Source organism: Marmota monax, unplaced genomic scaffold, assembly GCF_021218885.2.
Source record: "Marmota monax isolate L192 unplaced genomic scaffold, Marmota_monax_Labrador192_F-V1.1 WCK01_AAM20220418_F8-fsc00021, whole genome shotgun sequence".
Lineage (NCBI taxonomy): Eukaryota > Metazoa > Chordata > Mammalia > Rodentia > Sciuridae > Marmota > Marmota monax.
In genome coordinates, this window is record NW_026695228.1 from 10,285,638 (window position 1) to 10,429,816 (window position 144,179).

Genomic DNA, 144,179 nt, shown 5'->3' on the forward strand with positions numbered 1-144,179 from the left:
GCAAGTGGAGGAGACCCAGGGAGAAACCAAAAGAGGGGAGGAGATGGCTCCCACATGGAAGCAGACAATAGTTTCCAAATTAAAACCTGGGAAGTTTAAAAAGAACATTCCTGCAGGAATATAACTATAGCTCAGTTCCCCGCCTTGTGTTCTAAGGGGGCCCTGCTCCATCAAGCTGAGATTCTGATCTGACTAAGGTGGTGGTACAGGTCACTCAATACCATGCAAGAGCCATCTCTGCATGCTATGGATACTTGGTCAGCTTAGTGGAGAGGGAGATGAGAGGCAGACCCTGAGCAACTGAGGGATAGAGCAGGTCTGCATATTTGGGTGTCAATCTTACAGAAGCAAGAGAGTAATAAGCGGCCTGGGTAGGGAGCCCAGGACCAGGGTATGAGGATGATGGGGAAGTACTTCTATTATTAAATGGCAAATGACTACATTGGTTAGGAGATCAGTCTGAAAAGATGGCTCCTGCAATAGGAAGACATTGAGCCTGAGGAAGTAGCAGCAGCTTTTCTTGGTGACTCTTCCTGGCATGGTTTTGTTATTTCATTTCCATGCATATCAGTCCTGACCATATTAATTTTCCTTCCTCAACCGTGTCCTTCCACATCATGAGGACGCCCTCTACCTCACTACCTCAGGTCTTCCCACACCCCTAGCCAACAAGGTGGACCGGAAATGGGGAGGTATAATGAGTGATGGCCAGGCTAGGCTCTGCCAGTGACTGCGTGTCCATATCTTCTCTGATTTCTTCTTCTTTATCATCACCACCACCACCATCATCATCATCATAATCATCATCATCATTCAGGACTTACTCCATGCTGGGAATTGTTCTAAGTACTGTGTGTGTGTGTGTATGTGTGTGTGTGTGTGTGTGTGTGTTTTCACACATATTAACTTATTTGATCCTCACAACAACCCCAGGAAGTAAGTACTTTTACAAATGAGGAAGCTGGAGCCCAGAAAGCCTAAGTACTTAACTAAACTCACACTGCTTTTTGAGGTAAAATAGCTCAGCAGTAAAGCATCTGCTTAGCATGAAACTTCTTGATCCCCATCACCACACAAACAAAAAAGGCTGAATTTGAATAGAGGCAGTACGACCTCAGGCAAATGGTTCAATTTTGTTTGAAACACTGATTACTATGTAATGGTGCTGAGAGGATCCTGAAACCCTATCTGGACTCAGTTGGAAGCATGCCCCAATTGATCAGCAATATCTGTTATGGTGGCTGAATACTCTTTTTATTTTATCATGGTATTAGATAATGGCAGACACTTTCCTTGATTAAGCTTTAGTTTGGAACCCTCTCTGGGTAGTTTTTTTTTTCTTTTTCTTTTTTTTTCTCTTCTTGGCACTGGGGATTGAACCCAGGGCCTCCACAAACTAAGCATAAGCACATGCTCTACCACTGAGCTACATCCCCAACCCAGAGTCCTCTGTTTGTTTGTTGCAGTGCTGGGAATTGAATTCAGGGTCTTGTACCTGCTACCTGAGTTTTTTATGACTTGACCTCATCTTATCTTTGGTTTGCCTAGCCCATTCTTAGAAAAATTTTTTTCTTTGAATAAGTTATGCAGCAATTGGAATAGGGATGTTGCTCAGTGATAGAGCACTTGCCTGGCAGGTGTAAGGCCAAGGGTTCAATCCCCAGCACCACATAAACATACAAAAAAAAAACACACAAACAAAACAACAAACAAAAATAAGTTATGCTTCAATCAAAAACAAACTCAGAGGCTTACAATAGCAAAGATTGTTCCTTGTCCTATTACATTGAGCCATAAGTCAATCACGGTTCTGCTCCAGATGACTTCTTCCTGCTGGGATCCTGGCTAAAAATGCCACCCCCTCTAGGATGTACCATGCTCATGGCAGAGGGAAAAGAGCCATGGTAGAACTGCTGATGCACTTAAAGCTCACATCCATGCCTGGTAAATAGCATGGTCCATTGGCCATAGCAAGTCAAAGTGGCCCACTCCAATGTTATTGGTAGAAACACAATCCACACACATGTAGGGGTACCACGAAAGATGCTGCAGAGTTAAACTCAGCCAAGAGCAGCAGCTAGCAAGTAGTCATGCCAGTGTCTAGTTCTGGCTCAGTTCTTTCTTCTCTGGCCTCAGTTCCTCAGCTGCAGTATGAGTGAGTGAGTGAGTGAGTGTGTGTGTGTGTGTGTGTGAGGGTGGAGAGGTGGGAAGAATAGGTGGCAGGAATGAATCTCTAAAGTCCTTTCCAGTTTTGATGCTCATTTTCACTTCCCACCCAATACTCAAATTCCCCCCTTATCTGTCTGCCTGGGTTTTAGAGCCATGAATTCCAATCCCCCTTAGCCTACTAAACTTGATACTTCACATAAACTAACAATTTCTATTTTTCCCTTATGCCTAACACTGACAGTTTACACGTATAACAAACACTGTGACTAGTCCCAGTTTTACTCACATAGGTCATTGGTTCTGCATGTCATCTGAAGTAGCAGAGTGCCCCCTATCACTCCCCTGCACCTTTACTAATCAAAAGTCATCCTGCTCACCTAAGGAAGCAACTGGTGTTCAGGTTTACCTTCTTACACATGGGCATCTGCCCTGCTATACAAACAGGTCCTGGTTCCTTCCACTGATGCTAATAATTACTGACAACTCCAAGTGATATCTTCCCAGCAGTGAGTTTGCATGTGGCTGGGGCTTGGATCAGGGAACCTTATTTTTCCAGCCTCTTTGCTACATAGCCCTGCCCCACCCCCACCAAACCAGCATCACAATGTACACGTATGAGTTTCTATATCAAATGGTCTGGTCAATCTCAGAATACTAGACACTTGAGGGAGATACAGACAAGGGGCTCTAACAGAGGTTGGCCCCCCGGATGCACCTCCATTCCTCACTCAGTCTTTTTTCCTATTGGTTCCTCATTTTCCCATTTTCATGCTCCTCAACAATTCTCTCCATAACCCCAACTGTTACCTTATTCAAGTAATCCCTCCTTCCTGCAGAAGGAGGGGTTCCACCACTTGCAAAACATCTGTGGTACCACAGCAAGGGTGCTCATGGTGGCAGATTGAAGATGGAGGCTCCAGTCCTATGAGGGAGGTTAAGTAGTGCCTCTCTTCCTGGGTTTGCTGCTGTCTTTGCTACCCAGAAAGGATGGCTCCGGCTTCCAAAAAAAGCCTTTTGATTCCATGTCTTCCCTAAAAGAGAATGGTGACATTACCAGTTCCTCTCCTCCGTGACAGAACTCCTTCTACTCCTTTCCTACTGATCTGATGTCTCAGTACTTCAGTGTATCGTGATGATTTGCTCTGCTCAGAAGCCCTTCTAAGGAGCAAGTTATTACCCAGCTGCAGAGAAGGCAATGGGCAGACTTGAATGGTCAGTCCTGCAGAGACATCTGACTCAAAGTCATACTCTTCCCTGAACAGCTTACATTTAATGACTGATCAAGGAAAGGTATAAAGACTGGCCATCTTGACCCAACACTTGACAATTCTGAAGCAGCATTAGAGTTATAAAGCTTCCCAATGGATCAGCCAAGCTATTATTGGCCTCTTAAGCAGCTCAACTTTTCTGTGGCTCCCTTCTGGTTCCTTCCTCTCCGTTCCATGAGTGTTGATCCCACAGGTTCCATTAATAAACATCTTGCAGGCTAAATCCATCTTAAGAGTCAGTTTCTCATGGAACCTAACCTGCAATAGACAGTAACTCCAAAAGCCACTGATAAATGTGCATATACAATTAAAAAGTGATTCCTCTCTATTCTACCTCTCCCTGTCATTCAAAACCAAGACCACACAAAAGTTATGTTCTTACATTTATAGCAGGACTTACCAACCTGAATGCTACCGACATGTGAGGCTGGATATTTCTTTGTTGTGGGAACTGTCCTATGCATTGTAGGATGTTTAACAATCCTGCTGACCTCCAGCCACTAGTTTCCAGCAGTGCCTTCCCAAAGGTCTCCAACATGGCCAAATGTCCTCTGTGGAGAAAAATCACCCCGCATTGAAAACTGCTGATTTAAAAGAAGCGTTCCAGCAGGCAGATTCAGCAAGTGCAGGAAAGCATTTGAACGTTGACATAAATACTTTGTACTGAATATGTAATGCCTCTTCTTAAGATCCTTGCCAGAAAATTCCATCTCCAACTGCATTCTCAGACATGCTTGTCAAAAGCACAGTTGAGACAACAGATGCTTGAGAAGACTGGCCGGGGGAACTTCTTAGCCCTCCCTTCCTCCAGATATTTTTCATCTCTTTCTCTGCAACAGTTCAGAGCCAAGAAAACAGAATGCCTGGACCACATTCCTTGAGTTATAAATATTAATAATTAATAAAAAATAAACCTCCCTGGAATAATGTGGATTTGATAAAATCATTTGATTTTATCAAGGGTAAATATAAAATGATCCCGTGAATGTACAATTATGCTTTGTGATCAAGGAAGAACCAGTCCATAATATTCAGCATTCCTAAAGGATGAACCCAGAAATTTTTCTGGGCTCTACTCTTCTTCCTGCTATATTTTCTTTTGTCAAAAAAAAGCACTATGCCAAATATCAAAAGTACTCTATCAAATATACCCCATTCTTTTTACCTTGGTGTTGGGGGAGACAGTCATCATAATCATTAGGATAAAAGCACTCCTGTGAAAGTCATGAAATCACCTGGTCCTGGGAAATGGAAAGTGAGAAGGGAAAAGGTGAATCTTTTCATAAATCTAGTACAGTATTAATATATTGCTATGATCCACCCGACATCACTTCCTTTGGGGATGCCAACTCTTCTCCACTCTAGTTGTTTCTTGTGAATTGCCAATCACAGGGTTTTGCTTTTATGAACATAGAACAGAGCAAATACCCACCCAGCCTCTCCCCTGGGTACTTGACTCGTCTGTGTGTGTGTGTGTGTGTGTGTGTGTGTGTTGCTGAAGATTGAACCCAGGGCCTTGTGCACACAAGGCAAGCACTCTACTCACTGAGCTATATCCCCAGCCCTGGTACTTGGCTCTTGAGAGGCTAAAGGCTATTAGAGCTGACTCATTCACCATTAGTCCAGACAGTCCATGCAATCCTGCTGCTAACTGGTGCTGCACCAGTTTTCTGTCTTTCTTTAAAACTTTCCTGCACACAGACCTCTAAAAAAACGTTGAAAACTTTGAGTTTTTTTAAAAGAATTCTCACACATTTTTTTATGTGCCGTCTAAAATTTGTTAGCATGAGTTATTCATTGTAAGGAGTGTAATTTCTAGTTCATTGTAAATATGTACTTTCAAAATAAAACTGTCACAGCCCTCTTTTAAATATTGTCAAAAATATAAATCCCAAAGCCATTTGAGATCTATCAGCTTTTTTTTTTTAACAGGGTCTTGCTAAGTTGCTTAGGAACTTGCTAAATGGATGAAGCTGACTTTAAACTTGTGATCCTCCTTCCTCAACCTCCGGAACCACTGGTATTACAGGTGTGTGCCACTGTACTCAGCTATCATTAGCATTTTTAAAAAGTATATGAACAAGCTTTTTGTTAACCACTGGAGATTATATCATTTCTTTTCTCCTTGAATGTACAGTTTCATTGCATATCACCACATAATTTTATTCAACCTTTATGCTAGAAAACCTTTAATTGATCACCCCATCATTTCTTGCAACAAAAAATAATATGAATTTAGTCTTTCAAATTTCATTATATACTGTATTAAACAATTAAGTAATAGTAATGGATTATATCCCATTAAATAAAATAAGAACACATGAGTTCATAGTGATACAAACAAATGAATGAAATAGAAAATTTTATCAAATAAGAAACAGAATATTACTTAATTTCAAAGCATGTTTATAGAAAAATTTATTAATTACAATGGGGAAAAATAATAGCTCTGCTGGAAAAAAAAATACTTGGCAGACAAAACTCTAATCCAAAGTTAACATCACCAGTAATGGGACAAACTTCAATCATGTACCACTTGATAGGATGCAGTTAGGAGACCAGAGAGTCACTTGTATGATATTTCTGCCAAACTGTATAACTCAACTCTCATCTTGAGTAACTTCAGATAAATCCACAGTGAGCAACATCCTTCAAAGTCTCTGTCCCATAATCTCCAAAGATAGTAAGTCCATATGGTCAAGAAAAGACTTAGGGAGCTTTCCAGATTGAAGGAGACAAAAAAGGTATGAGCTGCATATGGTGATGCACACCTGTAATCCCAGCAACTCAGGAGGCTGAGCAAGATGGCCAAGTTTGAAGCCAGCCTTAGCAACTTAGCAAGAATCAGTCTCAAAATTTTTTAAAAGGGGGAGACTTGGCTCAGGGGTAGAGCACTCGTGGGTTCAAGTCTCAGTATTGCAAAAAAGAAAAAGAAAGATATGACCATGAACTGAATTTCTTAGGATATTATTGTGACATTTGGTAATTTGAATGACATTTGAAGATAACATTAGATACACACATGTATATATACATATATATAAATTTCTGATTTTGATGGCTATATTGTGGTTGGTAGGAAAATGTCCTCATTTGTGGTAGGTGCACACTAAACTTCCTGGTAAGCCATGGGGCTGTATGTTAGCAACTTACCCTCGAAAGGTCCCGAAGAAATTCTTTATATAACTTTTGCAACTCTTCTGTTAGGTTGAGACTGTTCAAAATAATAAGCATGAAGAATAAAACCAGAGTGAGGAAGAGTAGGAAAAAACAAAATCCCAGTATGCTGACTTCAAAGAAAGTCAAAGGTTGAATAAGAACTGATCTCGGAGGTTGTTTCTGCAGTCAATGACTTGGCTAAAATGGAGTCTGGATGGATCACATTATTTCATTACTATGTCCAAGCACCATCTCTGTTAGTGCTGTGTACTAGGGATATAAGAGTGAGCAAACTAGGCATGATCCCCAATCTATAGAACTCAGTAGCAAGGTTAGACAATTAAAAGGCAATAGCAGCAGATCAGACAAGGCTCAAACCCATAATGGATGTAAGGTAGTCTTCTCCAAGGAAATAAGGGCTAAACAGACAGCAAGCAGAAAGCCAGAAGGGAGTGTCACTTCAAGTGCCCATACTATATACTAAAATATGTTTCATATGTTATCTGTCCCAAGGGATAGTGTCTGTCTGATTGGGCAAATTTTGACCAGAGCAACAGTGCTTCCTTTAGAGACATCTCTCCAGGTGCTTCAGAATTCATATGTTGAACTCAGATCTCTCATATGGTGCTGGTTGGAGATGGAGGCTTTGGGTGGTGGGGTCTCTGTGTTAGTGACCCTACAAAAGAGGCCCCAGGGAACTTCCACACCCCTTCCACCATAAATGGTGAGGAAAGAACCATCTGTCTATGCTACCTATGGACCTTCACCAGACACCGAATCTGCCAGTGCCTTGACCTTGTTCTTCCCAGACTTCAGGACTACAAGAAATAACTTTCGGTTCTCTATCAACCACTCAGTCTGTGCTACTTTTGTTACAGCAGCCTAAAACGAAGACACCAGGCATTGTTCAGGCAAACTCACTCTTCTTTCCCCTGCCCACATAGAGGGCAAGGGTGTTAGGCTGAAAACTATCTTCCAAAAGTGACAGAGCAATGCTCTGGGGAATTTATCTGGATGGCTCATAAACAGTTGCTATGGAAACAACAAAACAAGGCAGTTACCAAATGTGTGCATCTCAGCAGGCTTCTCCTGACCCATTTGCTCTGAGTATACAGGCTCATCTAAGGTAGCAGGACTTGGTGTGTGGAATATCAAAGAAGGAAAAAAGGCAGAGCCAAGGCATTTGGGAAAGAAACTAGTAATATGAATAGATAGACTTTTGTCTGAAAGTGGCAGGTTAAGTTTATGTGCCCGAGGAGCATTCTTGCATGAATCAACAGACTTTGAGGTTGTTCTTGCTACTTTTGAAATTGCCATTTTCTGCTTGATGCATAGACCCAAAGCAATCTTGTGGTTCAGGTCACATGCCTCATTTAGCAGGAAGGGGCAGAAACAAAAATTCTAACTCTTGGTCCAAGGAGGAAGATATGACTGAAACATTTTAATTTTTTTGGACAATAGCAATGTCTTCTGGGGTTTCTCTCTAGGAGCAGTATTGGGCTGGACCAACTGGGCCAACCAAGATCATTGAGAATGATCAAGCCCATCAGAGAAGAGAGAAATAAGTCCATGGAGGTCATAAAGATGGTCCTCCCTTCTCTCCAGCGTGTGAGTGGGTTCCCTGCTTACAAGGTTATGTTGAAGAACGGCCTTACATTTTAAATGTAATAGTAGGTAGCACTTAGTTGAGATTATAAAAAATCTTATGCATCCCAAGATTAGCTAGGAGAAGGAATTGCAACCCTGACCTCCTTCAGACTTGTCTGGGGAACTCCAGTCCAGTGTTTTTGTGTGTGTTTTGTTTGTTTGTTGGGGGTTATCAGGGATTGAACTCAGGGATACTCGACCACCAAGCCACATTCCCAGCCCTATTTGGTGTTTTATTTAGAGACAGGGCCTCACTGAGTTGCTTGGTGCCTTGCTTTTGCTGAAGGTCCAGTGGGTTTTGAGAGTCAGCCTGCCAATTATAAGTACCTTGTTTGAGAAAAATCTAGGAAAACATGTATGATCCTGGGGGCTTTGACTCATCTATGCCAGGGGAAAGCAGTCAGGAGAAGCATGAAAGAACCAACTATAACCAACAATGTTGGAAAAGTTAAGTTCTGCAAGCAGTGAACACAGAGCTATTTGCTGGGAATGTCAACGGCCACAGTTGTGATCCTTGTGCCTAGTAGCCATCCCATCCTGACTAACCCATGGCCAGGTGTCCTCTCCCCAGCTTCTAGCCTCTCCTCTTCTTTTATAGGGCCTCTCATTGTGAATCCTGGAAAACTATGTTAGTCAGCATTTCAGCACTGTGACCAAAATTCCAGACAACAACTCAGAGAAGGAAAAGTTTATTTGGGCTCACGATGTCAGACATTTCAGTTCATGGTTGGGGGACTTCGTTGTTCTGGGCCTGAGGTTAAATAGAACATCATGGCGAAGGGTGGGTCAGAGGAAAACTGTTCCACTCATGGTAGTCAGGAAGCCAAGAGAGCAAGGAAGGAACCAGGGGCAAAATGTAAACCCCAAGGACTTGCCCCCAGTGGCCACTTCCTCCAGCCATGCCCCACCTGCCTACAGTCACCACCGAGTAATCCATTCAGATTATTAATCCATCAAATGGTTTAATTCTCTGATTAGGTTACAACTCTCATCATCTAGTCATTTCACCTCTGAACATTGCTGATGAGTTATCACATTTCCAACACATGAGCTTTTTAGGGGACACTTCAAATCCAAACCATAACAACAAGTCAGCCTCTTTTCACTCTTGGGAAAGGAGAAAGGCCATCTAGGTAGGCTCCAGGGGCTGAGGTTGGAGAGGTGAATAAAACAGTCAAGTTCGGAGTCTCAAGGAAATTGCACTCTGGTAGGAGAAGATAGACAATGAAGAAGAAAACAAGTCAGATAATAAGTATTATCATGAATTATTATCACTTATTACAAAAATGTTGCAAATAAACAGTAAATGCTATAAGGTGAACAAAACAAAGCTGTGACACAGTATGACTGGTAGACTAGGGTGAGCCTCTCAAATGTCCCTGTCCCAGCATGGTCTTGGCAACTGAGGTCTATAGTCCCCTCTTCCAAAGGAGGAGAGAAGCACCTTAGGTGAGTGGGGGTGGAGTGGTAGTGGATCCCTCTGTCATTTCAGCAGATTGTTGTCATCTGAGCTCTGTTGCCAGGCAACTCAGCCATGCCACAGGCAAACCTGGCAGAGAGCTTCAAAGGCAGGTGAGCAAAGCCAATGTCTATAACATAGGAAAGCTCTCACCCAGAGCATATTGGGACCTTAAAGGAGAGAGAGGAAGAAATGTACTTGAGAGATGGCAGGGTCAGCGGTTCTAATATTAAAACAAGGAAGAAGAGAGGATTGAAACGTCTTTTTGGTGGCAACATGTTAGTAGCAACAATGCTTAGTACTAAATTGAACAAGCCTCAGCCAGAAAGATCACTAGGTGTCTCTCTTGTTCACACCCCCGTACAGATGATTAGCTCTCGTGTCTTCACTGGACTCCCTGGGCCCACATCCTCACTGGCAAACTGACTCTCATGTCACAGGGACACCTAGCAGTAGGGGCTTTCCCTGACGGCGCCATTTACTGCTCTGAGACAGACACCTGTATTGAGCAGGGGGGACTGCCCTCCTCTCCCCTTTTCAATTCTGACACATTCTCAACCCTGAATATCTGAGGTATGTCTCCTTAGCTTTGGTGGAGGAACATGTTAGTGGTGCTTAAAGAATCTCTTGCTACTGATAATCAATCAACATCCTGGGCACTTCCCCATTGGCCAGTCTTGAGATGTGTTTGCAAATGGCTTGATCCTTCTCAGAGATCAAAGTGCAACACATTTTGCTCTTCTTTCTTTTTTGGGTACCAGGGTTTGAACTCAGGAGCACTCAACCACTGAGCCACATCCCCAGCCCTATTTTGTATTTTATTTAGAGACAGGGTCTCACTGAGTTGCTTAGCACCTTGCTTTTGCTGAGGCTGGCTTTGAAATTTGAATCCTCCTGCCTCAGCCTCTGAGCCACTGGGATTACAGATGTGTGCCACTGTGCCCAGCTGCTCTTCTTATTCAAGATTGTTAGACCTAATGTCATGTGGTCCATCATCAGCCACAGATCCTGGTGAAGAGACTCCTTGTCCAGCCCTCTTGGTGTCCACAACTATTCAAGTATAAAAATAGTAGGGAGCTAATAAGTTAGTAGAGAACATCTGGAAAGAGTTTAGAGAAAACAGAAGGGAGCTCAGAACTGGGGACTCTTTTCTTCTGATAGCACTTGCCCAATTCTAAAAGAACCTGTTGAGAGGATAAATTATACTTTGATATCTTTGTGGGTGTAGGGGAACAAAAATGGAGGCTAGAGCCCACCGAGGGTGAGCTTACTGATAAACCCCCATGCTCTAAATTGGGACCCCAAAAGGCTATACCCCAGGATTGAGGATGACTCTGAAGTAAAACATTCCTTGCACCAAATTAATCTGAGTGGTTCAGAAAAATCCAATCCTGGACAATGGATTAGATTAAAGTGATCTTGGATTTTCAGTGCCCCGAGTGCCCATGCCAAACCACATTAATATCTAACTCTTGACCTATCTGTCACTTACTGTATTCATCAGAATATAAACTACATGGTCATGCACATTTATTATCTGGTATATGACAAGCTCACAGGAATTCTCAATAAATATGTGTTGACTTAATAAATAAATGAGTCCATAGATTCCATTCTCAACCTTCCCACTGAGCCAACAGAGGTCCAGCCACTTCCTGGAAGGCTCTTTGGAAAGAGGACACATCTTATTACTCAAAGATCCTGTCCTCATCCCTCCCCATCTGAGCCAGCCAGACCTCCCCCATCCCCCTTCTTGCTAGTTTCGTTGTTTGCCCCATAAGCCAATGAGCCGTGCTGGGAGCCATTAGCCAAGTAGGTATGACAATTTCCTTGCCAGCGTACCCCATGTTGCTTAGTGGAAGGATTCGTGGAAATAGGACATTTTGCAGTGACATTGCATGTAGGTGACCTTGCTCAAGGACCAAGGCGGATCCGAGTTTAGGGCATTCCCGGTTTAGGACTATCCAGGTTTAGGGTGTTTCCAGGTTTAAGGTTATTCCTGCTGGGAATAGGGTGTATCCTGCTGCCTGAGTTCCCCTTGAGTTCTCACGGGATTCAGACAGTATTTTTTGGGACACAGAAGCCCAGTGGTGGTGGATTTGGGCAGAGAACGTGGATTTCCCCAGAACGTGATTGTAGACGGCTGGTGTGAGTTCGGGAATAAAGAGTTGCTGTTTGAATCTACAAGCTGTGTGGTGGCTCGTGATTTTGTGCCCAGCCAGACTGCGGCATTTGGCGTCCCATGCGGGGAACTTCTGAAGCTTAGAGGTAAGTGAAATTTCTCACCCTTGAGGAAGAGAGAAAGAATGGGTGAACATTTCAAAAAACAATGTGTTATTGTTTTGATTTATTTTGTTTTTATTTCAAGTTGCCTGTTCCTAGAACTTTCTCAGGCAAACTAGGGAAAATGGTTGACTCAAGGTTTGAAGTTGTTCACCCCCGAGGAAGAGAAATTGTTAGAGGAAAGAAGCACCCCAGTAAGACCAAGAACAGTTAGGACATATGTTGATACAATACAAAAATGTAGCCCATGGCTTTCTAAAGACGAGTTATTAAGTATATCAATGGGACCATCATGGTATCCTGTAGAAGGATTTTTCTTCAACAAGAAAGAGATGGCTAGTTCTGTTTACTACACTTGTCTAAGATCTTGGTTTTTACAGATATCTGATTAATTTACAATGCTAAAGTGCTAAAATATCAACCACTAAATATAAAATCAAGTGTTCTTTACTTATTAAGTTCCATAAGGTAATATATTTAAACATTATGTGTGTTTTCATAAATTGGTGAATGGAAAAAGTTTAATATTGCTTTGTGTCTGTCTTTGCTAAAACAAGGTTACTAAGAGTTAAGATTCTATCATGTATAATTTATATACAAAGAGTAGAAAAATTTTCAGTTGGGTTTCAATTATAGTATTATAGTATCATAAAAACATGAAAGTCTTTCATCTTATTAAAGTGGAGTAATTTGTCTAAATCAAAAATTTTATAAGAGTTGTTTCAAAATGTGAATTTATAAAAAGGGTTAAAGGTTAAAAAAGAGATAGAAAAAGATTCAAGATGTGGAAATATATTTTAATATAAAAGGTTAAAGGAAAAAGAAATGTTTCTAGATGAGATAATCTCTGTGTGGTAAAGTAAAAAGTTGTAAAATGCCATTTAAAAAGATTTTGAGGAAACTAGACTTACTTTAAAAGCTTGAGAAAGGAAGAAAGAAGAAAAAGGTATTTGTACATGGCAGATTGAGACAAAGCTTCTCAATGGAGTTAAAAAACAAAAAAGCCTTTGGTTGAAGGGCAGCCATGTAAACTAACATTAAAGAGATTTAAACAGAATCTAAGCCTCGTTTAAAAGAGTGAAGTTGTAGGTGGTGAAAAAGTACATTTAAAAGTACAGTATAGATGATAATTAAAAGGCTTTAAAAGGTTAAATTGAAGGTGGTCGAGATACCTTCATGGCAGAAAAAAGAAAAAAGATATTTGTAAAATGTCTAAGTTGCAAAAGGCTTTAAAAGGTTAAATTGAAGGTGGTTAAAATGCCTTCATGACAGAGAAAAGATTGCGTCATTCGAAGCCTAGTTAATCGTAAAGGCATTACTTAAAAAATGGGAAGATAATAGGATAAAAGATATTTAGATAAAGAAGATTAAAAATTTAAAGTAAAAAACTTTAAAGACAGAAGTATAGAAAGTTAAAAAGAAAAAAGATAAAGAGGATGTAGAAAGATAGAAAAGATGTAGGAAGACAAGAATTTTAAACCCACAAAATAGGAAGAAAAAAAACTAGGAGGAAAATAAGCAACTAAGGGTAAATCTACAAATCTTAGAAAAAAACTAGAAGATAGAAATTAGATAAAAAATGGTTGAAAATGTCAAGTAAGGTATTTCAGATAGAAAATGCAAAAAGCTAAGACAACTATTAGATACAGACATATACTTATTAAAGCAAAAAGAGGGAATTGGAAAGGGGTATATATATCCCCCAAAGATAAACTTAAAATAACCCTTTTTATTCTAAACTTTTAAAATTTGGATTCATCAGGACTTAGTGCTGCGGAAAGGCATATGTATCCAGAAAGGTCCTGACCCAGTGATTGTCTGGAGTCGGGGTTTTGTTTGTGTTTTTCCACAGGGAGAACAGCAGCCGATTTGTATTCCAGAGAGATTAACTAAAACAATTTCTACAGATCGAAAAGAAGATGATTTGACTCAAATCCATAACAGCTGATATCCAGAGCTCCAGCTTGGCTATTCTTACATCTATGACAGTGATTAACCAGGATGCTTTTTTCAATATCTATTTTATTATTGCATTTTTCCCACATCATAAAGTTCTATTTTATTTTTTGAGCTCATACAAACCTAGGTTAATGTTTTTCTGATCAGTTTTATTTTTTGACTGTGGAGTTTTTAAACATTGCAATGGAGATTTCACCTAGGTAAAGCTACAAGGCCTTTACTATTTTCTTATGTGTTGTACGTTTGTGTGCACTCTTGTGTTTTGTGTTGTATGTCTGTATGTGCGTATGTCCATATTTCTTATATGAGGAGCGCTCATGAAAAAATGGATCCGAATTGTTATTTTTTTTTATTCACGTGATTTAAATGGTTTAATTTAAATTAGGTAAAGAGCTGTTAAGGATTGTTTTTAAAGTAGGTTAACAGATCTGTTTGTTTACTTTCACCTTTCCTTTTCATTATATTTAATAATTCTTTTCAGGATAATGTCTCTTTAGCATCATTGCCAGAATTCCTATCTTCATCCCAGTGCCAGTGAAGACAAAGATAAAACCAAACTACAGCTTCTATGATAGCTATCACAGTAAACTGTATAAACTGATGCATCAATGAATATAACTCAACAAGTAATGCTCAATCAAGGAGTCAACTTACTTTGGGAGGAAACGGATTTTGGGAGGAAATGGACATATTGATAGATTCCTCCGCTTTGAACTGCTTACAGAACTTGCCTGGACTATGTAACTATCATTTGGTGCAGCGAATTGTGGTAATGCTGGCATATCTTTGCTGATGGTGTCACCAGTGATGCAATTTTTCCCAAGGAGCCATCAATTGGCTTGGTGTCGTGGCATTTCTGTATCCTCCTCCCTTCTGCTAGTGATGGTCTAAAATTTGGGGGCCAATGGCTATATGCTGGACCGGTAGTCAGTGATGGGTATGATCCAATTGCAATGGTATCAACCTAAGACAGGAGGCTGACGCCTAAAGGTCAGTTTTTCCCATGACGGGTAAGAACCATATGTTGAATTGGACAACCTACCAGGCACGGTCCTTAAGCCACATTGCTTGTTGTTTAATTAATCAGAAGGGGGGAGATGCTGGAAGCCATTAGCCAAGTAGGTATGACAATTTCCTTGCCAGCATACCCCATGTTGCTTAGTGGAAGGATTCGTGGAAATAGGACATTTTGCAGTGACATTGCATGTAGGTGACCTTGCTCAAGGACCAAGGCGGATCCGAGTTTAGGGCATTCCCGGTTTAGGACTATCCAGGTTTAGGGTGTTTCCAGGTTTAAGGTTATTCCTGCTGGGAATAGGGTGTATCCTGCTGCCTGAGTTCCCCTTGAGTTCTCACGGGATTCAGACAGTATTTTTTGGGACACAGAAGCCCAGTGGTGGCGGATTTGGGCAGAGAACGTGGATTTCCCCAGAACGTGATTGTAGACGGCTGGTGTGAGTTCGGGAATAAAGAGTTGCTGTTTGAATCTACAAGCTGTGTGGTGGCTCGTGATTTTGTGCCCAGCCAGACTGCGGCATTTGTGCCCAGCCAGACTGTGGCAGAGCCACACTCGTCGCTCCGACACTTGTTAACTGGATTGTACAATGAATGTTTGGCAGTCATGGCCGAGATTTTATAATTAAGAAATTTTACTGACACATCTGGTTACTACTTGGGGACAATCTACTGGAAACTGGTTGTGACTATCCTTCTTAGAAGGGTCACATATTCTCCTAATCTCCACCCAACCAGCCTCACTGACCTAACTAATGCAGCTGGAACAGGCATTTGAATTTAGGGCCTTATTTTAAAATAAAACCTTTTCAAGCCAGGCAGAGAAGGACTTGCCCAACATACCAGCACTCAGGAGGCTCAGGTGGGAAGATCACTTGAGTCTAGAATTGAGACCAGTCTGGGCAACACAGAGAGACCTTGTCTCAAAATAAACAAACAAAGTAAAATTATTTCCAATCCAAAGGAAACCCCAGATTTCTTGTCAATGACAACAAGACCATGCTTGCCTTCTTGATGACCCCAAAACAAATAAAGGCATCAAATTTCCCCCATTAGCTTCCCTGGCACATAATATTATAATAGTATATCCTTCACAGAAAGAAAGAGACTGATTAAGGCTGAAATCTTGAATCAAGTATTGATAGCTATAGATACAGATACAGACATAGATAAATATATTCTTTTCAGTATTGAAGATTGAACCCAGGGATGCTCTACCACTGAGCTACATCCCCAGCTCTTTTTATTTATTTATTATTTTGCTGGAACTTGCAATTCTGCTTCAGCTTCCCAAGTAGCTGGGATTAGAGGTGTGTGCCACCATGTCTGGCTGGATCAAATATAATATTTAAGAATAAGTTCAGCTGACTTATGAATGATACCTAACTTTAAAAGGACATTTAAATAAACTAGACAGAAGTTTATTTCTCTTTCCTGGAAGCTAAGATATGGGCAACCCACAGCTGGCTGGCAAGACACTCCTCATGACATGTCCAGTTTCCAAGTAACTAGGACTCTATCATGCCTGGCCCGCACTTTCAATGCCAGTTGTGATCTAAAACAGGCCCCTTGTTGGCTAGTTGTCAGACAAAAGGAAGGAGGAAAAGAAAAACATCATGTTATTTTTCTTAAAAATATACAAAAGTTGAACATATTCATCCTGTTTCCATGCTGTTCCAACCAGCACTTAACTCCTGGGCTTTCCTTTTGCTAAAAGGGAGGCATAAATGTGTTATTATCTTTATTAATAACATAAATTAATAATTTATTAATAACATAAATGTGTTATTATCTTTATTAGCTGTGTCCATGTGACCAGTTAGACACCAGGGATTCTATTTATACAAAAGAAAAGGAGAGCCAGGCACCGTGGCACACACCTGTAATCTTAGGGCATTGAGGGAAAAGGATCACAAATTTAAGGCCAATCTGGGCAACTTAGGGAGATCCTGCCTCAAAATGAAAAATAAAGAGGGCTGGGGATGTGGCTCAGTGGTAGAGCATGCCTGGGTTCAATCCCCAGTACTAAAAGAGAGGGAGAATGGATACTAAGGAATCATTTGCAATCTCTGAGGCTCCAGTATATAAAAATCAGAAGACCTCAGAAGAATGTGGCTTGCTTCAGGGAGGTCTTTCACTTGTTCTAAAGCTCCTTTCCCCAAACCACCCCACTCCTAGGGTCCTTCCGTCCTTCCTTCCTTCCTTCCTTCCTTCCTTCCTTCCTTCCTTTCTTTTGGCACCAAGGATTAAATCCAGAGACAGTTACACAAAGCCACATCCCAAGCTCCTTTTTCAAAATTTTTTAAAAATTTTGAGACAGGATCTCCCTAAGTTGCTCAGGGCTTCACTAAGTTGTTCAGCCTGGCCTTGAATTTGTGATTCTCCTGCCTCAGCCTCCCAAATCACTGGGATTACAGATATGCACCACTGTGCCTGGCTCCCAGGATCTTTTCTAATAAATGCTGGACATGAGTCAAGGTTGTTGGAAGATCCACAAAACCTGGACACAATCTTAGTAAGATGGCAAGTGGGGTAGGGAAAAAGGTTGATTTTTCTACTAGCCTGGTGGGATAGGGACCTGTAATGATAACTGTTCCAATCTAGAAAATAAAGAAAATCCTGTTTTTCTTGCCTCTGAGAAGACCCTGAGAGGGGACACCTGCCATTGCTTTCACAGACAAATCCTGCATAATATAGAGCTCCAGAGTTGAAGGTAGACTTCTCAGGGTAGAGTCTGTACTCTGTAACTAGGACTGTGGAGTCAGGTTGTGGGCCAGCTGTAGGAGATTCTCTGGAGCCCATTTGGCAAGGGATATTGGCTACATACAAAGACAGGAAACACAAGAGACACATAATCTTACAGGAAGAGCTCTGTGGATGTGGGGAAGACTGAGTTACGAGCATTTCTGCAGCTGTCAATCTCCATCAGCGTAAAAACTTAGCGCGTATGGGTTCTCACACACACACACACACACACACACACAGGCTGCAACATAAGCTAGTTCACCATGAGCCTGCCAGATGGGAATACAGCCCTGACTCCTCCCTCATTTGATTTTCCTGACAATAGCTGCCGGAGGAGAATAAAAATGAGAAACTGGAGAGATAGAAGGAGGAGGGGGAGGAGTAAGGAGGAGGAAGAGGAGGGGAGGAGGAGAGGAAGAAGAAATGGAGGATAAAGAACATACACTGACTGTAAATGGGTAAATAATGAGTGTAATACATTCCACCATTGTCATATATGTAAAAAATAAAGAAAAAAAAGAAAAGAACATATGCTGGAGGATCTGCCACCATCATGGATGACACAGTAACTATCCAGACCAGAAAGTTCATGACCAACTACCTCAGAGGAAACAAATGGTCATTAATGTTCTTCACCCTGGGAAAGCAACAGTACCTATGACAGAAATTTGAGAAAAATTAGCCAGAATGTACAAGACCACAGCAGATGTCATCTTTGTGTTTGGATTCAGAACCCATTTTGGAGGTGGCAAGACAATTGGCTTTGGCATGATTTATGATTCCTTGGATTATGCAAAGAAAAATGAACCCGTATAAATTAAAACCCTGGTTGAATCTTGACTACTTAACTGGTCTCCTTCTTGTACCCAGATCTTTGCATTTCTCAGGTAACTTTCGATGGCCTCTCCCTGTGGCTGGGTCCTGGTTCCCCACCCCTGGCATCCATCTGACTTGCTGACACAAAGAGGCATAAGGGATAGGGTATCGATTTTAACAGGGTCTTAAGAGTTTCAGGGGTTTTTTGTTTTGTTTTGTTGATACTGGGGATTGAACCCAGAGGTGCTTAACCACTGAGCCACATCCCCAGCCCTATTTTGTATTTTATTTAGAGACAGGGTCTCTCTGAGTTGCTCTGGGCCTCAGTAAATTGTTGAAGCTGCCGTTGAACTCACAATCCTCCTGCCTCAGCCTCCCAAACTGCTAGGATTATAGGTGTGCACCACCACGCCTGGCTACTTCAGCTTTTTTTTTTTCTTTTTAAACTTGTTTCAGCTTGCTTCTGTGCTTCTCCATGAGAAGGGCATGCCCAGACTAGCCCACATTTCCCAGGGAGGGTGAAGATACATGGAGCAGATCTATTCCGGGTAAGATGGCTTAACCAAGTTCAGTCTGGGGCCAACCCCCAGTTGACCCACAGACTTACATAAGCAAGACTAGTCAAGATCAGCCCAGCCTGGCCTTATGAACTGTGATCTCTAACATAGTGGATCCTTGTGTTTTAGGTGATTGTTAAGGTAATTGGTTACCCAGAGCTTCTGGCCAATAGGAACAGAGTCAAGAAGGTGTTTTAAACAGATAACCTTGGTTGAAGTAGGTAGAGGCCAAAAGCAGATCAAGAAGGAAAGAATTTTGCAGTTTTGTTATTTACCGATCCCTAGGAGAACCTAGCACACCATGCAGGGTCGCTTGGGGAAGCACTAGGCAGAGGTGGTGACAGAACAGAGGGAGAAAAGGAGAGTGAGGGCTAATGCCTTTAAGGTGGTTTCTGTGGGGATGAATGGGCAAGGCAGGGTAAGCAGTAGATAAGGCTAGTTTGGCTACTTTGGGTAATTCTAGAATTAGCTAATTGGAATCATTTGTGAGGCAGAGGGGCTGTCCCTAATCATCAGGCATCATGTCCTGGAGTAATTAGGGCAAGGGTACAATGGACCAGGTTTTGTGGCCTTGGGTATGAGAGCCTGATAGAGGAGGTGGTTGGGGATATGGACTTAGTTTAGTTTGCTGCTCAAGAAGGGAAACTGGTCAGCCCATAGCCAGGGCCTCAAAACTGGATCAGGAACACATTTAACAAAACTAAACACAGGGTCACAGTCCATGTAGTATTTTGAAATTTATCTTTAGGACATGTTCTAAATAGAAGCCAGAGACAAGGGACTTGGAGGGGGAAAATCAGAAGAAAAAAAAAAGATGCATCAATAAACATTAATTATTAGGATTAAAAATCCATTGGGGGTGGGATGGGGTTGTGGCTCAGTAGTAGAGTGCTCATCTAGCATGCTTAAGGCACTGAGTTCGATCCTTAGCACCACATAAATGTAAAATAAAGATATGTGTCCACTTAAAAAAGAACTAAAAATACACATTAAAAAAATCCACTGGGGGTGCTGGAGTTGTGGCTCAATGGTAGATCACTCACCTAGCATGGACAGGGCGCTGGGTTTGATCCTCAGCACCACATAAAAATAAAAAAATAAGGATATTGAAAAAAAAATCCATTGAGGGTATTTCAGCTACTATGGCTGCATAAAAAAACTGCCCCAAAACATACTGGCTTAAAATAACATTTATCTTGTTTATGGCTCTGCAACTTGGGTTGAACTCAGTGAGAATAGTTTGTCTCTGCTCCTCTCGGCTTCATATGGGACAGCCTGAAAGCTTGGGGCTAGAATCATCTGAAGATTTGCTCACTGCTGTATCTGTGAGCTGTCTGGTTGAAGCTATCTGTGAGCTGAGATCTTCCCTGGGCCTTAGGGTAGAATACATACACATGGACTCTCCATGTGGCTCTTTGGGCTTCCTCACAATATGGTGGCTGAGTTTACCAAAAGAGAGAGCCAGGCAAAAAGCATATTGCTTTTTATGACCTAGCTTTGGAAATAATGCTGTCTTGTTTCTGCTATATTCTATTCCTTCTGTTAGAAACAAAGTTCTGCCCAGATTCAGGCAAGGGAATAGACTCTGTCACTCAATGAGAGGTGTCAAAATGCTAGTAGAGCATTTGGACTAAAAGTATTGGAAAATACAATCTGTTCCAAAATCTGGAGGAGCCCAGGAGAAATAGCTAGGTGGTGTTTCTGGGGTGTGAGAAGTGAAGAGTGGCACAATGAACTTGGCTATAAAGAGCCTGAGAGAGGAAGCAAGCAAATTATGCCCTGAATGTGGTGGAGACAGAACCGGAAGATGCTGGTAAGCAGCACAGAGCTTTCATGGCCTGCCTGACAGAAGCATCTATACTGGGTGCTGCTCAGGTGATAGTGGTAGGATAGGTCAAGGTTCAACTCCAGTTGCAGGAGTTGGTGGTCCTGGATGCTGCATCAGTCCCAGCTGGGGTGTCTGGACTCAGTCTTGGCCCTGCAAGAGATCAAATCTGAGAACTGTCATGAACATTGTGGGGGTAGCACCCCATCCCTCATCTTTGCATCATGCTAGTGAGGAGCAGGGCCATGAACCAAAGGGTGATGAAAATGCACAGGCAGACTGCCTCACCTCTGAAAATTCAATTTCCAGATGTGCAAAGTGGACATTGCCTACAGATCAGGGTTACCAGGAAGACTAAGTACAGTGATACAGTGAGATACTTGGTTATCAAATACCAGTTAATAGGTGCTCCACGCAGAGGCTGTGATGGCTGTTTGGATGTTTCAGGAGCATTTGCAAAGGAAAAGGAAATAAGTGCCAATTCCTCAACCAGGAATAGATTGATTCCCAGGTGGCAACATTGTCTTGTGATATTAATTCCCAGAAGCATTTACAGGGAAGGGAACAGAGTTTGAAAAGGGAGATGATCTGCTTCTTGATTTGAGCCTGACGGAGCACAGAGCCTCCCACTCACAGCAGAGGACCTGCAGACTGGGTTTTCCAGAGAAACCAGCTTGCTCTTGCTCCAAGGGAGCTGCCTCTGTTTGAAGCTGAGACTGACACACAGCCCCAGTTTCTCTAGATTTGGGCTGTGAAAAAGGCCAGGATTCTAGTTCTTCACTGCCTCCACAGGCCTCACCTCTTTTTTTTTTTTTTTTTTTTTTTTTTTTTTTTTTTTTTTTCTCTTGCCATGTTATCACCTCTCAGGAGCTCAGTTCAGGGTAGCCTAGCCCCTCCATGAGGGGCTCATGTGGCTGGGCAGAGCAGAGAAGCTGGTGGGCCAGGGAACTGAGAAGGCAGCACTCAAACATTATGACAGTCTCCCATGCACCCACTCAAGTGTACACTCTTGGCCCTAATTCTGTGAGAAGCTGTGAGCCAAAAATGTGTCTCATCTAGACAAGAAAATGTGTCTAGAATAGCAATTATCTGCACCCCCACACACGTACCCCACCAGCCCCATCAAACTTTTGGACTAGATACCAGACGTGATGAGCAGCAGGGGCTCTACTTCTAGACCTCTCTTCCTTCTCCCTTGCCTTCTGCCCTTCAGGACCAGCTGTGAATTCACTTTGGAAGTCTGCAGAACTTCTCCAAGGATCGCATGAAGAAGTTTGTTGTTTGTTTTTTGTTTTTCTTTTTTCCCCAGCCCTTTCCATTTTGAGAAAGGGGCTCACTAAGTTGATGAGGCTAGCTTCAAACTTGTGAACCTCTTGTCTCAGTGTCCCAAATAGCTGGGATTATAATAGGTGAGTGACACTGTGCCTGGCTTTTGTTTTAATAGTCCCCTGGTTCTCCTTACTACCTCTAAAACCTGTGTCCAATGCATTTCAACAAACATTTGTCAAGGAGCTACTATGGGTCATCTCAATGCTTCATGGCCAGGACAGGCAACTAAGCTCTCTATCTAGACAGTACAGTGCAACAGAACTTGCTGGGACGATGGGAGTGTTCTGTGTTCCATGCCTATAGCATATAATACAGAAACTACTAGCCACATGTGGCTGCATGGCACTTAAAATGTGTCTAGGAAAACAGAGGAACTGAAATGTCCATTTTATTTCATTTCCATCATTTTACTTTTAATAAATAAATAGTGACCACCATGTTGGGTGGCATTGGCTAGATGGAGGTAGTCATGTGCACAAAGATCTCTATTTCACCTTCTGCTCAAAATTCCTGCAGTAGAGGCCTGGAGACCACACAGTAGGGGAGCAGAGCACCAGCGCCCACCTCAGAGAGATTAATTTATGCATGGAGATTAGAAAAGCCTTCTGCAGACAGTGGTCTAGGTAAAGAGTGTTAAAGGGGGAAAAGGTCTTCTACAGTGAATCTGAGTGGGAAAGGGACTTCCTAGCAGTCACTAGTATGGGCAATAGGATGCTCATGTTGGGAAGTGCAGTTAGGACAGGGAGATGCTGGAACATCGTCTGATGTGGAATATGAGGCAGGGCAAGTGGGCTGAAGACCCAGGCTCTGCACGAGGAGTGCTCTCTGTCTCTGAGGAGTGAAGTGGTAAAGTCGAGATGAGCTTTAAAACACAGACAGGCAGTCACGTCTAAGACCCAAAAGACAACTCAAGTTGTGCAGCCTGGGCGGTAAGTGTGGTGGTCCAGACAAGAGGAAATGCAGCCCTGGGTCAGTGTTGAGGTAAGCGTTGGGGGCAGGGTGGAAAGGGCAAACATGTCCTTGATGTCATGCCCAGTGCCTCCCGCCCTATTCTGCACACCTGCCTACTACTCAACTAATTTTTAAAGAGATCAAGACACATGGTAACTGCCCCATAAAAAAAAAAAAAATGGATGGATGAAATTGAGGCTTAGTGATGGGATAGAATTTAGCCATGGGGGTAAAACAGGAGTAGAGATTCATCTTCTCAGACTCTTGGGTGCCTACTAATGGTTGCACACACAAGCATGGAGGATGTGGAAGGAAATAGCCCAGTCCTGCTTTTGGGGAGTCCATGGTTTTATTGAGGGAGGCCACCAGGTTCTCCTGATTGAGAGGAGGATGACCCTTAATGAGAAATGAGGAATCAGAAGGAAAAGCCAACCCACGGGGAAAGCATGTGTGGGACATGCTGGGTTTTAGTGCACCAGTGTGGCATGAGGGTAAAAATCCACGGAAGAGGATTCCAATAGCAAGATATGATGGTGAAGTCCTGAGTACAGTTGAAAATCTGAGACACCCTCCACCACCAGAGTGGCAGAGATGTCAGGGAATAGAAAACCAAGAGGAAGGGAGACAACAGAGCTTAGTCCCTTTTGCTGGGCCAAAATTTTACATCCCTAGCTCTGGTCTCTGATTGAAAACTGGGATTCAAGGAAACCTATTCTTCCTCAAGTCTTGTTCAGAAAACCGATGTTTTTATGTGGGGTTATGGACTAAATTGGTCCCTGCCATATTCATAGATTGAAATCCTAACTCCATACCACAGAATGTGACTGCCTGGAGAGAGGGCCTATAAAGAGGTAATTAAGTTAAAATCAAATCATCAGGGTGGGACTTAATCCAATACAACTGGCGTCCTTATAAGAGGCAATCAGGACCTGGAGACACAGAGAGGGAGAACCATGAGAAGACACAAGAAGAAGGATATCAACCAGCCAAGGAGAGACTCCCCATGAGAAATCAAACCTGTTAACACCTTGATCTGGATTTCAGAACTATAAGGAAATAAATCTCTATTGTTTAAGCCAGCCAGTCTGCAGTACTGTGGCAGCCCTGGCAAACCAATGCACCTGGTTATTGTTGGTGGGGTGACAGCTTTAGCAAAATGACCTCTAGGCTGCTTCCTCCTATACCAAACAGGCAGCCTCTCCATGTTGAGCAGAACACCCCCATCCACGACCCCACCCCCATCCACCTACTCCCGTCACTGCATGGAGAATAAAAGGATTTTTAGATCCTTTCAGACTGTAAGCTCCCACTTTATTTTTTAAAATATCTCCTGTAATAAGGCTGGACAAAATAGTATTTGTCCTCTTGGCAAAGTCCCCTTCTCAGATATATTTCCAGATTTTAGTTCACTTGGACTAATTTGCAAGTGGCCTTAATTCCACCTGGACACCCCCAGGCAGCCTGCACAGTCTTTTTTTTTTCTTTGAGTAAAATGCAAAAAAGGAAGAGAAGAGATGAGAAATTCAACCACATGCACTCTCTTTCTCCGTGCCTCAGCCCTGCCACACACATGCACACACACATTTGTGCACATTTACCTGCGCATGTGAAAGGTTCCTGGCCTCTCCACAGCTGAGCCCTGGGGACCCAGATCATATTCTGCCTCCTCCAGCACAACCGGCATCTGACAACCCCACATCTCCAAAATCTACTTTTATTCTAAAAGAATTTCTGCTTCTTTAAAATTTTTACTTGGAAGCCCTTGATAAGAGAGAGACTAGAATTCTTCCAGAAAAGTGCCTCAGTCACAAGCCCAGGTCACTCTGGAAACCCTAGCCTGATTTGGGTTCTTAAAGCATTGAGCTCTGATGAGCTAGCAGAGTTGACCATCAAGGTCCACAACGTTGTGGTTGGTTCCCAGAACTCCTGTGTTTGGCAGTGCCCAGGACATAAAGTCCCAGGACAACAGACTGCTTCTTCTGTCTTTTGTCCAGCTGTTCTGGTATTGCACAGCCCCATCTAGAGGGGATGAAGTCTTTTCCCCCAGCTCTGACCCAGAAGTCCTACATTGAAAAAGTCACCAACCTGATCTGCCGGTCTGTATCCTCCCTTGTGAAATCAGAAACATTCCATGAGAGGGATTCTTTTCCTTCCTTGGAGGTGTCTGGGCTCTGTGTGGTCCCAGGGGTTCCTCTCCAGGGCTGGCAGGAGCAGTGGGAATGAATTCCCAGCACTGGGTTCACCAACTGGCCTCCACCTTGGAAAATGGGCTTGTGAGCAGCTCACCTGTGTCCACAGAAAATCACAGACACCTGCGAGGGGTGGGAATGGGGGACACCAAATTAACACCTGCAAGGTTAGCATCAAAATAACCAAAGGATCCAAGGAATTGGAAGCATGTGGATATCCACTTGAAGGAAATAAAGAAATTTATGGGATAAAAGATGGAAGAAAATGTTCATATCCTCAAGAAAACTTCCACCATATTTCCACCATATTTCTGTACAAAGTTACTACATGGGCTAATGCTGGAGTTGTCCTCCAGAGGGACAAAACTAGATAAGGTTCTTAGAGCCTCCGTCTCCACCTGTATGATGGCTATAATAATGGCAACTCTCTAGTGGGGCTGTTGTGAGTAGTCCCTGGGAAGTACCTGTATGAGCCAGTATGAAGGACTCATTCAAAAAATGGTAGCTGCTATTACAGACAGAATCCAGGGAAGGCCTAAACACTCCTAAAGTGAACCTTTATTTGGGCACATATAGGAATGTTTCTCTAACATTAATCAAAGTAGAATGTTGAGTACATACATTCAGTGGAATAGAGCCTTAAACAAGGAAGGACATTCTGATACATTCTACAGCATAGAAGAGACCTGAAGACACCATGCCAAGTGAAACAAGCCATTCACAAAACACAACTACTGTGTGATTCTACTTATATAAGGTAGGTAGCGTCGCCAAGTTCATAGAGACAGAAAGCAGAAGGTGATACTTCTGCCAGGGGATGAGTGGCGGAGGCAAGAAGGGGGAGTTGGTGTTCAGTGGGTAGAGTTTCAGTTCTGGAAGATGAAACAGAGTTCAGAAGTTCCAGAGGTTGGGTATCCAGCCACGCAAACGTACTTAACACTACTGAACACTACACATTAAAATGGCTAGGTTGGTAAATTTTAATAAATTTTTTAAAAAGGAAAAAGAATGTTGGATCCAAAGGTGAGTCCACCCTTAGTTTTAATAGCTTTTGTTGAAGTGCCAGTGACACAGGCCATGTTCCATCTCCAGACTGTGGGAAAAACCTTTGCCAAGGCTCTGCAACATGGGTGCTGTAGATCTTTTCTCCGTCATGACTTGGTCACAGTAGATGGGGTTGAAAAGAGGACAGAAATGAACACACTCGATGTATAACATGAGTATTCCTCTGCTCACCTCATCCGGATACTCCAGAACGGCTGTAAAGTAAATTAGAGTGCAGCTGTCTTTGGGGTAGGTGTAGATCTCTGTGGATGCCTCCGGAAACTCCAGAGTTATTCTAGTTCTCTTCCCCCATCCCACTCCCTAACCTTAAAAATGATGACTCCTAAAATCACAGACTGGCCTACATATTTCCCTGAAACAGCTGTCCTGCAGAATCACTAAAATGTGGGTTAAAAATAGACTCAGTCTCTAAAAGGAGGTTGGGTCCTTGGGAACAAAGCCCTCTTAGAAATGTCCCCACCTCTGTAAAGGGCACACAAAAGCTGACCCAGCTTTGTTCCCAGAGCTCCTTGTTGCTTGTGACTATACTTCTTGGCCCTGGAAACAAATCCCTACATGAACTTTTTTAGAGTTTTTGGTCTATCTATGGAAGGAAGGTGGGAAGGGAGGGAGGTTAAGGTCATGAAATCAAGCCACAAGGCTGTGTTATTATTTCCATTTTATGAATTTCCAGATGGACTCAGAGACTTTAAGTAAGGAGTCTAGATTCACAGTCAGTATAAGAACCCTAATTTTAATCTGAGATGTCACTTCAAAATATTATGGTGATAGTACTCTGTTTACCTGTTGCAACCCAATGCCCCTAAAGGTCCTATCAGATAATCCGATCATGTCACAGTGAGAAGAATGAGACTTATATGTCTTAACAGAGAACAAAGACTTCTGAACAGGGACAGAAGGCTTCAGCACCAGTGATAGGCTTTCAAACAACAGCCTACCTAAAGTACGCCTGGTACCTTGCTGATGGCTTCTCCCCCTCCTTCCTGAGTGGGGAAACACAGTGGTGTGTGGGAGTGAGGATCAGCTGTCTGAGGCAGACCTGGTTTCTCTGCTGCAGTAAGGAATTAAAGTCTACCAGGTTAAACAGAGAGTTTTGCAATGAACTCTTCTCTGTACTGTTTGGGGGGTTGGTGAGTGACTTCTCATGATGGCTCCTCATGCCGCCTACCTGGCCTTTTGTTTTTCAGTGAGAATCTCTGGAGCAGATTTACTGACAAGGTCAGATAAAGCCATTTCAGTTGCCTAGGAGAGAGATTTATGACAGAAAGGAGAGCAGCTACCTGATGCATTGATTTATCCATCCTCTGAGAGAAGGACCTCAGGGACACAGATTTGTGACAATTACATGGTATTGATTCTGGAACACATTTAAATCATCCCAGACCCAGAATGAGTTTTGACACCAGATAACCCTGCTGGGGAAGGCCAAGGGAGTACTTATTTTATTTTGGTGTGTGTGTGTGTGTGTGTGTGTGTGTGTGTGTGTGAGAGAGAGAGAGAGAGAGAGAGAGAGAGAGAGAGAGAGAGAGAGAGAGAAAGACAGAGAGATTAGACTCTGAGGTTTTAATGGTTTTGTAGCTAGAGAATCAAAGAATACTAGATTTCTGTCCTGCAAGGACCCTGAAGGAAATGATGCATGAGGAGAAATGAACAAAAAGAGTGGTACAGCACTGTGCTGTTAGCTAACTATTATCACCTGAACCAGCAAAAAGAATACATATCCAAAGCCCTCAGCCCTCAGCCTCTTTCCTCTAAAGTCTTGTGTCTGAGGAGTCTAAGGGTGACTACTGGGGGAAGAGAGTGTGCAGACATATTGGAATGAGTTTTGACACGTGGCTGCCATGTCCACACATGCAAGGGAGGCCTTTCATGGCGTGGATTAAGCAAGGATGGGAGGAGAAGGGACGGGGCAGAAGTCCCCATTCATAATCTTATCCCCACCCTACAAATTTTAGAGATAGGTCTTCCTTATGTGACAGCCAACCATGTTGGTTGCCGGTGCCCCGCAGGGAACCAGACCCCAGGAGTGATAAGAACTCATAACATTAACTCACTCTGCCTACAGGTTGCCCTGGAAACCAAGTCATGACTGCTGGTTGCCAAGATGACAAAAACTTGGTGCTAAGGGTGGATTCTAGGATCCCCTCAGGGTCCTAGGGTCCTAGGTATTATCGTACTAGGATCCCCACCAAGCTAGCGAAAAAGGTGGATGAAGCCCTTTCCTTGCAATGACAGACTATAATGCAGGGGCTCCAATAAGGAGTGCTGCTCTGCCACCCACCTGCTCCCCAGACCCAGGCTCACCTCTCACTTTGTGGCTATATAAATAAGTATGTTTTGGAGAATTCTTGTAAGATTCAGAAATCATGGCTGCAATAGGCCTAACAGTACACAATAGTCCCTCATTTTGGTTATGTATTGCTGTATAACAGTGATTTGAAACAGTTATAATTTATTAATTCTGATAATTTTAGGGGTCAGAAATTTGGGGAGATCTCAACTAGTGGTGGTTTTGTTCAATTGGGCATCAGCGAGGGATACTACTCAACCACATTCAGCTAGTATCTGAGCCTAAAACAAGAGGGCTTCACTCGCGTGAGTGGTGCCTTGGACTCTTCCCCCCTGGCTTCTACACATGGTCTCTCCAATGCTAGGGTTTGTCACAGCATGGTAGTCAAATCCTTCCATGCCAGCTGGATTACCCCCAAATTTACTAGGTCTGCTTAAAGGCAAGACCTGGAATGGTCACAGTGTTACTTCTGCTGTTGTCTGTTGGCTAAAGCTGGTCAGAGGGGAGGGAGGCAGACTCTACTTCTATTGGTCATGACACACACATCTGCCTTATCTTTGCATTGAGGGGGCCTAAAATTATGGCTACTTTCCTGAAAAGGAAAAAGGGAAATACAGGGAGAGCAGACACAAATGTAGAACCAAGTAGGGAGTTGAGGGCACTGGGGGAACTTCAAAGACAGTCATTCTCCATTCCTTCCCATCCCAGTAGAGCCTGCTCTATTGACACTAGAGAAAGTGATAGCTGGTCACCAGTGGGAGAGCTTGGTGACAGTTGTGACCTATGAATTAATATTCCCTCTTTCCACACTATCCCAGAGCAGGTGTAACATCAGTTGTCAGTTACCCAGAGTTCTGTGAGCAGTGGTCTTGCTGGCCAGGGTGCCCAGCGAACTTAGGGCTCATTTTGAACTACGTGTTTCCACTCACAGTAACTGAGGCAGGCTGGCTAGGAAAAGGTGATCACAGTATGTTGAGCCATGGGTTTGGGGATAGAGATGCAAAGCATGAGATTCGTGATGTGAACCGCAATACTGAGTGTAGTGAAGGGTGAGGGCACAGAAGAGAGAAAAGCCGGCAGCTTCAGGAGCAGTGCTGGACTGGGCTACCTACTAGGAATGCATTTTGGCATCTTCTTGGTCCTCTTTTGAGGGGTCAGAGTCCAGGCTGCTCCTGGTGGGCAGCAGTAAGACAGACTTGTTGCAGGGCGTTCCATTTTCCTACAGAAAAACACTATTGTCAAAAGACAAGGGGGAAGCCGGGTGCGGTGGTACATGCCTGTAATCCCAGCAGCTCAGGAGGCTGAGACAGGAGAATCACAAGTTCAAAGCCAGCCTTAGCAAAAGTGAGGCACTAAGCAATTTAGTGAGACTCTGTCTCTAAATAAAATACAAAAAAGGGTGGGGGCTGTGTCTCAGTGGCCAAGTGCCCATGAGTTCAATCTCTGGTATCAAAAAAAAAAAAAAAAAAAAAAAGACAAGGGAGAGGTTGAAAGGAATAAGCTACTTCTAAATACCCAAGGGGTGGCATGCTCTGTGCACTGATATTTGGTGGAAGTGAAGGGCCCCGAGAAAGAATTGCTGGCATGTGCTCTTGACCTCAGCACCCAAGTCCATAGTGGAAAGAGTGCTGGCTGGCATCAGAAAAACCCTGGTCTAGGTCCCAGCCCTCCCCAAATGGGCTCTGTAACCTAGGACAAGTCACACCATCTCAGCCTCCACCAGTTTTCCTACCGGTGATAAGGTAAGGCACTATCAGAGTGCAGATGCTGTTTCTCCTTCATTGGTGTTCATCCTTCCTTCAGCCATTGGAAGACTGGACTATGGTCCTGAGAACAAGTGTTCTTGAGCCAGAATGCTCAGACCCAAGCATGTGTGTGTTGATGGGAGAAGGGGAGAGAACAGCCACCAGAGGCATAAGTAAGGCTTCCCCTGTCCCCAGCTGAACTCAAGGATCCAAATAGCATTAAGAATGGCTACCACTTAATGCAAGGAAGTAGAACCAATGTCTAAGACCAGTAGGAAGATGGCTTTTAGAATAAACTGTCCCTAAACACTCACTCCCTTGACTGAGGAGAGAGTTGTCACATATGCACTTAGCTAACCACTAGAAACAGAAGCAACCATAAGGCAACATGGGATGACATGATAAAGCCTCAACTTAAGGAAATCCCCCATACAGAAGATGGTTCAACCGAGAAGCCTTTAAAAGGCTTGCCCACAAGGTGAGCCCTTGGCTGGCATTAGGAACTTGTATTTCGAGAAGGTTACCATTCCTATAACTGGTAAGAGTGCCTAAACTGTTTACACAGAAAGGTAGTTTCTGCTGAACACGTTTTCCTTCTGAGGCTGGCACTTTGACACGTGCTAGGCAGAAGCTGCCTACATGATTAGCCCCCAGTAAAATCCCTGAGTGCTCAGTTACTAATAAGCTTCCTTACTGGCAATGTTTCACGTGTGCTCCCACAATTCATTGGTGGAAATATGCTAATCATGTTCCATGTGGCTATGGACGGATTCTCAGAAGCTTGTACTTAGTATCTGGACTTTGCCTTTGTGCCCTTTGCCTTTACTGACTGTGCCTGGCATGCTTTACAAACCACAATCATGACTACTACATATTGAGTTCTACAAGCCCTCCCTAGTGAAGTTCAGAACCCAAGATCAGTCTTTATGATCCCTGAGATACACCCCCATTCTGAACTTCTAGCAAAGCCCCACTACCAGACTGAGCTCCAGAACTCAGGTCATTCATGGATATTTCTGATTCTTTCACTGAACTCCATTCTCCCCTCCCAACCTCCACATCCATGCTCTGACCTTTATGAGTTTAGACAGATTGTAGGGGGAGGCTCTCTCAGGCAGCTCTACTGAACAGTGCCAATAAAGAAGGCACCAGATCATTTGCTCCTGTGCTGAGCCTTTCATTTTGAAGAATGGGATTGGGGCCAGGGGTGTAGCTCAGTGGTAGAGCACTTGCCTAGCATGTGTGAGGCACTGGATTTAATTCTCAGCACCACATAGAAATAAAAACAAAATAAAGGTATTGTGTCCATCTACAACTAAAAATGTTTTTTTTTAAAAAAAAAATAGAATAGTATTGAATACTTACTAAGGCTCAAGTGTCCTGCTCACTCCACACAAGTGAACACTGACATCACAACACCAAGACTGAGGGTAATCAGACCCATGGCAATGGCTCAGGAAACCACTCTGGCAGGAAGGAATTCTAGACCAATTTCTCTAAGGGGGAAACTAAAGCTCTGCTGGGTTATATAAGTATTGCTACCACCTCTATTCAAGGCACATTTCTATCACCACAGTATTTTCATACACACACGTCTCCCACCCACCCACCACATTAGATAATGAGGCCCCAAGGGTGGTGCTGTACTCAGGATTGAACAGATCTGACCTTCTCCAAGTCACATGGCTCATAAGTAATAGGAAACAGTCTCCTAGCTCCAAGGGAATGTCCTGGTGTAGCAGTGACAAAGCTCCTTACTTTCCAAACCCCACATGCTTGAAGAGCACCCAGACTGGAAAGAATATGCACAAGGAGGGCCCACAAGAACATTCCAACCACCTGTGTGTCCCTTCACTGAGCTGTGTTTCTCTAATGCTGGATTTCTTAATTTCAGCAGGCACAGAAACCTTCTGCTCTGGCCAGCATCAATCAGCTGACCATAAGGAACCATCTTCAAAATTTAGCCCTTTTCTCTTAGTAAAGATTAGAAATAAACAACAGGACAGTTGTGAGTAAGAGAAATGATTTAACTTTATAAAAATGTGATAATACAGCAATATTTGATTTCTTTCCTTTTCTTTTTCTGGCAAGTAAAGTTTATAAAAACACCTGGAATAAAAATTAGAAACATAACCTAATAAAATTAGAAACAAACATTTCAAGGAAACAAGTCATTAAAAGACATAGAAAGACAAGGAAGGGACAACATTGAGCAGCTAAAGCAGCAGCTACATGGGGAAGTTGGTTCGGCTATGAGGACAGAACAATCAAAGACCAACATGAACCTGACCTTTCATACCAGGCTGGGATGAGTGGGCTAAGGATGGGCAGTAACCATCAGAGAGGCATGAAGGCTTCCCAAGGACCAGATCGATGGTGCTGGCTCAGTGGGCGTAGGGGGACATTGGCCTCCTGCAAACAGCCCACATGCAAGCTCCTCTTACAGGGCCTCTCAGCCACATGGCAGTGATGCACAGCCAAATCTTGAAGAATTGGCACTGTAGAGCTGGCTTCCTCCTATGCCCACTTGTTTCTAACCTGTAGTTCTACAGGTCACTATCCCACAGTCGTGAGCTCAGTGGGTAGAAACATATCAATATGTCAACCTAAGCTTGGGAGGCAAACATGCCAGGGAGAAACCAAGAAATCTGGACACCTAGTGCTACATACAAAATACTTTTTGTAATGTCTGCACCATAGCCAAAGTGGAATTAGGACCACCTTGGAGAGGCAGGCCAGGAACGCCAGGCAACATTCCCCTAGAGGGAAAGGGCGTCCCAAGGATGCTGGGTGAGTTCTTGACTACATTCTGAGGTAGTCTAATCATGACTTGCACAGGTAGCTGAGAATGGTCACAAAAGATGGAGGGAGGGAGGGCAGAAAAGTTGCCATATAGAGAAAAGACTAACATTATATAACGGAAGGAACTACGCTACAAGTGGGCTCAGAGATAAGGAGGATGCGACCTAGGCTCAGGGTGGCTGGCAGTAGGGCCCACATGGACCCTGGGCACACACAGCTTTTATACTACTCACTGCTGCAGCAGTGTGGCAGGAAATGAGGGAATCCACAGAGGGATTTCCTGGCCCCAAGCAGTGGCAACTCTGAGATGAGGGGTGTCCATCTTAAATGACTAACCCCCTTCTACTGACTCTTATCATGAAGGGATTGAACCAGAGAGCCTGGGAGCTTTAGGGCAAGGAGTCCCAATGTTCCCTTCAACAGGACTCCTCTAACCTGAACATGTCTAGCGGGAGTAATACTGTTAGACCTTAACTTGGAAAACACTTACAAGGTACCTGCAGGTGAGGGAGCAATCAGACCCTAAGCCACCACTGAAAGAGAAATAACAACAAGCAAAGGTGGTGTTAGACACCCCCCATACTCTATTTTTTTTAATGCTAATTTACAGTCTTATTCTCTTCTGCCCTCCAGCATTCAGAATTCTAAGACAGGATGGAATGTTCTGAAAGTTTAGGAGGCAGCAGCTGTGTTTAGATGTTAGTATTTTCTCTGCTTTCCACATTTTCGCGAACGTCTTCTAGGACGGAGTTCACCAAAGTCTTCAACTTCATTTTCATAATCATCTTCCTGAACAATACCTAAAAGGAACAAGAAAAAAAAAAACATGAAACAGAGACAAGGCAAAGGTTGATTTTTCCCTTATTCCACTGTAAAACATAACATCCTAGTAAAACCTAATATTTCTGTAATCATTTTATATTAAAGAAATGAAGCTTTCTATTAGGGTGCCGCCAAAGTGAATTTTCCTTTGAGTACTGATATTGCTTCCCAAGAAGTGACAAAATAAACACCCTTCTCCAGAATAAATTCTTTTTAGCTGGTTCCTCTGGCCTTTCTAGAAGCCATTTAAGTGGCAAATCAAGCAAACTCAACCATACTCTTGAGTTGGTATACTAATTACCTTCCTTTTGAAACAATCACAAAATTATAGTACCCAGAAGGAACTATATGGTAAAGGGTGGGGGTTTTTGTTTGTTTTTAGTTTTAATTGGCAGAGATATTTGTGCCAAGTCCCTTCAAGTTTTCCCCAGTGCTGGGGTCTGGATTTCCCAGTAGCATCTGGAAGGGCATTCAAAGCTGATGAAATCCTCAGAGCAAAAGGAAGTGTGGTCCAGCTGGGAAGGGGCAGTAATTGGAATGGGCAAGAGGGAAGACACAGTGCATCCCACAGAACTTGTCAAGAAATTCTGACTGCCAACAAAGAAACCTGAATCGCTCTTCTCAGTCCTGTAACCCTCTATAGAAAGATGCTGCAAGCTTCCCCACTGGTTTTGTTTGTTTTGTTCACAAGCATATTTCCAGACCCACACAGCACTAGTATATACTATACGCTCAGAAAATATCCCCAGATTTGTGTGTTTAATTAATTAAATTTTGGTACTGGTGATTGAACCCAGGGGTGTTTACCACTGAGCTATGTTCCCAGACCTTTTTTATGTTTTTATTTTGAGACAGGATCTTGCTAAGTTGCTTACGGCCTCTCTAAGTTGCTGAGGCTGGCCTAGAACTTGCAATTCTTCCACCTCAGCCTCCTGAGCTGCTGGGATTAGACATGCACCATCATGCCCAGCTATATTCACTGATTTAAATGAATGATTAACAAAGGCAAATATTTTATCAATGGATGGTTTTACAATACTTTGCCTATCTTTGGCCTTCACTGTATTGAGTATGTGCAGTGACTGAACATCATTAATAATAGTCCATTAGCAGCAAAAGGTTTCTAGCAACTAAAATGGGCCCAGAATAATGGCCCTCACAGTCTGATGGGGAAACTTTAATACTATGTTGCTAATAGTTTTATTACTGTCATGATACTTCTAGACAGTGAGAAGCGGCTACTGATATCAGAGGAAGCCCTACTTCACATTCACTGAGGAGCCAGCAGCATCAAGAACCAAGGATCCTGGCTTGGGCTGGGGCTCAGCAGTACAGCACTTGCCTAGCACGTGTGAAGCACTAGGTTCGACCCTCAGCACAACATAAAAATAAATAAATAAAATAAAGGTATTATGTCCATCTTTAACTAAGCAAACAAACAAAACAACAACAACAACAAAAAGACAGGATCCAAATGTTACCTGTCTGTGGAGAAAAGGACTCCTTACCTTCATCCCTTAAGTGGAGTTCTGTTTTTGTCAACCACTCCTGTGCATCCTTGACTGACAGGACCAGAATTTTGACCAGATGAGTCATTGCCTCCTCCGCTGAAGAAACCAAGGAACAAGGGTTCTGAGTCAAGAGGCTATTGCAGGAACCAGAACACCATGCACTAGAGCCAAAGTGCCCATGCCCAAGAGCTAGTGTGTCTGCTCTTTCTCTGAAAAGAGGCTTCCTTACAAGGTAAGGGACCTAAAGCTGCCTTTTGCTGCCACAAAGCTGCCTTTAATGCTAGCCCTATGCCATTACTGTACATCTGCAGAGACTGCCAATAACAAACCCTTCCAGGAAACTTGCACTCGAAATGTCATTAAAACTTACACTGAAGAGAGTGTCTGAATTATAGAAGATTTTAAAATATGCAGTTTTGCTAATTTTATACATAACTTCCACCAGTATTGCTAAGAAATAGCTTATAAGAAAGCTGGAGGACACTTGATTTTAAGACCACATAAGAGTTCTTATTCAAAGCCCACACTGGAGTATGACTGAAGGGACCCTCCTACAAAAAAGAAACCAGCTATGCACTTCCAGATCTTACTCTAGGGTTTTGCACATAATAGGTGCTCAAGAAAAGAGCACTGAACTAATGAATTGGGAGACCCTAAAAGAGTTTTCTCAAGACTTTAAACATTCTTTCTATATCTTCTCCACATAATTGGTTAGCAAACCATGTTCTCATCTGTAGGGCCAAAGATAATCACAATTTTTTAATTGGGGAATGGGTGGCTCAAACAATGAGGTTTTGCCATAATTTGAGGACAAAAATTCTTTACTTATATTTCCACTAATGCCAAGATACCATCACCCCCCAAGTCAGCCCTCACTACAAACAGCATAACTCTGAGTGTCTAACATGCCTAACACCGTTTGGGCCCCATCTCCACAGGTTCTTACCTCCTGCCCAGGCCTTTCGCCTGTAGAGGTCCTCCACCAAATCTGAAACCCTCTTGATGTGCTCCTGGACCTTCCTCTGCAGCATGTGGCTATGCTCTTTAGAGCCCAGGTGACTACGGATCCACACACTCTGCTCGATGTCCTGTACTACCAGTTTGCCTTCATCAATGGCTGGGTCTACCTTCGCATGGAAAAATTCTGAGTATTTCTGGTAAGCCACCTGCTGCCTCTGGTGGGCTTCTAGGCGGATGTGCTGCTCATAAGACTCGCTGGTCCTCTCTCGACACTCTTTTCCTTCCAGCTCAGCCCTGGAAAGGACCACAGCCTCTGAAGCCGCTCCTTCAAATGCTTTGCTGGAGCTGAAGTAGTTCTCAGGGCTCCGGGTGAACTTCACCCCACACAGGTCGCACTGGGTCCTGTCTACATCAGCCCTTTTGAAGTTCCCAACCCCAGGCTCTCTAGCTTCCTCCCTGACACGTTCAGTCTGAACTCGTCTCCTCCAACTGATGCAGACAGATACCACCAGGCACGCTCTTCTCAACTTGCGCTGGATGGAGGCCTTCCGCTGCTTCTGCGAAAGGATGGCAGCCAGGAGGTGGTCTCGGTCTTCCAGTGCCAGCTCATCTGTCTCATCCTGACCAAACTCACACTCGGGTTCAGCAAAGTAGTCCACTGGGCCCACACAGAGTAAGCGATTTAGTTTGACCTCCTCATGACAGAGGCCACGAACCATAGACCCTTTGGTGTGCACACTGTCCCACCGCCAGTGACAGTCCATCAGGTACTCTTCGTCTCGCTCAAAGAGCAGATCCTGGAGTGCCTCGGCCACAGACTTCACATTGACAGCCATTAACACTCGCCTCACCACCTTCCGAAGCCTCTCAGGGACCTGATCTGGACAGTCCATGCTCATTAGCTGCAGCCTCGTCTCAATCTCCTGGAAGTGGCGGTACAGAAGAGGCTTACAGAATGGCTGCAGAACCTCCTCAGCATTCACGAGCATCACCAAGCACAGCACCAGTGTCCGCTCGGCCTCACCTGAGACCACATAGTCTATTTCACTGAAGGCATCAAGCAGGACATTGAAGTTTGCATTCTCATAGCCACATAGCACCTTGACGAGGTAGGATAGGTGAAATCGGAAGTCCTGAATGGCTCTTGTCACATCCTTCGGTTTGTAATCCTGAATGATGGAGAACACGTCCCCAAGCTCCTTGTCCTTCTTGCTGAAAAGGAACTCCCAGTAGTGCAGGAGTGCAATGTAGCTCTTGGGGAGGCACAGGATGGCGTTCTTCCAGAGGCGGGCCAGCACCACCCCACAGTGGATGAACTGGAACTCCAACAGGGCCACTGTGTTTCCAATGCTGGGGATAAGTGGTTCTTTGCACCTCTTGATGAGGACGTTCATGAAACGGAAAAAGAGCCTCTTGTAGTCTTCTGGGTTCCTGTACACATATAACTGGTCGATGCAATTCTCCAGCAGCCGGATGAAGCAAAGATGGGTCTTCTCTGCACTTTCGTCATCCTTGTTGGGTACCAGCATGCCAAATTTTCCTTCTATTCCTTTCATCCTGCTGCTTCTCCCCCTGCCCCTCTCTTCTTTCTCAGACTCCAGAGCTTTCAGTTCCCTGTTGTAGTTGTCCTCCTCCTGGTGGAGCAGCTTTCCAAACTCCTCTGGGTAGCTGGAGGAGAGAAGGAAAGCCTGCATGGCGCTCAGCCACAGGTCTGTGGACTCCCGACGGCTGCGTGCCCTTTCATTTTGAAATAGAGAGTGGATGTACTCTTTCAAGGCAAACCTGTAGGATCGGAATGATTTGTAATTTGGTTTGAGGATTTCTTTGCATGCCATGGGGTTTTCTGACAGCACTCTCTGATGGAAATGCCTAGGGAAGAGGACATTTAGAAAGGATTTGCAAAGGCCATATGTATCTGTAGACAAAATATAATCTATTTCTTCAAGCTCTTCAGCTAAGATTTTAGGAAATACTTTTTTGGCTTCTAAAAGCAATCCATTGATTGCCACCAGGTGCATTTTCGACTGAACCAAACACTTGGCCTCACAACGACGCAAAGGCCTGTGAAAATCTTCACAGTTTTCATCCTCACATTTTAAACCTACAATAAACCTCGCACAGATCCCTGGGTAGGTCTTCCCAAGCAGGCTCTGTGTGATCTGACACAGCCTGCTCAAAAGGTGTTTGTTGAGGGCTAATTTCACTTGGTCAGTCATTATTAAGAAATGATCTTTCGTTTTCTTCTCTCTCAAGTTCAAATCCAGGTCAAAAATTATTCTTAATATGGGTCCAGGGTCATTCTGAGCTATCTGGCAATACTTGGCATCCACCTGGGAAATTCCAAAAAATTCAAAGCAAGATTTGACCATTTCCTTCTCAGCATTGTTAGTTACTCTCTTAAGGGCCCTGACCAGGTTGAGAAGAACTTCCAAGCCCCCTGGAGCCAGGGCCAGAACCTTCTCAGGCTCAGCCTCACACTGACTGGCTGCTTCGTAGAGTGCTTCCACCACTCCAGCTGAATGGTTGAGCGTGTCAAACTTGAGGATGGCATCTTTGAGCTTCTGGAAGTCTCTCAGAATTACCCCCTGCAGAAATTGGGCCTCTGCGATGCCAGACAACTGGCTGGTTTGATAGCAGAGATCAAGCGCTTCTCTTAGGATGGCCTTGGTATGCTCTATGTCAGAATCTCTGGCCACATTGAGGCGGGCAACCCCCAGCAGACAGGAGGCCTGGAAGTCCTTGTCAGCCGTGAGTCTGGCAGCCTCCAGGAGGCAGCCATGTTGTTTCATCAACAGTGCAGCCTCTTCTCTCCGACCTTCCCTGTTCAGCAGGTCTGCAGCTTCTGCTAGGCGTTTTCGAGACTTAAGGAATACCAGCTGGTCTTCTATGTCTAGCTTTGAGAGGACAGCCATCATTTCCTTGGTCTTATTTGCACTCAGGTACTTCGCTGCAGCTTCCAAATAAAATTGACTGGCAGAATATGAGAGCTTGGAAATAGGAAAGGTCTTGGTCTTTAGCATTTCTTCATACCTGAAAAAACAGGTCATGCAAATGTCAACCTGTTATCACCCAACCAATAGGAATTTCCTTCAAAATATAGCACAGAGTAATTTAAATAAAACTCCCACATGGAGATATTTTTTAAAAGACCTAAACTTATCAAGCATTCAAGCATTTTTATAAGTGCTTCACTATATAGTTATCAGTATAATAATTATAACTAATAAAATCTTTTTTCTTCAAAGAAATCAGGCATTAGTATGCATAATTAGTGAAATATATTGCCGTTACAACTCAAGCAAATAGGAATGAAGTTTGAAAGCCAATCTATAGGGCAAAATTCATACACAGTCAAAATTATCCTTGAATAAAACTCCCTTCAGCTCTGATAAAAGCATGATAATTATTTTGAGTATACAACTCCAATAAACTTGAAGGCAATTAACAAGAAAGGATGACATGGGTGTTATATACACATCAGCAATCGTACCAGTCTTCCTCTTATCCAACGCATGATTCTTCCCTCGCCAGGTGTGCATGGATTCATGTGAGACTAGTGAAGCTCTGATGGGTCCTCCTTTATTCTGCTGATTGAGTGGGTATAGCCTGCTATATACACACTCATAACAAACCCTTCATCTTCTTTGGCCCCCTCTCATGAAACTGTGTCAAAGCTTATCAAGAGTGGAAAACAGTCTTAGTCTCAAGGACTTCCTGACTCAGTACTAAGGTTGCACTCAAGTGGGAGGAGGTCATTACATCCCAGGCACTTCAGAAGCAGCAAGATAATACCACCCAGGGTAGCCTGCCCCCAGAGAGAGCAGGAGAAGGAAGAGAGATGGGAGAGAATGAAGACACTTACTTTTCCACTGCAATAGCAGCTTCCTCAAAAAGCTCCTCTTGGCAGTACATTTTGAGTGCTAGATCAAACTCCTGAATCTGCTCAAAGCATCTGAAAGCATCTTTGTAGCACTGACTTCGCTTATAGAAATAAGCAGCATCTCTTATCTGGGACAGAGTAAAATTTTACCTTTATTTGAAGTATTCTTAACTTTTTAAAATAAAACCAGTATGTGTTGGACATAGTCAAGAATGAAGGGAACATAAAAATCTCATGCACAAAGTGGTATGGCCATTCTGGAAAGGAACATGGTCACACTTGGTAGTGTGGATGTCCACTCCTAGCAATACATGCCATAAAAGGTTCATACAGTACCATGAGGAGATGTGCCACCCCATGGTGCTGGAAAATGTGAAAAACAGAACAAGATGCTATTTAGATACACTTCTTCAATAACACATGCATTCATGGACACATAATATTAAATCTATTATTAAATGGAAACTGGCCATGAAGAGGAAGAGAATGAACAAATAAAATGCAATGATTGGGCTTTGTAACCAACAAGGTGGGTTTGCCATGAACAGAAACATATATCTGACTCTCCTTCTTACACTTCTCATTTAGGCCATCACCTAACCCCTCATTTCCCATCTATGACCCCATTCTACCACCTCCACCATCATCATGTAGTGTAAACTCCATCATCTCAGACTACACTCCTAACTGACCTTTCCACTTCTACTGCCCTCTAAAACTCTCCACAGAGCACTTAATTAGTTTCATGTCACTTCTCCACTCAAAACATTCCCAGGCTCTCCATTCCACTTGAACAAAGTGTGGTCCTACCACAGGCAACAAGTCCCCACATATTCTCTTCCTGCCACCCTCTCTTACTCATGGCACAAATTCTACCCTCCCCATTATACTCTGGCCAACCAGGCTTCTTTGCTATTCTTCAAACTTGCCAAAATTCTCCCACTTCACAGTTTTTGCCTATAAGAGTCTGGCTATAAGGTCTGCCAGCAGCTGTCCTCAGAATTTCTGCTCAAAAGTTAGCTCTCTGACCCCACTATCTAAAATAGCAAACCCTTCTCCCCTCACATGTTTTATTCTTCTTAGCACTCATCCTCACTGACATCTCACAAACTATTTATTTATCTATTTATATCTCTCCTGCACAGGGAGATGGGGGGGAGCTCTGAAAAGACTGAGCTCTCTTCTTTATGGTCTCCTGTTCACAAAGCACCTGGCACACAGTAGGAGGTCTATCTGTTGAATGTTTAATTTCAAAACTGTACTTGCTGCATCTTAGGCTCAAAGAGAAAAAATAAAAATGAAACAAACAAAATATATGTGATGATCCCCCCCACCAAATCTCATCTTTAATAAGATAAGATACATGAAGTGCTAAAATAAACAGATACAGATGCGAGTTTCTTCTACATCCAGAGACCTCATAGACAAGGGAGCTTCTAGACCAATCTCAGTCATACAAACAAAACCTTACAACCCCTACATTTAACCACCCCTTTTTTCCTCCCTCGTCAATGCCAATTACTCAAGAGAAAAATCCATGTGTATACATGAAAGCCTACTGGATGTCAAGTGTGTGTCCAATAGGAGAGATAGAAAAGAGAGGGCTGGCTTTAAGTGGCAACTCCCCCTCCTCTGGTTGCCTTACTGGGAGGAGGCTGTACCTCCCATTCCAGAAAGGATGCAGAAAGGTTTCCAGGGAAACCAACACTGCTTCCTGAAGAGAGGCAGGACACAAGCTAGGCATAGGAAGCCCTGAAAGGAGGACTTACACTCCCATAGCACCCACACAAACATTTCTTCCCAGGGATAGAGTTATGTTATGCTATGCTATGTTATGCTATGCTATGCTATGTTATGGCTTGGCTTGGATATAAAATGTCTCCTAAAAAGCTTATGTGATAATGCAGGAATATTCAGAGATGAGATGATCAGATTATGAGAGTTGTAACCTAATCAATGAATTAATCCATTTGATAGATTAGTAATTTGAATGAATTACCAGGTAATAATTGCAGGCAAATGAAGTGTGGCTGGAAGCGATGGTGCCAGCCAACCATGGACCGAACCTCTGAAACAATGTGCGCCATATAAACTTTTCCTCCTTTAAGTTGTTTTTGTCAGGTATTTTGGTTGCAGCAGTGAACAGCTAACTGGCACAGATAGCATGCATTTGGGAGCTGGGAATAGGAAGACAGTTGGGCCTGATGACTTAGCAAAGGCTATTGCCAAGGTGGTCAATTTTAATCTTGATAGTCAAAGTGGGGAGATGATCACAATACTGGCTGAGAATTGAATGACCTTCCAGGGATGGGGGGGGCTCATCAAAGATAGGAACCAGATTCTTCACTGAATAGATTTTAGAACTGCTGGAATGTGCTGGAAAGAAAAAGTAGAAGAAGACCTAGAAACCAGACTTGGGCAAGCAGAAAGGTACAGGGAAAGCTGATCCTCCAGGAACAGGATAGCCTCCACACTTTGAAGGAACTGCAGTCCTGGAGAAGGCTGTGGGGGCTACACTTATGATCCACTGGTCTCCCCTACCCCCACTGTCAGAGGCAGTGCTGGACAGGTTAGGCGATCAAGGTGGGTAAGCAGACAAGGGAAGGATCTCTAGCTCAGTCTTGGCAGGTTCTGATAGGCAGAAAGGAAAGAGTGTAGTTACTGCTCAGAGTTCAACATAGTGGCACTGACAACTGGAGAGCAGAGACTAAAGAACTTGAAGAGGTTGGAATAAATCACCCAAAATTCCACCCACACTGAAATGTTTTCTCCAGTGTCCCTCCCTATTTTGTCTCCATTTCCCATATCTTGAGAAGTCACATCCTATAATAATCATGGAGCAGGGAAGGCAGTGTTAGTAAGGCCTTCTCTTCTCAGACACTGACTTTAGGTCACCATTCAAACTTCCTAGTAGGTTCCACTACTACCCCTCCAGGGGCCAGAGTGCTCTGAGTATCCTAGGAATTACTGCATTTGACAAAGACATGGAAACAAGTCTTTCTATTGGAGGATCACGAAACCTGACATAGGGGAGATGCAACAGCTCAGTTGGACTCTCTAAAGCACATCTCCAACTCCCTCTGGTAAAAGATCGATTGTTTAAAATTTCTAATCCACCACCACCGATACACTGAAAAATGAACTGACAAGAAAACAACCACCACTTGGATGTCCACAGCAACACCAAACAGCTATAAAAATCTCTAACTGCTTACTTCCCTCTTCTGTATTAATCTTGCTTCAGACAACAGTCTGCAGCCCACCGCCAGCTGGTTGACTCTCCATCAATAACTGCTCCTGACTAGCAATTCTGTCCAACAGGATTTTCTGCAATGATAGAAGTATTCTATAATAGTGAGCACTCACAATATGGCTAGTGAGACTGAGGGTGTGAATTTTTTTTAATTGTAGTACATTCTAATTAATTTAAAATTTAAATTAAATAGCCTCATGTGGCTGTTGGATTGGATAGAGCAGATATAGAGTAATTACCAGAAACATAGAAAAACCTTCATGTTAACACTAGGCCACTTGCCCAAGCTAACCTCAGACTATGAACACAGGGAAAGAGAAGGCAGGAATATTCAATACTCATCTGCCCTGTGATTTAAACGTTTGGCTTCCCTTGGATAATATCAGGCCTTGAATGTTAGCACAGACATAGATACACACACACACACAGACACACACACACACACACACAATCTTCAGAGCCTTATAAAAGCTTGAGCAGGTAGAGAAAGAAAAGGGCCACAAGCAGAGGTGAAGGGTCACATCCCCCATTCTGTTCAAGTGAAGCCCAGTTCTCCCAGGAGCAATTGGAGGTTGGAGGCCTTACCTTTCCCAGCCTCTCACACAACTGAGCAGAGAGCTGGAACTCCTTGGCATAACTCAGGCACTTAAGGGACAGCTTTGGTTCATTGCACTCCAAATAGGTCTTAGCCAGTTCCAAATACTCCAACTGCTTTTCCCTGGAGGAAGGGAAACAAAACAGTATTTCCATACACTGTTGATCTAACACCAATATATTTAACCTGCTGCTCTCATCAGAGCAAATCTGAAATGATACTGACACATTGCTAGTCAAACTTACTTGGGGCTAACTTTCTTGGATTTCATATTCAGGGCAGTGTTATGGGCCAGGGCCAACTTCTCCTTCTCAAAAGCACCTCCTTTTTGGTAACACTTGGCTGCAACCTGGAATAGGCAAAGGGGTTTGATTCTCAGAAAACTAATGTTAAGTGACACAGAACAAGAGTTCAAGTATGCATTATATGGTTAGATTGATAAGGCACTATACCTTACTCAGCCCAATATGAGAAGCAGAAACAGAAAGGTACAGTTATGCCAAAGAGAGTAACCTCAGAAGATAAAGCCCAACAGTGTACCAGCCAACACATTCAAAATCTTATTTAGGAAGTATCCGGAAGCCATAGAAAAGATGGATACTATTAATTTTTATAGGCCACCATAATGACATCTGAAGTTTAATTTTCCAATAGCCATGTGCAAGAGGTATCCTTGCTACATATATCAACTTCAGGTCAGAGCCAGGGAGCAATTGGCTCAAAGTCACCCTGTGCCTTTTCTGGGCTTTAACACAGCTGCTAACTACAACAGCTATACTGTGGTGCTGGTGAAACAATCACAGTATGTGTACTGGGAGTAGAAATATCAAGATATTTGGAGCATGTGGATCTGTTACCAAGCTCACTGTCTAGGAAGTATGCAGGCAAGTGTCATAGGGGAGTCAGTCTGCACCTCAATCATTGCCAACAGAAAGCTGCTTTTCTAAAACAACAATGCTCATACCATGTCTCAAAGTGTAGGCTACAAGGGCAAGTATTTGTTGAATGATTCAATCTTGTGTGGTAGTTCTGAAACATTCATGACATGCGCCAGAAACTCAATAAACCACCTGAGTCCTGAAGTCCTTTAGTAGGATCAAAATAAATTCAGGTGAGAAGAAGTTTTTTTTTATAACATTCTCATCTGTGATTGCCTCCCTAAAAAGATTTTAAATTCAAACATTCAAAAGTATTTTTGAATGGGTAATACCAAAGAGTTCTGAGGGGAATAAAGGGAATTTTCCAATATCATCCAACACCTGCTGCCCATCTTCTCTCCTCCTTCCCTCCCTACCACTCACCCTCTATTTCACCAAAAAAAAGTTCTTGGTTTTACAACAACAGCCAAATGTTCAGTATTTCTTTTCAATTATAACAAGGATAGGCAATGAATAAAATTTTAGGGCTTGATCAATTTCTACAGCTAAATAGTACATATATTTGAAACTGCCTTCCAGACAAATCAAACTTATACTGGTGTAAGTTTTGTTTTCTCACCTCATGTAACAGATTCCAAGAGTAGCCATAGTCCTTCACTCCACCCTATCTCTGCCACATCCTTTTATAGTGTAACTTTTCAGCTTCAGACTGCTGCCTATCTCCCCTCCCTTCTCATGTGGAAGGGACTTGCTTGGACAACAGAAGTCAGCAGAAATGACACTTGTCCAGCATCAAGGCCAGGCCTCAAGGGGCCAAGTACTTCTGCTCACCTTCTTTGAACCTTGGCCTCCCATGAACAAGTCCAGACTAGCCTGCTAGAGAATGAAGGAAAGATGGTCTAGGAACCCCAATGACCCCCTCACCTGTTCCAAGCGCTAGTCAACCCCACAACTACCTAGCTGAGTGGAAGCTGAATGCAGAATCACAAGTTTCCCAGCTGAGACCAGAAGGACAACCCACTAAACTCACACTGTGAACCACAGAACTGGGAGCAACATAAATAACTTGTTATAACCAGTAAATTTGGAAGCCATTTGTTATGCAGCAACAGGTAACAAATAAACACTAGATGTGAATTATTTGCTGTGGACATTAACTATTTTTCCTTGCCACAGCAGAGAAAGCTCTTCTAAGAAATGAGACCAAGGAGACTTTGGGAATTCCTTCTTATAGGCATTCAGACCACAGACAGCTCACATCATGGATTCTGATAAGTTCTGGCTTATAGTTTCAAGTTTCTTATCACTTCCCAGTCCCTTCACTTAGGCCCAGCTCCATGAAATTCTGATGAGAAGAGGATTATTAGAACAAAAAAGCCCTCCAGAGAATCATCATCTCAAAACACTTCTTCAGAAATAGCAATAGAAACTGCAGACAGTTTTCCTGTAACACATGAAGAGCTGGACCTTGCAAACAGGATGGGGGCGTGTGATAGTGAGATGTAAGAGGAAGGCCATTGGCAATTTCATGATTTAAAAAAAAAAAAGGATCCATAAAAAGAAGGTGCCTGCCCTTATTCCTGTTTGGGTTGCTACTGAGGGGGTTGGGTGCTTGGACTCACTGCAGCATACGTTACTTAACCATAGCAGGAATATCTCTTATGAGCTACAGATGACACAAGAAAGATAAAGAATAACATTGGGCCCATGTTTATTTTGTTGAACTACAAAAAAACCCACAACTCTTCTAGCAGGGTGTTTGTGACTTGTAGGTGAAGATACCCTCACCACTACCTCCTGGGAGATAACTGCCATGGTGCCCCACCTGAGACCCTGTGAGGTGGAGGAATGCTGACTGTGGGGAAAGTGATGGGCTCCTTAATTTGGTTTCAATATTTCAAAAGGTCCACTTCCTTTCCTGAAGGAAGGCTTGAAGCTGGAAGTGGGTCACAGTTCAGTCTAGTGACAAGTACATCCTTGCTCACCAGATTCTCACTGGCAGTGCAATCAATATCTGATCAATTGGGAAAAACAAACAAAAAAACCAATCTGTTACTGCTTTAAAATAACAACAAAAGCTTTTAAGCACCGAGTACAAAAAATAAATAAAAGGGTTCTCTGGTGGAACAAAGGCCATGACCCTCCATTTACCTATCAGCACATGTTGATATTTGGCCAAAGGAAAGGATTTTAAGGTCTGCCTTGACAGGGGAGGGAGACGGATAAGTAGCTCTCCTCATCTTCAGGTGACCTAATGTTTAAGAACAAATGGCACAAGCCTGTTGATACCTGTGATGGTAGGAAACCTGCCTATGAGGCATGACAAGGCTAGTAGTCACAAAGCACCCTGACCACTGACTGCTGGTCCAGCCCCTTACCTTCCAGCACTGGTGCTTGGCATAATACTCTCCTTGGGCAATCCACTCCTCGGGAGTTGAGGTCTTAACGAACATGCTATCATCAAAGTCTAAAATGAAAAAGAAAAGCAGGTTTGCTTCTCTGAGCATTCATTCACTCATACCTGTTATTGTGGGCTGTATTTTGTGTCCCCCAAAATTCATTTGTAGAAGTACTAAACCCTACTATATCAGATTGTAACAGAGCCTTTAAAAAAGTGATTAACTTAAAACGAGGCCATTATTGTGGGCCCTAACCCAACCTGACTGATGTCAGAAAATAAGGACATGCAGAGACCCCACTGAGGAAAAACTGTGTGAGGACACAGCAAGAAATCATCTATCTACAAGACAGAGGAGCCTTGGAAGAAACCAGCCCCGCCATCACCTTTCTCCTGGACTTCTAGCTGCTAGAACTGTAAGAAACACATTTCTGTCATTTGAGCCATCTAGCCTGTGGGATTTTGTTATGGCAGACACATCAGGCTAATACACCCATGTTATCTTGCTAGTCTTCTTTTAAGATATATTTTAGCTTACCAAGCCAGGTGGGTATGGGTTTCAGAAGGAAAAGATGGAGGTGAAAAAGAATGTGGTTTGGTTTTTTTAAATTTCTGCCTACTTTCCTTTTCTATGTCTATGAATCAGAAGACAACAGCAATTACTAACTCCTCCTTGAAAAATCCAAAGCCACGTAGCTCTTTGCAAGCTCCCAGGCAGGGAATTTAACAAGGAACAAGGTAATGGGGTATTACAGAACAGATGCAACTTGACTTGTGATGGTTATATCCTGATAAACCCCATGGTAATTTGAAATTTGAAAATATCATAAGTTGGCGACTGACCGGCAGAACAGGCCCAGCGGTCCGCGGGCATGGTAGGAGGGGCAGAGCAGAGCCGCTGCCCGCGCCCGGAACAGGCCCAGCGACCTGCCGGCGTGGTAGTCACGACACCCCAATTGGAGTAGGGGCAGAGCAGAGCTGCCACCCGCGCCCGCAAGATAGGCGGACCTGCGACCGACCAGCGGAACAGGCCCAGCGGCCTGCCGGCGCGGCAGACACATCCCTCCATTTGGAGTAGGGGCAGAGCAGAGCCGCTGCCCGTGCCCCCAAGGTAGGCAGACCTGCAACCGACCGGCGGAATAGGCCCAGTGGCTGGCCGGCGTGGTAGTCACGTCACCCCAATTGGAGTAGGGGCAGAGCAGAGCCGCCTCCTGCGCTCGGAACAGGCCCAGCGACCCGCCAGCGTGGTAGACACGTCACCCCAATTGGAGTAAGGGCAGAGCAGAGCCGCCGCCCACGCCTGCAAGGTAGGCAGACCTGCGACCGACCTGCAGAACAGGCCCAGGGGTCCGCGGGCGTGGTAGACACGTCACACCAATTGGAGGAGGGGCAGAGCAGAGCCGCCGCCCGCGCCTGCAAAGTAGGCAGACCTGTGACCGACCGGCAGAACAGGCCCAGGGGCCCGTCAGCGTGGTAGACAGATCACCCCAATTGGAGGAGGAGCACAGCCGCCGCCCGCCCCTGCAAGGGAGACTTTTCAACTATACAAGAGCAATATAAATATATAGGGGGGAAATTTCAAAAACACAACAGTTTCACCAAGCAGAAAGAAACGCGAGCAGTATGAAAAGACAAGGAAAGAAAGGACCACAAGCAATGCAGGTCAACTCAACTTTAGAAGAGGTAATAGCTGCAGCAGATGGAATGTCAGATAAAGAATTCAGGATATACATGCTTCAGATGATCTGGAGTCGCAAGGAAGACATTAGACAGCAAAATCAGACAATGAAAGATCACTTCAACAATGAATTACATAAACAAATCCAGGAAGCAAAAGATCAACTATACAGGGAGATAGAGGTTATAAAAAACAAATAAACAGAAATCCCAGAAATGCAGGAAGCAATAAACCAAATTAAAAACTCAATTGAGAATACTACCAGCAGAGTAGAACACTTAGAAGATAGAACATCAGAAATGAAGACAAAGTATTTCAACTTGAAAAGAACATAGACAGCTCAGCAAGACTGTTAAGAAACCATGAGCAGAACATCCAAGAAATATGGGATAACATAAAGAGACCAAACTTAAGAGTCATTGGGATACAGGAAGGTATAGAGGTCCAAACCAAAGGAATAAGCAATATATTCAATGAAATAATACAAGAAAACTTCCCAGACTTGAAGAATGAGACAGAATCCCAAATCCTAGAAGCCTACAGGATGCCGAATGTGCAAAATCATAAGAGATCCACACCTAGACACATTATAATGAAGATGCCCAACATACAGAATAAGGAGAGAATTTTAAAAGCTACAAGAGAAAGGAAGCAGATTACATTTAGGGGTAAACAAATCAGACAGCTGATCTTTCAACACAGACTCTGAAAGCTAGAAGATCCTGGAATAACATATTTCAAACACTGAAAGGAAATGGGTTCCAACCAAGAATTGTGTATCCAGCGAAATTAAGCTTCAGGATGGAAGATGAAATTAAAACCTTCCAAGATAAACAAAAGTTAAAAGAATTTGCAGCTAGAAAACCATCTCTTCAAAACATCCACGGCAAAACATTACAGGAAGAGGAAATGGAAAATAACAATGAAAACCAACAGTGGGAGGTAGGACAGTAAAGGGGGCGAAAATAATCAAAGAGGAAAACAAACCATGTTTAGTAACATAAATAAACAAATATGGCTGGAAGAACAACCCATATCTCAATAATAACCCTAAATGTTAATGGTTTAAACTCACCAATTAAGAGACACAGGCTAGTAGAATGGATCACAAAACAAGACCCAACAATATGCTGCCTACAGGAGATGCATTTGATAGGAAAAGACATACATAGACTGAAGGTGAAAGGGTGGGAAAAATCATATCACTCATATGGACTTCGGAAACAAGCAGGCGTGTCCATACTCATATCAAATAAAATAGATTTCAAGCCAAAGTTAATCAAAAGGGATAAAGAAGGACACTACATACTGCTCAAGGGAACCATACACCAACAAAACATAACAATCATAAGTATATATGCCCCAAACAATGGTGCAGCTATGTTCATCAAACAAATCTTCTCAAGTTCAAGAGTCTAATAGACCACCATACAATAATCATGGGAGACTTCAACACACCTCTCTCACCAATGGACAGATCTTCCAAACAAAAGTTGAATAAGGAAACTATAGAACTCAACAACACAATTAATAACCTAGACTTAATTGACATATATAGAATATACCACCCAACATCAAGCAGTTACACTTTTTTCTCAGCAGCACATGGATCCTTCTCAAAAATAGATCATATATTATGTCACAGGGCAACTCTTAGACAATATAAAGGAGTAGAGATAATACCATGCATCTTATCTGATCATAATGGAATTAAACTAAAAATCAACGATAAAAGAAGGAAGGAAAAATCATGCATCACTTGGAGAATGAACAATAGGTTACTGAATGATCAATGGTTTATAGAAGACATCAAGGAGGAAATTAAAAAATTCTTAGAGATAAATGAAAACACAGACACAACATATCGGAATCTATGGGACACACTGAAAGCAGTTCTAAGAGGAAAATTCATTGCTTGGAGTTCATTCCTTAAAAAAAGAAAAAACCAACAAATAAATGATCTCATACTTCATTTCAAAATCCTAGAAAAAGAAGAGCAAAACAACAGCAAAAGAAGTAGAAGGCAAGAAATAATTAAAATCAGAGCTGAAATTAATGAAATCGAAACAAAAGAAACAATTGAAAAAATTGACAAAACTAAAAGTTGGTTCTTTGAAAAAATAAATAAAATCGACAGACCCTTAGCCATGCTAACGAAGAGAAGAAGAGAGAGATCTCAAATTACTAGCATACGGGGTGAAAAAGGCAATATCACAACAGACACTTCAGAAATACAGAAGATAATCAAAAATAATTTTGAATCCTTATACTCCCATAAAATAGAAGATAGTGAAGGTATCGATAAATTTCTTAAGTCATATGATCTGCCCAGATTGAGTCAGGAGGATATAGACAACCTAAACAGACCAATATCAATTGAGGAAATAGAAGAAACCATCAAAAGACTACCAACTAAGAAAAGCCCAGGACCGGATGGGTATACAGCAGAGTTTTACAAAACCTTTATAGAGGAACTAATACCAATACTTTTCAAGCTATTTCAGGAAATAGAAAAAGAGGGAGAACTTCCAAATTCATTCTACGAGGCCAACATCACTCTGATTCCTAAACCAGACAAAGACACTTCAAAGAAAGAAAACTACAGACCAATATCTCTAATGAACCTAGATGCAAAAATCCTCAATAAAATTCTGGCGAATCAGATACAAAAACATATCAAAAAAATTGTGCACCATGATCAAGTAGGATTCATCCCTGGGATGCAAGGCTGGTTCAATATACGGAAATCAATAAATGTTATTCACCACATCAATAGACTTAAAAATAAGAACCATATGATCATCTCGATAGATGCGGAAAAAGCATTCAACAAAGTACAGCATCCCTTTATGTTCAAAACTCTAGAAAAACTAGGGATAACAGGAACATACCTCAATATTATAAAAGCAATCTATGCTAAGCCTCAGGCTAGCATCATTCTGAATGGAGAAAAATTGAAGGCATTCCCTCTAAAATCTGGAACAAGACAGGGATGCCCTCTCTCACCACTTCTGTTCAACATAGTTCTCGAAACACTGGCCAGAGCAATTAGACGAAAGAAATTAAAGGCATAAAAATAGGAAAAGAAGAATTTAAATTATCACTATTTGCAGGTGACATGATTCTATACCTAGCAGACCCAAAAGGGTCTACGAAGAAACTATTAGAGCTAATAAATGAATTCAGCAAAGTGGCAGGATATAAAATCAACACACATAAATCAAAGGAATTCCTGTATATCAGCGACAAATCCTCTGAAATGGAAATGAGGACAACCACTCCATTCACAATATCCTCAAAAAAAATAAAATACTTGGGAATCAACCTAACAAAAGAGGTGAAAGACTTATACAATGAAAACTACAGAACCCTAAAGAGAGAAATAGAAGAAGATCTTAGAAGATGGAAAAATATACCCTGTTCATGGATAGGCAGAACTAACATCATCAAAATGGCGATATTACCAAAAGTTCTCTATAGGTTTAATGCAATGCCAATCAAAATCCCAATGACATTTCTTGTAGAAATAGAGAAAGCAATCATGAAATTCATATGGAAAAATAAAAGACCCAGAATAGCAAAAAAAATGCTAAGCAGGAAGTGTGAATCAGGCGGTATAGCGATACCAGACCTCAAACTATACTACAGAGCAATAGTAACAAAAACAGCATGGTACTGGTACCCAAACAGGCGGGTGGACCAATGGTACAGAATAGAGGACACAGAAACCAATCCACAAAACTACAACTATCTTATATTTGATAAAGGGGCTAAAAGCATGCAATGGAGGAAGGATAGCATCTTCAACAAATGGTGCTGGAAAAACTGGAAATTCATATGCAACAAAATGAAACTGAATCCCTTTCTCTCGCCATGCACAAAAGTTAACTCAAAATGGATCAAGGAGCTTGATATCAAATCAGAGACATGGCATCTGATACAAGAAAAAGTTGGCTACGATCTACATACTGTGGGGTCGGGCTCCAAATTCCTCAATAGGACACCCATAGCACAAGAGTTAATAACTAGAATCAACAAATGGGACTTACTCAAACTAAAAAGTTTTTTCTCAGCAAAAGAAACAATAAGAGAGGTAAATAGGGAGCCTACACCCTGGGAACAAATCTTTACTCCTCACACTTCAGATAGAGCCCTAATATCCAGAGTAAACAAAGAACTCAAAAAATTAAACAATAAGAATACAAATAACCCAATCAACAAATGGGCCAAGGACCTGAACAGACACTTCTCAGAGGAGGACATACAATCAATCAACAAGTACATGAAAAAATGCTCACCATCTCTAGCAGTCAGAGAAATGCAAATCAAAACCACCCTAAGATACCATCTCACTCCAGTAAGATTGGCAGCCATTATGAAGTCAAACAACAACAAGTGCTGGCGAGGATGTGGGGAAAAGGGTACACTTGTACATTGCTGGTGGGACTGCAAATTGGTGCAGCCAATTTGGAAAGCAGTATGGAGATTTCTTGGAAAGCTGGGAATGGAACCACCATTTGACCCAGCTATTCCCCTTCTCGGTCTATTCCCTAAAGACCTAAAAAGAGCATGCTACAGGGACACTGCTACATCAATGTTCATAGCAGCACAATTCACAATAGCAAGACTGTGGAACCAACTTAGATGCCCTTCAATAGACGAATGGATAAAAAAAAAAATGTGGCATTTATACACAATGGAGTATTACTCTGCATTAAAAAATGACAAAATCATAGAATTTGCAGGGGAATGGATGGCATTAGAGCAGATTATGCTAAGTGAAGCTAGCCAATCCCTAAAAAACAAATGCCAAATGTCTTCTTTGATATAAGGAGAGTAACTAAGAACAGAGTAGGGACGAAGAGCATGAGAAGAAGATTAACATTAAACAGGGATGAGAGGTGGGAGGAAAAGGGAGAGAGAAGGGAAATTGCATGGAAATGGAAGGAGACCCTCAGGGTTATACAAAATTACATATAAGAGGAAGTGAGCGGAAAGGGAAAAATAATACAAGGGGGAGAAATGAATGACAGTAGAGAGGGTAGAGAGAGAAGAGGGGAGGGGAGGGAAGGGGAGGGGGGATAGTAGAGGATAGGAAAGGCAGCAGAATACAACAGACACTAGTATGGCAATATGTAAATCAATGGATGTGTAACTGATGTGATTCTGCAATCTGTATACGGGGTAAAAATGGGAGTTCATAACCCACTTGAATCAAAGTGTGAAATATGATATATCAAGAACTATGTAATGTTTTGAACAACCAACAATAAAAATTAAAAAATAAAAATAAAATATCATAAGTTGAAAATGTACTTTATACACCTAATCCATTGACATCATGGCCTAGCAACATGGTATACTTTAGAGTAATTGATTGTTTACTCTTGTGATTGCATGGATGCCTGGCAGCTGTAGCTCACTGCTTCTGCCCAGCATCACAAAGGAGTGCTATACCACATATTGTTAGCCTAGGAAAAAAAATCAAACTCGAAATACAGTTTCTACAGAGTATCACTTTGCACCATAATAAAGTTGAGAAACCCTAAAATGAACCACAGTAATCCAGGAACTATGTGTATTTCCCAATGTGTAGACTTTGTCCTCATCATAGAAAGCAATGTGTCAAACTCTTGTTGCTGGACACACAAACTCTTGTTAGCCTGTGGTGACTGTATCAGTCTTCCCCCAACAAACCCCCCAAAGTATCACTAGCAATGAGCAAAAACTCACAGCTTCTTGAAGCATGAGAAAGACAGTGCACGCTAGGACAATGAAGACCCAAATCAGAACTGGGGTCAGAGATAACCCAGGCCAATGAATAGTAATCAGAGAAGTAAGGCAGACAGGCCAGATTTTTTTAGAAGGTGCAATAACCGATGAAGGCTTCAGAGCCTGATCCCTCCATTGCTTTCTCTCTACTATCCACTGTGGCACTGTGTACAGATAACTTCACAGTGTCTTGTTCTGACTCCACATATGCTATTACTGTCCTGGTGAGATTTTATTCCCACAGCAAAACCCTGTATTACCTCTGAATAGGGCCAGTGAACTCTGCAGGATTCATTTTGAAAAAACATAAACTGCAAGTTGCCATATTCACCCAAAGTTCTCCTGCTCAGGGGAAACAGGTGCTCTGAAAGACTTAACCATGTGCAACTATAACTCATAATTAAGACTGTACTTTTTCTTGCATTCCTATGCTACCAAGACATGAATTATAATGCTTTTTCATTTTGAATTTTTAAATTTAAAAAAAATGCCTATGTTGATATTGTGGGGTTAAAAGGAATATGAGCTGCAGGAAAAATTGAGAATGACCATGCTAAAAAATTGAGAATGACCACTCCTTTTCCTTTTAGTGGAGGAGGTAAAGGCCCATGGAGAGAAAGTGGGGTCTAAACAGGGTCATGTGACTACATGAGTGAAGAGGTTTTAGGAGAAGACAGGTTTTCAAACTCCATGTCTTTGACTTTTTCCCTCACACCACAACAGTCAGATCCTTCCAACAGAACATCTAATCCTGGTACCCAACTGAGCCATCAGCAATAACCAAAAATAGTCTCCACAAAACAGCTAAGGAATGCTTAGGAACACAGCAAACTTCTCCACAGTAGCAGAGCCTGGTCCTTCCTCTACCCTTAGAGAACTAAGACTCTAGAGGAGCTGACTCAGCAACTAGCTCTCAAAAAAGACTAACCTTTCTCCTTCATGAAGAGCTGATTACTTCTTTACAGCTATCCCATCAGGACATTTTGACTTCATTTTTCAATTATCTAGTCTTGGTAAATTATGAAAATAACACATGATAATAGTTTTTGTAAATCCTGCAAATTTAGCATAGAAGTCATAAAGATGAAAGGTAAATGGTGTCCCCCAGTCTTAACAGCAGCAGTAACCATTACAAATGGCTGGTGTCCACATTCTTTCTCTCTCTCCAAACTCTCCTACTTTAGATTCCTGTAACCCATAACAGGAACTGAATAGATACAGATTAACTCTGGTGAATCCCTTACTATCTGAACTCTTCTTTCTCCTTTTGTGAAACTTGGGAACTTAAAAGATGCAGACAATTCATTATCTCAAAGTCTTACAAACCCTACTCCTAACACACATACTCAGAAACTGAATTAGGTTTGATAGTTAAGGACACTAAAATAGTGTTTGTATACACATCCACACACACAAACACACACACACACACACACACACGTTTAAATAATGGTTCTATGCTAATATATACTGATTTACATATGCAGTTTTTATATTGGTATAACGTAAAATTTTTTAAAAATTTAATCATTCTACCTATACTGCTTTAACTTTTGCTTTTTTTTTTTAATCTTGAATAAACCCTGAACATCTTTCCATATCAGTAAATGGAAATTCATCTTACTTTTTTTTAATGGTCACATGGAATCCTCTGAAAGAAACACACTGGATACTTAGGTTTGTTTTTAGATTCGAGTAATTACAAACAGGGCTGTGCTATCTTTATGTTGATAGATATCACCATTCAACTGCTCAAAAGCTCATAGCAATTTGTAGTATCCCAATAGGACCTATTTCTTTCAACCTCTGTTCATAGCACTCACTTTTTTTGTTTTGTTTTCCACAAAGTTTGACATTTATTGTTTGGCCACTTAGTGTCAGTGTTTTTAATTTGGCTTTCTGGTTTTTTAATAAATTTATATATTTATTTATTTTAATTAGGTATATATGACAGAAGAATGCATTTTTATTCATTGTACACAACTGCAGCACAACTTTTCATTTCTCTGGTCATAGCACTCACTTTTAAAGGACAAATAAAAGATCTTCCCTGAATGAGTTAACTCTCTCAATTTCACCACAACCATGCTTTCCCACACACCTTAACAAATAAGTAAGGGCTCTCTCTTCTCAGATCCTGGAAAGGGAAGGAAGTGTTTCAAAAAAAAATGGGGTGCTGGTTTCAATCTCCAGCACTGCAAAACAGAACAGCAACAACAAAGCTATGCCCTTTCAACCTGGTCATAAGAGCAGATGAGAGGAATGTGCTTCTTCCAACACTATTTTAATGAGATCTTACCTTTATTTTCATCTGTCTTCACAACTTGTACAAAATCTCTTCTAATGAAATATTTGAAAGCAGGAGCCCGTTTCTCCAGGTTTTCATCAAAGATCCAGAGGTTGACCCGAGCCCGTGTGATGGCCGTATACAGCTGCTTAAGCTCACCATTAAGGAGCTGGTGATAAAATTGAGGACAAAGATTATGAGCCTTCTGTCTACAGTTACAATGGAATACATTTCAATAGGCTCACTCTGATCTTGGAAAAACAGAAAACTAAATTTTAGAGAAGCCCAGCACAGCTGTGAACAGGAGCCCAGGAGTTCAGTGACTACAGCACAGGTAAGCCAGGCTCTAGCAAAGTTATGAGAAACTCCATCCCTTCCCACAGAGAAAGTAAGTGAGCATGCCATCAACACAAGATGACTTTTGAATCTGATATAGGTTTTTCAAGTTTTAATTCTGAAGCAATTATATATACATCAGAAGTTACAAAGATAGTAAAAAGTTACAAAGACAGTGCACCCTTCATTCAGTTTACCACAATGGTTACGTGTTACATAATTGCTGTGACTTGTTTTTAAAAATTAAACCATTGTAGCTATCATTAGTACTACACATATCATTAGTATTACCACATCAAAATTTCTGAATAGAGCTGAGTTTCAGAGGTGAACAAAAAAAACTACTCTCCCTTCTCTGCTTTTAGAAAGTACCTTATCTATTGAGTCTAGCTCTGTGCTGAGAAAAAGGGAGTTTACCAACACTGACACCCCTGTCCCTTCCTTTCCCATTCTCTACATCCCATTGCTGATGTAAAGGAGGACCAGTAACGTGCAAGCCTATATTTTTCATCTCATCTTCTCTTATAGGCTTTGTTTACTAATTCCATGTCAAATTAGTGTGTAGACAAAGGCAGAATTCACCTTGTACATTTCTGGATTCACCATGAGGGGCCGAGTCTGAGAAGAGCTTGGTTTCTCCAGGGGTACCTCAACCAATGGCCAGTTTTCCTCTCTGGAGTCAGATGATGAAGGTGTAAATGAGGAAATGATCTTCCATTCCTTGTAAGCCTGGACAACAATGACAAATTAAAGACCAACAAAATATGCTTTTGAACTGCCTCCCCAAGCTTCATGGAGATTAGCTCACTCAGTGAAGTTGGGATCAAGACTCCAATCCTAGCTATAAGGAAGCATCCATCCTGTGGCCTCAGAATAGAAGGGAGCAGGACTAAGGTTGACAAGCAGGGTCCCATACACACTTGGCCAACATAGCTCAAAAGTGCCCACCTTGGGGAAAAACACTAAGGGCCCAGGAAATTATTCTAATGAAAGAACTTCAACAAATACTATAGGCAGGGAAATTCTAATCCTTTCTTACAACATTGTTAAGAAATGCCACTTAGGGTCAGCAATTAAGACATGTGGCAAATTTTTCTACCTAAATTATTCTACCAAGGATGCAAGAAAAATCAGGTGCTGTGGGTTGCACTGTAAAAGGCAGACTCTGAGATCAGACAGGAAAAATGCAGGTCTTCTACTTATTAACTATGTGAACTTGCACACATTCTGTAAAATGGCAAAAACAGAACCACTCAAGTTTGTAGGGAAAATAAGATAATCAATGTCAAGTGTCTAGTAGAGTGCTTGACATTTTAACATTTTTTTCCCCTTTACCCAAACCCCAAAACCACTGTGTAGACCAGGGGTTAGCAAATTTCTCTTCTCTAAAGGGTCTGATAATAAATAACTTTGGCTTTTCAAGTCACATGGCCTCTCTTGAAACTACTCAGCTCTGCCACTGTGGTGCTGAAGCAGCAAGTCAACATGTAAGTGAATGAGTGTGCTATGTTCCAATAAAGCTACGCTAAATTGAATTTCATATAATTTCCATGTACCATGGAATATTATTCTCCTTTTGAGTTTTTTCCAACAACTTGAAAATTTAGAATCAATTCTTAGTCCACAGAATGTACAAAATAGGCAGTGGGCTGGATTTGGCCAGCAGACTATAGTGTTCAGATCCCAACAAAGCTGAAGTACCTAGATTATATGCAGTATTCGGAGTACAAAATTCCTAATTTACTGTACCTTGTAAGAGTAGCTAGTTAACTCTCATAGCTTTTACTTTTCTTTTTATAAAATGGTATTCTTTGCCATCTACTTAACATCTATGTAATCTAAAATGCAGAAAAGATGAAGTCGATAGCTAATTACCTGCTTTAAGCCACCCCATAAGTTAAAATATGCAGTTAAATTATGTTAAATGCCTTAAATACTGTTCATTAAAGAGGAATGGTTATGCTATTAATCAATTACGGAATTAATCACTATATTCTAAAAAGAGATGTTTATCAGGAAATCATTTAAGTAGCTGAAAGGTTTAGAAAAAAACCTTCAAGACTATTTATTACTATCCTTTTTGTGAAGCTATTTAGCTGGCAGAATTGTTTGCCAAGGAAGTAGACACAGACACAAGTGCTTGACACTTGAGAGGACACTCCTGGCAGGCAATGTGAGGTGCAAACTGGCTGACCTTGAAAGGGCTGGGGAAGCATAGTATATTTTAAAACTGCAAGGAGAGAAGCAAAAGCTGGTTAGATGGCACATGACTGACCTGTTTCCATGAATCAAAGTTGGAGACTTTTAGGAATATGTGAACATGTGTTTTTGTAGCAAGAATGTTGGCCTACAGCAATGTGGCAAAAAAAAAAAAAACAACATGTAAAAGTCTTCCAGGTTCTTCCTGTGGGACCAACGCTTAGATTCTACTAGCAAACCTACCTTTGAGGGGCTTATTCTTGAAGTCCAAAGTCCATTAGCCAAACCAGTTAGCTAACCCATAAAATCTGTGGGTTTTCAAAGTTCCTTATGTCCCATTCACACATGAGCTTAAAAGAAGGATACCCCACTGGAGCAGAGTGTAAATTGTAATTATACTTCCAAATCCCCAGAAGGATAGTTTGGGGGTAACTGAGAAAATAAATGCCCCTCCCCAAAGACAAAGCAGCATCCCACAAGAGAAAGATTTGGTATAACATTCCTTAGTTCCTTCCCCATCTCATAAGGTGGCCCTGGCAACCACGTGGTTTAACAGCAAAAGAAATCCTCTAGAAAGAAGAATCACAAACAGGGACAGCAAGGCCTTCCCCTCCCCACCCTTGTCCATACACCTCACAAGCCCTAGCAACAGATGCTGCAAAGAGAATGCTTGCCTGAAATATCAACAGGGGTGGAGAAAGAGGCCAAGGTAAAAGAGAAAAGCTCCTCACAGTTGCCCATGTCAAAGAGCAATAATAACAACTATCAGCAACTATCAGCCAGTTACCTCGAAAGAAACCCTAGGACCCAGCCCATAAAGGCTGGAGATATATTTGATCTGTCTTCCCTTTCCTTTTATTAAAGAATTTCTTCTCATTTGCTGACAGATGCTTTATGGCTAGAGACTATAAGTGATAAAGGTGAACTTTGTGTTCGGGAATGCACGATTACATTTATGTTGGGAAGTACCACATCAAAAGTTGTTTTAGAAGTCTACCATGTACATAGGATAAAGCCAATGTAACCAAAAGATTCAGATTGGGGGTGTGTGCCCCCCTTTTCTCCTCTTCCTTCTTTTTTTTTTTTAATTTCATGCAACTCCCTGAACCATTAGTGGGAGCACAGAGTTCAGCCTTATTTATTTCCAGGTTCAAGTTAAGACCAAACAACTAGATTACTCATTCACCAACAGAACCCACCATAACTTACAGATCTTTAAATCCAGATGCTTGAGTTTCATACTGGCACATGCATACAACTGGCACTTTAATAAAAAGAACAGAAATAACAAAGTCTTCTTCCTTCCTCTTTTAAGAAAGCCTCAGTCCAGCCATGACCAATATATGTATTATTAGAATAAAAAAGGTAATCCTCAGATGCAAAAATCGTTCCAGGGTTAGTAAGTGTGCATCTGATTTTATTGGCAAAATTTGATAGAGAAGGGATGTACATAAGGAGTTTCAAGTATATGCTCATTGTGGAAAGTTCTGACAACCAATTCACATGTGAAGCTTTAAAATAAAGGGAGTACAAGGGAAAGAGTCATAACTCAAAGCATATGAGTTTGTCTTCAGGCCCTACTGCCTATATTATGATTATGGTTAATTTACTTAACCTCAGTGACCTTCAGTTTTCCTTATAAAATGATAATAAACATAGCTTTAAAGGGTTGGTGGAGTCAGACAATGCATTTAAAAAATACTTTATAAACTGTAAAACGCCTATAATAATATTGGCCATAGGTATTAAGGCAAACATGACATTAAAAGAGATCAGGAAAAAATGTAAGGATTCTATTTCTAGGTTCAGCTCTGGGGCAGATTTAAGGTGTCAAAGCGGACAGTGCTCCTGACTCAGGTATAAAACTGCCCCTTCAAGCATGCACAATATGTAGTGAGAACTCTGCAAATGGGACCAGGACACAGCCAGCTAAGTCTCCAAAAAAGACTCCACAGCACAGTCAGCAATCAGCCTGAGTCCCCACCCAAAGATGGTAAAATCAAACCAGTGGCTAGGAAAGCTGTAATGATGCTCTTTATTTGGTGGTTCTCCCCCAAATGAACTAAGCTGAAGGGCAAAACCATCATAAGGACTCAAGAGCCAACTCAAAATGATGGGCTGACACAGAGGTCACTGGGGGTCAACCTGGGGACTCTCTGGCTGCCCTGGTCTGCCTGGGCTGCAAGCAGTGATAGTGAAGCCATGCCACAGAGAGATCCCAGGCAGGGCAGTGGTTTTTGTTCCCCATATTACCTGATCCAGCAGGAAGGAGCCAAGCCTCATTTGTCTTCCTGAAGTTGTCTATGAACTGACCTTGCCCAGTTCTGTCCTCATAGGATGGACATTGCTAACCTTGCCTTCATTTGTAAGGCTCTCCTTAGAGCTTGCTCCAACTTAGGAATCCCTGGGAGCCAAGGATAACAGTAGCTAATGAAAACTGGAAACTGGCACTTGAATCCTAGGCATTCAGAAGATGAAGACAAGACAAAGCATGTTATGGGCTGGTTTTCTCGGTACCCTTCCTGGGAACAAAGAGAACCAGCCCATGACATCCCATGAAACAACCCATAGCCATTGTCAAAACCCAACCTCCACACTAAATAAATTGTACGTTAAAACACAAAAAGACACCTGTGTGACAAACTTATCCTCAGCTCCAAATTCTCTTCCCCAGAATGGGAACTTCAGTTCAGGTTATATGAAAAGACATCAGTGTGACATACCTCAGAATCAGTGAAAAAGTTGTAAAGGAGAACATCATCAAATTCTAAGCCTTTTGCTTCATAAACTGTTAGCACAAGTGCTAACCCCAGCTCTTCCGGAATTTTCTCCTTTGCCATTTCATTGGCAACAAGAATTACCTGAAGTAAAACAAAACAACATCAAATTCTACAAAGAAAACCATGATAAAGGTCCATCTATTTCAGTGGGAGGCAATTAAATAATGTCTTTAAAGAGAAACAGCCAGCATGGATTTGGTCAGTCAGGACAAGGGAAATATTAAAACAATTAGTCATACTCACATATCTCTGGAGCTCATCCACTCTGGGATATGGACTACTGAATTCTACCTTATGGAATAATTCAGCCTCTCAAACTTTTTTCAATTGCAAACTTCCTTTTATTATAAAACATACAATCCCAAGGAGCTCACCTGGTGGGCACCAAATTCAATGGGTTGGGTTTTCCTTTTGTTCCCTCTTAGCAAAATTGCCAAGTCGCTTACACTACAAGACTCTAGAACAGTTGGTTTGGGACCATCGAAGAGGCCAGAATCTCTAGGAAGGCGATCAAAAGATTCTGGAAAGTAGAACTGAAGTAAATCCACTACTCCTGATGCCAGATTGAGGATCCCTGAGATAAAACAGAAGACACATGTCAGATACTGTGCAACACAGTTGAGTTTTTTATTTTGGGGGTTTATTTGTTCGTTTTTTTGGGTTTATTTGCTTTATTGTTGTTGTTGCTTTGTTTTCTCCACACCCTGCCCCCAGGGCATGTGCCAACTGTATGTATAACTGTATAATTACAAGCTTATTTCTAGTACTCATTTGATTATCAATGAGGCTCCATACTATTCTGAGTGCAATGGATGAAGGCAGAGATGCATTGCTGTGCTGAGAGAGTTTTGTGGGACATTATCCCCAACGTATAGTCCCATTAGAGAAAATTACCTCCTAAAGAAGAGTCAAGGCAGAAAGGCAATCTAAATAATTAGAGCTGTTTGAATGCCCATAAAAGAAACCAATATAGACTATCATAAGAAAACAAGAATTACCCTATCTTCCTTCATTGGTGCTCAGAGTACTGGAAGCAAAGTTACCATGGTAACAGCAGCTCTGGATGTTAGCTGGAGACAACACCCAAGGCTTCTATCACCTTTTCCTCCAGGTTTATAGCCAGCTGAGAGAGGACTACGCTAAGAAAACTTGTCAGAACAGGGGAAAATATTTTCCAAAGCACTTTCCCCACAGGTCCCATTTATTTTCTAATTTAAGTGAAACTGACATTGACTAAACATCTAACATACAATAGTCATCTTCATAGAAATCATTCCGTTTAATCCTTACAACAACCCAGTGAGACAAATGAGACAATCTCACTTTTACAAAGGGGACTGAGAAGTTAATAAACACCTTCAAGTGATGAGACTGAAACTGGATTGAATGTACATTTTCATAGATCTCTCCATTTCTCTTAGGGGTCATGTGTTCTTTGCTTAACATACATAGATTATAATAGTCTAAATAGAACACCATGAAATGGACATATATATCCCCATTACTGTTACCAAATAGTAAAGGAGACTGTTACCATCTGTTCTGTACTTTTAATAAAGTACAGAAAGCAATCATGAGCATCAGTGGAAACTGTTGCATCTAAGCAAATCAATTGTGTTTTCCTCTTCATTAAGAACCAGAAAATGCAAGAGCACAAGTGTTCATCGTGCTAAAAAACTGGAATCCACTTAAATAACATTCAGGAAACTAGATAAGTAATGGTTGATATAGCCATACTCAAGGAATAAAAGTTCAACCATATAAAGGAATGAAATATGGATACACACTATAAAGTGGGTAAACTTTGAAAACATTGTGCTAAGTGAAAGAAACCAGACAGGAATCACCCCATACTGTATCATTCTATTTAAATAAAATGTCTACGGTTGGCAAATCCACAGAAAAGGAAAGGTGAGCTGCTGCCATGGAATAGGACAAAGAGTGCAATGAGAAGAAATTCCTATGGCTATGGGGTTTTCTTTCTGGGGTGATAAAAATGTCCTGGAATTACATAGTGGTGATGGTTACATATCTTTGTAAATTTATTTTAAAAAATCATTAAATTGAACATTTCATATGGATGAGTTTTGTGCTATGTGAATTTCAACCTGAAAAATAATTTAAAAAATGGGAAAATATTCACTAAACATAGCATATATATTCACTACATATTCAATAAATGTGTACGATAGATGTATATAATGTATATGTCAAGATTAGAAAAAATAAAATGTTTCACATAATGGGAGAAAAAATTGCAATATATAAAATCAACAAAAGATGTGAAGGCAAATTCATAAAGAATTCTTAAAAAGCAATAAGAAAAAAACAACTTATTTTAAAAGTAGGCAAAGATTATGTCACAGTAAAAAACTGACATGAATCTAATATCCATCCCTGGAAAATGGAGAACAAATTGTGGAACAGTCCTAAAATACATTACTAATAGAAGAAGTCAGAAATGCATAAACTGTAGTTGTGGCTCAGTGGTAGAGGGCTTGCCTAGTATGTGTGAGGCACTGGGTTTGATCCTCAGCCCACATAAAAATAAATAAATAAAATAAAGGGTATTGTGTCCATCTACAACTAAAAAAATATTTTAAAAAATAAGAAATGCATAAACTCAAGTGCCATGTAATTGACATGCAGAAATCTCAAAAACACATTGTATGGCAAAAATATAGCTGAAGAAAGGCATACCAGGAATGATCTTATTGAATAAGGTTTAAAAATATATAAAATAACACCATATATTGTTCATGAATAGTTTAGAATGGAAAGAATATTTTTAAACACTTATAAACCATAAAGGAAATTTTCTGATATGGGTGTCATATTATTTAAACATTCTGTGCCTCAGTTTCCTACTATACAATGGGAACAATATCTACCTCACATGGCTGTTGTGAGGATTAAGCATAGGTACTAGATGTAAGCTGTTTAGCATCACACCTGGCACAGATAAGGGGCATAACTGAAATAAAATAAAAAGCACCCCAGTTTTTTTGCTCCTCCTTGGGAGAAAAGCTGTTTTAAAGGTTAATGACTTGTAACTAGCATATTACTTCACCCAGATTAAACAGGTTCTTCCAAGGTATTTTAACAAAAGTTCTCAAAGCAGCTTAAGCATTCCCTTGAAATGTTTCCATGCCATGGCAAGTTCCTTAGGAAGAATTACTTGAAGTCCATTTTCACCCAACCACATCTTTAATTATAGATTTTTGACTGAGTGGTGGCAGAAATCATAAGATTTCTTGTTCCTGAGTGTAATTACTAACAAACTCCAAAATGTGACTCTTGCTTTAGCTGCAAAAGCATGTTAGGAGCTGTCCTAAAGCTCCCTTGCACCAGGTCAATGCCCACACACCTACCCAGCAGGTGAGCCATGCTAGACGTACCAGAGTGGGACCTGTAATTCTGGTACAGGTGGTGGATCTTCTTGGGCTTGCGGACAGCACACTGCTTATCCACAGTGTTTCTGCTGGCATAGTGGAACAGAGAGCGCAGATCACTGAAGCGGAAGGCCACACCCTTCATGATGCTCTGGGCTGTGTCTCCGGTGAGGAACATGGCATTGGGGTCATTGATACATTTCATCAGCAGTGCCAGCTCAGCTTGGGTGAAGTCCTGAATCTCATCACCATAGAGCTCATGGATAGACCAGGGGAGTACCCTGAGCTTCGACAGCCTTCGGGACAGGTTGTACAGAACATCCTCCTCATCAAAATAACCTTTCTGGGACCTGATCTGCTGATATAGACAGAAGAGGCTATATATCTCACTCCGGTCTTCCTTAAAATTGGGGGACCGTTTTCTCCCTAATTTCTTATATGCTTCTTCAGTTAGTCTCCCGTAGGGACAACTGAGGGCTTCAAAAGAACCCTTCAGAAAAGACTTTATTTCTTTCCAAATCAGTGCAGGGTTATAGGAGGTTTTCCCTTTGGTCATTTTGGGCCATATCTCATTGGTGAACACCTCAAACGTCACATATACACGGGGGTCACTGTCACCTGTACGCATTTCTGCAGCTTTATCCTCCTCGCTATAGTCCCCATCCACCTCAGCCTCCTCATCATCTTCTTGCCAATTAGGGATGGTCAACTCTTCCTGAGTGGACCATCCTATGATGGTTCTTTTCAAGCTTCCATCTTCATTTCTCAGAAAAAATGGTTTGGGCAAAGAAGCATCAAGCAAGAGGAGCAACTGTTTGGAAGTGACAAACAGAGGAAAGTTCTCATCTTTTAGGTCCTGAAGTTTGTGAACATTGGGTTCCAGTGGTTTATAGTGACTGGTGGCTTTGGTAGACTTGGAAAGCTCAATAAAGTTCCTTTGTACCTCCTGGCACAGGACATGGTTCTTGGTCACAAAGATCTGATGCAAATGCTCCAGCTGGTGGGGATGCTCTGATGTATACCCTTCCACCCCATGGCCATCCCCCACTGCCTCTACCCCAGCTCCCCCTGCACAGGCTTCACTCTCCTGCTCCTCCTCTACACTGTCTAGTGTTTCCACCTCAAAGGAACCCTCCTCTTCCTCATCCTCTTCTTCCTCTTTTTGCTCCCTATCTGAACCCTCTTTTCTGGGTTCTGCTTCCAACTTTCTCTTTGGCCACATCTGTTTGGCCAGCAGCGGGCTTCCTGCCTGCTCAGCTTTCTCCCAGTAAACGTGGAACTTCTTCCATAGCCTGTATAAGCAGCAGGTTGTCTTCCCAGTGCCACTCCGACCAATGAGGATGATGGGCTCCAGTGGCCTTGGGTTGAGGTCAATCACAGCATACTCAAGCTCACCCACTCGGAAAGGGTACTCCACTGTTGCTGTCATGTCATTGAGGATGTTGAAGGCCATGTTGGTGCTAAAGCTGTGGAACTTCATGATGTTATACTCCGTCTCCACTGCACTGGCCGGGGGAAAGTACTCCGGATCCACTTGTTCCCTGCTCTTCTCTGCCTCTGTGTCCTCCACATAGCAGCGGGGTATTCGCTTTTGGATTTTCATGTTAGCTGAAACTAGGCCTTTGTTGATACCCTTCAGCTTCTTACGCAGGACACAGGACAATCCCCGGTTGTAGGCACTGCAGATGGCCATAATGGAATCTGACAGTTTGCAGTGATCTAAGACAATGTCCCAGATCCGGATGATTTCCGTGTAGACTCGCCCTGATTTCTCCATGGAGGACGTGTTTCTTTCTGTAGCGATAATTTTCTCTGGGTTCTCACTGCATCGAGGGGAGAAGTCGATGGCGAGCTCCCACAACATTCTAGCTCCTTTGTCCAGCTTAGCTTCAAAGAGCCGGATGTTTCCTTTCAGGTGCTTTAGGCGCTTCTGCAGGCCCTGGGTCCACTCACCATTCCCTAGCTGCTGAATAGCAAGGATAATTTTCTTCTTTATGACCTTGGTAATAACCTTACTGGACAGCTTCTTCAGCATTTCTGAAGTACACTCGATCTCCCAGGTCATGTTATCAAAATCCTGGAGGCATGCTTCGATTTCCTGCATGCTCCAATTGTCCTGATCATCACTGCCCTCCCTCCCTCTGTTGCCAGCAGGAACAAGCTGTGAGGCCCCAGGACCTGCCTGAGCGTGTCCTTCCCCTGCCTCAGGGACAGCAGAATTGTTCCCACTACTGCCAGAGCTTCCCACACTCAGGGTTCGCTGGAGTTTATCTTTCTTTACTTCCATGACACCTCCTACCTCCAGAGGCTCAGGGCACTGAGGACAGTCCTCTGGAAGAGCTGTATCCAATTCAACCTGCTGAATCAAAATTGTAATGTCCTGTACAAGGCGATCTCTCAGGGAGCGTGGCCTGATAGCTTCAGACTCCTGCCTGGTCACCTGAGCACCAGGGAGAGTCTCCCAGCTATCGGGAACTGTGGCTCCTTCAGAGGGGGTTCTGGCAGTGGTGCCACATGGCAGTGACTTGAAGGAACCCTGGGACTTGAGCTGAGATGTATGACCAGCAGTGGAAGACCTTGAGAGCTTCCCCAGGTGGGCAGCAGAGTCTTGCCTGCTCCTCCGCCTGTTCTCTGTCAGAGCTTTGTTCCAGGCCAAAAGTAGAGCATCATTCTTCTTAATCCGGTGCCGTACGTCTTTGCCTTCTTTGTTCTTCAGGTTGAAGTTGATGTCAAACTTCACCAATAGGTCTATCAGCTTCTTCATGCGCTTCAGCATGCCCTTCTGAAAGAGGAGGTGCATGAGGGTATTCCCATTGCTGTCCTGGATGTTAGGGTTGAGGTAGTAATATTCAGTGGGGTTGGACCAGAATAAATCCAAGAGATGGCTGAGGAAGTTAAAGCCAATGTCAGCTGAAAGACACAAACAAAATCCTGTGAGTACTGAGCCAGTTTTCCCAGGGATCAGAAGACCTAGATTTGAGAAAGATGCCAGCCTGGGACATCTCATAACACTGACCTCCCCCAGGTGTCTGATACCCAATTAAATAACCCAGGGGTTCTCAAACAATGGTGATTTACTTTCCACAGAAAATTTGGCAATGTATGGAGGCATTACTGTCACAACCAGGAGGGTACCACTGGCAACTAGTAGGAAGAGACCAGGGATGCTGCTAAATATCCTACAATGCACAAGATAGCTCTTGACAACAAAGAAGTCCCCAACTCAAATGTCAGGAGTAAGTCCTGAAATCACCTTATAATATTCTAGTGATCCTGCATGCCAGGATTCTTGAAAAAGGTGTAAATAAATGGAAAGTATCTGTCAGCTACCAATAATCAACTTTGGAATTTAAAAATCAATGTGCCCACCTTGACCATTCATCATGATGGTCACTTCTTCTCATTGTGCTATGGGTGAGAGGTCAGGAGATATAGGCATGCTTGTCCAGGAAATGGACTTTTTTCAGACAATGATTTTCCCAAATGGAAAGATCAAAAAGCACAGCACCAGTTCTAATTTCCAGCTTCCAACCCTGTTATGATTTGGATATAAAGTGTTCCCCAAAGCTCCTGTGTTATAGGAATACTTGGAGGTGAAATGATTGGATTATAGGAGATGTGACCTAATCAACTTATCCCAGTTTCAACAGACTGGTGATAACTATAGGCAGGTGTCGGGAGGCTGGAGGAGATAGGTCACTACGGACATACCCTGGAAGGATACAACTTCTCTGCAGCCCCCTCTGCCTTTTCCCTTCTCGTTTTCTGCTTCCTTGCTGCCATAAGGGGAACAGTTTTCCTCTGCCATGTCATTCCCCCATAATGTTTTACTTCACTTTGGGCCCAAAGTAATGGAACGGTCATCTATGAACCAGAACTCTCAAACTGTGAGCCCCAAATAAACTTTTCCTCCTCTAAGCTGTTCTTGTCAGGTATTTTGGTCACAGTGATGCAAAGCTAACTAAAACACTCATCAAGGAAAAGATCACTTAAAAAACAATGCTTACCATTGATATCTAAAAAGATGTGGAGTGCTGCATGCAAAGGAGTATCCCCTTCAGTGAGAGAAATACTGCGGGGGTCTGCACCCTTGGTCAAGAGAAGAAAAGCCAACTCAAAGTCCTCATGTTTCAGGCACATGAGAAGTGGCCTTTCCTGGCTCTGCTGCAGACCATCGGGCAAGGCTGGAGAAGGCAGAAGAGAAGGGCACTTGTGAGTGACATCCTGGGAAGAGGTACATCCTGGCTCACCTGAAGAGAAAGGGACTGTTTCTGCTATTTAGATGCCAAGGAGGAGCTGCTGCTGACCTGATTACCAAGATCCTCCTACCACCCCAGTACCCTCAGGCTGAAAGCCCTGCTGCTCCAAGTGCTCTGTCTGTGGGCCTCACCCCCCTTCCAGCCCCTCCTCTCATGCCACCACAGAGCCCATAGTTCCCACTATGCATTGCCTCGGAGTGAGGACAGGGCAGAATAATGGCAATCCTAATGCTTGCATAATACCATACCTGACACACAATCAGTGAGCAGGACATGAACACCTTCCCCACATTTTTCTTCTACTAAGCTTCTACCTTTAATTGCCATCTTCCCTGACACCTATCTTCCTCCAATATCACCTTCCTTTGAGCTCAATCCACACACACCCTCTGCATTACAGGCTCTCTGAACTCCACCAAGGCAGCCTCACCCTCTGTAGATCTGCAGCAGCTATGCATTTACCTCTGGGACTTGGTTCCTAGCACCAGATCCTAGGAGAGGCTCTGAACCAAGGAATAAAAAAGGAAACCATGACAACTATAGTTTTTGAGCAAAGAAAGTAACACTGAACATAGGGGTTTGAAGAAATAAATTGTAGAAGGCTTTCCTCTACCTCCCGAAAGCAGTGGGTGGAGCAATGCCTAAAGGCTCTACATACACTGGGTATGACATTCTGAGGACTGAGGACCTAAGTGCTACTGCTCTTTATAAAGGGCAGGGCACTTCCTCTTACATGAGTGGAGGTTTGGGAAAGGAGCTGGTGTTTCTAAATTACTTTTTAAAATAAAACCCAACCTAGCAAGATGTCTGCACACTCCGGACATATGCCCAGTTATATGAGATTGTTTTTGATTAAAATGACAGATTTTCCACCCACCAATTCCTTGGCTGTTTCACACTAAAAACAAGCATCTCAAATCCCAATCCATTGATTAGAAGAGAATACCACAAGAATTGCCCAAAAGCCCTGCAGGGGAAAATCTAGCCAGAGGCCAGGGAGAAATGAGCATTGTGGGCTAAACCAGAGCCAAGGACCATCCATACACCTAATGCTTCTTATATATGACAGAAAGAGAATAGGGATAACTGAAATTCACAAAAATTCAGAATTCCTACAGAAAAATCCATTGACCCTCATAGCTGCTTCAAAAAGATGAAGATAAAAAGAGAATGAGGCAGAATTTCATGGTATCTCCAAAAGCAAGAAGAAGCCAGACCACCAGTCCAGACAACCTGGACAATATACCAGCATGTTTCATCTGGGAATTCTCACCTCCACTGTCTATCAGGCGGCCCAGGAGCTGTGTCTTCCGTTGGTCCCAGGCACTGAGGTGGGGGATGATGGTGCAGATGTCCAGGTCTGAGAGGTTGCAGTCCTTGATGAGGCAATCTCCGGGTGGTGGCTCCCCACTTACTTTGCGTGTTAACAGCAGAAGCACTTCGGACCATTTTTGTTTTTCCAGTAAGAACTTGATGAAGGTGTTGGCGCAGTCTCGATTAATGTCACAGATCAGGTCAGGAGGAATTTCTTTTAAAAATAAGAATCAACCACACTCCACAAACGGTTCATATGATTTCTCTTCCTCCCCCAACTACAACCCAATATTTATATGCAACTAACAAGGATTACAGATCAATATTTTTATTGATATATTGGCAAAACTGTAAACAAATAAATAATTAATTACTTTGAGTAAGTCACTTAAGCACTCTTGAACATTAGTGTAACCAATGATCTCACAGACTTCTGGAGGACATTAGAAATACCATAGGGGAATACAGAGCCTGGCCTCAGAGATAGAAGAATTGACAATTGCTTCTTAAGGCAGAATACTTGATTGAGTTCAGGGCAAACACTTGAGACAGGCAAAATCCTGACTTAAATTTTTAATAATATTAAGAGTATGCCCTGCTTAAGAAGCACTGAACTACAGGGAACACTAGAAGATAATTAAAAAGTCAAGAGTTGTAGGATAATAGAGGGTAGTTGATCCCTCATTCTGAATTTTGTATCATGCTACATTAAGTGTTGCCATCTGGTCTTTGATGTCCAGTGACAGGATAATGGTTATCCCATGCCAAACTTTTGATGAATTTTGAGGGAGAAAAACTTTAAAACAGATCCTCAGTAAGTAGATTGCCAGATTTCACAAATAAAAATATAGGATGTCAATTAAAATTGAATTGCAGATGAACAAGTAAATTTTTAGTGTATTTCATGAAATATTTGGAATATACACTAAAATAATTGTTTATCTGAGATTCAAATTCTACTGGGCATTCTGTATTTGGTCTGACAATCCTACCAGTAAGAAAGTAGGGAGAAAGAGCAGATGGGAAGAAATTAAAAATTACCTAAACATGAGCAATGTGATTTGCATTTGCTAGTTTTTGCTTCCCATTTTTTTCTAAAATGAATATTCATTTTAATATTTTAAATATTCATTTAAAATAAGAACAAATTAAATATAGGCAAGTCTATCATCTTATTTTAACAAGGATTAGAATAAAAGTATAAAAGGCAAACTTTTAAAATAAACATTCACAATTTCTGTTTCGCAGAATCTATTCACTGGTCTTCTGGTAACCACACTCCCACCCTCCAGTATTCTACTGAGATATGAAAGGGATAGGGCAGCCTGTGATTTGGGCCTGAGCCAATCAAGACTCTCCATCCTCCTGATCAATTATTGGTTCTGAGGTACACACTGTGATCAAAAGTGAAGCCTAGGACTTTTCTTCCAACTGCCATGAAAGAGAATTGGGTCCACAAGTCCAGAAATGCTGGATGAGTCACAGGTTAAGAGATCTAGACTTGTTCCCACTGAGAGTCTGAGATAAAAGCTGACCAGAGGACAGCTGAGTTGAAGATGGGAGGGAATGGGTGCTAGTGGCATTTCTAGCATGAAAGTAAAAATTTTTAAAAAGTTACTTTTTTGACAACTTAAACCAATTTGACTCTGTAAATTCCAATAGAAACAATTATCAACATCCCACCCTATGAGCAGTTAAGGACACAAATAGGAGAAAAGAAAAAGTAAAAAGAGATAAAGAATCAAAAGAGTTAAGTAAATTAAAGACTGAACTCTGGAAGAGAGCTGTGAGAAGACCAATAGGAAAGACATAAATAGTATGGAACACAGAGAAAAAGGGAAAGACCCTAGCCAGAGACAGAGGATCCCACACTAACCCACAGGATCCCCCAAAGAGAAACAAAGGAAGCCCAGGAACATAGACCTTAAGAAACAAAGGATATTCCAAAAGTAACATTCCCATCTGTGATAAATTTTTGACCAAGATCAAGTTTTATTTTTATAACCCTAAGTAAGTATAAAAGAAATGACTTCATGTGTCAGATGACATTAAGTCCAAAACCAAGAGGATTCCCTAGATGTAATTTGTACAGAATGTCCACTTCTAATATATCTCATATAAGGAGGGCCCATCCTAGGGTTTTGTGTGTGTCATTTGTCTCTGACCCATTTCTTTCATATACAACGAGCCCAATATTACAATCCAACTTATTCAACTCACCCTAAAAGCTAATGGGCATTAACATTTTATGTAGAGGACTTTGGATCAAGTGATCTATACATTATCTCATGAGATTAGCTCCCCAGCTGAGTCCAGGATGACAAAACTGAAGTTTAAAGAAGTGGGTAATTGAACTAAAAGTCATAGATGGAGTAAGTGGTAGAGCTAAGACTCAAACACAAAACCTCAAGCCTTAAATACTAGGGTCTGCTATATATCCTGAAAAGCATTTCTGGCTCTTCTGGTCATGTCTTCCCATACACTGCGTAAAACTGAGATATCTCAGCCTTATGAAATGTCAATTTTTAAAATGCTAAGTTTCAGCAACTTAGAATTTCTAAAACATGTCATAATTATCTAAAGTTTATCATCTAAAGTTCTTTGGGGGAAGTTTCCTGGTGTCAGCATAAACACAAAATCAACATTCAATTCTAAAATAACCTATACTCCAACATTTAGCCATTATCTGTAGAACAAACAACTATAGTATGTAAAAAAGTGACTGCATATGCAAAGAATCACTAAGATGGTTTACATGAAAAACTAGTACCAATGGTTGCCTCTGGGGATGGAATTTAGAAACTAATATCTATCATGCAGCCTGGATAGACTTTTCACTGAAGAACTTTGTGTTATTTGAAGGTTCTAGATGTAGATGCATTACCTTTATTTTCAGAGAATAATTTTTAAAAGATACCAGAATGGAATTTGGTTTTGGATTTTGTGGCACTGGAAACTGAACCCAGGCTAAGAATACTTTCTACCATTGAGCTACATCCCCAGTCCATGGAAAAGCAAGTTAATGGGAAAAGATCATCTTTAACACAACTCAATGTTGTGAAGAAAAATACCTTGCAAAGAAGAAAGGAGGCGCAAAAACCTCTGAACTACTTCCTGCTTCAGAAAGTTTTTATGCAATAACCGGTTTCCTGAATTCATGTACTGCACCAGTTGCTCAGAGGTCTTCCGGAAAATGTCGCTGTCACTAGTGGGTCCATCACCATTGCTGAGTCCTGCAAAACACCACCACGTGATGCTTCTGAATGCAGAGATCGCGGCTGTGGTAGACTGCAAAAATAACCACAGTTCTCTTCCCCTCTATTTTTTCACATCTTTTGCAGCTCCTTCCATCAAGAAATTTGGATTATTCTCCATTCCAGTCTCTTGATTCTGGCCTGGCTTATAGAGTTGCTATGACCAGTATATTTCAGTAGATGTGATTTTTGTGCCAGTTTTGAGCCTGGGTATCAAGAAATTTTGTATACCTCTATTGGCTCTTGGACCTGGCCTCTGCCATAAGAACAAGTCCAGGCTAGCCTGCTGGGGAATAAGAGACAGCATAGAACAAATTGAAATCTGTTGTCCAAACTGAGGCCTCATAGATGTGAAAGAATCCAGCCAAGATCAGCAAAGACTGCAGACAGACACTTGAAGGAGTTCAATTAAGACAGTACGAACGGCCCAAATTAAACTGCTGACATACAGAATCTAGAGCTAAACAAATGCTTTTTTTTTTTTTAGTCAATAAATTTGGGGTAGTCTGTTTAGATAACTAATAAAATAATTCAGGAAAGTAAACAGTAGAAAGGTGGCTTGGTGCAATGTCATCATCTAACCATATGCCAGCCATTCAAATTTGTATGTCTTACTGACAACCTGGAAAGGCCAATTTAAGTAAGGAGTCATCTTGCTGGCCAAGAAAGATAATATCTCCTTGATTCAACTTATTCAAGGAAACAGTCACAATGACAAAACACCTATTGATGATATGTTAAAATCAAATTATATCCTCAAAAAGCATTTTTACTGAACAGATAGGAGAGCACAGGTGGACATCTGTTTTCTCACCAAAGAAAAAGTACCTGACTCACAGCAGAAGTGCTATCATGGTTGTAAAGACATAAATTAATGTCCAGTGTCATGTTCTATCAAAGTATAGACACATTAAAAGAGATGGACTACTTGAAAATGGGTGCAAATAATGAAAACATTGTTATTTTCAAACAGATTGCCCAGCAGCAGATCCAGAGTCAAAGAATTGTGTGCAAGTAGTTTATTAAGGAAGAAGACCAGCAAAGGAGTAAGTAGGAAAGCCAAAGAAAAGTGGAAGAGGAATCCAACTGAGAAGGTAAACTCAAGCAAAGTCCCACAGAGGGTGTCCTTGCCTCATCCCATAGAGGAGTTCTGGAGTATGAATCAGACCTCAGAGTTGTCTCCACATAAGACAAGGGAAATGGGTTTTCATATTTTCACATCTATCAGTCACTGCCTACGGGCTGCAATGGGAGAGTGGAAATTCCTAGGCACCTCTGGTTTGAAGGAGCATGAGCCAAACAGGCTCTATAAGCTCAAAGACATTTCTTGAAAACAAAACAAGCCTTAATTAGGAACTGGCTTTTCAAAGTGAAGAAACTCAAAGATTAGGAAGTACACAGAAATGGTAAAAAGGATCCAATGGGGCAGGCAGGAAATGACAACCTTATTGATGCACACCTGGATTACCATTTCAACAAATCAAATCAGAACACCAGAAATATCCATGCACCAACTTCTGGGGCAAACATTCACTGCCATCTGTTGAGAGCCACAGCCGAAGGGGCCCCAGCAAACTTCCAGCTGCCAGCAAACTTCCAGCTGCCGGCTGATGATTGGCTCACAGCGGCCCCAGCAACATCTAGCTGATTGGCTCCTCTGCGGTGATGCTCATTGGGCTGTTTCCCTGCCCTTTCAGACCACGGAGCTGCTCATTGGGGGACTTTTTTGGCTCCGCCCACGTGACCCAGCCAATCGGCCTCAAGAGCAGGAGGATTGTGGGAGGTGGGGAGAAGCTTGTGTGGGAGAGAGAGGCTTGTGGAAAGCCGGTGGTGGCAGTTGAGGCTCTGAGGGTTTTTCCTGAGAGGCTGTTTTGTTTGGCGTGTGTGGTTCTAAAAATAAAGTTAGTTTCTTTTGACAAGTGGCTCCTGATTGTGCCCAGCCAGACTGCGGCATTTGGTGGCCCGTACGGGGAACGAACCCGCGGCCTTGGCGTTATTAAGAGAGCTTCAGACACCCGGCAGAAGTAAAATCTACAATACTCCAGAGAAGAGAAAAAGGTAACCATTTGCCAGATGAGCCCACATCACCTTAGCTAGAAGTTTATTGTGAGACAGAAAACATGTGGGTGGTGGAATGATGTCTGGCTAGCATCCCTGGACGTATCCTCCTACCTTCATCCTAAAATACCTATGAAGCCACAGAAAACAATAAAACCTTACAGTACAGAAAAAAAAAAATAGGACCTTTGGTAAAAGAAGAACTTTCTGTGCTTGCCCCCTTGTACCATGCCATTAAAAGCTTTTCAGGCAGATCATTTCTCCAGAAAAACTGGCTTAGTATAAAAGTCACATGAAAATGAACAGAAATGTGCTAAGCTGACAATAGAGATAATTAGATGCAGTATTATAAATACATTAGATGGTTTAGATAGTTAAGAAGGCAGTTCCTAATTAGAGAAACCTCCAGGTATTAGAGGAAAAAAAATCAAAGAATGTTACTGACAACACAAAAATACATATAAGGAAAGTCTAAATATGACAAATGGTGTCCCTGGGAAGTAAGATGGTGGGTGACTTGTATATTACACTAAAATTTTCTGTTTTTTTTTTTTTTTTTTCCTAAATTTCCTACAAGCTTAATAAGAGACAAAGAAACATCAGGATATGAAGCTGCTTATGCATTATAATTACAGATTTTTCTTAAAAATGACTATTAATTAAACAATAACAAGACTAAATGAAAACAAGCCAAAGTGTGATTATAATAAATTTTGTTTCCGTATAACACTATATTTTTATAATTCTCTATAATTACCATATTTAGCAAAAATATATCAGCAAATCTGAAATTAAAAATTAAAGAGATCTTCTGAAGTTACAATAGTGCTGGGAAATATTAGGAAATAGAAATAAATCATTTCATTTTTGCCCAAAATACCTTTTTTAAGGTATAAAAGACAAAACTGATAAATTGTATTACACACAATTTGATCAGGTTCAATTAATATATCCATTCCATTTTTATAAAAGAAAATAAAAATGTTATAATTATAAATGCATAGAATTAGACTAAATGACCAAATCCCAAAAATATTAATTTTCCTAGAGGTATATTTATAAAAATTAATATCTCCTTTGCTACATTTCATACATTTCCTAAAACAAATGAAAACATAGGTTTATAAAAAGGAGAAAATGCGATGGACATCTTTTAAATCAAAACCCCACATCTGCATTAACTGGAAAGAAGCACTGTCTTGGTGTTGAGCAAAATACATCTGGCTCCCCTCAGAGGTCTGAACTTGAGCTCACTTGAAAAGGCACAGTGCTAGTAAGACAAAGGTTCCAATCTGCTTGTTCTTGGTCCTAAGAGCTGAGCAGCAACAGCCACTAGGGAAAGTGGACATGGTTGCCATCTGCTGGTGGCCATAAAAGGCAAGTAAAGGCAATAACCTATAATCTTGACTATTTATAAAGGATTAAAGTTTTGTTCTTCAAAGTGGTCCCTGGCATTCCCTGGCAACTGAGACAAATGCAGAATGTCTGATCCCACCCTGAACCTGATGAATCAAAATCTGCATCTTAACATAGGCTTCCAAATATTTATACATGAACACATTGGGAAAGCTCTGGTTTAGAGAACCAGAAATCTTCCACAAGACTCTTTATTTCTTTACCTCCATGCCAAAGATAGCCCTATCCAAAGAGATCAGCACCACTGTTTTCAGCAAAATGGGGAACAGAAACTCTCAGAAAGGATCAAGAGAGAAAGCATCTTTAATCCTAGTCTGAAATTGAAATGTTCATTTATCATCTAAGTGAATAAAACTTCATGTCCTAAATGTACTGCACTCAGGACCACTGATATAAAAAAAAATCAAAATCATTGGGTGAGACTTTTTAGTCAAGAACAGGGGTACAAACACTCCAGCAGCAGCTGTTTCCAAAGACATTTCCCTCTGTCCCCTCAATGGATAAAGATGGGGAGGAATTATGGTCCATAAAAATAAAGTAAATCCATCTTCATTCCCATGCCTCTTAGGGCACTTTCCTTTCACCCTCCCACCATTTTCTTGATCACTATTCTAAATATAAAGAACTTTTGATAGTTGAAGTCTAAAATTACACTGTCTAATATAGTGGACACTAATTTACATAAAAGTTAATTAAAGAAAAATAAAATTTCAATTGTTCAGATGTACAAGACACACATTTTGTTCAAATATATAACAACAAATCCCAACATTATGTATAAATATAATGCACCAATAAAAAATGTGGAAAAATAAATAATAATAAAAAAGACATACACATTCTAATTGCTCAATGGGTATATGTAACCAATGGCTATATCAGACACAACAAATACAGAACATTTCCACTGTCTCATATAATTATATCGCATAGAACTGGTCTAGAAAGATCTCCTAGTCCCACCTTAGGTTTTGAAGTTTGTGCAACAGGCAAAATATTAGAAACAAAAAGTATACTACAACTATATACAGCCATATGGACGTATAAAGGAACACTGACATTTCAGACAATGTCTCTCCCATCCAGATATCATTACACACAGAGATATTTGAAGACTTCTACAAGGGTTCTGCTGCTAGAAGTACTTTTAGAGAATACAGGAAGGCTCTGATTTACTGGCCCTTCCTGACTACTATCATCCTCTTCTTTTTAAATTTGTATCAGTTCAGTTCTTTTCACATTAATTGTTTATAGTCTTTCAATATTCATTTAGCATGTCATGAAAGTCTTCATGGTCAATGTTTCAGAAAATTTTGAAGTACTCAAACATCCAACAAGTTTGCCAAGGAGGACAGGGGGCTTTAGGCTTACATGTATCCACTGCCATCACAGGCTACCTGATGAGTCAAATGGCAGGCCTGAATTAGTGCACATTCCTCTCATGAATGCTTTTCTGCCAAGCAAGTAAGCTGAACTGTAATGAGTATAGACAGGCTGAGATTCTCCTGAGTCTCTTCTCTGGGTTCCAAACAGAGGCTACTGATTTAACTGGTGAAGAAGATCAAAGTAAGATTAAGAATCATCTCTCAGGGCTACAGGTATAGCTTAGGGGTATAGCACCTGCTACCATGTCCAAGGTCCTGGGTTCCATCCCCAGTCCCACAAAAGGGGGAAAAAAATTTGTCTCAGACAATTAGATGTTTTTTGGATTAGCAGGTATTCAGAGATTCTATTATACAAGGAAACAATCAAAACTTAAAACTTTAATAACGAATGTCATGCTAAGAAGTATAACACTAAAGATACCCATTATTCTAAGAATTAAAATCATAATTAATAAAAGATAAATTTGCAAACAAAGCAGCCATTTTCTTCTATTAACTAGGAGTTCTCTTTTTGTTGTTATTATTTGAAACCTAGAAATTAATTAGCTAAGTAATCCCTGTGGTTATTTTAATTTCTCAAATTGGAAAAACAATTCTGAAACTGACATCATGTACACAAACTCTCAGCACTTCACAATGGTTTGTTAATTATATAACCTCAAGACAAAATCATAATTCCTTAAAACATGAGGTCATTTAAAAACTAAACATAATATGTCATCGCTTGAGAAGAACATCCATTAAAAAAAAAGAGAACTCTGCAAAAACATTTCTCTTTCTTCATTATCATGGCCTCATGGAAAGGACAGATGATATTAAAATAAATAAGTAAAAATTGAAACAAATGGGGAAATTCCAGTGAGGGTGTATTAAATGAAAAGCAGCTTCAACCTCCCCACGTAAACCTTTTCCATACTCTACATCTAATCCCTAGACGTCAGACTGCCTCCCACCTCAACGCTCTCCACCTACAGAGTAGCTTCACCCACTCATTTCAGGGAGGGAATATTTCTGGAGAAACAAATTTAACTATGTACACTATCCACTTAATAAGTATTGATCAAGGTGTTACTTCATTCACAAACATAAATAATACAAAGAACAGAAGATGATTAAGGAAAAGCAACAGCACAAAATAGAACCAAGAAACGGAATCAACTAACCCTAAAAGCAATAATTCAGGGAATAGAAGAGAACATTCTTTAAATAAATAAATACAGATAGATAGAGACAGAGATAGATATACACACATACATACACATGCACACACATATACATTCTTTATATATCTGCATGTATATACAATTAATATTCTTAAATGTAATTCAAGAAGATGTGATAAATGCAAAATAAGAATAAGCTTCTATAATAAGAAACAATAATAAGAAGAAAGAGATTCTTAGAAATTAAAACTATGATTTCCCAAATTCAAAATGTAGCAATGGACAGACTGAGTTATAAAAGGAAAAGCTAAAAGCCAAGTTAAAAATCTGGGGAGAAAATATTAGGGACAAGTTGAAAGACATTTATTATTAATTCAAGAAACTTGGCCATTTAACAGTAGTATCAATAAGAGAAAAGAAACATTGGAGAATAGTAAAATAATAAAAGATAATTTCTCTAAGGTAAGAAAGACAGATTAAAATGTACCAACAGGTGCCAAACAAGAACAATGAATAAGGACCCACATCTTGATACATCTGAAAGAAATTTGAGAACTCAAAAACAGAAAAATTCTAGAAGGAGAAAAATGAGATTAACATCAGACTTCTAATCAGTAGAAATTGGGGATAAAAGGCAATGAAACAATTTCTTCAAAGCTGTAACAAGGTTATATAATGTATTTCATAAATCTAAAGATAGCACAGATTGTTGGACATAAGAAAAAACTGCCATTAAACTTTAACATATCACTGGTTATAAAAACTCATTCTAATTACAAAAATAATAAAATGGAATAAAGTACACGTACTATCAATGAATATAATGCCTATACTCAAACAAATTATTAATCAATATGAGGAAAAAATAAAGACATTTTTAAGAACTTATTAAGTCTACCATCGATGCTGCCCTTGTAAAAACTTATTAAGTAGCTACTCTAGCAGATCAAGAAAGAAACTTATTCAGGTAACAGATAATACATAAGTGCAAGAAACTACAAGAAACATAAAAATACATACATATTTCATTAAACTGGGATGTTTTAAGAGTATCACATGCAAAGAACACAAAGTTTTCAGGACATTTAGTGATTTATTTCTGTGAGTCCAGCCATGCCACTAGTTATAGAAAGGGTAACATTTATATAATACCACCATGCACCCACTGTTCTCATTTTTTAGAATCAATCTATAGATGAAACATGGAAAATTCACAGTTAAGAAATGGAATATAAATGATACAAGTAACCTTATCAGATCAAATTCAACAAGTAGGACCGATATAGTTAAATGCTTCCTCTTATTCAGGAGAGTCTGTCAATAGAGACTAACCCAAGTCAATAAATTCAGAAATAGATATACATTTTAAATTATTGGCAGTAATTTTTTTTCTGAGGAGTAGACTTGATTTTTGTCATCTCCTACTCCGTATGATTTTTTTTTCATTTGTTACCGTGTGAATATGTGGGGGGAAAAAAATCACCAATACTGTTCAAAGGTGGGTCTGGAAAAGTTCCCAGAATGTCATAGATACCCTCTAAATAAGAGTTGTCTCATTCTATCTTTCCAAAAAAAGCATACCAGTTTTCTGAATGTTGGAAAAGAGGGGTCTCACTTAGATCTATGTGTCCCAAGAAGAGATAAACTGATTTGTATCTGATATCACAGAACCAGTTTTATCCCCAAAAAAAGTTAATTTACAGGAGCTGTACCTGATAGGTCCTTAGAACATGTAGCCAGCTTTTCCAAGTGACTGTTGATTTTCTCAATGGCTTTGAAGTTCTTATTCCTCTTCAGGACATCGACAGCAGACCGAGATTGTCGATCCAGCAGAGTGGGGTCTGCCCCAAAGCGCAGGAGCATCTGCACATCCTCTGTTTGTCCTAGGGCAGGCCAAAATGAGAAGGGGGGACTGTCATGGTTCCTTCCATAAGGAGACGTCCCCATGAGTGCTCTTCCTCCCAGTTGCCCAGGACAAAAGAATCAGGCTCCCTCTGTTCAAGGAACCTAAACTGTCAGATTAGAGCAGTCCACCCAACTCCCCAAAGCAAGGAGTCCTGTGTGGAGTGGAAAGGACAATAGCTTTTAAGAGGTTCAGAAGTGCGCTCCTCTCTACCTTTCTCCCCTCTCCTTGGCAACAAGCAAGGAGAGGGGGAATCTGGTTACTAGGCAACAGTTACAGCTGTAAGGATAAGAGCAAGCTGTGACTTCAGTTCTTTATTCCCTAGAGAGGAAACAGAATATTGTTCCAGAAAAAAGAGAAGAACAAGAACAAGAACAAGAAGAAGCCTATCTGGGGATAGAAGAAGAAAGAAGTAGCAATTGCTTTGGCATCGGGGTTTTTTGTTGTCATTGTTTCCACCCTCCCAGCCCCAAACCTCTAGCTGTAGGCTTCATTTGCTGCTCTACTCTATTTGCCAAGCATCAAGGTGTCTCTGTGATCACAATTGCAACAGTTTTCAGAATGGAACAGGTATATCTCTGGAGGTACACAAAGACTTATGTTGGCACAGAGTTAAACAAATCAAAGCCTGACCTCCAACTTCCGTACCTAATCTTTAATAAAACTTATTGCCTGCCAAGGCATCTTTATTCCAAATATCATCCTGCTTATAGTGTTCTCCTTTCTCATCTCCCTAGTCACAACTGCCTATCTTTCACTTTACAAAAACAAATTCATACTTCCTTCCCTTCAAGGATCTTACTGCAGTAGGCAAAATTATAAGGCACCAAGATTCCTGACCCATAATGTAAAAAATACTTTATCCCAGTTATGCAATCAAATATTAATCTAGGTGCTACTGTAATGAGACTCTGAAAATATAATTAAGATCCCAAATCAATTGACCTGAAGATGGGGAGATTATCCAGATCAGCTTGACCTAATCACAAAAGTCCTAAAGGTCAAAGTTCTAGAGCTCAGAAAGAGAAGAGGTCAAAGATTCAAAGTATGAGAGGGATCTGATGCATAAGAAATCCCCAGCTGGTTATGAAGATGCAGGGAACCATAAAACATTTAAATGTATGTGGCCTGTAGAAGCTAAGAGTAGTTTCTATTGTCAGCCATCAAGGAAACATAGGAAGAACTGTCTCTGTCAGTTCAACCAATAAGCTTGAAAGAGAGCCTAGAACTCCAGATGAGAACATAGCTGAGGCTAATAGCTTGATTTCATCCTTGCCAGAAAATGAGCCGAAATAGTCACATCACACCAGACTACTGACCTATAGAACTGTGAGCTAATAAATGGGTATTGTTCTAAGCCACTCTGGTTTTGGTTATGTTGTTACACAGTATAGAAAACTAGTATAATTACTATATTATACTGCCCCAAATGAAGGGACAATTAAAACTGATGCCGAAAAAGCCCTTTTAAAAGGCACTGCAATCCACCCCTATCTACCTCTAAAACTTTATTTTTATGTTTAACAATTATAAAAATGTTTACTATATTTATGCTTTGATTAGCTTTGTGGTAATAATTTTAGTCAAAATTCGATTCAGAAAACATATTTAGCCCTTAGAACCTGACAATCACAGAAATGTTTTAACATTTCAAGTTACATGAGTATTTTTGTTCCAGAAGAATAATACTGGATGATCAATAAGGTACTCCAGCGTAAAATATATTAGGGTAAATTTCTTTTAGAAGAGTAAATGGGAAAGGGATAGGGATGTGGCTCAAGTGGTAGCACGCTCACCTAGCATGCGTGAGGCACTGGGTTCGATTCTTGGCACCACATTAAAAAGAAATAAAGATATTGTGTCCACCTAAAACTAAAAAATAAATATTTTTTTTAAAAAGAAAAGTAAATGGGAAAGATCCAAAAAGAGGAATGCACAGTTGATATTTTTTGCTATTAAAGAGCTTGTCTATAATATTTTAAATAGATATTAGAGGATATAAAATTTCTGTGGCATTTATATTTTATTATATACAAGGAGTAAGATGTTCTATTTTAAAATAGCAACATATATAAAATTCTGAAAATAATTCTTTCTTACAATTATTTAGATTTCCATGCTAAAAATTCCAGATATCAACTTAAAAATACATAAATAGGCACACAGGTTTTCAAAATTATTTTAGGGGATAAAGAAGTAAAATCTGAAGGCCACTGACAAAATTTTCTTTTTAAATTTTTTTTTAGTTGTGATTAGACACAATACCTTTATTTATTTATTTATTTTTATGTGATGCTGAGAATCACACCCAGAATCTCATAAGTACTAGGCAAGCGCTCTACCACTAAGCCACAACCCCAGCCCAGTGACAAAATTTTTTGCCTGTCTAGTATTCATTCCCTTTTTTCCTGAGTGGGTGTGGGGGGGACAGTTTTCCTTTGGAAAAGTGCCTCTTGCTCATTCTCAGCCTACCTGATTTGATGAGACTAAATATCAGATAGACACAAAGACCTGTCACATTCCACCTCCAATCCAACTCCCTGGCCCAAGAGCTAATACCTCACCAGGATCTGGCTAATCAGATCATTCCTCCCTGCTGGTTCTATCCCACCCACCAGCTCAAGGGATGAAGGCCTCACCACCACCTACCTAATCAAATAATTCCATCCTACTGGTTCTATCTCATCATGCCCTTCAGGTGATATCACCTAACCAGGACTTAGCCAATTAGATCAGTCCATCCTTCCAGCCAAGTGATTGGTTCATGTAGGGCATGTGACAAAGTCAGGTCAATTAGACATACTTGTAATATTTTTACTGAACTATTGGAAGGATTTTCCTCTCTTTGGCTGAGTTTGACAAATTGGCAGAAAGTAAGTCTGAAGGTTCTGGTGCTTCAACTGAAAAGGAACTTGACTAACAGTGAACTTAGCACAGAAGAAAGCAGAGGTAAGACAGGTTCTTGAAGACACCATTGCAGCAAGCATCTGAACCAAACTCTGGACTTTTCGTTCATAAGAGTCAATAAATTCCCTTTCTTGCCTAAACTAATTTGAGTATCTTGTTCTAACCAAGCCATACGGAACAAGCTCTTACCCAAATGGAACAAGCTCTTACTTCAATTCTAGAAGATGACCGTTTCTAGGTTTGGGGTCTGCTGCTGCCCAACTCTGCTGATTCCTTGAGACTCTGCTTTCCTGGGATTCTCAAATCACTCTGCTGAAGTGCCAGCAGGGCCATCATAACAACCAGCAGCTACCAAAATACCAACAGAACTAAAGATTTTTAAGGTCCTACTGATGTCATGACTATTTCAAATAGTAGATTTGAAATTTATCTGAGATTAAAGAATGTGAAGAGTTTTTGACTCTACATTATCAAAAAATACCCAATATGAAAATAATCCCATTCACTGTTAGGGCAACATTTCTTGGGTTCAAGTTAGTAATAGCTTTCAAAATCCAAATATACCAACATTCTAATGTTTTAAACATACACAAACTTATGTACATCAAAAATATTTGCAGAAGAAAACATAAGATACTAGTAGTATTCAGGAGATGGAAGAACAGTGTTAGAATAGAGACTCTCAGCATATACCATTCGTATTTTTGATTTTCTAAGGTAATCTATTTAAAATTTATCTAAATAAATAAATAATTTCAAACAAAATTTTCAACTAGGAAATCATTTTATAGATACATTCCTATCAACTCATAAAAATATAAAAAGAATGATCTCTGAGCATTGTTTGCAACAGCAAAATAAACTAAAACACATTTAAATCTTAATTAATAGCATATGGTTGTAACAGTAAATATTATAAGGGGTTATAAACATGACATAGCTATCAAGTTACTATTAGGAAGATAGTCAAGATATATTGTTCAATGAAAAGTATTACTGAATAGAATGTATCATATGTCCACATTTATATTTGAAAAAGGAAAAATTATTTTATAAACACACTGACAAGACTTAAAAAAAAAGTTTGGTAACTGACATTGTGGAAAGGATTAACTTTTTATCACATATCCTTTTTAAGTGTTTGGGGTTTTGTTTGTTTGTTTTTACCAAGTGCTTGAACTTTCTATTTTTTCCTCTAAATATTTTAATTGAGATATAGGTTATATGCTATAAGATTCACCCTTTTAAAGTATATAATTCAACAGGCTTCAGAATATTTATGAAGTTATTCAACCATTACTACTATCAAATTCTAGAACATTTTCATCATTCCAAAAAGAAACCTCATACTTACTAGCAGTCACTCCTTATCTCCCACCAACCCTATATACCAACCCCTGGAAACCACTAATCTAGTTTCTACCTCTAGGGATTTTCTTATTCTGGACATTTCATGTAAATGTGGCCTTCTATGTCTGGTTTCTGTCACTTAGCATTAGATGCTAAGTGAAATAAAAGATTCATCCATATTTCATCCTGTGTTAGTACTTCCTTTTATGACTGAATAATATTCTACTGTATGGATATACTGCATTTTGTTTATCTATTCATCAGTTGATGAAGATTTAGGTATTTTCCACTTTGGGGCTATTTTGAATAATACTGCTATAAATAATCATTTTAGAAGTTGTTCACTTTTACATTTGTCTTAGGTATGTGCTTAGGAGCATATTTTTGGGTCTTATGGTAACTTGAGCTTTTTCAGCAACTGCCACACTGTTTTCAAAGCAGAGGAGCCATTTTTCTAACCACCAGCAAATGAACTTTCTTATTTTTCTATATCATTGTCACAACACGTGTTATTGTCTCTTTTAGCCATCCTAATGTGTATATGAGTGTACTTTAAATTTTTAAACTGGTTTTTAAAGAGGTGATTCAAAGAAGCTTGATGTATTCATCAACAGACAAAAAGATGAGTAGAATAGAAGAGAAAGTCTAGAATTAGTGGCATGTGAAATCACTGAGGTCAAAGACCATTTTTTTTTTAATAAATGGAGGTGAGACAAATAGGAAGTCATTTGGAAAAAGATAAAACTCATCCTTAAATTCCAACAGTTCAGGAATAAATAAAAAGAACCCACACAGGCAGAAAATATATAGAAGAAAATATCAGCAAATTCCTTTGTAATTTTGTTGTGGAGAAAGACTTTTTAACTTTGACTCCAAATCTGGGAAGAATAAAACAAAAGATTGATAAAGTTGATTTCATTGTAATTGTATGACAAAAAAGTCAGAAGATAACTGAAAAACTGGGAGAAAAATACTCATATACCACAAAGGGATGATAAATGGAAGAATTCTTTAAAATCAAGGACAAAGGACAAAAAACATAGAAAAATGGGGAAGAGATTAATATTAATACATAAATATGCTTTTTTACATATTCTTTTTCAAAGAAAAATATTTTAAAAGTTCTCAAATGTATAAATGATCCAACATAATTAGAGAAATGCAAATTAAAATGACACCAAGAGAACAATTCTCATCTATGAGACCAGAAAAAAAAAAGTTAAATGTGACAACAAATTCTGTTGGGAGGGCTGTGGGGAGAGAGTTACTCTCATACATTATTGGTGGTAATGAAATTGGTGCAACTCTCCTACATGAAAACTTTAATATATAATCAAACTATACTACATATGCATGTATTCCTATGAATTCATATGGAGTACATTCCCCAGGATATACTGTTAATGAAAAGCAAAGTGCCCAAGTGTATCTGTACAATGTGACTCTTCACCCAAAAAAGGAAATGTAATAAAATACATATGTATCTGTTCACTGCTGCAAAAGGAAGAAGAAGCCTGAAATTAAAGACAGTTTATTTACAGGGGTGGACAGGTAAGGAGCACAAAGAAGGGGAAATGAGGATGGAGGGAGTAGAGCAGAATGAGGAGGAAGTAACATTTCTCTAAATACATCTTTTGGAAAGGTCAGACTCCCAGAGAGTCTGAATCCCACAGCAATGTTTCACATGCTCTTTACATACCCCAAGTATGAACAAACAAACTAATAAGACTGGGAAAAAACAAAATATAGGACAAACACTGAAAAAAAGAGCCTAAGCAATCTACAAATGACTAACAAAACCACAGTAAAGTGGGTGGGAAAGAACAGTACCTTGACTCACTGTTCAAAGGCTAAAGATAAAAAATAAAATAAGCACAGATGAACATAAAATGACTAAAAAATATAAATCTATACAATAAAAATGTTTCTCACTGAGGTATAAATTAGCAAGCCTGAAATTCACAGAATCAAACAAACAAATAAATACAGAATAGATGAGAGATGTTACAAATTTTTTTTATGTTACAAATTTTAAAAGGTTAGACCATTTGTTTAACTCAAGGTTTTTTATATAAACATATGCAGATAGATTCAGTAATATAGATGTGAGTATCCTAGGTTAGTTTATACACATGTATATTTTAGCTCTAGCTACTGAGAAGTCCTAGAAACAATGACACTCTAATTAGAAATGCCAAACCTATTGGGCTGGGGCTATAGATCAGTGGTAATGTGCTTGTCTCACACGTGTGATGCACTGGATTTGATCCTCGGCACCACATAAAAAAAAAATAAAGATATTGTGTCCATCTACAACTAAACATAAATAAATAAATAGTTATTTAACAAAAAAAAAAAGAAAGAAATGTCACACCTATTACTAGATCTTGTTTTCAATATCATCTCCAAATAGTAACCAGAGATCCCTAGAGAAGTGGAGTGGTTGATTCCAGAGCTGGGACAAGGAAAACTCAAGATGAGCTTGAAGCATTTTATGCTTGTGAGGAAGTGCTCAAAAATAGATGGAGGTTTGATGAAAAAACACAGGGGCTAATCTGAAGGAGTGACTCATAGCTAAAGTTGGAGACATTTAAGCAAAAAAAAAATTGATGCTATTGGATTTTATTCCATATAATAAAATAAATATCCATGAGTTCATACTGACATAATTGAATAAATAAATATATGGGCAGCCAATCTCCATCATTTTGGCTTAGGAACCGAATTCCTCAACAAGACTCCTAAAGCACAGAAGTAAAATCAGGAATCAATAAATGGGATGGAATCAAACTAAAATGCCTCTTAACAGCAAAGGAAGCAATCAAGAAAGTGAAGAGAGAGCCTACAGAATGCAACAAAATGTTTGCCACCTGCACCTCAGATAACTGCATTAATCTCCAGGATATATAAACAACTCAAAAAACTTAACACCAAAAACCCAAATAACCCAATCAATAAAAAGGAACTTAACAGATACTTCACAGAAGAAGAAATACAAATGGTCAACAAATACATGAAAAAATGTTAAACATCTCTACCAATTAGAGAAATGCAAATTAAAACCACATTGAGATTTCATCCCACTCCAGTCAGAATGACAATTATCAATACAAGTAACAATAAACGTTGGCAAGGATGTGGGGGAAAAGGCATACTCACACATTGCTGGTGGGACAGCAAAATGGTACAATCACTCTGGAAAGCAGTATGGAGATTCCTCAGAAAACTTGGAATGGAACTACCATTTGACCCAGTTTTCCCCTTGATTTATACCCAAAGGACATAAAATCAGCATACTATATAGAGACACGGTCACATTAATGTTTATAGCAGCTCAATTCACAAGAGCTAAGCTATGGAACCAACCGAGGTGCCCTTCAGCAGATGAATGGATAAAGAAAATGTAGTATGTATACACAATGGATTGCTGCTCAATCATAAAGAAGAATGAAATTATGGCATTTGCTGGTAAATGGATGGAGCTGGAGACTATCATGCTAAGTGAAATAAGCCAATCTCAAAAAACAAAAAGCTGAATGTTCTCTCTGATATGTGGATGCTAACACATAATATGTGGGTGAAGAATAGAAGGTCGTTGGATTAAACAAAGGGGAATGAGGAAAGGGCTGGGGATGGTAATAAGATAACTTTCCTATGTTCATATATGAATACACATCGGTATAACTCCACATCATGTACAACCACAGGAATAGGAAGGTTTTTTTAAAATTTTTTTATTTGTTCTTTTTAGTTATACATGACAGTAGTATAATGGGAAATTATATTCCATGTATATATAACATGTCAAAATACATTTTACTGTCATGTATAATTAAAAAGAATAAAATTTTAAAAATAAAATAAATATATGAGCAGAAGGAACAGCTCTTAATTACAAGTGAATTCCAAACAAAAAAGATAAAAATCAATATTGAGATTAAAGTAATAACCACTACTGACAAAATCTACCAATGGATACTATAATTGGCCTCAAAACTTTCAAGAAGAAACAGGATTATTTGCATAGTTTTGAAGTATCTCTTCCAAGGTATTCATTAACTAGAATTTGGAAAGCTAGTAACTTTGTAGTGGAGAGACCAAAAGATCACACCTTAACCAAAAAAATCAAGGTTAACCATATAAGACATATTGACAGAATGAATCTCTTGATATGATATACTGAAAACACAAGATAATTCCTATATTCTTACCCAAAATGCATTCTGATCATGAGAAAATATAAAATAATCTCAAACTGATTCACAGTCTACAAAATAACTGACCAATATTCTTCAAAAGGATCGAAGTCATGAAAGACAAGGAAAGACCAAAAAACTGTCACAGATTGGAAGAAACTGTGTAATGTAGGATCCTGGGACAGAAAAGGTGCTTTAGTGAAAAAAACTAGTGAAATTCATATGAGGTCTATATAGATTATATAAATGTTATTTTCTTGATTTTAACAATTAAACTTTGATTATATAACATTGCCATTATAGGAAACTGTGTGAGGGCATAAGAAAATTTTTGCCAAATTTTCTGTAAGTCTCAAATTAGTTCAAAATAAAGTTGTTTTTTTTAATAATACAGTTTCCCTAATCAAAAGTTCTTAAAGGCAAGAGTGAATTTCTGTGGATTTACTGGTCCCAGCTTTTAGGTTCTTTAAGACACTAACAGGACTGCATAGAGGCTTTTTCAGCATTACTGTATTGTCTCCGTGCCAGAAGTGGCAAGATCACCATTAGAAACGGAAATTATATTTGAAAGCCATTAGACTTCTAGGTGATGCATCTGAGAGAGAGATTGATCACACTTTAGAGGCATATGTGGTATCATTTTTTTTTCCTTTTTCTAATTGTTTGAATTTTATACCAATGTTTAAACTTAATTGGGTGTTAGCTTGAGGTGGTTAAAAGGTTGTTTGGGGGGAGGTTTGTTGTTATGGTTTTGCTGTAAAAAGTGTTTCAAATTGTGCTGAAATGTTGCTGAAAAGCGTGGTGCTGGTAACAGTTCAACAATCCGTGGCTGCTCATTCTTGCCTACTTTTTACTCTCCCTCTGAAGCAGGTTAGCATTGAAGGTGGTATGGAGAAGCCTGCATGCGTGTTCAATTCTTTGTTTCTTCTCCTTCCCTTTTCCCCTGCCTCCCCTACCCTCCTTCGCTCACTCAACCTCTTTTGTTCAGTATGTGTAACTTGAAGCTAATTTGTACTACTGGATATCTGACTGGAGCCACAGATACAGAATCTGTATTGTTCTTACTGAAACACAGCATGGAATTAACATTAAACTTAAATAAAACAAACCTAAATTAAAAATGCCAAATATACTGCGCCTCCATCCTTTATACTTCTAAAATAAAATCTGTAGTTCAAACACATTGACAGTATTACATTTGCCTGAATGTGAAAAGATTTCTCCTTTTTTCTTCCATAAATTATTTATCTGTCACCCAAAGATGTATATTTTGGAAAAAGAAATACTGCCTGTAATCTGGTTGTGAAGAACACTAAATAATCTTTTAAGTCAATTAATTACATGTCCTGTCTTCCAAACCAGTTAGCCACCCAGTATGTTGATCATTAAAGTGCAACATGAATATTAAAAAAAAAAAATAGAAAGAGGAAAAGAGTTTAGGAGAAACAGAAGGAAAAAGGAGGAAAAGCAGCCTATAAAAGTTGAGAGGCCTTATTTAGCAGAGGCCATAGAGGCAGCCTGTGTATACATCTATATGGAGACAGAAAGGGCTCTCTTTACTTAACCTTTACTCTCTCAACTTTCAGAGAGCTGGAAAGGTTTCACTATGTATAATAAATAGGCTACAGATGAAAGGATAAAGAAAATGTGATATATATATACATACACACACACAGACACACAATGGAATATGTATACACATATATACACAATGGAATATTATTCAGCATTGAAAGAAAATAAAATCATGGCATTTGCAGGTAAATGGATGGAGTTGAAGAATATAAAGCTAAGTTAAGTTAGCCAATCCCAAAAAAACCAAATGCCAAATGTTTTCTCTGATTTAAGGATGTGGATTCATAATGTGGTTGGGAGGGGAGGGCATAGGAGGATTAGATGAATTCTAGATAGGGCTAAGGGGAGGGAGGGGAAAGGAGGGGGCATAGGGGTAGGAAAGATAGTGGAATGAGATGGACATCATTGCCCTAAGTACATGTATGAAGACATGAATGATGTAACTCTACTTTGTGTACAACCAGAGATATGAAAAATTGTGCTCTATATGTGTAATATGAATTGTAATGCATTCTGTTGTTATATATATATAACAAATTAAAATTTAAAAATTTAAATAAATAAATAGGCTACAATTGGACTGTCAAACAGCACTGAGTGAACAAACATCCACATTATGAATGTTCCAGAAAGATAAGAGAAGGAAAAGACACACAAAATATATTCAACAAAAAAAATTGCTTGAAAAGATACAGGTATACAGGTCCAAGAATCTCAAAGGACTCCCCCAATCCAAAAAAACAAAAAAGTCCTCTTTGAGGCACGTATATAATTAAAAACAAAAAAGGAATTCTGAAAACAGCAAGAGAAAAGTATCAAGTCACTTATGAGGGCATCCCCATTAATCTAACAGCAATTTTCTCAACAGAATAGGACAGTATATGATAAGTCCTGAAAGAAAAACTAGCCAACCAAGAATACCATAACCAGCAAAGCTATCTATCACAAATGAGGAAGAAATAAAGACTTGCTAAGACAAGCAAACACTGGGGGAATTCATCACTATCAGATGGACACCACAAGAAAAATACTTAAGGTCTAGCATGTCCAAGGCCCTGGGTTCAATGGAAGGAAAGAAGGAAGGAAGGAAGGGAGGGAGGGAGGGAAGGAGGAAGGAAGAGAAAAGGAAAGGAAAGGAGGGAGGAAGGGGAGAGAAATGCCCTACATTAGAAGCACAACAATGATAATGACCATAATGAAAACACATAGTAGAACAAAACTCAGTAGTACACAAAACTAAGATACACAAAAGAGAACAAGAAGAAAATCAAACCCTATCAATAAAAATCCCCCTAAACCACAAGATAAATGAGAAAAGCAGAATAAAAGAACAAAAGATATTGCTATGGTTTGGATCTAGGAATGTCCCCCTGAAAAGCTCATGTTTTAGGCAATGCAGTAATGTTCAGAGGTGAAAAGACTGGATTATGAGAGTTGTAATCTCTTCATTGGAGTAATCCACTTGATGGATTAATAATTTGATAGCCAGGCAGTAACTGTAGGCAGGTGGAGCAAGGCTGGAGTAAGTAGGTTACTGGATGTTCCTTAAGGACTATATCTTGTCCTTGGCTCCTTGAGTTCTCACTCTCTCTTCTGCTTCGTGGCTATCATGAACTAAGTAGCTCTCCTCTGCCATTTCCTCCTGTCATATTTCTACAACTATGCTATAGATTTAATGGACCAAATAGAAGTTTGCAGAACATTTCATTCAACAGCTGCAAAATACATTCTTCTTACCAGCACATGGAACATTTGCCATTTTTTAAGGCACAAAACAAGTCTCAACAAATTCAAAAATATAACATAATAGCATGTATCTTCTCTGAACATAAAGGAATAAAACTAGAAATCAAACAAGATTTATTCTCTGACCACATAGGAATAAAACCAGAAATCAAACAAGAAGGCTATGGTTAAAGCTGAGAAGTAGAGCACTTGCCTAGGCATACACTAGGTCCTAGGTTTGATCCCTTGTAACATACACAAACACACACACACACACACACACACACACACAAGAGAAACTTAAGAAATTATAAAAATACATGAAAATTAAACAATATACTCTTAAATAGCTAGTGGGTCAAAGAAGAAAAAAATCAAAGCAAAATTATAAAAGTTCTTAAATGAAAATGAAAACACATATACCAAAATCTATGGGAGATAATAAAAGCAGTATAAACAGGTGATTTGATAGGAATTCCAAACACATTTAAAATAAAAAGAAAAACATAAAGATTAAAAAAAACTGATGATAAAACCCAAGGAACTAGAAAAGCAAGAAAAACCTAATTCAAAATTAGTAGATGGAAAGAAATAACAAAGAGTAGAAATAAGCAAAATAGAATAGAAACTAAAAAGATAAAGATCAACCAAATAAAGAGATGGTTTTTGAAAAGACAAACAAAAGCCAAAACTTTAACTAGACTAACCAAGAATAAAAGAGAAACAATTCAAATAAATAAAATCACAGATTAAAAAAAAAGAGAGACATTATAACTGGTAACCACATATATACAAAGTATCATTAGGAACTATTACAAATAACTATATACCAATGAATTAGAAAACCTAAAATAAATGGATAAATTTCTGGACACACAAAACCCACTAAATCTGAACAATAAAGTTATAGAAAACATGAACAGACCAGTAAGGAGTAACTAAATTAAGTTGGAATAAAGTCTCCCCCAAAAAATATCATAGCCTAACTCTGCAGTTCTTGCCTGTAATCCCAGTGGCTCAGGAGGCTGAGGCAGGAGGATTTCGAGTTTAAAGCCAGCCTCAGCAAAAGAAAGGCACTAAGCAACTCAGTGAGACCCTGTCTCCAAGTAAAATACAAAATAAGGGTGGGGATGTGACCAGTACCAATAAATACATAAATAACATAAAAAAAGCCCAGAACCAGAAGCTTCACTGCTGAATTTTACCAAACTTATAAAGAAAAAAAGTAACACCAATTCTTCTCAAACCATTCCAAAGCATTAAAAGGGAGAAAACCTTCCTAAAACCACTCTATGAGCTCAGCATTACCTTAATACCAAGACCAGAAAAGAACATAATAACAACAACAACAACAAAAAAGAAAACTAGAAACAAATAGCCCCAATGAACATAGATGTAATAATTCTCAAAATACTAGCAAATCAAACTCAACAGCACATCAAAAAGATTACATACCAAGTGGGATTTATCCCAGGGATATAGTGATGGTTCTACATACATAAATCAATAAACATAATATAGCTCATCAAATCAATAAACATAATACAACACCATATAAAAAAGATGAAGATTTAAAAACCATACTCTCAAAAGACACAGAAAAAGACAATAAATTCAACATTCCTTCATGATAAAAAAAAACCTTAAAACATTAGGAGTAGAAGGAATGTATCTCAACACAATAAGAGATAGCCTATACCATACTGAATAGAGAAAAGCTGAAGTAATTTCCTCTAAGATAACAAGCCAAGGATGCTCACTTTCACCATCAATTTAACACAGTACTAGAAGTCAAATTATCCCTGTTGGCAGATGACATGATTTTATATAGAGAAAAAAACTAAATATTTCACCACAAAGAAAAACTGATAAACTAATAAATAGATTCAGTATGGTTGCGGGATACAAAAATCAACATGTAAAAATAGGTAGCTTTTTTATACAAAAATAATGAAATTGCTTAGAAATACATCAAGAAAGAAATACCATTCACAGTAGCTACAAAAAAAATCTAGGAATAAATTTAACCAAGGAAATGAATGATATCTACAATGAAAATTACAAAACACTGATGAAGGAAATTCAAGAGGGCATTAAAAAATGAAAAGATATCTCATATTCACATATATCAGAAGAATTAATATTGTTAAAATGTCCATATTACAAAAAGTGATCTACAGATTCAATGCAATTCCTATAAAAACAGCAAAGACATTCATTGAGGAAATAGAAAAAAAAATCTTAAAGTTTGTGTGGAATCACTAAAAATCCCAAATAGCCAAAGCAATCCTGAGAAAAAAGAGCAAAGTTGTAACCATTACCACACCTAACATATTATAGCCTTGCTCAGCAGTACACACCTATAATCCCAGTAGGTCAGGAGGATGAGGCAGGAGGATCCTGAGTTCAAAGCTAGCTTTAGCAAAAGCAAGGCATTAAGCAATTCAGTGAGGCCCTGTCTCTAAATAAAATACAAAATAGGGTTAGAGATGTGGCTCAGTGGTCAAGTGCACCTGTGTTCAATCCCTAGTACCTGCACCAAGAAAAAAAAAACCATATAACAAAGCCATGGTAACTAAGACAATATAATACTGGCATAAAAACAGACTTAAGAAAGCAACAGAACAGAATAGAGAACACTGAAATATATCCATGTAATTAGAACCAAATCATTTTCAACAAAATAAGCAAGAATATACGATGGAGAAAGGAAGTCTCATCAATAAATGGTGCTGAAGAAACTAGATATCCATATGCTTCCAAAAGAAACTAGATTACTATCTCTCATCATACAAAAAAAATCAACTCAAAATGATCAAAGATTTAAATGTATGACCCAAAACTATGAAACTATTAAGTGAATACAGAGAAGAAACACTTTAGGACATTGGTCTTGGCAAAGATGTTTTTGGACATCACCACAATAGTATGGGACGTAAAGATAAAAATTGACAAATGGGATTAAATCAAAGCAAAAATCATCTATACAGCTAAGGACACAATCAATAGAACAAAGACAGTAAACAGACAACCTACAGAATGGGAGAAAATATTTTAAAACTATTCTTCTAACAAAGGATTAACTTCCAGAATTTGCAAACTCAAACAGAAAAAAAAAAAGTCCAACTAAAAAACCAGCAAATAGCCTGAATAAACATTTTTCAAAAAGTCATATTCAAATAGCCAACAAGTATATGAAATAATGTTCAAAATAACTAATCATCAGGAAAACATAAATCAAAGCCACATTGAAACATCTCACCCCAGTTGGGATGACTATTATAAAAAAGACAAAAAATAATAAGTGCTAGTAAGGATACAGATAAAGGAAAACACACACTGTTTTGAGGAGTATAAATTAGTGTACCTACTATGGAAAACAGTTTCAAGTTTCCTCAAAAATTTAGAAACAGAACTTCTATATGATCCAGCAACTCCACTACTGTAATTGCAATCAGTATGTCAAAGAGACATTTGCACCACCATGCTTACTACAGCATTTTTCACAATAAGCAAAGTATGGAATAAACCTAAGTTTCCATCCACAGAAGAATGAATAAATAAAATGGATACACACACAATGGACTATTATTCAGTCACAAAAAGAATGAAATTCTATAATTTTCAGCAACAGGGATAGATCTGAAGGACATTATCTTAAGTAAAAAAATGCAATCAGAGAAAAACAAATAATGCATGTTCTTATGTACAGATTGTGATAGTTAATTTTGGTTGTCAACTTGAGAAGATTAAGACATGCCTAGAGAACTAGTAAAGCATATTTCTGGGTGTGTTCATGAGGGTGTTTCCAGAAAAGATTGGTGTATGTGTCAGTGAACGCAGTGAAGAAGACCTGCCCCACATGTAGGCAGCACCATCAAATAAGCTAAGGGCTGGGGATATAGCTCAGTTGGTAGAGTCCTTGCCTCATATGTACAAATCCCTAGGTACAATACCCAGTACCACTAAATAAATAAATAAATAATAGCTGAGGGCTCAGATGAAACAAAAGAGCAGAAGAAGGGGAAACCAGCTCTTGTTCAAACTTTCCGTTTTAGAGTGTGTGTGTTTCTCTGATGCTGTCACCCACAGACATCAGAGTCCAGGCTCCTCAGCCTTTCAATACAGACTTGCACCAATGGCTCTCCATGGGGTTTTGGGGTCTTTGGCCTTAGACAGGGTCTATATCATTGGCCCCTCTCTTGTTCTAAAGCTTCCAGTTTCTTGGACTGATAAATTACTGATTTCTCTGGCTATCCACTTACTTTTCATCCTCTGATAATGTAAGCCAATCTAATAAAGTCCCTCTTATATAATATATATTATATTTGCATTAGACAGTGCTGATTATTGGATATGGAAAATGACAAACCCCAAAATAGTGTGGCCTGAGGAGAGGGGATGAAGGAGAAGGTAATATATTGATCCTTTCCCAATACATTCTTTCCCAGTGACAAGACAGACTCCAGGAAGGAGATATCCATCAAGTCTGGAATGACAGTCTCTAAGAAGAGGCCAAAGCATTAATCCTTCCCCCAAAAAAATCCTTTTCCAGATACTGACTGCTGACCCCAGACCCTCCATCTGGCCCAGTAAAGACAAATCCCAGATATTGACCACTGACCCCAGACCCCCATCTTGCCCCAGTAAGAACAGATCTCAAATTCCTGAGTGCCCAAACTGACACACTCATTAATTAAAGTCACCTTTCAGTGTAACCTGCATAAGCATAAGCTCCCCCTTTGGCCAGTGGCTCATTTTCCACCAGGAAAGTGGGTCCATCAGAGGCATGACTTATTCCTGAATAAAGGCTTTTGCTGATATGATGAAGTTTGCATCCGGCCCAGTCCTTTTGTGCTAACATTTACTAAAACTAGAATGCTTGCCAATTTAGCACTAAAGTCATGACACATCTATAAAATACCCAAATGTTAGTCAAGCTACATGGATAATAGGAAACCTAGAGGTATGTTTCTTTGCAAAGTCCTTACTTGAAATGTTTTTTCTTGATGATTTGCAGGGCTGAAATATGTAAGAACAGCATAGTGATTGGTGGCATAGAATTTAACTATAAATAGGTTAATATTAGCTTTAGCACATGCTGGAGCCAGTACATACCATTCATAGTTCACAAGAGCCAACTGTCCAAAAATAATGCAAGCTAATTAATAACATTATAAAAAAACATATTAAAAACAATGTAGCTCCGTGGACAAAAAAAAAGGAATGATGTACTACTGATTCATGCTATAATATGGATGAACCTTGAAAATATGCTAGTAGAAAAAAGCCAGTCCCCAAAATCTACGTATTATACAATTACACTGACATGAAATTTCTAGAAAAGGCAAATCCATAGAGACAGAAAGTAGATTAGATTAGTGGTTGCCTAGGACTGGAGGGGTAGGGGAAGTAGGGAATGACTGCTAATGGATATGGAGTTTCTTTGGGAGATAACAAAAATGTTCTAAAATTTACTGTGATGATGGCTGCACAACTCTGCAAATTTACTAAAAAGCATTACATTGTACACATTAAACAGGTGAATTATATAATCATGAATTATATTTTAATAAATCTCAAAAAAAATCCATAGGGGCTGGAGGTATATCTCAGTTGGTAAAGTGCTTGCCTTGTATGCATAAAGCCCTGGGTTCAATCCCCAGAACCACAAAAAAAAAAAAGAAATCCAAAGGACACTCTTTCTCTGTTGTCCCACATATAGGTTCCTGGGTCCCAGTTCAGTGGGGAACCACATTAGAAAAACAAGACTCACCAGCTCCTCTGGAGACCTGATTAAAAGAGAATTTTTGAGACCTGCTGCAATTTCTGAGGACCCACCAAACTAGAGGCCACCAAAAGGAGTCATTTAGGCTATGTCTGCTCCACAGGTATGTTTAATTCTGATCAGCCATTTGAAAATCATGAGATATCACAGTTTTGTTTTTTTCAATTCACATTCCCAATGTTTCGTGCCATTACAAGATGACAGCCCAACCTGGTGCCCATGATCAGCTTCAGGCTGCAACGGCAGCAGACACAAGCTCCCCATAACTCCCTGTCACCTCCCTTCCACTGAGTCTGAGAGCCCATTACCTTTATGGAAAAAATTGTATCCTCCATCCAAAACAGAAAACAAAGACAGAGAAGCTTGAGAGTTTCAGGGAAAATGGGTGCCATCAGAGAGCTCTATGGGAGTGAACATCTTCTTGTTTCACAAAACTAAGTAAGTCCATGTCCAAAGAACCAGTTTTTCCCTATGTGTACCAGCCTTTCTTCCATGTGGCCTGCCTGGCCCCAGTAAGTATGGAAGGCTACATATAGTTCCTGTGTTAAATTCTAAGTTCCAGGAAGGCAAGACACATCTATTGTCTGGCTCAGAGTTAAACTCTGCAGCTAACACAAATCTGGCATAAAACAAAGCAACTTGTAACATGCAGTGTGAGGAGGAGGGGGACAAACACAGCCAAAGCCCATGTTCTTGGGTCATTCAAGCTTGCAGAAGCCACTTAAAGCCAAAAAATAAGTGATCCCAGCAATTCTTCCCCCTCACCCCACCCTCTTTTTACATACAGTCTATTATCCCAATCATGCTGAATTCAAGGGAAAGATTAGCCCTATGAGGCTGCCACAAGGTGGGAAGAGAAAAGGTGGTGGTGAGTTATGTGGGTTTTCTAAGCCTAAAACTACCAGGCCCACACCACCCCTCCAGCACAGCCCACACTTACGCTTGATGAGGTATCCTGGGGAGTGGGCAGCGACAACGTGCAGGACAGTGCAGCCATCCTCATCCTTCTGGTTAATGCGGCCTTTCCACTCAGGCTTGTGGTCCATTAACCACCTGAAAAGCTGGTTTTCCCCTAGAGGGAATTAAAATTGGTTATAGATGTTATTTTTTACTTACATAAAATCAGCAAAGCAAATCAATGTGTGCCACACTAAGGTAATAAATGGTAAATCCAACACGTTTCCACTCACCAGAAACAGGTGTGGGGAGACACAGGAATGTGTAAATGGAAAAGATGAATTACAGAAAGTTATTCATTTTAAGCTCAGGTCAGATTCCCTAAAAGCCTGAAACAGGGATTTTTATACATGTGATTTATTGAGGGAAAGTCGAGATTTTTATACACGTGATTTATCAAGGAAAAGACAGAGATCTCAGGAGAAAGACAGCAGGACAGGGTTAGGGAAGGAGCTAAGCAAGGAAATGGCATTGGCTGCAGTTGGCTCCAGCCTGATCTCTCCAGCAGTTCTAGGGCATGAATTGTACTACAGCTCTGACCTACCCTCAAGGCCTGGGCTGACCTTTGTATTCCCTACTCAATCAGTCAAAAAGGAACAGAATGTCCCCAAGAAAGAAGGCAAGGTTGAGGGAGAACCTCCCTGGGAAGGGATGCCTAGGAGTAAAAAGCTCCTGGCCAAAGAAGCAACTGTGAGTTGTTATATGCCAACAAAGACAGCAGGTGGGGACAGGCATTGTTGTAAAGAGAATATGGAAAGGGCACCACTAGCCTCCATTTCAGTTATCAAGTTAGGATCTCTGATTAGATTGCCCTACTCCATCATTATCAACAGGAAATAGATTTTAAGTGTTTTCCTAGATTCCTTCTTTGTAGCTCCTGAGATCTAGGAAAGCCACATACCTCTGTCAACTCTGTGGATACCATTTGCACCATGTTAGAGTTGTCCTCTAAGAAACCAATCAGGGATAAACTTAAAGACTTCATTTTACCAATTCTGCCTATAACAGCAGGAGCTTACTTAAAGAGTAGACTAGTGGAGAGAAATGACATTATAACTAGGATAATTAACCAGGGAAACACTTTTCTGCATTCCAGTTACCTAATTTGAAACTGAGAACATTGGATTCAACTGCCTTTTTTTTTTTTTTTTTTTTTTTTGTACTGGGGATTGAACCCAGGGGCACTTATGAAATAGATATGGCAAGACAAAAATTTGTCAAAAACAAAGATGGGGTCTAAGGCCTCAAACTTCTGGCCATCCCAACCACTCCCATTCCTGTGGAGACAAGTAGATGGGAACTTGTTTTCTTGACACCTTTTGGCTCTAAAATGGTTTGGGCAAATGTTCAATATTGATGCCCGGTATGTCTGGCAAAGAAAAACACGCTTCTGTCTAAAGTGTGAGTGAGTGTATGTGTCAATGATAGAATAAAAATATTTTTAAATTTAAATCTTATAACCAGATGGTGAAGCTTACAAAATTTTTTTTTACAAAAATAGCAGTCTTCTAAAAGAACAGAACCCTTCTGTATCAATAATAACCATGTTTCCCTTAGGATCTCATAGCTGAAGTTCCACAACACAGCAGCAGACCCTCTGGGCTACAGACAAAATAAATGTGGAGGGGAGAGGACCATCAAAACTGCCTTTGCCAGCAGGGAAAATCACAGCTCTCCCCAGAGTGCTGCCCAGAAGCATCTGTCTGTTCCAAGTCCTTTCCTTAGGTCCTAGGGATTCACCCTGTTGCCAGATCTGTCCAGGATCACAGAATCCTTTCAATTTAAATCTCTTATAGCTACTAGGTCCCAGGAGAAATGAAAATGACACCATTGTGCTGCTCCTTTAATTCATTTGAAATTTTAAATCATTTGGATAGTCTCCATTCAACTGGTTAAATTCTGATTTTATTTTGAGCTCAGCAGAGACCAAGGTCTAAGAGCTGGAGGGCAGCTTGGAGGGTGTAACTAGGAGAACACTCACTTGCTTGGATACAGAGTCGCATGAGCGCATGAAGAGGATATGGTCCTATCGTCTCAATACTTGCACCAATGGAGATGAGCCACTGGACTAACTTGGGCACCTGTTCCATTTTCTCATAAAGTCCAATGAAGACATATTTCTGGAAAACATTCAGACACACACACAGAAGAATAATCATAAGAATTATGGAAATTAAATACAACTATATTGTTATGGTTTGGATTTGGAATGTCCAGCAAAGGCTCATGTGCCAAAAAGCTTGGTCCCCAGATGGTGGCACTACAAAGATGTGGTGGAAACTTCAGGAGGTAGAGCCTAGTTGAAGAAGCAGATCATAAGGGGCATGCCTTTGAAGGAGATATTGGGACTGGGGCCCCGTCCCCTTTCTCTCTGCTTTTCAGCCGCCATGAGGTGAGCATCTTTGTTCTACCTTGTGCTCCCCACCATGATGTTCTACCTTACCACAGGTCCTAAAGCCGTACTGCCAGATGACCATGGACTGAAACCATGAGCCAAAATAAATCTTTCCTCCTTTTAAATTGTTAATCTCAGGTATTTTGTCACAGCAACAAAAAGCTAACACAAAAATATGTAATTTAAAATTCCTTTGCCCATAAAGTTTGGAATTAATAAAACCTGGATTTGCTGTAGTCCAAGTTTAAGATTATTATAAATAACAAATTTGTGGTGAGGCAGCTGAAAGGGAAGTCCCAAATACAAGGCTGAAGTGGCCTGAATTGAAACCATAAGTTTCAAGAAGTCACCTTACCTCAAAGAGACTTTTCAGTGACAACTCAGGGACATGAATATTTTCTGGTAGTCTGTCTTTTTTTGCTGACAACAGTAGAAATGACTGATAGGAGGGGGGAAAAAAGAAAAGGTTGGAGTAATAATGTTCTTCACATAGGTTATCAGAGCATAAAGATTATTTTAAGCCTTAAACAAACAAACAAAAAAACATGCTCTAGCTCTGTCCTTTTTTTGCTATTGCTAAGCTACCTACCAAGTTTTTCAGCCTAAGTATTGAGAATCAATGTCTTCCTGTTCTTGCTGAAGACTAAATTCTCTCCATACTTCCTCAATGCCTGCTGAGGACAGGAGCAGCCCGTGTCACACAGCATTGCACACAGACAGTATAGTGACAGCAGGGTAAAAAAGTAATTCCCTGCCAAGTTCTTAAAGTATGACCAGAAGACTTGAATCCTTCAGAAATATTACATCCTGATCAATTCTTTAACATACCAGTGTTTCATAAGCCCCAGGTATTTGGGGCCCATTAGACCCTATTTGTGTGGTATGGTAGAACCAACTAGTGAGCTGATTATGCACATCTCTTCCTATCTTGGCTGTGATGAGAGTATTTACACTATGGAAATTGGCAAATACTACAAATCAGGTTTCTCTCTCTCTCTCTCTCTCTCTCTCTCTCTCTCTCTCTCTCTCTCTCTCTCCCTCCCTCCCCCCCACCCACCCATGCCAGAAGGTCAGTTGTTCAACCATGACCTTATGTAAAATCATGAAACCTAACTTCAGAGAATTTAAGCAAATTTTCCAAGGTCAGGCATACTCTGAAACGCCCCTAATGAGATCATCCAGGTATGCCAACAGGATGAATAACTCCAGGCTCTGGTATGACTCACTCTCAATTCCAACCTCCCTCATGTATACTCTTGTCAAAAGACTTAGGACTTCAGAAATTGGTACTATGGCCTCATCTTTCTCCTAACTTCTTTCAGTTTGGTGTCACTTAAATAAGCACGTGCCCACACTCAAGATGATACATCTAGGCCTTTGACAGTCCTGATTGCTGGTCTGGCTTTTACGAGATGCCTGTTTCCAGTAATTGAGAATTACCAGGCCCCACTGCAGCCAAAATGTCAGAACTGTGCTCTGGTTTGAACATGAGGTATCCTCCAAAAGCTCATGTGTGAGATGATGAAGGCCTATTTGGAGGTAAAATGATCAGATGATAAGAGATGCAAACTAATTGGTGGGTTAATCCATTTGATGGATTAATAATTTGAATGAACTACTGTACTGGGTGGTAACTCTAGGCAAGTAGGGTGTAGAAAGAATGTCACTGGGAGCATAACTTTGGGTTTTTGTTCCCCCGCCCCCTGGCACCTTGTCCTCCCTCTCTGCTTCCTGGCTGCCATGAGCTGAGCAGCTTTCTTACACCATACCTTTCTACAATGATGTCTGCCTCATCTTGGACCCAGAGCAATGGAGCCTGTCAACCATGAACTGAACCTCTGAAACTGTGAACCCACAATAAACTTTTCCTCTTCTAAGTTGTTCTTGCTGGGTATTTTGGTCACAGTGACAAAAAACTAACACAACCTACTACTTGGGCTGTATTCCTGATGTTTATTGTTTGCATGGAATGATAATCTATTAGAAGCTGCCTGGATCCCATTCTTTCACATCCACCTAGGCCATGGAATTTTATTCATGTCTACCTCACACTGGGAAGAGAGAACCCAGCTCCTTCCTAAGTCTGTATAAATTAGCATTTCTGCTAATGAAGACTAAGACCTCCTAGAGATTTACCTTAGTAGTAGAATCACAGAATTTCAGAACTTTCTAAAAATAAAGCTGGAAAGATCCTTATTGATAGATCTGAGTCCACCCTTTTTAACCAAAGAGAGAAGATCCAAAATGTCATAACAGGGTCCTGGATTTCTGATTTCTTGATCTCCAAGAGTTTAGTCTGCTTTCTTGATCCTTGCTGCCTGCCCTCCTAAAAACTTTTAATACGGAAGTAAGCTTCAAGAGACCATGGCTAAACTTAATGGAGTTTCCCATGAACCCATGAAACTATATGTACAATTATCTGCGAATGCAAAGAGAGCCCCATAGTTTTCATTAGATTTCTACTGGAATTCATGACCTTGCCAAAAACTGAATTTATCTATTCTAAAGTCATCTAACTTGCCTAGACCTAGAGTCCTTAACAGTTTTCCCTTGATTCTGGTGAACTTTCTGGAATGCCCAACTTTAGAAAACCTAACAGCCCCTTCCTAATCAATCTCCCAGCTTTGGCTACCTTATTCTCATGAGCACTTACAACCCATCATCAAGGAAAACTACTATTCGCTGGGCACTTAGCATATATCAGGTATCACAGAACTTCCTAGCTCAGTGCCTAGCACATCAGAAGACTTCAATAAGTATTAGCTAATGTTATTATTAGATACTCTAGTCCATTATTTCTTAATTCTAAAAAAAAACTTTAAAGAAAAAGTTTGTATGTTGCAACTTACAAATTAGGAAATGAGGCTCAAAGGGGAAGTAATCAAACCAAAGCAGCAAGTGGAGGATTAGGATTCACGGATACCTACACCCTCATTTAGCAGCTATTCCCTGGTTTTTGCAGACACTTAAAAATTATTCAGAAACCCTCTGATCAGCACACAGGTCCTCTGGGGCCCAGAATAGCTGAAGCACAACAAGGAATTATGAAAATGAATGTACAATGTTCATTGTCCTCATCTCACATTACCATTAGCATTCAAACTTTACATCTCTTTGATAACATTGAAGACACAGATCAAGAGGCCAGATTGCCACAGATTAAGTATTTTTACTATCTTAAAAAGAAGAGAGAGAAATTGGTTGATTAAGATTTCTCAATAACTTTCTATCTTTAACACTATTTCAATTAAAAAGCTACTGACATCAAGATAAACAAATAATACTTCACAATCCCTCAGTGTGAAAAGAAAGAAATAATTTCATCAAAAACATACTTTCCAAGGCTGCGGTGGTGGCTCAGCGGTAGACCGCTTGCCTAGCATGTGCAAGGCCCTGGGTTTGATCCTCAGCACCACATAAAAAATAAATAAATAAATAAATAAAAGGCATTGTGTCCAACTACAACTAAAAAATAAATATAAAAAAGTATACTTTCCCCATAAGAGAGCCAGTTCCTTTTACTTACATGCCATAATCCTTTCTTTGCCAACTTTTCTATTACAGATTGCCACACTTCTGTTGAAAATCCAGTAGTGAAAATATGATCAAAGCAGGGCAAAAAGCTCTGCAAAACAATGGAGTCACCTGAAAAAAAGTTCCATAGTTTAGAAATGTTAATGTAGACCACACACAGACAAATGGTAATTAAAAATCTTAAAAAGAAAGGCATTTCAAAGTATAAAGTCCTTTATAATTGACTGAAGTGGCAATCATTTTACATTTACCCATAAAATTAATCTCCAAAGAGTCAGGAGGCATAATGTGGGCTAACATCTACTTAGCCTTTCTATTTGCAGGGCCCAGTGATAAATGCTTATATTTAATCTCTCAAACAAACCACTAAGGCAGTGTCTATTTTCTGCACTTACAGAGGAGGAAATGGAAGCTCAAGGGAAGTTACAAAACTCAATTCCCTTAAGAAAAATGTGACAAATATTATTGTTATCTAACAGATTGAAACTATGATCACTGAAGACAGGTTTCATGGCATATAGTTTAGCTGGTCATGACAAAAACCAAGACTGAAGCTGAGATCTACCAATTCTTCTAGTCACTACACCTTCTTCTAACCTAGTGTCCCATCAACCTAAAGCATTTCATGATCCTCTGCATCACCTCTCTCAAACTCTAGGATGAGAATGACCAAAGGGACAGGCCAAGTGCCAGAATAACATGGCACCTCTTCTGGGGTTATTAAGTTCAAGGCATAAATAAACATTTAAACAAACAAACACTATATGAAAGGTTATAAAATTTCCATAAATATATTTCTCAAAATTTCAAAATTTGGACCATACCCTCCAAAATGAAGTACTTTGGTAAAAAAGTATCAGATGTATTTATTGCCCTAAGAAATCCTGTTAACTGCCCCTTCAGGATGGGCAGAACGGAAATCACTCAGGTTATCTTAAGGTACAGTCACCAAAAAGCAGTTGTTTGAATTCCCATAACTGTTGCCTGGCTTCTGACAGGACAACGGCTTTTAAAAGATAAAGAAAAGACAGTGGGGAAGTTCAGAGAATGGGCCAAGCCACTAGATTAGGTGGAAAAAGAGGCCATTTTGCATAAATAAGAATAAAATTATGGCATTTGCTGGTAAATAAACAGAACTGGAGAACATCATGCTAAGTGAAATAAGTCAGACTTAGAAGTCAAGGGTCGAATGCTTTCTCCTATGCAGAAGTTAAAGAAGAAAAAATAAAAGGGAATGAATCCCATGAAGATGGAAGGGGGATTAGTGGAGTAGAGGAAGGAGATTGGGGGTGGGGACAAGGGGAGGAACTATGGAACGAAACTGACCAAACTATGCCATGTACACATATGAATATACCACAGTGAATTCCACCTTTATGAATATCAATAAAGCACCAATTAAAAAAACAATAAAGAAATAGAAGAAAGACCAGTAGAGTAGAGGATGGGGAATAAGGGACAGAGGAATGGAGGGAAAATGGAAGTACTGGGGATTGAAATGGAACAAATTATATTTCATGCATGAATGAATTTGTCAAAAATGAACCCACTATTATGTATAACTATAATTCACTAATAAAACATTAATTTTTTTTTAACAGAAAGAGGCCACTGTGAGCAAATCGGGTACTGGAGAGCTGTGCCTCACCCACACCTGTCTGGAGACCTTGCATTTCTCTGTCTGAGGACCATGGCTGTGCCTGCCTCTAAGCCTTCCCACTGCAACCGTGCTAACCCCTCTGGGCCAACCTAGTCAAAATTCACAGGGTTCCACAAACAGATCATATAATTTGCTTTCCCATAATAACAATGGGAAGAGTTGAATTGATAACAGTTGACTCAACTATTAGTGATTTCCCACTTCTGAAAGCCAAAGACCATTTCTCAGTAACTCTAATATGTACTTTTTTTCACATTCTATGCTATGAAATAGGGACATGTCTACAACTGGCAAACCATAAATTAATGACACATCTTAAATCAGTGCAATTTAAATTTGATCAAATACAATACTTCAAAACAAAGACCCGGATATTGGCAGGACTTGATAGTACACCATCTCATTGTGCTTACAGGCTTCTGGTTTTGCCTAAACTACACACTGACCAAGGCATCTCACAGGCCAGGTCATCAGAGTGGTGATCTAATGCAGAGATTCAGAAGGTTCCCCTAGGAGTCCCTCCTAGATTGAGTGGGTGGGTCCTCTGCTGAAAGCACTACTGTACCAGGCAGGGAGCTTTCCCAGGACCATCCATCAGCCTTCCAGGTTATTTTCATAGCAAATAAGAGTATTTTCTTAACAGATTAGAGAAATACATGCAAAAATCACATAAGACAAATGATATATACCGGAAGGTTTGTTGGCTCATGTCTATAAAAACAAGGAAATCACACACACACACACACACACACACACATAGAGAGAGAGAGAGAGAGAGAGAGAAAATCACTATAAATAGCAATACAGAAAACTTATAGGGTCTGAAAAAAACTTCAAAAGCCTGAAGTCATTTGTACATTAGTACTTCCTTGTTTTTACATAAGCATGAGCCAGCAAAGCTTCCAAAATGCTTTCTAATGCGCAAACCAGTTTCATTCAAATTACATACTTCGGCCATGAAGAAACAACATGGAATTATCTCACCACAAGGCTCTCAAATAAAATAATGATTTTTTTTTTTTTGGTAGATGGACACAACACAATGTCTTTATTTTTATGTGGTGCTGAGAATCGAACCCAGGTCCCACTCGTGCTAGGCGAGCGCTCTACCGCTGAGCCACAATCCCAACCCCAGCAGTGATTTTTTTTTTTTAAAGTTAATTTCCCCCAGTGTGACTTACTGCTCATGGTGGTGAAGACACCAACAAGGAAATCAGCAATCTGTGCTTGATCTTGGCCACTTTGCAGAAGTCGCAGACCCTCGAAAAACATGCGGGCTGCTTCATAAGGCTGGAGCAATCGCAGCAAGGAATAACCAGCTCGGTAGTATCCCTGGAGCAGGAAAAAAGAGCAAAATTATAATGTCCCCATCTCCTCTAACCTGCTGCTGAAAGGAAAGGCAAGACTGGTGATATGGGAGAATCAACTCAGAAGCCTCATTTCCAGGCAGACACAGGTTTCTAACAAGCACAGGTTACAGGGTTTCCACATTATATTCTGTGCCACATTCTTTCTATCATGTTGTAACTGCCAAACGAATACATAATCACAGTTCGACTCTATAATGTACACAGCATCTAACATGTGACACAGAGAGAAGGAAGTAGGCCTGGTTCCAATTATATGTGTGGCTTATTATTCATACTTCTAATCACAGTCTGGGCAAAAGGAATGAAAAAAATCCCATGACTGGTATTCAGGAAAAGAATGAGATTTTCATGTAAACACAGAAATTGTTTCCTGATTCTTTCAATCAAAATAAACACAATCTCTACTAGGTATTTAAGAAAAAAAAATTGTAATGGCCAGCATTGAGGTTTACTGTGCTCTGTGTTATAAGCAATATATATAAGAGGGCAAAAATTTTGATTTCTATAAAGATTAATTTTTAAAAAAGTCTAGTTTTGCCTACATACTAATTGAAAGACTCTAAATTAGGAATGACATTGCCTTCACCATTTTGATCATCCAAATCAGTATCAGGATCTATCAATACAACTTTCTAAGATAATACACTAAGTGTTCACAAACTAGGTTCATAAAAGGGAAAGCACTTAAAAATTTCAACTAACACCAAATCTCTGATTGTTTTTTATTTGTTTTAATCTTCATTTTAAAGTTTAGCCAGGCATGGTGGTGCACATCTGTAATCCCAGCAACTTGGAAGCTAAGGCAGGAGGATTACAAGTTCAAAGCCAATCTCAGCAATTTAGCATGGCCCTGTCTTTAAATAAGATATAAAAAAGGGCTCGGGATGTGGCTCAGTGGTTAAGCACCCCTGGGTTAAATCTCTGGTACCAAAAAGAAAGAAAAAAGAGAGTTTAAGGACCTCAGGTTAACAGTCAAAAAAAGAGAGAGAGAGAGAGAAAGAGAGAAGAAAAAAAATGTGTTTGTTGTTTGTATTATACCCCAACCAGGCAAGCTGGTACAGATTCTTCCATTTCTTTGACTCTCAGATTTAAATTTCATTTTTTATTTTGAAGAGAGATGAAGGGAATCTGAATATGCCACCTTGGCATATAGACTATTTTAAACTGAAGGAATTTAAGATTCAGCAGATGCAAAAAGAAGCCTTCCCAGAGTTTAATTGACTAAATGCAAAAACTCCTAAGAAATGTTTTACCAGAAAAGTTGTATGATCATGAGAAAGAAAGAAAGTTGGTTCCAAGATGGACCTGCACAAACCTTGCTAAGATTGTCCTTACCTTCCATTTGTTTCTCAATATATCAACCTTCCCACAGGTCACAGCCCTAAAAGTTCTTTTCCTTTGTCTTTCCATATCTACACAATTTATTACTTTGTTGAAAATTACATATACATTTTCAGCCTATCCCGTTGTTTGGGGTTTTTACTTCTTTTCTATAAAGGTCCTCATGTCACACAAAAATCAGCATCAAAAATAAATTTGTACGCTTTCCTTCTGATAAACTGTTTCTTATCAGTGTTGTTTATAGGGGCCCAACTATTGTACCAAAAATAGGCAGAGGAGAAAAATTTTTTCCTCTCCTATAGAGAACAATGGAAATGGGGAGCAGAGGACAATGACACACAGAATCCCTGCATAAGAAGGGAGGAGTGGCCCTGGTGGCTGTGCTGTCAAGAGTTATAAGTTTGGCCACTCAAAGAAGAAGCCTGGAGTATCATTTAGCACCTCTTGCCCCTTGGGCCACAGTCACAACTTCTGAGATGCAGACAAACATCAACTACTCCTTACCCTGTCCTGCTTAGAAAATGAGACAATCCTGAAATGCTTTTGGGAAGAGTTTCTCAGGAATGTACTCCCATTTTTTTATTTTTTATTTTTAGTTGTAGATGGACACAATATCTTTATTTATTCATTTATTTTTATGTGGTGCTGAGGATTGAACTCAGTGCTCTCACATGTGAGGCAAGTACATTACCACTGAGCCACAAGCCCAGACCTGCACTCTCATTTTTTTTAAGAAATTTTTTTATTAAATATTCATTTTTTAGTTTTAGGTGGGCATTATATCTTTGTTTTATTTTTATGTGGTGCTGAGGATCGAACCCAGTGCCTCATGCATGCTACGCCAGCACTCTACCACTGGGCCACACCCTAGCCCCATTTAAAATTAGTGACTTTCAAAATATCCACCCTCCAGCTGGGGGTGTGGCTCAGTGGTACAGAGTGCTTTCCAGGCATGCATTAGACCATAGGTATGAACCCTGGAACTGCAGGGAAAAAAAGAAGTATTCATTCTCCAAAAGAGAGGCTTAGGGGTCAGTGCCTACTTACAATGTAAAATATCCACACTCCTCTCTCAGGGTGGTAGTAATCACTAGGCCTAGCCTCCCCACCCCTTTTCACTTCAGTCTACTTCCAGCAATCATACACAAATGCCACTAAGGATATAACAATAACTCTTACTTACTAAGTGCTAACAACTTTGGTTACTGTCTCCTTAATCCTTGAAGCAACACATAAGCATTATCTCAGTTTGCAGTGGAAGAAATTAAGGCTGAGAGAAGTGTAATTCAGCCAATCTGCTGAAACCAGAACACTGTAGAACATGAGACAGAAAGGCCTAGGCTTTTCCCACTTTATTGTGGAGCCTCTCTAAAAACTGTCTAGACCACTAAGTTGACACTTAATTGTCATTTGCTTCAGATAGCTCCAGAATTGCTATTTGATTTAAATCCTGTTATTTTATTTGCACCAGAATTCCTCTTGCCAACTTGAATGTGAAATACTAAATGGCTGGGATGGTGTCCTCTGCTCCTTTTGTCTGCCTTGAGGCATCAAGAACCTGTGTACCTGCCTTGATGAGTGGGCACTAGGGCTGGGAATGCAGTCCAGTGGTAGGGTACTTGCCTAGCATGCATGAGGCTCTGAGTTCAATCCCCAGCACTGTAACAACAAGCCCCTCCCCCCCAAAAAAAGTGGACACTTAGGGCATTTTAATTGAAATGCAGCCTCTCAAACTTCCATGATTTCTCCTCAAGGAGCTGATTTCTACACTAAGAAATTCTCTCTGAAGAACTGGCATCATGTCATCTACCCAGCTTACATCTGAAAGAAAGCCTGGCTATAATGAAACTTATAAACAGCAAAAAACATGAACAGATTAGGAGTATTGGTATAACTATATAAGAATAATATGAGCTCCTCCAAAATCTCACTCTCCTCCAGATGCCAGGAGGCCAAGCTCCACTGTCCCAAAAAAGTGAATTATTTGCTAACACTGGTTTTACTCTTTTCCAGGTAATGCTCACCTGCCCTATGGGCCGCTGTCTTAAGTACAAAGAAAATTTCAGGAGAAGCACATCTAGCATCTACATTTTACAAAGAAAGGAGGGAGGAGAGAGCATGAGAACAAAGGAAATCTAAAATGTTTAAAAGGGGCAGGATACTCCCACTTCTCAGACACCCAGCTCTGGGGCCCCTTCTCTTCAGAGAAGTCTCTTTCTGTTCTATCCTTTAAATAAAACTAGCTTTCTATGCTTAAAAAAAAAAAAAAAAAAAAGACAGGAGAAAAAGAGGCAGGTTAAGAGGAAGAGGGCAGCAGCCACCACCCAAAGCTGCCACCAACCCATACCTTCACATAGGTTGGATCCCACTGAAGACACTCCTTGGCAGCAAGAAAAGCCTCGTTCCATTTCCCAAGACTGTAAAATGCATTGGACTTGTTGCACAGCAGCACAGCCAAGTCCCTCGGGGGGACCCTGTGAGAAAGAACAAAATGGTGGTCAATAAAGCAAACATGGAAAACAATCCTTGAAGGCCACCCTGGCATCAGGAAGAGGGTTCCAGCAGGAAATGTCTCAATTATACCCATCAGATCTGTCCTCTGTAGCCCCCTAGAAAGCCTAGAGCATTTACAATGTACAAATTTGTTCTTCCTCACTTCCAAGTTCTCTGCTCCCACCTTCTAATGGCAAATATTCTCATTACCTTAGTTCCATCTCCCACTGATCTCCACAAATCTTTTTATTTTTCAGAGATTGTTGGAGAAGATGTTATAAAAATGGTGACTGGTGCTAAGGAGGGGAGTTCCCACTGGGCCTTTACAGGAACCACTCCACACAGATGCTGGTGCTGAATGGATGCAGTGATACACAGGAAGGATCTTGCAGAACATATGACCATACCATAGGCTGCAGATTAAAGACTCCTGCAGGCCCTGGGAGCAGGGTCTATGGGCAGGGAACTCCAGGGTCCTGCTAATCAGTGTGGACAAAGGGGAGGCAAGGGCTCTGGGTGAGTGAAGCCCCAACCCCACAGACTCCTGCCTGTAGGAAGGGTCACAGCTGGAGGATGGCCAAAGGGGGACCCTCTAAAGCACAGCAGGGAGCCCCTCTTGCCTGAGTCTATTGGTAGTACAGTAGCAAGGTTAGAACTGAAACCAGGTTGGAAGAAGTAAGATACAAAATATACTACAGTGTCAAGACAAGCCCAAGTGCCACTGAAATGTAAAACACACAAAGGAGAAAAGCAAGACTTACAACTTTTGTATTTAATATTTTAATTGTGAAACAATACAAATCACTGTAGAAAAGTTAGGTAATACAAACAAAAATAAAGTAAAAATCACCTCTATTACTGTCCCCACCCTTGGTTTTCTGTGTATCTGGCTTATTTCACTGCCTATGAGTTCCTTCAGATGAAGGGATAAGACTCAGAAGGCAGGGACTGGCAAAGCAGGTAGCAGGTGTTATCAGGGTACCCATGACCACAAACGTGATACCATGGTGACTTTTCCAGACATGTGTAACCATTTCCAGCTGCAGCAACTGTTGGCTCCATCTAGGGGCTCTCAGAACTCCCTTCTCCAGTGACCTACCCTCTGACTAACAAAAGCTGCCCTCTCCCCAGGAAGTTACACCATGCTACAGACTGAATTATGCCCCCCACAATTCATATGTTGAAGCCCTAATCCCTTACTGTTACAGTTTTAGAGATACGGCCTTTGGGAGGTAATTATGTTTAGATGAGGTAATGAGGGTGGGGCCCTCATAACAAGACTAGTGCCCCTGTAAGAAGAGACACTAGAGAGCATACTCGCTCTCTTCTCTATCTGCCATGTAAGGACACAGGAAGAAGGCAGCTACATATAAGCCAGGAAGAGAGCCTTCATAGGGGAACCAAATCATCTAGCACCTTGAATGTCCAGCCTACAAAACTATGAGAAATAAATTCGCTTTGTTTAAGCCACCCAGTCTACAGTATTTTATTATGGCAGTCCACTCCCTAGGACAACCCCCAGAGGCTGGACAGCCTACAATGACTGACACGGCAATGAAAAGTTTAGCCCTCTGGTTTGAAAGTGGAACCAGCTCTATGGTAGAATTCATGCTCCAGAACTTCCAGTGCAATCAGGCTGAATCCACCCTGAAAGTACCATCCCTGCTTGGAGCTCTAACCTGCCCCAGCTTGCTTCCCTGGGTCCCATTCTCCTGAGAGGACTCACTCAGAAAATCACACACACCTAATCCCTCTGTTTGCTAACAAAGGCAGGAAAGCAAGCAGCCGGAAGTAGGCAAGGGCATAGTGTCAGGAAGGTTCAGCAGCATGTGAGGACTGAGGCAGAAGTCCCAATTAGTGGTCACAAAAGTAGTGAAGGAGCTAAGATCTAAGCACAAACAGTGTGGAATCAGTGTACCATCAAAACCACTCTGCAACAGTACCTCATTAGGAAATTTGAATGTTTTATACTAAATGAGGAGTTCTAGGCCCAGTCTTACACAGTCCTGATCTATATACCAGGCTAAAACAGAACAAGAGAAGCTACAGGCATAAATCAATCACACTCAACTCAAGTTCATTTAGAGTTCAGACACCAGGGATGATAGAAAAAGGAGGTGAGAGCTATGTTTCAGTAATTTAATTCACAGGACATGTTTAGACTGTGTATACCCCACAGATGCCAACTTCTGCTCCCTCTATTACAGCCATTTCCCCCAAAATGATCTCCAAATCTCTGAGGGTCATAAGACCATTTCATTTCAGATGGTTCACAAGATCAAAATATTTTCACCATCATAGTAGGCCAAACAATGGCTCCCAAATATAACCTTTTACAGCAAAAAGGATTTTGCAGTTATGACAAATGTATGGATCTTGAGAAGGAAGATAATCTTAGACTATGATACAATAACAAGGATCTTTAGGAGTGGGAGACAAAGTGAGACACTACTACAGGAAAGGAGAAGGCACTATGATGATGGGCACAGAGATTGGAACAATGAGCTTTGATAATGGAAGGGGACAAAAACCAAGGAATACAGATAGACACTATAAAGGCAAGAAAGTGGATTCTCCTCTGAGTCCCACAAAGCAGCCACCCTGATAAAACTTTGATTTTAGCCCCACAAAATTCATTTCACACTTCTGACCTTCAGAAATGTAAAAGAAAAATATGTATTGTTTTAAACTACTAAGTTCATGGTAATTTGTTACAGCAACATCAGGAAATAACAGAACAATAATACTAAAACACTATGAACCTTTTTCACACTTAGTCTCTCACAGCATACAAGGAATTTTCTTGAGGCTACATAATGTAATATCAAAACAAAATGAATGCAGAAACAGGTAAAGAAACAAACTATCTTTTACTAAGGTAAATGCTAAGGAAACTTGCAAAAATGTGCCACTCTTCTCACAAAACTTTTGTTTTGAAAAACGTAGGTATTTTTTGTAAAAACATAATAGACTTGGGGTATTTTTAATAAATTAAAAATTACATATTTTAAATCTTTCTCAGTTTTAAGTTTTAATTTGGATTAACAGATGGCTATAACCTACATAAACAAAGGCTGTTTGGGGTCCTCAATAATTTCTCATCCTGTCATGACTATAGTGTTTGAGAACAGGTCTCCTAAAGCTGAAGGGGCAAGGAAAGCAAGAGTAAGCCTTGGTGCCTGGAAGGTGTGCCCCTGTGGTCAGGGGTAAAGGGCAAGAACATCAAGAAGATGAAAGAAAGAGGGGACTTCAGCTGTCCCAGAAAGTGCGATCCCTTAACCAGACAGAAGTAGAAGCTCTTGTTATGTTTATCAACAGCCCTCTGTGTTTCAGTTTCTGTTTCCCTTTTTCCACTAACATTCTCATTCAATTTCTGTGCTGACAATGTATAGGAAGTGAGGGAGAAAGGAAACAGAAACAAGATGGTGCAGTAAGAAATGAGAAGAAAACATAAACAACAGAGTATTCATTTATTTTTTTTAAGTGGATATAAAATCCAAATACTTACCCCCATTGGTATAACTGCAGGAGAATCTGGATGGCTTCATCGTACTTTCTGATGGCCAAAGAGAAGTTCCCATTCTTAAGAACCTGGTTGCCAGATTCTTTCAATAGCTCAGCATAAGCTGCTGGGTCCATCCTGTAGGGGACGAGGAAAGGCTTGCTGCCTGTGTAAGGCAAGTTCACCTTCACTTTTGTATTGCCCAGAGCCTGGAGGAGTTTGTTCATTCTGGCCCCACCCACCTTCAGAGACCACACCCTGGCAACACTTCTCACCAGCACAGGGGCTTAGACAGGGCTTCTGAGAAGAACTTTTCCTTCTCAGTTCTTTTCTGACGTTGGGGGCAGCCAGAACACTTCATTTATTCGGTATTAATGATCTACTGGAGGCTGCTTTCATGCATGGGACAACATAAAACTGGCAGGTAGTGAGCACTATTCCTGCAACTGGTACCATGATTATTCTCTTGTTTACCCATCACCAAAGCCCATAAGGAGGTACTATCCCCACTGTTCAGATGAGGAAACTGAAACCCAAACAGGCTCAAGTCACTTTCCTAAGAATCTACTATGGCATTTCCCAGTTCTGATCCCAGATCTGAACAATTCCAAGCTTCTGTCCTTGGTCACTGTACCACATCAATAAGCAAGACCCCATTGACAGTCTTTCTGCCCTCTTAGTAAAATGCAGAAGGCAGGTGTAGTTCTGAAGGCCTCTTATTTCTCCTGCCCCACTTCCTTCTTAAAACACTATAAAAAGAGCATTGAAGTGTTTGTACCTGAAGTTGCCACTGCTTGCTTACTTATACAAATCTCTCAAGGGTACCTGCCTCTTTTGGGTCATAATTTCTGTCTTATTCATTTTCGTGGCTCTATGGCCTAACACATAAGGGTACTTAAATGTTGTGGTGTAAAAGTTTGAATGCCAGACCCATAAAGAAGGCACATTACTGATTTTCTTGGGTGTGGCCAACGGGTTGGAAAGAAGTACCTGGCAGCCCTGACCACATGCTGGGACTCAGTAGAGGCGGAACAAAGGCAGGAAAGCAGAGTTTCCAAGAATGCCTCTAGAAGCAGCTTCCAAGGAGACAGGAAAAAGGAAGAGGTCAAAAGAGATGTCCCCTAGAATTTCCCTCTCTCAGGATCACAGTGGACAAGGCAAAGCAGAAGGGAGGGCCTTAAATGGGAGGACAATATAGGCATTCATGCAGAGCATGTACCAATGAGGTTATAAAAATCTAGAGGGTATCTTGTTGATCAATTCAATTCTTTAACAGATAATATTCCTTATAGTCTTTATCATTTCAAATTTCAGCAGAGCATTAGGAAAAGCAGCAAGACCAAGCAGATATATGTTGTGGCTTATTTTAAGCACATCCAAGCTCGTTGGGAGTGGGTTTTTGAACTGTACTGCATTCCTTAGGCAGCGCTTTTTCAGAATGAGGCATGACTCCTAAATAAGTCAGAATACAAAATTCTACGTATACTTTCAATCCAATAATCTCTAAATTATATGAAACATTTACACAGAGATGACTGAGGAAAATATGAGAAAAACATAAGGCACTGATTTGCTAGGGAATAGACATGTTTCTCTAATACTGTTAGCCATTTGTCCAATAGAAAGTCTTTAAACTGGCCATGATTAGAAAACAAGAACAAGGAAATCACTGTGACAACTGACAAAGGGACAATACCTGTCCATTGCAAGAAAAGACCAATATTCTGACCAATATGTAAGAGTCCAAAACAGTGGATAAGTAGGATTACCCTCACTACTAAGTAAAGAAATAGAAAATTAAAAAAAGTAACATTGGAAAATAATGAAAAGAATGATCCCAAGTGATAAGGCACTGCTTACAGAAGAAATATACTATGTCATAAATAGATTCAACCCCACGGATGTTCACCATGGTGAAAAACTGATCCATAGTACATAATGGATTTAAATCAGTAAATACACATACAGTAGAAAGCCATATATTTATTTTAAAAATCATATTATAAAAGGACATTTACTGATAGTTAGTAAATGAAAAATACAAGCTATATGTAAAAAGTGTGTGATGTCAAATTATTATTTTTTTAAGGAGAGAGAGAAAATTTTTTAATATTTATTTTTTAGTTTTTCGGTGGACACAACATCTTGATTTTATTTTTATGTGGTGTTGAGGATCTAACCCAGTGCCCCAAGCATGCCAGGTGAGCACGCTACCGCTTGAGCCACATCCCCAGCCCATCAAATTAAAATTTAAATATATTTAAAATATACTTAATGTAATAAAATATACTGAAATATGCCACAATGTTAACATCCAGGCCATTGTGATTAGGCAGGGTTTTAATTCTCTTCCTTATATTTTTCTGAATTTCCAATTGCTGTGCAATGTATCACCTTAATAATCAGACCATAAATGTTATTAAAATGAAACTCTTTAAGGGTCTAATTGAAAATTTAAACATAAAATGCTTCTACTGTATTTGCAAATAACAATAAAAGCTATTCACTTCAAAATTTTTTCTTACCCCTTTAGAAAACCAACATGAGCACTAAATGTTATGTAGGCAAATATCTAAGGTATTCATTCACCTGTTTCTGCTTTTCCTTGGTACACTCATGCCAAGAGGATAGGAGGAATGCCAACCACTAAAAAGGCTTTTTGCTTCCCAATAGGATTCCTTGAAAATTATGTTCTCATTATAAGGAAGAATGCTTTATATCTCCACCACAGAAGACAGACAGCTCAATTGTTGGGTCTTTTGATTCTTTTTAAAATCACTGGCAGTCAATTTGTAATATAAAATTATTAAATGAAAGTGACAATAATTTACTATAATGAGAATACTTTTGAGAGCTAATATGTACCCACTGTGAGCTTTACATTATTGTGTCTTTCATTCTTACCCCAGGTAGGCATGTTCGCATCACTGTTTTATATGAAGGGGAACTGAGGCAAAAAGAAGTTAAGCTACTTGGCACATTCACATGGGAAAGTGGCAGTTCTGGAATTTAAACAAGCACTAAGAACTATACTCTGACAGGCCAGGACAGAAACTAAAATGTTAGCATCCAGTAAAATCACTGTAGTATATGATAGCTGGGGCTGGTACCAAGCATTTATTCCCCTATGCTTTCAGTTTTATTAATGATGCAAAAGCTACATGATACATAAAGTCAGTTTCACAGCTGCACTACTGGCTTTTGGTCAGTGTTACCACGTGGCTATGAGAGTTCAAAGTCTAGTTGTTAGAAAGTGTCACAGGCTGCCTCACTAAGTTGAGGAAGCAAAAGCAAGAAAAATGCAAATGTACTTAGTAGATTTTGAAACAAGCAAGTCTGAAACACAGAAGAATCAAGAAGTTATGACTTTTTATTACTGTGTATATATGCTGTGTATATACACATGAACTTCTATAACTGAGTTATTGGAATAGAGCAAAGATTACAAGTGGTGGCGTTCCTGTGGAACTGAGATGGGCAGAAGAAGAATTTGTCTTCATATCTTTTCCAGATACTAGTAGAATTCTTGACAATAAAGGGATTAAAAATGTACCATCTCAAAACATGCCAAATTTGTATATTGGTTATTTCAGACTGCAATCATTTGAAGATCTGTAATTGTAGAAAGGCCATATGACCTGGCCTTGCCTACGTGCAGCAAGCCATGGAGATTCTTTCAGGAGGGATGCCCTTCACATACCAAGGCTGGAAAAGAACCATGATCACCACATACTAGTAACTGGGGCTGCAATGAACCTGAGTAAACAAACTTTAATCTTTATCCTTCACTAGCTTCTCCATCTTCCTCCCACACATATCTCTTGGTAACACCCTTTGAATTTACTGCTCTAGTCCAGATATCCATTTGTCCTGTCATTCCTTCACAGATTTATTATTCTTTGTCTGAAAAATATAAAAGCATCATGCTTTGGTCATTTCTTTGAACTTCACATCTATGTACATGTAAAACTGATAGAACTTTTGTGCTTTTCACATGATAATCAGTTCTTATATAAACTGAATTCCTAAATCCAGCCAAGGAATCCATAGAAGCACTAAGGGAGTTCTTAAGCAGACTCCCCTCTTTGCCAAAAAAATTGCTTACTTTTTTTGGTGCCCTTCTTTTTTTAAATCTAAAAACTCCCAAAGCAGTCAATGATCCATTATCAGTTCTGGAATGCTGGGTGAGAGACAATTCTCACTGAATTCAAAGACAGTTCCTCTTAAAACTGAGTATTTCCTTTTCCCCAGGCAGGGGGCCATAGACAGTTCAAATTAAGAATCCAAACTAAAAACTCATTCTGAGGATTCCAATTTATTTTCTTTGCTTTCTTTTCCCCCCACATAAGGGAAAGGATACAAATGTGGGAGGAGAAGAGTGGGGATTTTCTTAAGAAACTCATTCAAAATCTTTCAGAGGCTTCTGGATAAGTAAGGTGCTATTCCAAAGCCTTTCCTCTTCAGGTGCTAAATGGAACAAGGCGGCCTGTTCACCTTGCCACCAGGCCTCAGCAGTCTCACTGCCTGCCCCAACCCATCAAAACTCAGTTAAGTGGCCTCCAAAAACTGACAGCTGTTCCATTCTAGCTGGTCTCCTTTGTCTATCAACTTCAAATGATTCTTCCTTAATATACACAGCCTCATCCACACCCAACTACATATACATCAAAGACAAGATGATGATTCTAAAACCATTTGACTAGTCCAGCTCTGAACTGTCCTGAACTTTGCATCCTATGAGTCATACTTCCAGTAAAAAGTAAGCATCATAAATAAATACCTCCCTCATATGCAGGATCTCTTGACTTTCTAAACCTACATGCCTCTTCTGGTGAAATCTCAGACACTCACTGAACACATGTGCTTCCCGGTCTGTATCTTTCAGAATGCTCCAGCCCTGGAAATTATACAGTGCCTAACCTTGGCTAGGCACTGTGCTGCATATCAGAAGTTTGAAGGTAAAAGAATAGCTACTATCCCCAGGGAGAAAAACATTAAATAAATAATAATGAGAATATTAAATAGATTTTTCTTCTAACAAAGAAAAAGTCACAGTTATAAGAAATCATATAACAGAAAAACAGCTTAGTTTCTAGGGGTCAAAATGCAAGATTGCCTCTCTTGGAATTGACTTTTAAAGCCAAAATTCTAGAAGAGCAGTTATCCCAGCGAAGGGCAGGTGTTCAGGAGAGAGCAATAGTATGTACAAAGGCTCTGAGCTTCACAGTTCAAGAAGACAGGTAAGCAGGATGCAGAAGTGAAGCTGAAGGATAAGCAATGTCTACAAAGATAAATGAAGTAGGATCGTAAAGGACTTCAGAGGGGCTTGGAGTTCATCTTAAATGCAATTGGGAAAGCAACACTGTTCGTTACAACTTTCTGACAATGCAAATGTTCTGTTCTGCACTATCCAATACACTAGCTGCATACAGTTATTACATATATGGTTAGTATGACTGAAAAACTGAATTTTAAATTTTACTTAATTTTAATTAAGTAAATACATACAGAGCCATATTTGACTAGTGGCTATTGCACTGGACAGTACAGCACTAGAAGATTTTAAGCTGAGGATTAATAAGTCCTAAGGGATATTTCTGGATCATCCTAGCCAAAGGCAAAATGGAAAAGAACAGGCCAATATAGAATGAATTCAGAAGGAAGAGCCAATAAGAGTTGCTGATGGACTTCATGGGACTGAGAGTAGGGGGCAGGAGAAATCAACTTCAAGTCTTTTAGCCAAACTTTACTCTGCATTATACAAATGGGAGCTTTGATTTCAAATATAAATGTAATACTACTGAATTTTCTTTTACATACACAGAGTCTCCAGCCCCCTGTGAATAACCATTCTATGTCACTGACTCTATGGGGTAAAACATTTAACATCAGTAATCTCAGAGACTTCAGGAGGCTGAGGCAAGAAAATCATAGGTACAAGGCCAGCCTCAGCAACTTAGTGAGACCCTGCCTCAAAATTGTAAAAGATAATAAAATAAAAATGGCTGGACTCCCTTAATAATAGAATGCCCCTGGATTCAATCCTATATGCCACACACAAAAAAAAAGACCAAAAAAAAAAAAAACAAACAAGACACAGAAGGACAAATGTAGTTCCATTTCTCTGAGGTGTCTACAGAAATAAAATTCATATAGTCAGAAAGCAGAATGGTGGTTGACTGGAGTGGGGTAAAGGAGAGATGTGGAGTTATGTCTAAGAAATACAGAGTTTCGGTTTTGCAAATGAAAAAGTTCTAGAGATCAGTTGGACAACAGTGAAAATGTACTTAATACTACTAACCTGTAAACACACTTAAAAACGGTAATGAAAAATTCTGTGGTTTTTACCACAGTTTAAAAGGAAATCTAAGTAAAAGAGAAATGAATTGGAAATCCAGAAACAGAAACATTAAAGCATCAATGTAAAGGAACATTTTCTAGACTTGTATTTCTATTCCATGTATAACAGGAAATTTACTTATTTAACTTATGCACACTATGCTACACCAAAATCCCTAAAACATGGCAGGATACCAAAGCCTCCCCCATCTTTACTAGTATTTATTTACATGCATACCCCAGAAGTAAAGGCAGCCAAGATACAAATTATTTACAAAACCACAAGAAGGCCTGGCCCTATTGACAAGATAGCAATTAAAATTCATCTCTTAGCAGGCATCACAAGCAGGTGGAACTCACAGTATAATTTCTGTGACCATAAGAATAATCACATTATGCAACAAATACACGTGGGGTTACAGTCAAATTGTCAGATAACATATATCAAAATTACCATACATTGGTAATAAAAAGAGATACAATAGGGATCTGTCATATCCCATTATCTTAAACAGGCCCCCCTTTTTTCTGGTAACATTTTTATTGAGATAAAACACAATAATGCGTGTAACAGGCACTGGTCTTTAAATGTCTGGCTCATTGAATTTTTAAATTCATGTAACTCTCACCAAAATTTGTATTTGAACATTTCCAGGTCCTGAGAAGATTCCCTCTTGCCCATTTCTAATCTAATCCCACCTCCAGCACTATTTTGACTTCTCAACCATAGATGAGTTTTGCCTGTCCTTGAACCTCATAACCACACAGTGGGTACCCTTCTTAATTGATTTCTTTCCTTGAACTTTATCTGTGTAAGACTCACCTATAGTATTGCAAGTACCAGTCCCATTCTCTTATTGCAGTGCAATGTTTTGTTGTATGAACATGTCACAATTTATTTATCCATTCTATTGATGATCACTTATTTATCCATTTGTTGATAAGTTTGAGATAATTATGAATGAAGTTGTTATAAACATTCTTGTACATGTCTCTCAGTGAATAATGTCTGCACTGGGTGAAAATCGGTGAGGTGCAGAGGAGATACACTGTTTAGTTTTGGTAGATACCACCAGTTTTCTAAGTGGTTGAATGGATTTATACTCCCAAAAGCAGTATGCTGAGAGTATAAACTGCCAGTATTTTCAATGCTAGGTATTGTCAGTGTTTTCAAATTTAGCCAGTGTGGTATCTCACTGTGGTTTTAATTAGCATTTTCCTGATGACTAAAAACGTTGAGTGCCTTTTCTTAAGTTTATGGGCCATATGAATGTCCTATTTTATGAAGATCTGACTCAACCACAGAGAATTGTGTTGTTGGTTTTTGTGGTGCTGGGGATTGAATCCAGGGCATTATGCGTGTGAGACAAGCACTCTACCAACTGAGCTATATCCCCAGCCCTGTGTTGTTTTTAATAAGTAACTATTAGGTAGCAATATGTAAGACCACTAGATAACAATGAGAACCATTTTCTCAGCTTAGTAATATCACTACCAAAGAGCTGGGAGAAGAGTGGACTCTGACCTAGACACCTTACAGTCATCATTCAGCTATACAGCACACAAATAAGCTCAGGAAATAAATTTTCTAAGGCACCAATTACCGATAAGTGGCTAAGGAGATTTCATTAGATTCTAGAGATAGCCTGGTGCCAGGAAATGGTTTTGTAATAAAAACAGGTTAATCTTTTATGGTAGAAATGTGAAAGTTGACCCTTAATGATATTTATAACTTAGGAAGCTCTGACAATCTACCCATTTGGCTATAGGATCCATTCTTGGGCCATTTAAAGAAACTGCTCCTGTCTAACTGAACCCCAATTTTGATTCAGTTATTTACCTCTGTCCCCTCCAAAAGCCCCTGGCTTTAAGAAAAGCCGACTCTATTCCTAGTTCCTAATGTTTGTTTGTTTGTTTTTTAATATCTTCATTTATTTTATTTACTTTTATGTGATGATGAGGATCGAATCCGGTGCCTCACATGTGTGAGGCAAGTGCTCTACTGCTGAGCTATAACCCCAGCCCCATTTCTAAGGTTTTGATGAGCAAATCCTATCTCCCTGCCAGGGGTTGGTTCAGTATTGAGCATGGGGCACAGTTCTGGACCTCAAAACGTAAGAAGTGTTTTTTGAAGGACTCTGGAGAAATGTTTTATCACTTTTTTGAACAAGCTTCCAGAAAAGGATCATTATTTCTTGGGGCATGTCTAATACGGATGTGAGGCTGTGAATCTAGACATTGTGATGTGTAGATATGTGACCCTAACTTCAGCTTCAGTTTGTTTCTGGCCTAAGGATAAAACCAACACTCAAATAAAGAGGACCAAGCCCAAGGAATCACAGGAAAACTGATGGGAGGCACTGATTTGAAAGAATGTTAAAGCCTGCCCCATCTCTGGACTTACTTCTGTTTATGTGAAAACATCAGTTAGGATGTATCTGAATCCCAGAAACAGAATATGTGAACATGGCTTAAACCAGGAGCAGTAATTTTCTCACATAATCAAAAGTCAGGGGGTAAAAGTAGTTCTGCATCTTTCTGTGACACCATTATAAACACACTGGCTTTGTGCCCTCATGTTTGTCTGTGGAGGGTTGAAGAAAGCTGCTAAAACTCTAGGTATAACCTTCAAGGCAGTAATAGGGCAAAGAGAAGAGCCACACACAACCCCATACCACTCAACTATTCCACAAAAGAGGAAACTTTCCCAAAGTCCCTAAGTAGATCCCACCTGTGTCACTGGTTAGAAATACTATCTGGATCTATAATGGTAGGCAGAAAAAGAGGTTGACAGGGACTGTTGGGTTTGCTAAGCAATAGAGTGTCTCAAAATGAAGCAATAAATATTCTTATTGCTTACATTGGGTTTTCTGTTACTTAAAGCTAAAAACATGGTGATTTAGCTTTAACTATTACTATTTGATCTGGCTCCTATACTATTCTTTTATTATTCTATTTAGAACATTCTGTCCAATATGGTGGCCACTAGACACATGAAGATATTGAAATTTAAATTTAAATTAACCAAAATACAATTAAACTTCTGCTTCCCAGTCACTCTATTCATGTCTCAAGTGCTCCATGGCAATGTGTGGCTGGCTCCTGGTTACCATATCTGACAGTACAGAGCTAGAGTACCTCCATCATTGCAGAAAGTTCTATTGGAGAATGTGGTTCTGGATAGAATAGTAATCCAGGTGCAACATCTAAAATGTTATTTTTCTATTCAGTGGGAAATTTAGCTTCCAATTCCTTGTGTGTGAGCATGATGGATAAATGAAGGCTATTTCCCAGAATTTCAGTGTGCAGGGTATTTCCATGCTCTTTGCACTATCCTGTTGCCATCTCTGAGCTTCATGCATTCTTTCTATGATGCACAACACTCAACATATAAAGATGAATAACACCTGTAACTATGAAGTTCTCTTGGAATTATTTCTGTACCACATTTTGGCACAGAATGTGGGGTCACAGGTTGTATTGAATAAACTCAATTCATATCTCCTCCAAGCATCCCCTATTTACTGCCCACAGTATTACAATTAGAAACTCATTAACTGCTCCATAGCATCCCCATAAATATGAAATTTTAAGTTTCCTTACTACTTGTCCCCTTAAAAAAAATGGAGTGACAACCTGCAAAGCCAAGGTGAGACCCAATAATGCTGCTGTTAACCTTGCAAAGCAAGTTGTAAAGAAAATTTCCTGACTTCATGAAACAACTTGTTTTATTTAAAAGGGAGAAGGAAAAAAGCCTTTTATTCCACTGGTTTGATCCCTGTTTGATTAGCTGTTCAGAATTTTCAATATAGCCAACTCTAAAGTCCTAAATTTCCCCTGATATTCATTTTCGGACCTGACTCACCTCAGACTGACTCACTCTTGTCCCTCGACTAAACAGTACTTCAAAACATGTTTTTCATTAAATTTTAGATTACAAATGGAACAGTTTGCTATGTGAGAAAAGCAGAAGCAGGACTCCTAGGGAGGTTAATTATATTGACACTGCTTTATGATTTGAGGTTTGCAGGCTTAAATTATCAGAGGACTAAAATAACCTGAGAACATAAACTACAGATTTTCAAAGAAAAACTAGAGTAACTAAAAAATTTTTAATTTAAAAAATGAACATATGTAATTCTTATAGGAGCATTTTTAAAAATCTCTTTATAAAGTATATATGAATAGATTTAAGTTTGCAAGATTTATTTGAGGAAAAAACAAAATTCACTCAAACACATAGTCTTGAATTTTAAAAATACTCCACGTTTCTGCTTGGGCAAATTCGTTATCATAAAATGTCAAATCTTTCCATATCAATGACTATATATTTTCAACAAAAATTTAATTTTATAAAAAGATGTTTAAAAAAATTAATGGAAGAACTATCAAGTTCATTCAAAGGAATAAACATACCAAAATAGCCAGTAGAATTTAATTAAACAGAAGTATCAAAAGAGAATCTTCTCTAACATTTTAAAATGTATTTATAAGATTTATCTAATTTTACAATGTATTACTCATATACGAAAGTAAACACACCAATGTAATAAAACAGAAAAATAGGAAATAAATATATATTATAAAAGAATTCCATATGTGATAAAGGTTGCTTTTGAAATAAACTGGAAAAGAATGAATCAATCAGCACAACTGGCTAAATGTCTGGAAAAGAGGTTAAATTTCTACTTCACACCATATGGTAAACTAAGTGATGGACTCTCCAAAGATGTCCATACCCTGATCACCAGTATTTGTGGATACATAGCATTATATGGCAAAGGGAATTTGTAGATATAATTGGGATTATACACCTTAAGACAGGGATGTTATCCTGGATTATCTGAATGAGCTCAATCTAAATTACATGAATCCTTAAACACAAAGAACTCTCTGTGGCTAGAACCAGAAAGATACAGGGGAAGATGAAGGCAGGACAGAGGTAGCAGACCAAGCTTCACAAAGGACCAGGTCGATCATTGTAGGCCTTGAAGGTAAAGGAACGTAGGTGGCCCTAAAACACCAAAGGTCTCCCAGCTGACATTCAGTAAGGACACAGGATACCTCACACCTATAGCTACAAGGAACTAGATCCTGCCACAACACGAATGAGTTTGGTTGAGGATTCTTTGTAGACTCTCCTAAAGAGAACCCAGCAGCCAACATCCCAATTTTAGCTTTGTGAAACAAACCAAACTAACCCAGACTTGTGTCCTACAGACAATGAGATGATAAGTTTGTGTTGTTTTAAACTACTGTTTGTAGTCATTTTATATGGCAGCAATAGAAAATACACATCAAATGCCAAAATTAGTTCCAAATGAATAAAAAAAAGTGAATGTAAAAAAAATAGCATAGCAATAAAAAAGAACAAACCACAAATGCACATAGCAATATAAAGAATCTCAAAAATTATTAGACTGAACACAAGAAGTCAGACTCAAAATAGCAAATGTTGTGTGATTCCATTTAGATGAAGTTCTAGAACAGGCAAATCTAAACAATAAGAAGAGTGGTTGTTGGGGCTGGGGTTGTGGCTCAGTGGAAGAGCACTTGCCTAGCGTGTGTAAGGCACTGAGTTCGATTCTCCACACCACATAAAAATAAATAAATACAGATATTTAAAAAAGAAAGAGTGAAAACTGGTTGCCTAGGGAGACAGGTATACTGACTAGAAAGAGATATGGATGAGCATTCTGACAGAGTGGAATTGTTCTATATTTTGATCAGGGTGGTTGGTCACATAGGTGTATGTATACATTTGCTGTGCTTATTCATTGACTAAGGGCACTTAAAATCTATTTTATTGCATAGAAATATCCCATTTTTTAAAGTACTGAGAAAAAGAAATGAAAAGCATTAAAAGAAAATGTAGGTACAAATTTTAGATCATCTTTAATCACTTGAAGAAGAAATATGCCCAATATCTAAAAAAATGATGTTTACATTACTTTGATCTGGACTTAACTTTAATGCCCATCAACATGGAATTGGTTGGGGGTGGTTGTTTGTTGTTTTGTTTTGCAGTACTAGGAATTAAACTCAGGGCACTCTACCACTGAGCTACATACCTAGTCCTTTTCCTTCTTTTATTTTGAAACAGGATTGTGCTAAGCTGCCTAGGCTGGCCTTGAATTTGCAATCCTCCTGCCTCAACCTCCTAAGTCCCTGGAATTACAGGTGTGTGCCAACACATCAGCCAAGAATTGATTTCACAGAATCTTACAACAGGATTGACTAAGGGCACTTAAAATTATTTTATTGCATATAAATACAACATATTTTTTAAAGAGCCAGGTGCGGTGCCACACGCCTGTAATCCCAGCACCTTGGGAGGCTGAGGCAGGAGGACCCTGAGTTCAAAGCCAGCCTTAGCCACTTAGTGAGGCTCTAAGCAACTCAGTGGGACCCTGTCTCTAAATAAAATACAAAAAAGGATGTGGTTAAACCCCTCTGGGTTTAATCCCCGGTACCAAAGAAAAAAGAACAAAAAAATGTACCAATCTGGGATCCAAAATATATTTCAAAAAAAGAGATATAGAACATTGTGTCTTCTACACTACCTTTTGTGTAAAAAATAAATAAATAAATGAGGAGCTGAATAAGAATATGTATTTGCATTTGCTTACAAATACATAAAGAAATTCTGGAAGGAACTTCTAGAAATTAAACTATTTATCTTTATTGGAAGCAGAGCAGAGGGTGGAGAAGGGGAGATTTTTCTTCTTAACCTTTTTATATTCTAGATACCTGAATGACATAAATTATAACACTTTTTAATGTAGTAGGGGGGGGGAGTAGGTAATCTTCAATTTTGAGAAGTCCACTCTACTGATACTAAAAGTAGAAACCATAAAGAAAAGTGAAATATATGAATCCATGAAAACTACAATGTATAGGAATCTATAGGAATACACTAAAAGGACCTGAAAAAAGTTTAATGGTACCCTAAATCAACAAAATTGTGAATAGAGCACTCTCATGTACTGCTGATGGCAGAATGAAGTGGTATATGTTAAATGCACAAACTTGTAACATAGCTATTTAGCTGCTGGGAATTTATTCTACAACCACATTTTATTCAAGGATATAAGGAGGTTCACTGCCTCATTCTCTGTAAAAGCAAAATAATACAAATCCGAAAGTCCAACAACTGGAGAAGTTTAGATAAAGTGTGATACAGCTTAGAACAGAACATTGTTTAAAACTATAAGGTAGATCTAGATAAAAAGGAAAGGATGTCAAAATATGCAATTAAAGTGAATAAATCAAAATAGAAAGCAATTTATAGAGCAACTTGGAGAACAACTTGGAGAGCTTTAAGGATGTGTATGCATGTATGTGTACACTTGATCTATTGAGAGAAATTCTGGAAGGGCACTTAGGAAACTAGTGAGAGTGGTGATCTTTAGGGAACAGATCTAGGAGTTGGCAGAATAATCCTGAACTATGAAAGAATAAATTTCTGTTAAGTCACCCAGTTTGTGGTGATTCTTTACTGCCACCCTAGGAAACTAATATAATACCTCATTGAATCATATAAATAGAAAGAATTTAATAAATTGAGATATTTGAACTACAATTTCTAGAGCAAGTAATCCAAGACTTGGAGACTCTTAGGACCAAAGTCAGATGACACAGTAAAGAACACCAAAGGTGAAATCCGGGCTCACTCACCTCAGCTCCCTGCCCCCATCACCTCTGGGTAGGCAGGAAAGCCAAGACTAGAATGCAAGTCTTACCTTTGGTCCATGACAGCTCAGGCTAATTTCCAAGAGGCATTGGGGATCCCTGCCCATTATTGAGTATAATTCCTGTAATATTTACAGAACCTTTGTTTTGTTTGCCCAACAAAGAGAAAACCTTTAGTGAAAACAATGCCCTAGTATTTTTGAAAGGGGTTACCTGAAATTACCAGTCAGATAAGCAGCTACAGCAAAAAAAGCTGTGAATCTCAAGGCCTTGACACTTCCCAAGGTAGATGAGGCTGATGATTAGAGTAGGAGAGGTCAGCACTAGGATATTTGAAAATGGCCCCAAATCTTTTACTACTGAATTGTTACTTTGGGAAGAAAAGCATCTGTTTACAGGACCTAAGAAACACTTTCCAGCTAGAGGACAGTGTCATCATAGTAGGCATGCTCTGGTTTGGCTGCTCACCTCAATGCAAAGGCCTTCTCAGGGGAGAGCTAAGGTGCACAGACACAAGCCCCAGGGCCTTGTGCTCTTCACGTGCCATATATAACAGGTCAGAGCCCTTCTCTGGGAGTTTCTGAACTGGAACTTTGGGAAGAATCCTCTGGAGATGGAAGCTCGGGTAGGAGGCTCCAGAGGGGATCAGCCTTACTTTCCACTGAGAAGTCAATCTTCAGTAAGAGAACATGATACCTATACCCAGAGAGAAGCAGAAAAAGGGGCATTTGCAGGCCCCAGAATAGCTATCTCTGAATTTGGTTCAACACACCCTCCAGAAATATCTTCCTCACCATCCTGTGTTAATGTAGTACTGGCCTTTTCATTGCTGTCCCTGTTCTAGTCTCACTCAGCTCCAGCTCAGCCTCCTCAACACCATCAGTGAGTCAGTTCCCAAGTCCATCAGATCATGTGCTGTGTCCAGGATGAAAAACCCTCCAATATCACCTAGGGCCTCACCCTACCTGCCTCCGTCCACATCAGCTCTTCCCCAGGGAACTTTCAGATTTTCTGGGCCATTCTCTGGCCACAGTAACTGCTGCTGCTCTGAACACCTCTGTGTGAGCTCTTTACTCACCTTTTTGGATATATATTTAGAAATATATACAACAGCATCTATGTTTTAGGTACTGTGCTAAGTCTCAGAAACTCTGTGCTAAACATTTATTTGTTTAAATGTTTTCACCAGCAGCCTACTCTCGTAAGGCAGAAACTAAGTCTTTTGTTAATCATTATTTCTGCAACCCAAGGGCTCAGCATTGTTGAATAAATAAATAATTTCCTGGCTGCTTCTTTATCAGAGACAGATGATTAGCTTAGTGGAAAAGGAAGAAAGTTGGAGGGACAGTTATTTTGGACTAAATGATTTCACTAATAGTGCTGGATTTCTTGCCATTTCTTGGAAAGCCAAGAAATGTTGACCTGTCAGCTGTTCCCTTGGATAAAGATGCCAAATCAAAGCCAACTACACAAAATACTAACCAGATTAAGTCCAACTGAAATAAAATCACCAAAGCTGTTGGCTAATAGGGGAGAAAAAGAGAAAGACACCTACAAATTTAAAAATATTCATTCAGAATTTAATGGTCAGCATCCAAGGCCACATATCTGCATGTGCAATTATAGTCCTAGAGATTCAAAACTGTTAAAGAATAATCCCATAGATCAGCAGTTCCTAAATTTTTGGAACTGGCAAACAATAACATTTGCACACACCAAAAGAAACTGAAGGGGACCTAAATTAGAGTTTCCAACTCATTATTTTTCCAAGTAAGAATATTTTCCAAAAAAATGAGTACCATCTACCATCCCCACAATTTCACGCCCCCCCCAAAAAAAAAAAGAAATACTTTAACTCCAAAGAAAGAAGAAGAATGTAAACTCTGCCTAAAGACAGTCATCCTCAAGGAAAAACAAGCTAAAAGCCTTACATCAAATTTTAATCTTGGATAGTATGCAGATGATTTGGGCCCTGACAGACATTTCAAGTCCTAAAAACCAAGTCAGACCCCTGGAAAATGATCAAGAAATAACACTAAAAGGCAAAGATAGATCAGTTTCTACTACTGGTGCATTAAACCTCCAAAGAGGGAGCCATATGAACACCTCCCTCTCAGTTTGTGGCAGTGGTAGACCCACAATACCTCCTCAGAGGCCATAGACTGCTGTTTTCCCTATTGCTGTTTGAATGAGAGTAATTCAAGGCAGTTGCATGGGAACAGGTAAAATCTTTTGTGTACTTACCATATGACAGGCCCTGTGCCAAACCCTTCTAGGCATTTTCTCCCTGAATAATTCTAACAACATTCAATAAAAGAGGGGTACAATTAGCCCAATTTTAAAAATCCAAAATATCCACACAAGTGAATGGAGTTCTCTAAAAAGATTCAAACCCAAGTCTAAAACCAAAAACTGTGTTCACAATCCCTGAGAGAGATGAAGTACACAAAAGGTGAGGATGACTGGGAAAAAGTAGAAGATAAGCTTTAAAATCAAACTCCTGCAAAAGCCAATCTGAAGAACCACTGAGAGGTTAGCATTGAACATGCTACCTCAAGACAAATGAAGAGGTTAAGTATCCACCAGCCATAGTTTCCAGCCATTTATTTAAAAATCTTGATTCAGGTATTTGTGCTAAATCGTTTGCTATTCCCCTCATTTAGGCTTCTGCTCTCCCTTGGAGCACCTGGAAGCTATACTTGTGAAGTTGAGAAGCCAAAAAAAAAAAAAAAAAAGGCACACAGCATTCCTGTGACAGGTCTTGAACAAAGGTGCTTTCTCATTCAAAGGAGATCCTGAGTTATGAATAACAGCAGTCCAGTCATTCCCTCCTCCAGATCCCTCCCCTAGTCTCTCTGTAACAGTCATGCACCCCATAACAATGTTTTGGTTAAGAACAGACTGCAGATATGAGGGTGATCCCATTAAACTACATCATTCAGTGACCTCCCAGCCCTCCCAGTGTGTGTACATACACTCTATGATGTTCACACAATAATGAAGTCACCTAAGGATGCATTTCTCAAAAGTTCTTTAATGAAAAATGTGTGTGCTGACAATTTCCTGAAAAACAGGGCCTTGACTTGGCCTTGAAAAATATGTAGACTTTGGCCAGGTTGATTCATCCACACTCCCACCCTCCAGAGTTAACCTTATAAATAAAACACACACACACACACACACACACTCACTCACTCCATGGCTTCTAACCTCGTTTAGAATAATGCCCAAATAGCTCAGATTTCCATACACAACACTTACCTTACCTTCCCAACATTCTCTAACACTATTCTTGCTGTGTTATATTCATATGACTCCAAATTCACCCAGCTCCCTCCAACTTAAAAGTCTTTGCAATGCAATGTAATAGGGCTGGGGCTAGCACCAGAGGATGACATAGAACTCAGTATCCTCTTCAGAGAACAAAAAGCCTAGAAACCTGAGTTCAAGTCCCACTTTCACCTCTTTCAGGCCTGATGTCAGGCAGCAAAATTCACTTAACTCCAGGCCTCAGTTTTATTTACTAGAAACAGGAACAGTATTGCCTTACACGACTTGGACCTGGACTCTATATTTTCTCAGTCAATCAATAAATGTTAATTGATTGTCTACTGTGTTCTAGGCACTCTGCTGGATGCTTGGAATATGTGAATAAGACTGACAGAAAACCACTACTCCCCTCATGAAGCTCATATTCTATGTAGGTAGAGATGTAAAATGAGGATTACTCACAATACTTCTATGGAAATTAAATAATATATGAAATACACTTTATATAGAGCCTGGTACAGGATAAACTATTATGATTACATTGGTATTTGGAATATAATTTCTTTTTTGTAAAATGTTTCTCTCTCTCTCTCTCTCTCTCTCTCTCTCTCTCTCTCTCTCTCTCTCGGGACCTCATTCCACCTGCTTGAAGTTCTCTTCATCTTGTTTAGGTACAGCTCTAAATTGACCTCCCATACTTCCTCCTGAGATGCATTCAGGACCTAAAAACCCCAAGCGCTTGCCTGCATTTTCACTAACCCATTCTCACAGGTCTTCCTGACATTAACTCTGTTTCATCATCATTAGCAGGTCTGTTTTATGTTTACATCCTTCTTTAGCCCAATACAATGCCCTCAGATATATCTAAGGAGCAAAATTGACCTGAAAAAATGAAAAGCAAAAAAAGAGGTGAGAATAGATAAGGAGAAAGAGCACATCAGAAATTCTGGAGGCTAGCTCATGAGTATCCTTAGTACCTGAACAGAGTGTTCAGGACTGAATGGGATGACCCCTAGAAGTCACCAAGTTTGGAGGCTCCCAGGTACAGTAGACTCTGATAAAGAATGATGTGGCCCAGGCTCAACCAAATGAGATTGCCCAGGAAGCCACAGCTGGACATGAAAGATAAGTCCATCCCAGTTCAAGGCTGCTATGTAAGCATTCTTGTCACAATGAATCAAGATTGACCAGGATGAGCTGGGCACAGTGGTGCTTATCTGTAATTCCAGCTTCTCAGTAAGCTGAGGCAGGAGGATCACAAGTTCAAGGTCAGCCTGAACAATTTAGAAACACTGTCTCAAAATAAAAAAATTTCAAAGGGGTCTGGGGATATAGCTCAGTGGTAGAGCACTTGTCTAGCATGTGTAAGATCCTACCGTTCAATCGCTAGTACTGAAAAAAAAAAGCCCAGTATGGGTGCTATAATTCTTCATATTTTCTACACTGGCCTTGTCTCCTCTAAAATATCATCACTGTTTTTCCAGGGCTAGCAACCCTGACCCTTTTCAAGTGTTATCCCATTGATAGAAAGACCCAGTGCTTAGAAAATAAAAACATTTGGGCTGGGAATGTAACTCAAAGGTAAAGTGCTTACCTACCATGCACAAGGCCCTAGGTTCAAATGCCAGCACAGAAAAATTAACTAAATAAAACATACCAATCCAAATAATATCACTAGAACTTTGAAGACAGATAAAGCTAAATTTAGATTTGGCTTGGTTCCAAAAGACATACAGGGAGTACCATCAGCTCACCAGGCTCATGGGCGCTTAGACAGGCATGCTATGGTGACTGCAGCATGGGCATTAAGAGTCAACATCCAGGCAATAAATGGAATTGATTCAGGTTAACTGAGTCCAGAGTATCATTCACTTACCCAATTCATTCACTCTTCCATATTTTCAACAAAACCAAAGAAATAAGGCAATACTTACTTATACAACCTGAGACCAAGAAAAATGTCTGGTCGGGAAGAATGAACAACCAAAAAAGAAAACCATACTGCTGTTGGTTTCAACACTATGACATTTTTGAGTTCCCAAAATGACTTTTATCTGCTTTAATGCTTTTTCAAAAAGACGTTAAATTCATCCTACCACTTGCCCCCAGCACAGAACTTTGCTGAAACTTAGTGTCATCTTTGCTAAGATGAAAGTTCATTTCCCCCAAACTCCTCTTCCTTGAAAAGATTTCTTGTAATGAAGTTTGGCCTTGAAAACCTCAGGCTGCACTCCAAGGAAACTTGCTCCAAAACCAGTGAGCCTGCAGTCATTCTGAGGGCAAAGCTCTGACTTGTCAGCTTCACTTGCCCATCTGGAAAAGCAAAGGAGGGTTCATTCCTCAAGGTCATTAAAAACAATGGCCAGATGCCCACACTCCAAACTCCACTTCAATTCTCAAAAATGTCAAAGACATGGGACCTGTAGACTCTTCTTTGCTGCTAAAAGAATCTTCATTCCAAGAAGCAAAGATAAAATAAGAGGGTATACACCACAGAATGGGCCTTTGGTGGCAACCACAGAAAACAGTACCAAGTTGTAAAGGAAAGTTTAAAAATGCCAGAGGACAAATTCTCTATTTGTCATGGGCAGGGAAGTCAAGAAAGCAGATGTCTAATACCATATCCACTACTCTAGCAGCTAATGACTAACAAGTCATGGTCTTCCTGGGGTGCAAATGCTTCCTCTACGAAATAATTAAGGCTCAGTTCTTGACACTGCAGCTGTGAAATTCTAAGGAAAGACTTAAAGAATCCCCGTTAAAAGCTTTAGGTCCAAAGTCTACTGCAGTCTTGAAGCACTCTCCTTTCTTCTTCTTTCCAAAATATGACAGTAAAAAAAAAAAAAAAAGGAATCATTATGCACCCACCTTCCCAGCACTCTCACAATGCCTCACTGGGCTCCCTGTGAATAGACAGCCAGAACCAGAGTAACCAAAAGCATCTGTAGCTCTGCAGTTGTCACCTAAAACTGGTTAGTCAGTCATAAAGTCAAGTTAATGAATTATGATTAGCTTTTTAAAATACATTAAGTCCAACAGAATAGAATTAGTGTGTCTCACCTTGTAGAAAACAAGGATCGACCAAAAGAAGCTCTTGATGTAGTTTTATAAACCTCTATGTACATGGGTGTGAGAATCTCTATTGTGGGTCTTGATCCAAAAAAAAAGACTGAAAACCCTCAGTAGCAGGGAGATTCTACTCTGGGAGCACTTGCCACATACACCCATCCCACCTTTATCCCCTGTAGAGGATGCAAAAGCCTGCAAAGGGTACTTCAGACTCAAGAACCCATCCTACAATCCTACAAAACAGACTTGACTAAACACAATTGAAACAAACTTCTGACACCTGCCACCAAACCCGCCACCCAATATGATACTTTCTAGAAAGCACCAAAGATGTTCAACAAAAGACACCATCAGGGTAACAGCCTTGCTTCAAAAAGATGCCTGGCACAAGAAGGCTCAGCATTAGGCAGCAGGAGAGAACATCAGTACTTGGGTCCAAGCTTGCCTGCTGCACGGCAACTGGGCCAACAGCAACTGGGCTGGGGGCAGATAGGGACACTGGAGACCTCAGAACCCCCTTTTTCTTTCTCTTCAATTTTTTTTTCAAGTTGCACACCTCCCTAAAAAATTTCCCTAGGAAACACCAAAGCTTGCATCAGGCCAGAAACGCCCCCAAGTTGAAGAACCGGTGGCCAGCACAGCAAGCCCATCTCAGTGGGGCTGAGGGCTCCCTGCTGGCATGAGCGCGGGACTAGGGTTGGGGAAGTGAGCGGAGCAGAGAGCTCTTCCAAAGCAACAGGGTCCAAGCACACGCTGGGAAACTCTCAGAAGCAGAAAGCTTGGGCTTCTGAGGACTCTGGTGCTCTGTCTTGGGCCCCCAGCTGCCACCCTGCTCCGTTACTCCGTCAGGGGAGGAAGGTGGGCCATGCGGCCCCATTCAGGCAAGCCCATCCGGATGGGCAGGGAAGGAGGCCAGCGCTCTCAAAGTTCCCCGCGAATCCCGCCCTTCCAGCCTGGCGCCGTTCCGTGCCCCGCCGAACCCGCGCCCGGGAGCCAGCCTTCCCCAGTGCGTGCCCCGGGGGTGCGTCCGCGGGGACTACGCCAGCGGGCCGGGGTCCCGGAGGAGGGGAAGTGGGCCGAGGGCGGCAGGTTCGAGGTCCCGGTGGGATCCTGGCAGGCCGCGCGCCGCCGCAGTCCTGTCGCAGCGCGTGCCCTAGTCCCCCGGGGCGGAAGGCCAGAGCCGCCCCCACGCCCGCCCACGCGCGACAGGCCCAGGTCTGTGTCTCCACCGCTGCGGCCTCCCGGGGATGGCTCGCCAGGCCTGCTGCGCCGCCGCCTCGGGGGTCGCCAGCCCCCGCGCGGCCGTTTCCCGCCAGGCAGGGGCGCGGGCCCAGAAGGCCGGAGGCGCCCCGCGCTCCCAGCGCCGCTACGCACCTAGCTGCCCGCGGGTCCCACATGGCTGGGGCCGGAGGGACCGCGCCAGGACCGCCGCCGCCTCGGGAGCCGCTGCCCGGGGGGCGCGCGCGGCGGGCGGTGCGGAAGCCCGCAAGCTCCGGGCGCCGTAGCGCGGGGCAGGGGCGGCGCGGGGCAGCGGCCGCCCGCGGGGGCCCCTGCTCCCTGCGGCTCGGTTCCCCGGCCGTGTTGAACAGAGCGGGGGCGCCGGGACCCCGGCGCCCGGGCGGAATGCAGCCGCAGACCAGACCGAGGCCAAGTTTCCACGTAGTTGCGAGAGCCCGAAAACTGTCACGTGCACGTCGCCGCTGGGTGGGAGGGGGTGTTTGTCATCGTGTTCAAAAGGGGCGTTTCGGTGTCTCACATCATGCATGTGAGGGCTCCAATGGGGTGGCTCTCGGCCGCCTTTGAAAAACGAGTGCTTCGCGCCCGTTGCCTCGAGGGACGGGGCGCACACTCCTGCCCCAGCCTCGGCCGTCAGCCAACTCGCTCCTCTCAGTGGTCGGGAGGCCCAGAGTGGTCGCTAACGGCCTCCGTGGCGTCCCTCCTTCCCTCGGTCTCCCTCCAGCCCTAAGCGGCCCAGGCTCCCACTTCCGGCCACCTCAGCCATGGGCGAACGCTGATACTCACTGTGTGCTCGCCCCTCCACTCTGGGGGCGCTGGGGGTTCTGGAGTGGGGCGGGCAGCGAGGCCCCGGGCTTCTTGACGCTCAAGGCAGTGTTCATGTCGAGTCCACCGCTCCCCGCGGGTCGGAACAGGCAAGGAACCAAGCGAGGTCTTGGCCTACTTCCCCTACCTCCTGGAAAGACAATGAAGACCCGAAGACTTGGGGGACGGTTAGGGCCACCCCAGGCTGTCACATCCCCCAACCGTTCTGGGCAACACACCCACTTCCACCCTCCACTCGGTTGGGCCTTCACAGCTTCTCTGGGACAGGGATCCGACCCAACCAGAGAGGGAAGCTCTCTGCCCTGGGCGAGGCCGCGGCCTACACCGCCTCCTGGTGGCCCTCACGTCCTTTTGGGGAGCCCACCACACCAGGCGCCCCTCCTGGCGGACGAGGAGACCACGGAGCTTCAGCCAGAGGAGCGGTGTTGTTTTTAAAAAGAGGCAGAGAGGCCTTCCTAACGCAGCGATGCGCCTGAGACATCCACCCCACGTGCTTTCCTGTGAGTCAAGACGTGGTCTCCCAGTCTCATCTAGTGGTCTCCTTGATTCTAGAATCTACCGCCTCCCATGTCGCCTGTGCATTCACCTTCCTCAAATATATTGCATCACTTCCCGTTCAAATGCCTCCAGCGGCACCCAGTTGCCAACGAGAGACTCCATTAGTAACCCAGCAATTGAGACTCGGTTTTATCCTACCCTTCCCAACGACCTCCTTGTACGAACACGAAATTCCCATGGTTCCGAATCTTCGGGAACTTTTAAAAATCATGATATCGGAGTCCTACTCCCAAGCAGTCTGATTTAATTGGTAGGGGGTATGTCAGGGGCAGCCGGGTTTTCAAAGCTGCCCAGGTGATTATGACAGGTAGCAAGGCTTGGGAACCACTGCCAACTTCCAAGTGGTCCAGGCTGCTGGCTATTTACCAGACGTCGATGATCCTTCCAACTTCCAGGGGTCTTTACATGCCCTTCTTGGGATCCATTGCCCATCATCGCCCAATTCTGTTAGTATTGTGGTTTGGATGTGAGGTGCACCACCACCACCCCCCACCACCAAAAAATAAAATCATGTTAGACAATTCTGGAATGTTCACGGGTGAAACGACTAGATGATGAGAGCTGTAGCCTCCCCAGTGGATTCTTTCATTTGATGGATTAAGAATTAGGACGGATTACTGGGTGGTGGCTGGACGCAGGTGGGTCATGGCTGAAGGATGTAGGTGGCTGAGGGCTGCCTCTGGGGTTCCTTTCTCGTGTCCCTCAGCTCTCGCTCACTCTCTTGTTTCCAGGCTGCGGTGAGCCCAACTGCGTTCCTCCACCACGTTCTTCCGCCATGTTTCTCCTCACCTCGGTCCAGAGCAGTGGAGTCCCCTCACGGTGGACTGAAACCAACCGCAAGCCCAAAATAAACTTTTCCTCCTCAAAGTTGTTCTTGTCCGGAATTTTGATCACAGCCAGGAAAGGCTGGCTGACATGGAGAGACCCACGCCACCTCGCTTAGTACTGCCATTTCCCTGGCAGCTGCCTTGAGTCTCCAGATCCAGAAGGCCTAGCCAGCCTCTGACGTCAGGAGGGCAAGGCGAGTAGGGATTGGCGAGTGAGTGCGAGTGAGTGAAGAAGTGCCACTACCCTGGGGCTTTTTCATCAGTTTTCATAAGCATCTCAAGAGCTTGTCACAGTTTCCCTTCTCCTGTCTTTCACCACTGTCCCCGAAACAGTCACACCGGGGTGCTGAGTTTTGTTTTGTTTCACGAGGTCAGAAATGGAACCCAGGACCTTGCACTTATTAGGCTTGCACTCAAACACTGAGCCATCACCCCCGTTGGCTGTGTCTTCCTTTTAAATTTGTTCATTCTTCTTCTTTTATTTTTTTCATTTTTATCACAATTATACATTGGTACAGTTAACAGAGCAGTGCCCTCGCTCCCACCTGACTTTCCCAGAAGCAGTCACTTTTATGTTTTTGAGCTGATTATTTTAAATATCACGTTTGCTTACTATTTGTTGTTGGAAGCCTTTCTCCCCATGTTATACATCAAGTAAATTTTTTGAGATTGTTTTCCTATATGAAAACCTCCACCCTTGATATATTAGTTTGTCTAGGTATGAAGTTCTAGGATGGAAATCATTTTCCTTCAGAATTTTGAAGCTCTTGATCCAGTGAGCTCTAAATTCCAGGACTGTTGTTGAGAATTCCAAATACATTCCATCACCAATCTTCATTGGACCTTCTTTTGTTTTAATCTTTCAAAGACTGAAGAATCTTCTTTTTCTCCTCAATGTTTTGAAATGACACAATGATGTGCTTAGATGTTGGTGTATTTGTGCGTTCTACTTGGTACCCCATGGGTTCTTTGTCTTAACACTCAAGCTCTTCAATCTGGGAAATATGATCTTAAACTATTTTGTTAATTGGTTTTTTTCTCCTTTATTTTTCTTGTTTTCTTTTTTTGAAATATTATTTAGATATGAGACTTCCAATATTGGTCTCTGTAATTCTGTCCCTTAATTTTCAAATCAATGCTAATTTCCATCTTTTTAGTTTTTTTTTTTTTTTAATTAGTTTCTGGGAAATTTCCTCAATTTTATATTACAAGACTTTTTTTTATATCAAATTTTGACTTTTCCAAGAATTCTTTTTGAATTCTTCCTTTTTTGGAGTATCCCATTTTCTTTTTTATGATTATGTACATTTTTGATCTTATCTCCCTGCAACTCTTAATGGTGGATTTTTTGGTTTTGCCTGCTGCAAAGGCTTTATGCTTCAGGATCCTTTTACTGTTTATGTTTTTGTTTTGTTTCCCTTGTTAAAGATTTTCTTCAGATGCTTTTCTGCTTATGAGTAAGACTATGGAGTGGGCAGGGGCTGTAGCTCAGTCACAGAGCGCTTGCCTTGCACATATGAGGCACTGGTTTTGATCCTTAACACCACATTAAAAAAATAAACAAATAAAATAAAGGCATGCTGTCCAACTACAAAAAAAAATAAAAATAAAAAAAGACTAGAGAGTGAGATGTCCATCTGTAGAGAAAAGATTGAATAAACTATGGCATCCACACATTGGGAAATTATATAGCTATACAAAGAAATAGGAAGTATCTCTACATAACACTATGGACTGATGGCCAGGAAATATTAAATGGGAGAAATCTAAGTGGGAATTGTGTTTATATTACTCTGCTTTTAGGGTAATACAAAGAGGTAAATAGTTTTATGTATTTATTTCTATTTTCTAAAAGACCGAATGGAAAGAAAACCAAATAACATACATGGCTATTTATAAGGAGAAACAGGATAAAGAAGACAGAGGGAAGCTAGGTTTCTTTAAATATGCCTTGTTTTGTAGTTTTAACGTAGTATATCAAGTGGATAGCATATCCCCACAAAAATTCTTTTATGTAACTTTAAAACACTGTTTTTTGACTAATGGAATTTACCTAAGGAATATAAATTTAAGCAAACCAACAAAAAGATCTTGAACTCAATAGTTATTGTTACTAAGTAATATTGGCATGTTATTTTTAAACATTTATTTATGTGTAAATTATTTATTTATGTGTAAATTAGAATAAGAAAAAAGAAATACAAATATAAATCAAAGATGTTAAAAATTTTTCTGTATTCTGAAAACTGAATTGGAAATATCAATAGAACTCATTACTTTCTAGTTCTATTTGTTCTCTCCATCTTGGATGTGACACACTATTGCTAGGTTTGATAATAACGTGCACCCCTGGTACCCAGGAGGTAATCTCCAAACATCTTTCCTCTCTACAAGAAACCAGGACTCTGTAAAGAAAATCACTGGTTCCAAATCTGAGGCAGATATGTAAAAATTACTAGGACATTTAGTTGTTCCAGAAAACAAAGAAGTCACCAAAGATTAATAGGGTTGTGTAAAAGGATCCTGCAACCAACTGAAAAGGACTTCCACTACTCAAAGATGGAAAAACAAATGTGAAGGTAGATCTCCTAAAAATCAAAGAGATTAGAAGAGGAAAAGGACCAAGGAGTGGAAGGCAGGGAGGGAGAGAGGAAGTGCTAGGGAGTGATATTGGCCAAAGTATCCTGTTATATTGTGTGCATGTAAGAATATGTAACAACAAATCCCATCAATATGTTTAACTATTATGCAGCTATTAAAAATGTGGAAGAAGAAGAAGAGGAGGAGGAGGAGGAGGAGGAGGAG

At 40.4% G+C, this 144,179-nt stretch overlaps 1 protein-coding gene across 5 annotated transcripts; it reads right to left on the reverse strand.

Moving 5' to 3' along the window:
* Nucleotides 1–32,483: 32,483 nt before the first annotated feature.
* On the reverse strand, nt 32,484–118,210 carry Trank1 (tetratricopeptide repeat and ankyrin repeat containing 1). Of its 5 annotated transcripts, XM_046436972.2 has the most exons (24): nt 117,565–118,209; nt 113,911–114,037; nt 110,034–110,184; nt 107,185–107,303; nt 104,014–104,097; nt 103,245–103,383; nt 101,247–101,378; nt 82,575–82,745; nt 74,658–74,819; nt 71,546–71,800; nt 70,021–70,197; nt 66,020–68,923; nt 62,996–63,195; nt 62,565–62,702; nt 59,918–59,989; nt 58,225–58,371; nt 57,319–57,475; nt 47,550–47,638; nt 44,539–44,642; nt 44,284–44,416; nt 40,428–40,573; nt 36,552–39,595; nt 35,603–35,701; nt 32,484–34,072 (listed from the first exon to the last, which is right to left on the reverse strand). In XM_046436972.2, the coding sequence occupies exons 1-24, from the start codon at nt 117,783–117,785 to the stop codon at nt 33,972–33,974; spliced, it is 9,072 nt and encodes a 3,023-aa protein (XP_046292928.1). In that variant the 5' UTR covers nt 117,786–118,209; the 3' UTR covers nt 32,484–33,971. The 5 variants fall into 5 exon arrangements, with proteins under 5 accessions (XP_046292928.1, XP_046292930.1, XP_046292931.1 ...); XM_046436974.2 differs by lacking the exon at nt 104,014–104,097 and having other exon boundaries at nt 117,565–118,210; XM_046436975.2 differs by lacking the exon at nt 74,658–74,819.
* Nucleotides 118,211–144,179: the final 25,969 nt, after the last annotated feature.

Bases quoted from the DNA above. Each gene is read 5' to 3' on its own strand.
- Trank1 (XM_046436972.2), bottom strand. From the start codon at position 117,785: ATGAACAAACTCCTCCAGGCTCTGGGCAATACAAAAGTGAAGGTGAAC. The intron at 114,038-117,564 runs GTAAGTATTTGG...TCTTTCTCACAG, and splicing joins CTGCAGTTATACCAATGGGG to GGTCCCCCCGAGGGACTTGG. The intron at 35,702-36,551 runs GTAAGAACCTGT...TGGTTTCTTCAG, and splicing joins GCGAAAGGCCTGGGCAGGAG to CGGAGGAGGCAATGACTCAT.